Below are 144,179 nucleotides of genomic sequence, written 5' to 3' on the forward strand. Positions count from 1 at the left end.
GGGGATAGGTATAAGGCAGTTTAACAAGCTGGATAAACACTGGGGGGAGGAGAAGCTGGAAGGGGAAAGAGAACCTTCTGAAGCTCTTTGAGGCCTCCCTGATGAAGGCTTTGGTGTCGGGCCTACAGGAGTGGGCTCGTCTTCACAGGACCCTTGTTCCCCAGGAGAGCCTGAGCCGTGGGAGGCCAGGGACACTGCACTGTGTTCTTCCAGAGCACACTGGTCTTGCCATCATCTGAACAGCCACAGAGAGACAACAGGAATGGGGACACCTGATTAGTGCCACCCTCTCTTCTCAGCCTGCTGATCCTTCACTCCCAACTGGGTTTGCATCTCCACCTCGAGAGTTTAGCCAAATCGCTTCTTAAATGTCCAGTTAAGGAATGGAGACATTCCAAGGATCGTGGCTCTCTCAGGAGCTGCACTGCCACCTTTGAAGACTGCTCCTTGTCACCTGCGGGGAGGAGCTCTGCAGACGGCTGAGCAATCCCACCCTCCATGTGTGAGCGTGCCACCTCCGACGCACCTGCACAGAACACGCGGTTTTCATTCAGTGAACGACCATCTGTCAGGCGCTTTCATTCAGCAGGGGTAATGGATTACACTGAGATTCCATTAGGCACCTTCTCAAGCCATCTTACAGGCCAACCCCCCCCAAAAAAAAACAAACCCAGTGCTGTTGAGTCGATTCCGACTCATAGCGACCCTATAGGAAAGAGTAGGACTGCCCCATAGAGTTTCCAAGGAGTGCCTGGCGAATTTGAACTGCCGACCCTTTGGTTAGCAGCCGTAGCACTTAACCCCTATGCCACCAGGGTTTCCAGTTACAGCCCAGGGGTGGTCATTTTTTAAGATACGTCTCCAACGTGGGGATGAAATGTGTAGCCACAACCTGGGGTGAGGCCACCTGCTGGATACAGGGATTGGCCATATTTGTCTGCCGTCTACCCAGTCAGACAGACCCACCAGCTGCGGTTCAGATGTGACTGGAAGGCCCCGTTTGCATACTCAGTCTTCCCACACCACCTCTTAATAGTAATAATGATAAAAAAAAAAAAAAAAAAAACAGCTGTTGTCAAGCCGACTCGGACTCACGGCGACCCGATGTGTGTCAGAGAAGAGCTGTGCTCCACCGAGTTTCCAAGGGCCGGTTTTTGAGAAGGAGATCCCCAGGCCTTCCTTTGGAGGCACCTCTGGTTGGACTAAACCTCCAACCTTTCAGTGAGCTGCTGAGTGCGTTAACTGTTCGCACCACCCAGGGACCCTAGTGGAGTCGTACCGGGCGTGGAGAGTCAGAGACAGAAAGAGCTCCCGTGAGCTGCGTGTTGTACGTGTCGCCCACGCTCCTGGTGCTATTTGTTTTCTCAGTGCGTTCTGTTTGGACACCAGATAAGAGTGGTGGTCCTTTCCTGAGATCAACACCCGATGTTGTAACTTTTTGTTGCCTGATTGGGAATAAACATTTTATTTGGTAGAAAACAGTATTTCCCTCCTTCAAACATAAGCCCACCTTTTAGATTCCAAGGGTCTTTCTCTATCAGGTTCTGAAATCTAATTCACAGATCAGAGTTGACTCCTGGCACGGTCACAGAAGGGAGAGGTGTTGCGGCAGCAGTAACAATGGAAACAGGGCGTTTCTACCCGTGTCGGGTACTTACTGCACAGCAGCTACCCGTCCACTCCTTCACCCCTCACTGCTGTCCATGGAGTAGCTGTAGTTTCTATCCTCATTTTTCAGATAAGGAAAGTGAGGTACAGACCACCTCAGCATGATCGGATGCCAAGGTCCATGGTACCCGTTTCCAAGGCCCATCCCTCTCCTGCCCTCATCACTCGTCTTCCAGGACAGGGGCAGCAAACTTGCCGGGTGGGGCCATATCCCCTGTGCCTATTCATTCGCTATGGTCCTAGAGCTGCTTTTGGGTTGCAGTGGTGGCCAGTGGTAGAATTCTCTGAAAAAGGTGTTGAGCAACACTTTTTTTTTTTGGTCATTTTGATCCTTAGGACCTTAGAAACAACAGTTTACAATTCTCATTGGCTGCTATAATTAAAAAAAAAAAAAAAATTGCCATTGAGTCGATTCTAACACACGGTGACCCTATAGGAGTCTGCCCCATAGGGTTTCTGAGGAGTGGCTGGTGGATTCAAACTGCCGACCTTTTGGTTAGCAGCCATAGCTCTTAACCACTGTGCTGCTAGGGCTCCCCTTATTAGCCCATGGCTTTCTGTTCCCAGTTAGGCTGCCAGAAAATCCGTACTAGCTGTTGTTTCTTCCTCCGTGCAGAAAGTAGAAAATTGGAGAGGCACTTGGGCTGGTCCCTTTCTTCCTAACCTATTCCTGTTTCTTGCCTTACATTAGGCTTTAGAGGCCAAACTATAGACATGGTCGAAGGACACCCAGTTTAAGAGATTTTCAAGAGTAATTTTCACTATGGATGCTTGTACCTTTCTTTAGAACTGAACTCTCAGTAAGATGGGACTGCACTACGCTCAAAACTTGACCACCTCGGTTATTCATGGATGGACGTGACTGGCAGATTGGCGAGAGTTTCAGACTAGGGTCATGTCCTACTCACCCCTATATTTTCAGCCTTAACAGAAGTCCTGGCATATGTTGTTGTTGTTGACAGTTGCCATCAAGTCCATTCCAACTCATGGCAACACCATGTGTGGAGGGTAGAGCTGCTCCGTAGGATTTCCAGGTGACCTTTCAGAAGCAGATAGCCAGGCCTGTCCTCCCGGGCACCTCTGGGTGGGTTCAAACCACCACCCTTTCAGCTAGCACTCAGGCACTTAACCATTTGTGGTAATTATTTGTTGCATGAATTAATGGCAAACTAAACCCAGATTTGTATTAAGCATTGCTAAACATCTAGTGAGGTATGTGGATCATCGGATCCTGCATTCCCCTCCCATGGTATTTTTCTGGTTGAATTGACTTGTCGACACACGTACTTGGTGTTTAATGGAATACTTTTTTAGTCAAGTTGTGTTTTGTCTGCTAGTCACACCTTGAGCAATGGACCAAGGTTTTCTTCTTGGGCACCACCTAGTGGCAGTGGCACAAGTTGCAGGCATAGCTGTACCAGAGCCTTGATTGGCTTCTGATGTTGCCTCCAGCTCTCCACCACCTCTGTGATGGAAGTTGGTTGTTTTTTTCTGTAGTTCTGTGACTGCCTATAAAAAGGGTGTTATTTGGAGAGAGAAAACATATCAACAACAGGTGACAATGAAGACGTTAGATAAAACACCATAAGTCATTTTTAAACCTCTAAACAAACATTCATGCTATTAAACTCTGCGTATCATTGGGGCCCTGGTGCTCAGTAGTAAGAGCTCGTCTGCTAACCAAAAGGTCGGCAGTTTGAATCCACCAAGCCTCTCCTTGCAAAACCTACGGGGCATTTCTACTCTGTCAACTCGATAGCAACAGGTTTGGTTTTGGGTTTCATCATGTCCAAAACGTATGTAAGAGGCACAAAGCTGTCGTGTTTTTCTCGTAAAGCCCAAGGTCAAGATGTTAGTGTTTCCACTGGTATTAAAACGAGTCGTGCAGCTACCACCTCACACATCACATTTAAAACGTACCTGAGTGTATAGCGAACCTGCTGCGACTCAAGCCCTGATCTGTATCAGAAAATCTCATTAATGAAGATAGCGGTAGATAATTGGTCCCCAGCCAGCGGCATGTCCCTGTCCTCTGATACTACAGGCGGATGGGAAAAATGGCCAGCGTGTACCTGGACAGCCCAAAATTACAGGTTATACTTAGCCAAAAGGGGTATTTTTCATTATTTGTCTTTTGTGGCCTGATACCAAGAGCATCTTTCTTACAGGAGATTGCCACGGAGTGTCAATTTTCATTTTAGGGTAAGTTACAGTAGCTTCTGCCATCTTTCACCTGAGGGGAAAGTCTTTGATCTGAGGAGAGAGAAAGAAAGTACAGGAGGCCTAATGAGTGTTTTTGACCAAGATGAAAATCAAGCTCGTAGCCCTTCCAAGTAAAACTAGCGAGGGTAGATTTCTCCCATTAGAACCAACAATGATCGTCCAAGAAGAGAATCAGTGTGGCTCCAAATGTCAGATGCGAGCTTCTCTTTGGGATCTCCAGTGTCAGAGCAACATTTTTCAGGAGAAATCCTCCAGAGTGGAAGGCCCAGAAGTGTTCCAGGCAGCTCCCCTCCAGCAGCTGGAGACACGGGGAATGGAAGCATTCAGCAGTCCAGCCCAGGGTAGCGCTTAGGTGGTGAGCATTACAGCCACCACTGTACATGGAGATAGGTTTTCCCCTACAGGGTCAGACTAGACTAGAGACCCAGTGTTCAGTCTTTCAGGGGGACTCCAGTCAACCTCTAACAGTGCCCACAGTCTCTTGAGACCAACTCGCATTGTGGGCACAATGCTGTTGGCTCAAGCATGTCAAGACACCCAGATTCCAGGAGTAGAAGGAGATGTCACCTCCCAGCGGGAGGTGCTGTGAGGTCATATTGCCGCAAGGTGCAAGCAGGGAGGGTGGAGAACTGCAGCCAGGTTTGTGATTGGTCTGCGGTACCACGCTAGGACATGTGGGCGCTATCCTACAGGACAAGGACTCACGCCATGGGAAGGGCCGTGGACCGACTGTGTTGTCCCCCAGGAGCTGACGAGTGGTGGTTTAAAGCGGAGACAGGACTAGGAGAGGGAGGGCAGGTGCGGCCCATGATGAAGAGGTTAAGTGGATGTTTCTGAAGCTCTAATGAGACGTAGTGGGTGAGGTCGGGCAGAAAAAATACAGCCAAACCTGTGGATAACTCCTGGTCTCCAGGCTTGGGCAGATTTGGGGACAGTGGTCCCATTCACCAAAACTTGGCAATTCTAAAGAAGCAGCAGATTGGTAGTGGTGGGGGCGGGTGGGGGACGGCGGAGATATGGAGATAAAGAAGCCCTGGTGGTACAGTGGTGAAGCATTTGGCTGCTGACCAAAAGGTAGGCAGTTCAAATCCACTAGCCACTCTTTGGACACCCTGTGGGGCAGTTCTACTCTGTCCTATAGGTCACTATGAGTCGGAATTGACTCAATGGCAACGGGTTTTTTTTTATGAAGATAAATGACAACCAGAACAGACGTATCGTTTTTGAGGTTTCAGATGCTGAGAAATCAGGTGATTAGGACAACCACCTTGCTGCTTCTGCGTAAAATCAAACCAAACCAGGTCCTATTGACTCGTGGCCACCCCATGTGTGTCAGAGGAGAACCGTACTCCACAGGGTTTTCAATGGATGATTTTTTGCAAGTAGATCACGGGGACCTTCTTTCCAGACACCTCTGGTCGGACACAAACCTCCAACCCTTCTGTTAGCCACTGTGTGCGTCACCTTTTGCATCACTCAGGGACTGTCTTTGAATTGTGGTATTGGCAAAGAATATTGAATATTCCATGGACTGCCAGAAGAACAAACAAATCTGCCTTGGAAGAAGTACAAAACCCTCAACGAGATGGATTGACACAGTGGCTGTAACAATGGGCTCAAGCATAACGACTGTGAGGATGACACAGGACCAGACAGTGTTTCGTTCGGTTGCACATAGGGTCGTTATGAGTCGGAAGCGACTTGGTGGCACCTGACAACAACAACGGGGGCTCTCTGCTTATGGGTAGAATGTAATTTAATCTGTTTTTCACACTGGATCACTTTTGAGACTAAAAAGGGACTTTTCTGATGATTACAGGGTCCAAGCGACCCCTTCCTGGGCAACAGGAGGTGTGGTCAGCCACATACAGGCCAAGGGGACCTGCTTCCTTGGCAGCAATGGGGCTGATATTCAGAGGGAACTTTCTGAACACAGAGAGAAACTCAGCCAGGAGCCTTGATGTGTCTTCTGCAGCTCAGGGACCCTGAAGCAGTGTCTGACTGAATAGTAACCTGCAATTTCACACAGTTTCCAAAGGAAAAGTTACCCCCAAGGCAAGACTTAGAACATGAGAGTGTTTTCAGAAGGCCTCAGGGGTTGGGAGACAGAGCGGTGAGGTATTAAGGAAAGATCAAGTCCCAGGTACTGGGGTACATTATTTCCTAAGCTCTGCTGCACACAATTATTCTCCATGGTGAGAAAGACTTTTTTTTTTTTAATATATATTAGTTGCTGTGTGCCATCAAGTTGATTCTGACTCATAGCAACCCCATGTGATAGAGTGGAACTGCCCCCATAGGGTTTCCTAGGCTGTAATCTTGACGGGAGCAGATCACTAGGTCTTTTCTCCTCCAGAGCTGCTGAGTGGGTTCGAACCAACAACCTCTCTGTTAACAGGTGAGCTCTTATCCATTGCACCACCTGGGCTGCTATTTTTTTTCCATCATTGTTGAAACTATACAGCAATTCAATAATTTCTACATGTACAATTCAGTGACAGATTACATTCTTCAAGTTGTGCAACCGTTCTCACCCTCCTTTTCTGAGTTGTTCCTCCCCCATTAACATGAATTCACTGCTCCCTAAGGTTCCTGTGTAATCATCCAAGTTGCTGTAGTCAGTTTGATCCCATATAGTCAGATCTTTAAAACAGTACAATGCTTAATCAAGGCAGACATTCTTCACTAGTTAAGCTAAACTATCTATTCTCTTTCTATTGTTTGGTTTAAAGCAGACTTCAGGGGATATTTTGGCTTAAGGCTTAACTCAGGGCAATAGTTTTGGGGGTTCATCTAGTCTCACTGGTTCCAGAAAGTCTGGTTCTACAATAGTTTGAAATTCTGTCCTACATTTCCCCCCTTTTGATCATGACTTTCAATAATGGTAGCTGGACACCATCCACTTCTCTGGTCTTGTGGCAAAGGAGGAAGTTGTTCATGGAGGCAAGTAGCCTCATATTTCATTTTCTCCTTCGATTCCTTACTCTCCTTCCTCTGTTGCTTCAGTCCATAAGGAAACTTCCAGAGCTAGTAGAGGAATTTAGCAAAGTTGCAGGGTCCAAGGGCACCTTGTAAAAATCATTTGGGTTTCTGCACATCAGCAGTGAGAAATATGAAAGGGAAGTTAGGGAAACAATTCAATTTACAAAGCCTCTAAGAGAATAAAATTCCAAAGAATAAATCAAACCAGGGACATGAAGGATTTATACAATTAAAACTACAACACTGCTGAAAGAGATTAAAGAAGACATAAATAAATGGAAAAATGTTCCATGGTCATGGGTTGGGAAGACTTAATATTGTTAAGATGTCAATACTACCCAAAGCAATCTGTAAATTCAATGTAATCCAGATCAAAATTCCAACAGCCTTTTTTACAAAAATAGAAAAACCAATCCTCAACTTTGTATGGAATGGCAAGAGACCCCAAATAGCTAAAGCGATGTTAAAAGAGAACAAAGTAGGAAGACTCACACTTCCTGATTTTAAAACATGCTGTACAGGTATGGAGCCCTGGTGGTGCAGTGGTTAAGAGCTCAGCTGCTAACCAAAAGGTTGGTAGTTTGAATCCACCTGCCACTTCTTTGAAACCCTATGGGGCAGTTCTACTCTGTCATACAGGATCACAATGAGTTGGAATTGACTCAATGGCAGTGGGTTATACAGCTATAGTAATCAAAACAGCCTAGTACTGGTATAAAAATAGACAGTAGACCAATGGGATAGAATTGAGAATCTAGAAATAGATCCACACATCTGTGGTTAACTGATTTTTGTCAAGGGTGCTAAGTACATTCAATGGAGAAAGAAGAACCTCTTCAATAAATGGTGCAGGGCTCTTTTTTATATATTTTTTTATTGTTAGTTCTGACTCACAGTGACCCCACGTACAACAGAACCAAACACTTTCCAGTTTTGCACCATCCTCACAATCATTGCTGTGTGTGAGCCATTGTTGCAGTCACTGTGTCAGTCTATCTCTTTGAGGTTCTCGCTCTTTTTCACTGAGCCTCTACCGAGCATGATGTCCTTCTCCAGGGACTGGTCCCTCCTGATAACGTGTCCAAAGTACGTGAGACAAAGTGTCATCCTCACTTCTAAGGAGCATTCTGACTGTACTTCTTCCAAGACAGATTTGTTCGTTGTTCTGGAAGTTCATGGTATATTCAGTATTCTTCGCCAACACCATAATTCAAATGCATCAAGTCTTCTCTGGTCTTCCTTATTCATCGTCCAACTTTGGCATACATATGAGATGATCTGAAAATACTCTGGCTTGGGTCATCAAAGTGATATCTTTAGTCATCAAGTGGTGTGTTTGCTTTCTAGCACTTTAAAGAGTTTTGCAGCAGATTTACCCAATGCAATGTGTCCTTTGATTTCTTGACTGCTGCTCCCATGGGTGTTGATTGTGAATTCAAGTAAATGAAATCCTTGAACTTCAATATTTTTTTATTTTTATGTTGTATATTAGTAGGTATGTATATATTTTAATTTTTGTTAGAATACCACATAGCTGGCAGTCCCAGTGTGACTTCATGGATAGTCTTCCTTGGGAGCACACTAAGTTTAGACCTAATTGGTACAAAGAAGATGTCAAGGGAAAGGAGGTATCGGTGCTTGGGGGGAATGGGCTTCTGTCAAGGATGATGGGACAGTTTGGGAACAGCACAGTGAACATAAGTAATGTCACTGAGCTATACATGTGAAGATTGCTGAAATGGCAAATGTTTTTGTTACCTATATATTTACCATGGAAACCCTGGCAGCGCAGTGATTAAGAGCTACGGCTGCTAACCAAAAGGTCAGCAGTTCAAATCCACCAGGTGCTCCTTGGAAACCCTGTAGGGCAGGGTTTGGTTTTTTTTTTTTTTTTTTGGTTTATATTTATCACAACTTATAAAAAGGGAAGATATGAAGAAAAATATTAGTACATAATAATACAGGTGGCCTTTGATAGCATGGCAGGTGATGAAGGTCACACAGAAATGACCAGGAAATGTTACTTTAACTTACGACAGTTGTTACTGAAGCGGAGTCGCCGTTGCTGTCAGCAGCAAGCACAGATAGACGTCTTCGTGGAAGCTCGTGGGGCCGCAGCGGTTGCCTCGTTTCAAGTACTAGCTGGGAATATGACCCCACCAAAAAAAAGTTGCCATCAAGTCTATTCCAACTCATAGCGACCCTATATGACAGAGCAAAACTGTCCCACAGGGTTTCCAAGGATGTAATCTTTACGGAGACTGCCACGTCTTTCTCCCGAGGCGCAGCTGAGCACTGTGACCACCGCGCCACCAGGGCTCCTTGTGGTAGAGGAAGAAGTGAGGTTCCAGTGCCACACAGTGAATCATCAGCTCTTAGACGGAGGTGTGCCATCGGCCATGACCTCTAACAGCAGATGCAGCGGTCCAAGGAGGAAGTGTCCGCTGCACAGCCAGGCCTGTTACCACTGAAATCGTGACAAATGGCTCTGGTCTGCTCTGGCACCCATGGGGTCGCCGTGAGTCAGAGTCCACCCGACAGCAGCTGGTGGTGGTATTTTTAAGTAACTTTTAAGCAATAATATTTCGGACTCATTCCAGCGTCTCCCTGTGTCCCCTCTCTCCCACCACGTCCCCGTCACCCTTGTCTCAAGCCCTCCCAGCCTCATTGTACCCACAAGCTCTGGCAGCTGTTTGCTGATCTCCATGGCTTAACACAATAAGAGTGTGTGTGCGCGCACGCACGGGGGCCGGCCACTGTGTCAGAGAACTGTGCCCCATACGGTTTTCAAAGGTTGAATTTTTTTTTTTTTGGAAGCAGATTGCCAGGCCTTTTTTCCAAGTTGCCTCTGAGTGGATTTGACCCTCCAGCTTTTTGGTTGGTAGCCGAGCACGTTAACCATTTGCAGCACCCAGGGACTTCTATGTATACACATGTGTATGTAAGTGTATATGTGTGTGTGTGTGTGTGTGTGTGTACATACTGGCAGAGAGACACGGCAGTCTCCTTCCATAAAGACTACAGCCTTGGAAACCCTACGGGGCAGTTCTGCTCCGCCCTGTGTATACGTGTGTGTGGATTTTATATATTCCTGGGGAAAACTTAACCAATTTTGAGAAGCCAGATTAGAATGTTTGAAATAGTAAATCATCAATAGCTGGTAGTTTTGGAAACACCGGGGGGAAAATCGGCTTTCTAGGTGGACGAATTCATCAGAAAAGAAACCAGTGTTAACTTATTTTCACCCATTTTTGTTTGTTTTGTTCCCAAACGTTCTTTTGAATTGCAAACGTGATTTTTTTTCCTGTACTGCTGCACTGTGACTCTGGGTGACGACAGCTAGCAAAGTCTCCGTCTCCTTGCATCCATAGAAATGTGTGTTGCAATGTAAGTGCTCGTCCGCCCTCCATAGCCTGCATATCTGCCGTCTACTTCTGTGCGGTACAGGTGAGCTCCCAGGCCTCCCGTCCCAGGAGCTACAGCTGGGAAGTCTAACCGTCAAGGTGTGGCTGAAGCTCAATCAGAGAGTATTCTGTAATTGTAGAAAACAAACAGGTTCCACCCAGGTTCGAACCAGCTCCCGTTAAGTGGTTTACCATTGGGAATCAGTGGAATCCTTTCCACCTGGGCTCAGTTTGGTTTGTTCAGCAAGTTAGCTCAGCCTCTTCTCCGCGGAGCTCAGTCTGAATCAGCTCAGGTCCCTACGATTCTCAACCCCGAGAGTGGGGCAGAAACCAGACTCCCTCGCCCCACTCTCACCCCAGACACGGCGCCTGTTTTTCCTTGGAAGGCAGCACCTCACATTTCTGAGAAACAGCCAAAGGTGAGTGTATAAGAAGAGGGAGTGAGTGTGCTGGGGGCGCAGCGTGACGTGTGTTCCGAGTCAGAGCTCGGTGTCTCAGCCAGATTAACGCTGGGCACCTGGGAGCTGGAGAGACGGAACAGGTAACTGCAAACAGAAAACCGTCTCAGGCACATGATCGTAAAGCTACATCATCGTGGACTGGATTGTGCCTGAGGCCGCCTGAACTTCGGTTCCCTGTCGTGAGGGCCGGGAAGAGACCACACCCAGAGTAGCCTATCTGCCTCTACCTGAAACCACCACCCCAGCCTTTCCGGGGTTATAGGAGCAGGTTTTGGGGCTGCCGTGAAATATACCCAGGAACAGCAGGACCCCGAGATCAGCTGAACAGGCTGTTGTTAGCTGCTGTCCAGTCTGCTCTGACTCATGGCAACGCCACGTACAACAGAACGAAAGCGTGTCTTGTGCCCTCTTCATGATGGTTGATATACCCCAGGCCATTGTTGTGTTGTGCCGCTGTGTGTTTCGAGTGTCTCTCAGCATAAGGGAGATCATCTCCCAGCACTATTCCAGAAAATGTTCGTTGTGATCCATACATCTCCATTGGCTCGTTTTCGGAAGTAGGCCTTTCTTCCTGGTCTGTTTTAGTCTGGCAGTTCTGCTGAAATGTATCCGCCGTGGGTAACCCTGCTGCCATTTGAAATACCGGCGGCATAACTTCCACCATCACAGCAACACGCAGGCCACCCCAATACGACCCCCTGACAGGCGGGGTGCAGGTACTCACTAGGCCCTCAGTGTGATTTATCACCTGACTTATCACCTAACCCCCTAGTGAGATATGATCCCACTGGAAGTACTTGGTGACTTTTTTTCTGTTTTCCCATTACTTCTCTATTTTCTGAGACTTTAACGTTGCCAGTTGTGGATTTGCCAATACGGTGATTTCAGGACTACGGTGCCTCTGTTGGTGGGAATTCTAACCCACGCACTACAAGAAAGAGAAGGCCTTAGCCATAAAGATCAGACAAAACAACTGAAGGATGGCCTTGACCGGATTGCATTTTCCTTTCAGAGTATCTCATGGGATCCACGCCAGATTGCAGCTCTTGTTCCCGGCTAAACACACTTCAGCGCTGAGCACTTTCGTTCCTAACAGCTGTGGCCAGGCAAGGCCCACACACCTGCCCAGGGAAAGACTTCTGTTTCTGAGCAGCCGGTGGGGAGCTCGATCCTCCCAGCTGTCCTTCAGCAAAGCTAATTCCTGACAGTGAGATGTTCCACAGGCTCTCGGAGGCCCCGGCAACAGTCTTGAAATGGACTTTATTCACTGTAAGTTTAGAGTAGTAGAGTCTTCAAAGCAAAGTGGATGGGACTTTGCAGACCCGAGTGGTATGGAGTCCTCTCTAGGGCAGAGGAGGAAAGAAGGTGCACCCGAGAGTCTGACTTCTCAGAGTCCCTGGGTGGTGCGAACGGTTAACGCACTCAGCTGCTAACCGAAAGGTTGGAGATTTGAGTCCACCCAGAGGCACCTCGGTAGAAGGGCCTGGAGATCTGCTTCCCCCAAATCAGCCCCTGAAAACCCTGTGGGGCACAGGCCTGCTCTGACACACATGGGGCCACCATGAGCCAGAATCAACTTGACAGCAAGCGGTTTGTTGTTTTTTTAAGTGGGTCTGACAGAGACAGGAACTCTAGTAGCACCACTGAATGAATGAATGAATGAATGAATGCACCACCACAGTGTACCCTAAGCTTTAGTCATCTGCGTATACCATTTTCATGTTTGTTCGTTTTGCCGTATATCCAAACACCACTTCTACTGTTAAACAATTTTTTTCTTTTATAAAAGTACCCTTCACCTCCTTCTAAGCAAAGTATCTGAAAGCTCAGTCTTGATATGTTACTCACACTTTTCTAATATATGAAATAAAATACACGGATCGTACATTTTGAAACGGGCACCCCCTACGATCCTCATGCCTGCAGTTGGCAATTGGCATGCCTGGGCTCCAGGCTGCCTGACTGGACCACAACTCCTGCTTAGTTGGCCTCCACAGGGGACCTGGTTCCTCCTGAAGAACGATGAAGTCTCCAAGCCCCTTTCCCACTTAAAGCTGCTGCTCTCAGGTCAGGAGTGAGGCAAAGAGGGGCTTCTCCCAAATGCACTTCCCATTTGCAGAGTGTCAATAAATACAGCATGATGAGATCCCAGGCTAGGGGCTGAGATTCTCAGGGTAAGAGCTCCCTCACCAGTGGACTTGGGGGCGTGGATCCTGGTGTGCAGAGCGAGCAAGCAAGCCCAATACGTGTGTGTGGATATAACGGTTAATAAGCCTGGGCTCCTACCAAGGTCTTCAGGACAAGTGTGTTTTTAGAGGGGAAAACTGACTTTTGAGATGAAGGACATGAGACCTTGTGCCGCATACATTTTTCTTACGCCTTACCTAAAAATTGCCCTAGGGTGTTCCCTAATGACGTGTTATTTCTTGTCCAGGCCTAGGCAGCCTTCCTCTGCACCTCTTTCTGTCCAAAGCCTGGCTTTTCTGACCAAAGGTTTTCAGCCTGAGGGACCCTTCTCTGGTGAGCAGATGGTCTCTTTAACACCTCCCCTCTCTGACTCTCCTATTGCATTAAACCAGTCTTCCTCTGTGATTTATATTTATGCCAATGTTCAATTCTATTACCTTCTGCCTCCTGTGTTCTCAATTTTCCCTCAGATTCTTTTTGTCTTGATAATGTCATTTTTGTAGCTAAGTCATAGGCCGTCACTTCCCATTTGCGAACTGGGGCATAAATGGGCATGATCATTTCAATGACTGTCCATAATGACCAAAGCATTGATTGGCTCTCTGGGAAGGAGCTTTTCCTTCTGCCTAATGGATTGCCCCCACCCACTCTGCACCTTCAGCTCTTTAACAGCCGCACCTGCTGGAGGGGTGATGGAAATCTGTCTTCTTTTTCAGGGTTTTCAGATGTTCAGAAAAAAGGCAGGGCCAGCTCCATTAGCCTGGATTTCAGAGTAATTTCATGTTGTGGTTCAGGAGATGAGGGTAACGAACATCTGTTTTAATCAAAATTGGACCAGTATGAACTTGGCCTGGTGGTGTAAATATCATCCTAAGTAATACTTGTTGTTGTTCTTGTTGTGGCTGCCAGTGGGTCTGCCCCCGACTCATGGCAACCCCATCACAACAGAACACAAGGCTGCCTAGTCTTTTGCCACATCCATGATTGGTGGCGGATCAGACCATTGTGATCCGTAGGGTTTTCACTGGATAATTTCCGGAAATAGATCACCAGGCCTCTCTTCCAAGTCTGTTTTAGTCTGGAGGCTCCACCGAAACGTGCTTGGCATCATAACAACACACAAGCCTCCACCGATGGACAGGAGGCGGCTGTGCGTGAGATGTACTGGCCAGGAATAGAACTCAGGTCTCCTGCATGGAAGGTGGGATTCTACCATCCACCCACCACTGTACTTCCAGAAAATGTGGGAGGAGCTTATTTTAAGACAGTGGTTGTCAGCGTGGGACCCTAGGCCAGCAGCATTGGCATCTCTGGGAAAAGCATACCAACCGACGATTTTAGTGTATCCCCAGAGCTGTGCAACCATCACCACGATCCATTTTAGAATGTTTTCAACACCTCTAAAGAAACCCCAACTCAGATAGGGTCGCTATGGTCAGAATCGACTTGATGACAACGGGTAAAGAAACCCCATGCCCACTGGCAGTCCTGCCCTTGCCCTTTATTTCCCGTTGTTGGGTTACAGTCTGCCTCCCCAGCTAGAATGTCAGGTCCACGAGAGCAGGAGCTTGTATGCTTCTGTCTGCTGTTTCCCCAGAGCCATAGAGTCCCTGCACAGGGCCAGTGCTCAGTACACACTTGTTGAACTAATGGATGGATTTATGTTGGGTAACAGATGAATAAATGATTTCTCAAAGGAATCAGCTTTTTTTTTTTTTAATGACTGAGCAAATTAAGTGCAATTTTAACCTAGCAGATGTGTTTGAACTAAGGAGTGCTGTGGGTTCTAGCCCTCCAGACAAATCGATTCACTGCATTTTAGATAGTTGGGTAAAGTTCATTCTTGATCATGGAAGGAGGGGGTCATGAGAAAGTTCATAAATATAGAACAGAGTAGAAGCAATGGCTTTAAAAGGTAAAGGGACTCAGCAACAACAAAAATAAATATTTTTTTTTAAATGAGAGTAAACAAAATGAAGGTACAGTGGATTATTCCTCAGCCACAGAGAGAAGTGAAGTCCTGATGCGTGCTGTAACATGGATGAACCTTGAAAAGCTGACGCTGAGAGAAATCAGTCAGACATGGAAGGACAAGTACTGTCTGATCCCACTTATCTGAAACACCTGCAACAGGTAAATGCTAGAGAGGAGAGTTTATTGTTGGTTAATAAACTAAGCGCGGTGATTGCTTCAGGGTGTTGAGTGTTCTTTGGGGTGATGAAAACCTCGTAAATTAGATGATGGCAATGGCTGTACAGATGTAATGAATGTCACTGAATTGTGCACTCAAAATGGTTAAAATGACAAATATTATATTTTACCACAGTAAAATAAGAAGGAAAAAAAAGAGAAGAAGAAGTAAAGGGAGAGAATTTATACAAACATTTAGAAGCACCGCTGTCCTGCCCACTGGACCACACTCAGAACGCTACATTTCTGCCTTTTTCCTATCACCCAACTCTTCTGCTCAACCCATCAGCAAACGTCAGCAAAGACGGGGGGACATTGTCACCATATCCAAAACGAAGGCATCTGTGGCTTTGTCTGATGTATGGAAGATTTTGAACTGACCAGTGGTTGGTGACTTTATGATATTATTCATACAAAGTAAAGAATGAAAAACCTGCGCTGTGGGTTTGTCTTGTTGAATTTTGTCGGGATAAACCAAAACCAACCCAGTGCCGCTGAGTCGATTCCGACTCATAGGGAACCTATAGGACAGAGCAGAACTGCCCCATAGAGTTTCCAAGGAGCGCCTGGTGGATTCGAACTGCCGGTCTTTTGGTTAGCAGCCGTAGCTCTTAACCACGACGCCACCAGGGTTTCCTCGTTGGGTTACATCCGGAAAAAATGTCCCACGTTGTGCCATAAAAATGCTCCTTCTCCAGCTGGAGAGAGTGTCGGTTATTTTGTCTAATCCACTCAGAAAATGGGAAATTACTTGAAGTCTGATGTGAACAATGTGCTTTTTAAAAAGGAAGGAGATACCATATCAAAACCACAAGGGGATACCACTTCACGCCCGTTGTTGTTGTTAAGTGTCGTCCAGTCGGTTCCAACCCATAGCGACCCTACGTATGACAGGATGAAACACTGCCCGGTCCTGTACCATCCTCACAATCGTCGTCACACTTGAGCCCATATCGAAGCCACTGTGTCAATCCATCTCTCTGAGGGTCTTCCTCTTTGTCAATGACACTCTACTTCACCAAGCACGATGCCCTTCTCCACTTGTCTGATAACCCCTGATAACATGTCCAAAGTATGTGAGACAAAGCTTCACCACCCTCACTTCCAAAGAGCACTCGGGCTGTATTTTTTCCAAGACAGATTTCTTCATTTTTCTGAAAGTCCACGGTATATTCAATATTCTTTGCCGTCACCGTAATTCAAAGGTGTCAATTCTTCTTTGGCCTTCTTTATTCATTGCCCAGCTTTCGCATATGAGGTGACCAAAAATATCATGGCTTGGATCAGACGCGCCTTTGTCCTCAAAAAGACATCTTTGCTTGTCAACACTTTACAGAGGTCTTTTGCAGCAGATTTTCCAAATGTAGTACACTGTTTTAGTCCGTTAAGATGGCTAGGATCAAAAGGACGCACAGTAGCATGTGTTTGGATGACATGGAGAAGCTGAAACACTCATCCGTTGCTGGTGGGATGTGAAATGGTGCGTCCACTTTGGAGAACAGTTTGACAAAAGGTAAAACATGGACTTGCCATAAGACCCAGCAATTCCATTCCTAGGAAGATACCCAAGAGGATTGAAAACGTATGTCCACGTTAAACATCTGCACATGGGTATTCAGAGCGGTATTCATAATAACCAGAAGGCAGAAGCCACCCAAATGCTGTCAACTGACGGATGGATAAACAGACATGGTACATCCGTACAATGGAATTTTAATCAGTCGTCAGAAGGAATGAAGTACATGCGACAACATGGATGAATCTTGAAAATGTTGAGTGACCGAAACCAGAAAGAAAAGGCCACAGGTTGTGTGATTGCACTTACATGGATTGTCCAGAATAGGCAAATCCAGAGACAAGAAGTGGCTTAGTGGTTGCCAGGGGCTGGGGGAGAGAGAAACGGACAGTGACTGCTCATGAATACACAGCTGCTTTTCTGAGCGATGAAAACATTCAAAAATTAGATAATGGTGATAGTCACACAAGTCTGTGAACACACCAGAAACTACTGAATTGTACACTTCACAAAGGTGAATTTTATGGTGTGCATATTATATCTCAATAAAGCCGTTATTTTAAAAAATGAGGAAGAGGGGAGGAGGGAGCTGAAGTGAGGTGCCGGAATGGAGGACTCCATGGTGAAACCATTACCTGTGGCAGGAATTTTTCTTTGTGCTGAGGAACCATCATTACTAAGTCTTACAGAAAGCTGCAATTTTTCCAAGGGCTAATACATTTTCCAAGAATCGTCACGACTCACTGCTTCTTCTATTAACTCTGAGCTTGTCATTTTATCTCTGTGAATATGGCTGTAATTTGTACCTTTGCAAAAAGCATGATTGTTTTTGGAAACCACTAAGAGAAGACCAGAGGAAAAAAAGATGTGTTTTAGAGAGCGACTTCTGGGTGGTTCACTGCACCCATCCACGGACGTTTCTAGAGCAGCCACAGGGTACAAACCTTTATACACATTGCAGTCGTCTTTTGTATGCCAGCTAAAGGGTAACTCTTTGCACTTCCATGAGCTCTCATATCTTAGAAATACTGAACCCAGGCCTTGGGCTGCCTCCCAATTTGTTAAACCGCAATGTGAATTCAAAATTAGACTATCTCAGTCTGAGAGAGATTTACGTCCTAGCTGGTAGGTCGGGGGTTGGAAACCATCAGCGGCTCTGTGGGAGACAGACGTGGCAGCCTGCTTCCCTGGAGGTTTACAGCTTAGGAACCCTCTGGGGTCACTGTGAGTCACAACTGACTTGACGGCAGCGGGTTTGGTTTTGGGGTTTTAACCTAAATCGTGTGGACTGTTGTGCAAGGTAGGTTCAGGCAGATTCCACAAGGTCACTTGATACGTGTCAGGAATAGGCCTTAATGGAGGAAGTTATGGATCAAGAGGCAGCAAGAGAGGACAGCGGTCCCCTGATCTTCTCATCCTCTCGTGGAGAGCCGCATGGCACCAAGGGCTTCCGGACACCTGTAGGAAACGCTGACACCTGCCGCTACCGGCCTCTGTTCCCGGTAGGTGTGAGAGCATCCCCTCAGCAGACTCCCGGAGTGCCACACAGCCTGGCTTTAGATGCCAGCTGTTGATAGGAGTTGTCCAGGGAGCCCACTAGCTGGAGAGTGCCTGTAGGGAGGGCAAGCCACTGATGCCATGAAGACACTGAGTTTCCATACAGTCACTTCTGCGGAGAGATGGGGAGACCCCTCAGGCCCAGCAAGACTGCTGTCCAGGCAGCTTTGACTTCCTGGGCTCACTTTGCCAGTAGTCTGCTTGCGAACCAGGTGGACACCAGCATGGTTTCTAGAGGTTGAGCAGCCCAGGGAAGCAGGACTTGTGTCTGTGGAGTTGACTGCTGTAAATAAAAACAAAAAAAGTGGGTCCTTTGCATAGTCCTGGAAGGGCCTGGCCGTGTACGTAATAGTTAACTCCGGAGCTTTACACCAGAGTTTGTGTATCCTGCTCACAAGCATGTCTTACTTTTGCTTTTGTTTTTATGTCCTAGTATCCACGGAGCATTGGCTAGCTCATAGTTGTTACTTGTCATCAAGTTGGCTCTGACTCATGGCAACCCCGTGTACAACGGAATGAAACACTGCCTGGTCCTGCACCATCCTCATGACCGTCAGTATGCTCAAGGCCATTATTGTGGCTGGTGTATATTTTGAGTGTCTCCCAACCCAGGAGGCTCCTTTCCCAGCGCTCTATCAGACAGTGTTCCACTGTGACCCACAAGGTCATCATTGGCTGATTTTGGAAGGAGGTCACCAGCCTTTCCTTATTTTGAGGATTAAAATAAGACAGTGCACATGAACGTGCTAGCTCAGGACTAAGCCTCCCATGAATTAAGAGTCACCCTTAGTGATCTTTAAACTTAGTGATCCTGGGTCCTGGGCGTCATTTTGCCTTTAGATACTGGTTTCAGCTGGTGTTCAGTTGCCAGGCTGAGCCTTCTGAGAGAATCCAATCATAAATTGTGCATGTCAGGGCAGACTACCTTTGCCAGTGCCCAGTAGGCATCACTTTTGTGATTTAATCATTCTTTTTTTTTTTTTTATACTTGAATAGGAAACCCTGGCTGCTTAGTGGTTAAGTGCTATGGCTGCTAACCAAAAGGTCAGCAGTTCAAATCCACCAGGCACTCTTTGGAAACCCTATGCAGCAGTTCTGCTCTGTCCTATAGGGTCGCTATGAGTCAGAATCAGCTTGATGGCAACAGCCTTGGTTTGGCTTTTTTGTTATACTTACATAGGAGCCCTGGTGATGCAATGGTGCTTGACTGCTCACCGAAAGGTGAGTTGTTCCAACCCACTCAGCAGCTCCGAGGGAGAAAAGACCTGGAGATCTGATCCTGTAAAGATTAAACAACAACAAAAACGAAAGCCATTGCCATCAGCTCGTAGTGACCTTGTAGGACAGAGTAGAACTGCCTCATAGGGGTTTCTGAGGCTGTAAATCTTTACAGAAGCAGATTGCCACATCCTTCTCCTGCAGAGTGGCTAGTGGGCTCGAACTGACCTTTTGGTTAGCAGCAGAGCACTTAACTGCTGCTCTACCAGGGCTCTTTCCTGTAAAGATTACAGCCTTGGAAACCCTATGGGGCAGTTCTACTCTGTCACATGGGATCACTGAGTTGGAATCCACTTGACAGCACCCAAAACAACAACAATAATACTTACACAAAGACAAACAACCTAGAAAAAAAAAAAATCTAGCTGGAAGGAGTCAGGCTGCCTGGGGTGACCCATCTGGGTGTCATTATTTGACTTTCTATCATGCTATGGAAACCCTGGTGGCACAGTGCTTAAGTGCTATGGCTGCTAACCAAAAAGTCAGCAGTCCGAATCCACCAGATGCTCCTTGGAAACTCTACAGGGCAGTTCTACTCTGTCCTACAGAGTCGCTATGAGTCAGAATCGACTCAATGGCAATGGGTTTGGGGTGTTTTGTTTTGTTTTTTGGTATCATGCTATGTTTTTAATGTGCCAAGGCACCTGTTCTGTTGGAAAAAAAAAAAAAAAACGGCGTGGCATTGCCCTGCCAATGGCCAAATCTTTATTTTTCACCCCAGGCTGTCTTCAGTTGTCAGGAAGGAGTGGGCGGGGCTGGGGGCAGGGTAGATATGGAGAACAGTGTTGGAAGAACCAGGTGGGGACAGGCCTACTTTTGTTTTTTGTCAATTAATATTTAGCCGTACTTGCTTTATCGTACATCTAACCATTGAGTCATTCCTTTCTAGTATTTCAGAGTAAGTTGCAGACGTCAGTTCACTTTCCCTGTGCATAGTGCAGCGTGTCTTTCATGAACTAGAGTTCAATATTTGTTTTCAGTTCATTTTGGATCAGATTTACACAGTGACGTGCACAGACCTTAGAGTCCGTTTAAGGAGTCTTGAGAAATGCATGTACCAGGAGTGGAACAAGCAGGCAGTTGCTCCTGTATGCGTCGGGGCTGGCAGGACAGTCAGAGTGTGGGAGAGAACCGAGTGAAGGGATGCAGGTGCGGGCAGGTGTGGAACTCCAGGGTCAACACCCTTAGCCTGGAGGGGTAAGGGGAGGGAGCAGAAATCTGGATAAAGCTTAGCTGTGGGAGAGAGGCCACCCAGTAGAAGCTGTGACCATAGACACAGAGACTGGAGGCACGGACCCCTGCCACACAGCAGCCCGCCAGGGAGGAAGTGGAGGGGTTAATACCCCCATCTCTCCCTCCTCCGAGTCTGACTTCCTCCTGATGGCCCTCATTGGCTAAACCCACCCAGAAGCCAGTGGGAAAAGGAATATGGTGATGTAATCCTTGGAGATAGCTTCCTGGGGGAGGAAGGGGGCAGGGAATGGCAGAGAATGTATCTGGGGGTAGGAGGGACAAAAAAGAAAAACCAGAACTGTCTTGAAGCTCCTTGGCTTCTAGTATCTGTTAGTTGAATGTGGGAGGAAGAAAGAAAAATGCTGTTTGAACAAGAGCTGTTACAGCTGCTTCTGTCATTGTGATTTCATGAAATACTTCAATTTGAGACACAAATACAATTTCGTCTTGTTATTGTTGCAAGTTAATTCCTTAGCACACCTGACTTATTATCAGGATGTCTTGAATCTTCCTTCCGACGCCCACCCACTCCATACATTGTCCAAGAACTGTAGGTGCTCGGTAGAGCACAAGTGAGAGCTGCAGCGCGGGGGCGGGAGGTTTCTGATGCCAGCCACAGAGGACACTGCGTGGCCTGATCAGTGCTGCTGTTGCTTCCTGTGGCCACATGGTGTCACTGTTGGCAGCTGGCCCTGTGCAGTCAGCATCAGACACTGCGTGGCCTGATCGGTGCTGCCGTTGCTTCCTGCAGCCACATGGTGTCACTGTTGGGGACTGGCCCTGCTCAGTCAGCATCAGACACTGCGTGGCTTGATTGGTGCTGCCGTTGCTTCCTGCGGCCACATGGTGTCACTGTTGGGGACTGGCCCTGCGCAGTCAGCATCAGACACTGCGTGGCCTGATCGGTGCTGCCGTTGCTTCCTGCGGCCACATGGTGTCACTGCTGGGGACTGGCTCTGCTCAGTCAGCATCAGACACTGCGTGGCCTGATCTGTGCTGCCGTTGCTTCCTGCGGCCACATGGTGTCACTGCTGGGGACTGGCTCTGCTCAGTCAGCATCAGACACTGCGTGGCCTGATCAGTGCTGCCATTGCTTCCTGCGGCCACATGGTGTCACTGTTGGCAGCTGGCCCTGCACAGTCCTGTGAACACTGGGTGAATGTAGGGGTGGTGAGCTTGCCAACCCAGGTCCATGACAAGCCTGCGTGATGGATCGTTCTGTATGGCGATATTAACACTTCACACTCTCGTGTTTGCCTATGAGTCCCCAAAGCATGACACTGTGGAAGGCGGAACCACGTGTTCCTCCACAAAACAGGCCTTGGAGCCAGGTCTGGGTCACCCATGCAGACTGGCCTTGCACTAATCAGTATCCCTTTGACCCTTCATTGCCTCATAGGAACTAAAAAGCTGCCTTCTCCCCAGCAACAAAAGAGCATCCCGAGTGGCCACAGAATTTTCTGTTAGAAACTTAGGTGCTTGCAAACAGGAGCCAGCCCTTCACTGCTGCCCAGCACGTCCCCGACTGCTGCCACCTTTAACCACTATGGCAGGCGTGGTTTGGCAGGGGAGGGTGAACGTGAAGCTCATGCTGCTATTCTCTACGTCAGAAAAGAAACAATAATTTGGAGCTTGGAAACTGCCATTTGGGGGGAAAAGAAGAGAAGGGTCTTAGAGAGAATGAGAGGGTGGAGTAGATGGAACCCCAGGGTTGGAGGACACTCCCATGGCAGGAAACAAGGCTCATCCTTCCTGCAGAGACGCTAGGAGGTGGGCATAAGGACGGCCTGCCCTGTTCCACCAGTGAACCTGTCTCACTCCCAAAACATCGGTAAAAGCCTGTTACACATGCTGTGTCTGGGAGGTGTTGGAGGGAAGAGGGTGAACGGAGTTTGGCTGTGTTCACGTGGAGGTGACCTGGGTGTGGGAGGAGCAGTGTCGCCAGAAGGAGTTGTGAAGATGGGCCGCGGGGCTGACTAACCAGAACAACGTAAAAAATACAGTTCCTGTAGAATCCACTCTGACTCATGGCACCCCACGTGTGTCACCGTGCTCCTTAGATTTTTCAATGGCCGAGTTTTTGGAAGTAGATCACCAGGCATATCTTCTGAGGTGCCTCTGGGTGCCTCCGTCTTAGGCTGCAAATACATTGCTTGTTTGTACCACCCAGGGACTCCAGAACAATGCAAAGCTCTTGATGCTTTTCTGGTATCTCAGGCAGGAAGGGTCCCACTTATGTAGGTGGGCAGAGGCTCAAACCCATTCGTTTCAATTTCAAAGTCAGAGTTGATGCTGGAGCCTCCCAACATTGGTTCTGTCTCCTTCGGGACCTCCTGAGCTGCAGCTGGCCACCATTAATTCAGCCCTTTTCAGAATCCTTGTCTTTTTCCTCTGGGCAGCCTGTACTTCCCTCTGCTTTCATCGTTGGTTTGCTAGAAGCTGAGGTGACAGGTGGTGAAGACAAAGATTCAGTCGCTTCCTGAGCTTGAGACAGGGCCCTCTTAGTCCAAATAAGACTCTCTGCATGAAATGTTTTTCTTTTTCTTTTTTTTTACTTTCGTCTATTTTTCACAAGCTTTTCTTAATTTACAAAAGGCTTTGCGTGTACATGTAAAACATTCCCCGTGGGAATAATAAAGTAATTGCCACTTCTATGGCACTTAAAATGAGTCAGGTACCGTTCCTACGTTAATTCTTTGACTCCTTGGAGCAGCCATATAAGGGAAGGACTTATTCTCTCTGCTGTGGTGATGAGAACAATGAGGCACAGGCAGGTTAGGAGACGTGACCACTGTGACAAGGCCAGTAAGTGAAGAAGCCACAGCCCTTACCTTTAACTTTAGTGCCATCTCCACAGGGAAGTGCTGTAAGGACTCTTCCTCTCCTCACTCCTGAGCCCAGGTACCAGATGCACCCACCCACAGACAACCGCTTAGCTGGGACCACTTAGCTTCCAGTGACATTCCAGATGTCTATATCTATTCCCCCTCCTTTTGGGGTGCACTATCATTTTTATCATTCTATATATATCAACGATTGTGGGCATGGCACAGGACCAGGCAGTGTTTCGTTCTGTTGTATTGTACATAGGGTCGCTTTGAGTCAGAATGGACTCCACAGCGCCCAGCAACAATATCATTCTATAGCTAGTGCCCTGTACCTCACTTTTTTCCATCTAACCCTGTACCTTGGCAGCAATTCCACGTTCTGTATGTACAATGGCCTCGTTCTTTTTTAACCGCTTCGTAGGATCCCATTGCACGGATGGACTGTGATCTCTTTGCTCTGTCATTCCCCGTTGATTGGCATTTAGGCTGCTTCCTGTCTAATCACCGAGGTATTTCAAGAAGGGAGCAGAAGTTTCTAGTTTCAATGCTGAGGGGGTGTGGGGCGTGGGGGCAGGGAAGTGCAGAGGCTGCAGGGAAATATGCAGGTGTTTCCTATAAGGACAGGTGGTAATCAATATAATCAATATAGTTAATAGCCCCGATAAAACCAACTGACCAGTTAGAACAGAGGCCAGCCAGTGTCTGCGAGCGGTGCCCGCCGGTGAGAATCTGCCCAGGTTGCACGTCAGAAGCAGAGAGTTATGAGTCTGGGACTGAGGGGATAACAGCAAGCCTGGGTTTGAGCATGTGGAGGAAGAAAGATGTTCCTTTTCTGAACCCGCCAAAGGCTTTTTCTTCCTCTTATCAGAACTCTTGATATAGCTGAAGCTGCTAAAAACAGTCAGAAGAGATGTGTAATTGTTCGACAGGGTCAGGGGGAGAGAGAGAGGACTTAGCAGTTCTACGTGACACCTACCAAGTTCTGGGCAGCCCTGTTTTACTGGAAGTTGAAAGAGTGGGATTATGGTCTAACTTTTTACTCATTAACAGTATCTAAGAGAACCCAAAAGTACTGGGAATACATAAAACGTTGTTTGGGCAAGGAGACATCATATACTCAGCTTTGCCCTGTTAACATAAAAGCAATGTGTTATGAATTATTATCTGGCCTTCTGAAATACTTCCTTGAGATAAATCAGTTATGATGCTCAATGTTCCTAAAAAGCTTAGTTGGCCAAAAAGTTGTGGGTTTCAATATTTGGAAGAAGCTTCAGTTCTCAGTTCTAACAGCAATAAGGCAAAACCTTCCCTCTCACTTGCCTTCCACTAAACATCCATGTTTCCAAATGCCGGGTGGGCTTCTCTGCCTGCACGACCCAACCCCTTCTCCCGTAGGTTCCTCTCAAACCACAGCTGTTGTCTCCTTCAACCCTGACCTGAATTTTTTCTAAATGTCCCCCCCATCCTCTGAATCACCCACACTGGAAGACTGCAAATCACCTATGACCCCTCCTCCATCCCTCGTAGTCTGTTGCTCTCCACGTCCTAGAGATTGTTTCTTTGTGGTAATATCTGAGGACCATCTTTTCCATGCCTACATCCATCAGGCTGTCCTTCTGTAGATGTTAGCTGCCATGGAGTCAACCCCCTACCCCATGGTGACCCCAGACATGACAGAACAAAACTCTGCTGAGTCCTGCGTCATGTCCATGATCGGTTGCAAACTGAACCACTGTGATCCATAGAGTTTTTGTTGGCTGATACTCACCCCTTAGTCTGGAAGCTCCGTTGAAACCCGTTCAGCATCACGACAACACGCAAGCGTCCACTGTCAGACAGGTGGTGGCTATGCATGAAGTGGTACACTGGCTGGGCGTCAAGCCTGTGTGTCCCACATGGAAGGCGAGAATTCTACCCCTGAACTACCGTGGGCCTCACTCTTCCGTAGTAGCCAGGACTCTTTTCTTTTGTAAGGCTGGGAAACTTCAACACAAAGGAAATTTGCTGGTTATCCTAATTAAAAAGTCCAGGCACTCCCTTCATATTGATTGAGTCGGAATCAACTCAACAGTAACTAACAACAGCATGTCTTCGGGCATTCCTCTTCTCTCCACCTTTGTCACTCTCCGGGGCCAGGCCACCGTCACCTCTCACTTTAGTTTCTACGAGGACTGCCTCCATTTCAGGCATGGCTTGCCACAGAAGCTCTAAGGCCGCCCCCAGAAATCAGCCCCTCTCCGCTGCCTTTGGACTCCGGGTTCCTTGACGTTGGGTTCACTCTCATGTAAGATGGCTTCTGGCAGGTTCACCGGCAGGTTCACCGGCACAATCTCTTCAGCAACGCGAGAGAAAGAAACCTTCTTTTCCACACTAATGAGGCCCACCCCTCTGCCCCATTCACCCCAACCTTAACTCCTGTATCTGTTTTATCAGTAAGTTAAAATTGTTCTTTCTAGGACAGTACAACCACACTCTGGTTGTTAGAACCAATGAACACATTCTCTGTTCTCATCTTACTTGAAATCTCATCAACATTTGATAAAATTGGCCACTCTCCCCTCTTGAAAGACCCTCTTCTTTGAAATTCCGTATACATCCTTCCAGTTTTTCTCCTCACTGTCCCCTCATGGTTCCTCTGGCCAAGCTATAAAGATAGATGTTCTGTAGGGTTCCATTTTCTGCTGCTTCCTTTCTCATGACGTCACTCAATCTGAGAAATTCCATCCATTCCCGTGGTTTCAATTAACTCCTGGATGCAATTCTGTGCAAACTCGCAATACCCAAATACGGAATTCCAATCCGTTTCTATGTCCTGACCTACCATTGCCTGTGTGACTGTGTAACACGTCTGTCTGGTTGTCACATGGACAGCTGAAAACTCAGGATGTCTGAAGCCTAATGCATCATGTCTCCACAAAAATCTACTCGTCCACCTGTGTTTTCTGTTTCGGAAACAAGGGGTCATTCTTGACTGTTCCCTCCTCTTTACCCTGCCTCCTCTTGACAAAACACACATGTGCAGGCCCACACAGAGGCAGTAATTACATCTGCTCAATTGCGCTCCTTTAATGTTGAGTCAGAATCAACTCGATGGCCTCTTACAACTCAGCTGAGAGCATTCTTCTTCCCTCCGCCTTCATCACCACCGTCCGAGGCCAGGCCGCCATCACCTCTTACTCAATTTCTACGGTGACTTCCTACAGAAACTTTTGGTCTCTGATTCTCCCGTCTTCAAGCTGCTCTCCACACGGTGCACTTTCTCTAAACGTTACTCTGACCTTGCTCTCCGACTCCCAAGGCCCTTGGTGATCTGGCCCTGGCATTCCTGTAGGGCCATGTTATCCCCTCGCCCGTGTCAACCTCAACCAAACTGGACTTTGATCCCGCAAACATGCCGTGTTATAACTTTCATTGCTCTTCACTGGACCCCCTTCTCCCTAACAGATAATGTATCAAACTGTGGTCTGCGACCCTCTGGTGTTTCTGGCCATCTCACAAGCAGTTTGACAGTTGCAGAAGAGAAAAACAATGAAATTATCTATGTCACAAACTAGAAATATAAGATTCATTATGATGCTCAAAGAAACCACTTTATGTTCTTAATAATCATTGCAATTTTAAAGTTGTGCAGGCATTACAAAGACCAGACGGTCTGGGGTTTGGCTCGGTTAACAATCCGCTATCAGGGTAGAGTTAACACCCACTGACGTCTTTTTATGTCGTCTGTGTGCTTCACTTGCATTTGCTTGCCGCATCTGTTGTTTCTATTTCGTTGGCGTTATATTCCCAATTTTAAAAAATAGATCGACGGCTTAACTCAGGTTGACTGAAATATAAAGTCAGTGATTAAAATAGTAATAGCAGCGTTGGGTCTGAAGTGACGTTAACGGAAACAGTGGACAGATCTCAAGTGTGAATCTGAAAGGACGGCGGCACACCAATCTGCAAATGCGATTTTCTGGCCCCAGAAAGAAAAGAGCAATGAGGAAGAGTGGTGTTGACTTCCTGAAAGGTGGATTTTATTGGACTGACATAAAGCCATGATTTTTTTTTACATTTTCAAAGGAAGCAACTTTCTAATCAAGCAATGACAATAAGAACAAAATAATGCTTTCTTAAACAAAACTAACACTGTGGTTAAATGTAAAGAAAATAAAACTACATAATCGCTATTCAAAAGGTGTTCCTTGTCGTACAAGGAAGTATGAATTATACTCTCACCAAGACGCTTGCAAAGTCAGGTGCAAATTGAACGTCAGGTATGCTTGGCGAGAAGGCGTGATATGATGCCTTTGTCAGGTGGCATTCTGTGTGGGAAAGCAATCACTAACATCCGTATTCTTGCACATGTTTCGTTTTACAATTTTAAGGAGTCATTGATGTGGCCATTTTGTAGGAAACAGTCCGTGAGGTGTGTGTTGCACAGGTATGAGGGAATAATGCCTGATGACTTGATGTACTACTGTTCATGGTTTTGTGGTTAACGACTTGCTTGTCTTGATTCTATAACGCCCATGAATTGTAAATACCATCAAAGACACACCAGGGATGTGACCTCTCAGTGGGGTATGCGGAGAGATGGGTGGCGAGCCAAGTGTCCTGGATCTGTGGTCACTTCCAGCACCGAGGACTGTTAGAGCCAACACCCTCCGGCGTCCATCTGCAATGAGTCAGGAACTTCTCGTTAAAAAGGAAAAAAAAAAACAGTAAAAGGAAGTGGCATGATGAGAAGAACGGCGCGCTGCTCCAGCTGTCTGTCATGAAGTCAGATACAGCTACAATCGGAAGTATCACAAAGAATTGGATTCTTAGTAAGACAAGTACCATTATTACGGAGTTTTAAAATATTGTTTTATTTATAAATTCGTGATTCATGCCCAGTCACCAGACACCTGTTAAATGACCTGAGGATGCAGAAGTTGGAGAATGGTTGCCCAGAAACAGATTCAGCTTTTAGTGTGTGTGTGTGTGTGTGAGAGAGTGGCAAGAACATAACGTAAGAAAACATTTGCCATTTCAATAGTTCTTACGTGTATAGTTTGGTGACAGTGGTTATGTCGTTACTGTTCGCTGCCATGGAGTCAGCTCTGACTCATGGCGATCCCGTGCACAACATGACAAAACGTTGTCTGGTCTTGAGCCACCTTTACGACCTGGTCTGCTCCAGTCCATTGTTACAGCCACTGTGTGCTTTGAGTGCCTTCCAACCTGGGGGATGGGGGGGGGTCATCTTCCGGCACTGTATCGGACAGTGTTCTGTTGTGATCCACAGAGTTTTCGTTGGCTGATTTTTGGAAGTAGATTGCCAGGTCTTTCTTCCTAGTCTCCCAGCACCACTGAGACCTGTCCACTATGGGTGGCCCACCTGGTATTTGAAATACCAGAGGCATAACTTCCAGCACCACAGCGACAAGCAGGCCACCCCAGCACGGCACACTGACACATGGGGGGGGCCATCTTTTATACAACCGTGTAAATCTTGTATCGTGATGGGTGCTGAAGAGGAAACATTTGTTGGCTAAATGAATAAATCAATGTCATCTAACCCTGCCTCCCTAAAGTTAAATGCCTGACTGGGACAACTTAAGCATATTTTCTGTGGTCTTTAAAAATTAGAATGAAAGCAGCACTCCATAATATGAATGACAGTCAAAGTCCTTTGGTGTCTGGTGCTGTTTTGCCTCCCAGGTGACTCTCCCCCCACCCCAAGCTCCGCCCTGCTGACCGTGAACTTCACAGATTCACCGCCTCTCCTTCACTCCCCCTCCCTGGGTCCCCAGAACATCTCCAGATGTGGCCTGTGGGCCAGCCAGCAAACCATGAAGGCTGCCTGGAGTGGGCAGTAGCCTTGAGACATCACGTGTCACCCCCTACCTTCTCCATCCCACTAAATGTGTCTTCCGTGTCAATTCCTAGAGTCACAGATTGCCCACAGCTGAAATGAGAGCATGCAGGAAGAGGCGCAGACCCCATCCGAGGCACTCTGAGAGACTCCACCTCGGCCTCTGCCTCGACCAGTGACTTGGCTAAAATGAGGGCACCCCAGAACCCCAGGAGCCCCTGGTGGCGTCCCCTGACCAGCAGGGTTCCGTGCTTCCACTAAGAGCCACTTTCCTTCTAACTTTGGAGTTGTGCAAAGCAGGTTATACTTGTTTATTTTTCAGGCAGAATATTTCCTGTTCACTCTCAGGTAGAAAAATGCCTCAGAAGACCAGCTTGCGAGAATCATGAAAAGCAGCCCAGGAGAGCCGTAGGTAGAAATAATTAGTACTTACGGCTCTCCTTCCATCTTGCCTGGCAGAGCCTAGGCTGCTGTGACATTTCACGGTGACCTGAGCACCGAGACCCAGCCACAGGGAGACAGCAAAAGCTGCAGAGATTTTACTTCCATTTACTGAGCAGGCGTCTCTGAGTCGACCAGCGCAGACGCTGTATTCCATGAGCAGCGCCACATTTAAATGCCGTGATGGCAAACGCCGGCTCCCCGACAGACCCTATTTTTACAGTTCATACCTGTGCTACTGCACTGTGGGAGACCCCTTCTTGTCTCCCAGCGCCGAGCACAGGGCTGGACACAAAGCTGTGTGTGAGGCAAAGTGCAGCCAGGAAAACAGAAACCACAGGGAAGAACCGAAAATGAGAGAATTTAGTACATGGAGGCAGTGTCGAAGGCTGAAAACCAAGTAAAAGATTGTGAGACAACCATGGGATTGGCAACCACGGGAAGCCACCACCCCTACTGGGGCTGCAAGGACAGAAGAGGGGGTGGTTCCCTGGGTGGTACAAATGGTGAATGCTCTTGGCTGCTGACTGCAAGGTTGGTGGTTCAAACCCACCTTAATGTTCCTTGGAAGAAAGGCCTGGCAACCTGCTTCCAAAAGATCAGCCACTGGAAACCCTGTGGAGCACAGCTCTACTCTGACACACGTGGAGGTACCAGGAATTAGAGTTGACCCAACAGCTGCTGGTTTTTCGTGTTTCCAGGACACAGGAGGCTTGAGAAGAATTGAAACCACAGCAAAAAAGCTTCAGTCATGGAAGGGACCCAGTCATACCAGAGATGCTGCCCAAAACAGAAAGAGGGGGTGAAATACCCTGGCTTCTCTCCTCCTCCTGGCCTCCCACCAGGGCCTTAATTGGTTGAACCTACCTGGAAGCTGGAGTCCCTGGGTGGAGCAGACCATTCACACGCTGGCTGCGAACTGAAAGGCTGGAGGTCGAGGTCACCCAGAGGCGCCTTGGAAGAAAGGCCTGTTGATCCACTTCTGAAAAACCAGCCACTGGAAACCCCACGTCGCACACTTCTTCTCCAACACATGTGAGGTCGCCTTGACTCAGAGCCGACTCAATGGCCACCGGTCACTTGGAACTCAGTTGGCAAGGAAGCCTGATGTCTTAGGCTGGGTTCTCTAGAGAAGCGAAACCAGTCAAGCGTGTAAATATATGAAGAGAGAGATTTATATTAAGGAAATGGCTCACGTGGTCATAGAGGCCGGAACATCCCAGGTCCGTGGGTCAGGCTGGAGGCTTCTCCCGATTCATGTAGCGGCAGGGGCTGGTGGCTTTGAACAGCCAACCTTCTGGTTAGCAGCTGAGCACATTAACCACTGCACCACCAGGGCTGCTATGTACAACTCGAGGGCACCAAAGTAAAGACATGGAGAGACAATTTCCTGCTGGCACCGTTGGTATCGAAAAGCAATGCCAACAGCTGTCTGTATTTCGTCTCTTGTGCAATTGATCAATCTTTTGACAATTAGTATTTCTCTAAATACTGTGCTCTCATAACAAATAAATTTAAGATTTTTAATTAAAAAAAAACAGATTTCGGATTTAATTAATCATAGTTTCCTAAGTGTGTAATTAAAATCATGAGTCTGATAGATCATCATAAATGCTTTAAACACCTGAAGAAACAGGCAAAACACACCCGTTAAACCAAACCCGTTGCTGTCGAGTTGATCCCGTAATTCTGACTCATAGCGACGCTATAGAACAGGGTAGAACCTCCCCACAGGGTTTCCAGGGAGGACCTGGTGGATTCAAACTGCCGACCTTTTAGTTCGCAGCCATAGCTCTTAACCACTGTGCCACCAGGGTTTCCGCAAAATACACAGTAAACAAAAAATACAAAACTAATCCATAGACTACACTAAAACTAATTATAAACGAGAACTAATACCATGAATGTAGATGTATTCACATCCCTAATTCCTGCTCTTATTTCTTTGGGGGGACATGCTTTAATCACCTAGCCTAGAGAGCTGGGCTTACCACGTCGCGGAGGCTGAAGACATACTTGCAGGCTAACTATTGCTCTGGAGCTCCTGGGTGATGGAGTTGTTAATCCATTCGGCTGCTAACCAAAAGGTTGGAGGTTTGAGTCTACCCAGAGGCTCCTTGGAAGAAAGGCCTGGCAATCTACTTACAAAAAATCAGCCACTGAAAACCCTGTGGAGTACACACGGGATTACCGTGACGTCAACTCCATGGCAACTGTTCTTTTGTTTTTACTGGGCACTATATACAGGACTATGAGTCAGAATCGACTCGACAACAAGTTTGGGTTTTTTTAGAATACACAACTGGGGCAGAAGACCTGAGTGCGCCCTCCGAGGTGGTCCCTCAGAAATCTGTGACCAGTCGAACGGGGCTTTTATAGGTACACGCTGTCCACACACCAGGAAATGTCCAGCTTATCGCTCCTGATTAAAACTGATCTTTTTTTTTTTAACAACCTCATCTTTTTCATCAAAATGATACTTGTTTTGTAGGTCAGTAGAGTGGAGCCCAATGTAAGCCTATTTCACAACCAGCTGTTCTGGGTGGCACCTGGTGTCCTTTGGTTAAGTCTAAAGACATTCGTCAATTTAGTTGAGTAAACTACAGCTTTTCTCTCGTGTTGATATTCCTCGTAGACACCTTCCTTGGCCTCTCAGTCAAAAGAAGCTCACCATTATGTCGTTGTTGTTGTTGTTAGCTGCCATCGAGTTGGCTCTGACTCACAGCGACATTACGTGCAACAGAACAAAAAGTTGCCCAGTCCTGCACCATCGTCACGATTGTTGGTACGTCTGAGTCCATTTTGAGGCTGTTGTGTCAATCTGTGTCGTGGAGGGTTTCCCTCGTTTTCGCTGACCCTCCATTTTACCAACCGTGATGTCCTTTTCTAGCAATTGCTCTTTCCTGGTGACATGTCCAGAGTAAGCGAGCCAAAGTCTTGCCAGTCTCGTTTCTAGAGAACACTGCTGTAACACTGTCATGTTCCACATCTTTAATTTCTGAGTTATATAAATACAAAAATAATCCTTTTCATTTAGTTTTTCCCTTTGGGTACCTACTGCCCGATCCCTTATTTCAAACTGTAGTCTCAAAAAGAATGAAGACCTTGTCTGTCTAATTCACAATGTCTATTGCTGTTGAGTCGATTCTGAGTCATAGTGACCTCATGGGACAGAGTACTGCCCTGTAGGGTTTCCAAGGAGCTGCTGGTGGATTCAAACTGCTGACCGTTTGGTTAGCAGCCGAACCCTTAACTACTTTGGCACCAGGGGCTCTGATTCACAACTGTGTCCCCAAATTCTGGAACAAGGCTTGACATAAAAAGCGTACAACAAACATTTGTCGTGTGAGTAAATGATACCCATCGAATGGCAATGGCCCTTGGACCCTGAGAAGGATCGTAACAGCCTAGGGCATCGAATTTCCTGTGGCTGTAATAGTTTTAGCAGGATCGATGGTGAGCTCGTTGAAAGCAAAATCATTTTCCACTTCTGTATCTCTGTATTTTCCAAACTAAGATCTGCAGGGTCATCCGTGTGGTGTGTAGTGCTAGAAATAAAGCCAAAATCTAGGGCTTGTGACATTATTTATGATCGCCCAAATCCAGAAGCAGCCCAGGCGTCCAGTAAGTGGTAAATGGATAAACAAATCGTGGCGCTTGGCGTACACAGCAGCGCTTCGTAGTCATCGAAAGGAGCGACCTGTTGATACATACAGCAATATGGATGAATCTCGAAAGCTTTATGCCACGTGAAGGAAGTCAAACAAAAGGCTATATACTAAAAGGAAAAAAAAAAAAAAAAGCTGTATCTTGTAAGGTTCCATTTGCATGAAATTAAATTCTAGAAAAAAAAAACTACAGTGACAGAAAGCAAATGAGTAGCTGCCTTCAGTCCGAGGAAGGGACTGAATACTGAGGGGCCTGAGAACACGTTTTGGGGTGGGAGACCATTCCACGTCTTGACTGGAGTGGTGGTAACACGGTTATGTGCAATTGCCAAAATTCATTAAACTCTACACTTAAAATTACTGAATTTCATTGTATTTGAACACCCCCCAAAACCACCCAAACCCAAACTGCTGCTGTTGAGTCGATTCCAACTCATAATAAGCCCGGAGGACAGAGGAGAACTACCCCCATGGGTTTTCCGAGGCTGTAGACCTTTCTGGAAGCAGACTGCCACGTCTTTCCCCCGCAGAGCAGCTGGCAGGTTCAAACTGCCAGCCTTTCTGTTAGCAGCCAGTGCTTCAGCCACTGTGCCATCGAGCTGCTGAGTAATACCCCAGTGAACACAGAAAACTTTCAGGGCTGGTTTGAAAGTTCATGCTTCTCTGCAGACTTTAAATTGTACGAAAATGGGTGTATGAGGAGTTCCTGGGTGTGCAAACGGTTAGCGATTGGCTGCTTGCCAGCTGAAAGGTTGGCAGTTTGAACCCACCCAGAGGTGCCTTGGAAGAAAGGCCTGGCAATCACTTCCAGAAAGTTACAGCTTTGAAAGCCCTGTGAAGCAGTTCTACTCTGCGCACCTGGGGTCGCTATGGGTCGGAATCAACTCAATGGCAATTAACATCAGCAAGAAGTAGGTACGTAGAGCTGTCAGAAATGAACCCTGTGGCACAACGGTTACGGGCTCAGCTGCTGACCACGGTTGCTAACCCAGGCTGAACCCGCCCAGCGGCTCCTCAGAAAAAAAGGCCTGGTGATATGCTCCCGTGGAGATCCCACCCCAAAACCAAACCCGCTGCTGTCGAGTCAGTTCCAACTCACGGCAGCCCAGTCTGTGAGGACAGGATTGTACGGCACAGGATTTCCAAGGCCTTGACCTTCTGGACACAGGCCTTTCTTCTGAGGCACTTCTGGGTGGGTTTGAATTTCTAACCTTTCAGCCAGTAGCCGAGCGCAAATCGTTTGCACCACCCAGGGCCCTAAATAAAGAATGTTGTTGTTGTGGGCTATCAAGTCGATTCCAACTCATAGCTACCCTGTGGAACTGTGTAGAACTGCCCCACAGGGTTTCCAAGGCTGTAACTGTTATGGGAACAGACTGCCACATCTTTCTCCCAGGGAGCAGCTGGTGGGTTTGAACCGCCAACGTTTCAGTTCACAGCCGAACGCTTAACCACTGTGCTGCCAGGACTCCCACCTGTAAAGACTGCAAAACCAAAAACCAAGCTTGTTTCCATTGAGTCAATTCTGACTCATACTGACCCTATAGGACAGAGTAGAACTGCTCCATAGGGTTTGAACTGCCAACCTTTTGGTTAGCAGCCTAGCTCTTAACCACTGTGCCCCTAGGAAACCCTATGGGGCAGTTCTACTTCATTCTGTAGGGCTGCTATGAGTTAGAATTGATGGCACACAACAACACAAAGCCATCAAAGTCATCAGTTGTCTTTATGACCAGGCAGGAGTTCCACAGCAGAGAAAAGAGTTGAAAAGTGTTTGTTGCTATCTACCAGTGGGAGGTTAGGAGGTGGGATCGCTGGGTAAATGGGATTCCTGTGCCTCCTGTCCTTACTCCGGTGGGTCTTCCCTATGGCCCAGGTTGGTATTCAGCAGGATAGCAGCAGTGTGGCTGAACTGATGGTCTATGGGTGATGCTACGGATTGCATTGTGCCCCCCAAAACCTGTGTAGGAATCCTGGCCCCTATGCCTGTGACATAACCCTGGTTGGAAATAAGGTTTTCCTTGGTATGTTAGCGAGGCCATGTCAGTGTAGGGTGTGTCCTAAGTCAAATCACTTCTGAGTAATGAAGAGAGCAGATTAGACGTAGGAGCAAGCACAGACGGGGGAGGGGGATAGGTGCCATGTGAGGATGCCAAGGAAGATGACAGACGCTGAGATGAGGACCCTCCCCCAGAGCCCACAGAGGGAGAGCCTTCCCCTAGGAGGAGCGCCAGGACTACAGAAACTGAGACGAGGACCTTTCCCCAGAGCCCGCAGAGAGCCTTCCCCTAGGAAGAGCACCAGGACTACAGAAGCTGAGACGAGGCCCTTCCCCTAGGAGGAGAACCAGGACTACGAAAACAGACGAGGACCATTCTCCCAGAGCCCACAGAGAGAGAGCCTTCCCCTAGGAGGACCACCAGGACTACAGAAACTGAGGCAAGGACCTTCCCCGAGAGCCCGCAGAGAGCTTTCCCCAGGATGACCGCCGGATGACAGGAGCTGAGACAAGGACCTTCCTCTAGAGCCAGCACCCTGAATTCAGACTTCTAGCTTCCTAAACTGTGAGAAGACAAATTTCTGTCCTTCATCGCTACCCACTTATGGTATTTCTGTTATAGCAGCACTAAAAGCCCAAGACAGGTGGTGTCTGTCTTGATTGGAGAGGTGGCCATTCCAGCTGGCTGTGCCCATGCTGCCCAAGTGGCCGAGGATTTTGAAAATCACCTCTGCTGTGACATCACCTGGATACCCATTCATCCCTCCGTACACACTCTCACGCACACTCATACGGTACACTCAGATGCACACCCACTCACACACGCACACATAACACTCACACACTCACCTGCACAGTAACTCACAATTGTATGTGCACTCACATGTATACTCACATTCACACAGTCACCTACACACTTGCTCACACACACTCACACACATAACTCCACACCCCTTCTTTGGAGCCAGAAACGCCATTGGAGAGAGAATGACTCAGCCTCAGGCAGCCCAAAATCTACTCCAGGAGACAGCAGACTTCCTCCTTGTATAACGTTGGACAGTGTGGGTGAGTGGTTGGGTGGTTCACTGGTTGGTTGGTTGGTGGGTGGGTGGGTGGGTAGCTGGCTGGTTGGTTGGCTGGTTGGCTGGCTGGTTGGTTGGTTGGCTGGTTGGCTGGCTGGTTGGCCGGCTGGTTGGCCAGCTGGTTCGCCAGCTGGTTTGTCGGCTGGTTGGTTCATTGGTTCGTCGGCTGGTTGGTTTGTTGGTTTGTCAGCTGGTTGGCTGGTTTGTCGGCTGGTTAGCTGGTGCATTGGCTGGCTGGTTGGCTGGCGGGCGGGCGGGCAGGTGGGAGGGAGGTTGGTTGGCTGGTTGGTTGGTTCGTTGGCTGGTTGGTTGGTTCGTTGGCTGGTTGGGTGGTTCGTTGGCTGGTTGGGTGGTTCGTTGGCTGGTTGGGTGGTTCGTTGGCTGGTTGGGTGGTTCGTTGGCTGGTTGGTTGGTTGGTTCGTTTGTTGGCTGGGTGGTTGGTTCGTTGGCTGAGTGGGTGGTTCATTGGCTGGGTGGGTGGTTCAGTGGGTGGGTTGGTTTTGTGTCTGTTTTCCTGTCTGTGAACCAGGACTCATAATTCCAGCTCCCTGCATGCCTCGTGTAATATTGCAAAAAACATTCCATACTTGGAGGGTGTGAGATCTCAATGTGCTTTTATGCAAATAGTTTGGCAGAGCTGCAGTGGGGAGCTGGAATGTCAGGGTTGAATCTGGGATGGTCATTTGTTATGAGAATGAAGGGGAATACTGGTGCGGGCACAGCAATTGGAGATGCTGCAGAGGCTGGAAGAATGGGCTCCTGTCACAGTATTTCATGGCTCCCAGCTTCTGGATAGAGGAGCGAGGGTGGTGTAAGAAGACACTATTTGTCAGCTTGTTTTTGCTGTTTGTTTTTTGTTACCAGTTCAAAGGTCAAACAATTCTATGCCACTTCCTTTTGTAACATTCCCCTTCTCCTGTGTCCCTAAAATAAATAAATCTCATGGTGTTAGCTTTTTGTGTGAACTCAGGGCTTGCAAACTGGAAGTTCCTCACATCATATCCAGCCAAAACACACATTGTGTTTGGCCTTAAACATTTTGATTAGTGGCCAACATTTAAAAATCAGAAATTTTTGCATTAAAATGTAGGATTTAGAGCTTCCCTTGGAAGATGGTGTATCTGGCACCAGTAAGATGATCTGACTAATAGTTGCCCTTCTTTAGTCTGGAAAAGTGCTTTCTGGTTCACATCTGGAATCCCTAGGTGGTACAAACAGTTAACACGCTCAGCTGCTAACTAAAAGGTTGGAGGTTCAAGTCTACGCACAGGTGCCTTGGAAGAAAGGCCTGGAGATCTCCTCCCAAAAAATCTAACCCCCCTACCAAAGAGGACAAAGTTACGTCTCTTTACAGATTTTAGTTTGAAACAATCTCAGGGAAGAACAGTAACTGGTCCAGCTGGGGCTTGGGACACAGCCCTCGGACCAACCACTGTGTACGGACACTAGGAATGCTCCTGCACGAGACACGGACCACCTAGTCAGATCTGGGGTGAGACCTACCCCAGGACCATAACGGTAGTTAAAGGTCCGGGTACCAGAGGACCACAGGGGTGTCTGCCTAAGTGCGCATGTCACACCTGCAACAGGCAGAAGTGCTGGGCCTGGAGCCAGCTCTGCCCACCTCCAAAGCCAGGCTGTTCACCGCCTCTCTACACAGCCTCTTCCCTAACCCACTGAGCCCAAGTCCTCCTCAGTCCCAGAACACACCACCCAAAGGCCAGAGGGCACAACTGTACACGTCACAGCGTGTGGTAGCAGTGAAGAGCTTGCGCCCTGGGGGTAGACTGGCTCAGTGCAAGGTCGAAATCCATCCATTACTCCCTGAACCACAGGACACGCTACCCCCTTGGAGTTGCCACCTTCTAACTAGAAAACAGTCGCACTGGGCAAATCTGCTGCAAAAGACCTCTTTAAAGTGTTCAAAAGCAAAGATGTCACTTTGAGGACTAAGGTGTGCCTACCCAAGCCGTGGTGTTTTCGGTCACCTGAAATGCATGTGAAAGCTAGACGAGGAATAAGGAAGCCCGAAGACTTGACGCCTTTGAACTGTGGTGTTGGCGAAGAATGTTGAATATACCATGGACTGCCCAACGAAGGAACAGATCTGTCCTGGAAGAAGGACAACCAGAATGCTCCTTGGAGTCAAGGATGGCGAGACTGCATCTCACATACTTTGGACGTGTTGTCAGGAGGGATCAGTCCCTGCAGAAGGACATCATGCTTGGTACAGGGTCAGCGAAAAAGAGGAAGACCCTCAGAGAGATGGACTGACACAGTGGCTGCGACAACAGGCTCAAGCATAACAACAGTTGTGGGGATGGTGCAGGACCGGGCAGTGTTTCGTTCTGTTGTACATGGGGTTGCTATGAGTCAGAACCAACTCGACAGCACCTCATAACAGCAACAGCGGCTATAAGATGGGAACCGTGTTCTTCTACATCAACAAAAAGAACATCGAAGAGGAAATAACCAAATCAATACCATTCACAGTAGCTCCCAAGAAGATAAAATACTTAGGAATAAATCTTACCAAAGATGTAAAAGACCTATATAAAGAAAACTACAAAGTACTACTACAAGAAACTAAAAAGGATCTACTTAAGTGGAAAAACATACCCTGCTCATGGATAGGAAGACTTAACATAGTAAAAATGTCTATTCTACCAAAAGCCATCTATACATACAATGCACTTCCGATCCAAATTCCAATGACATTTTTTAATGTGATGGAGAAACAAATCACCAACTTCATATGGAAGGGAAAGAAGCCTCAGATAAGTAAAGCATTACTGAAAAAGAAGAAGAAAGTGGGAGGCCTCACTCTACCTGCTTTTAGAACCTATTATACAGCCACAGTAGTCAAAACAGCCTGGTACTGGTACAACAACAGGCACATAGACCAATGGAACAGAATTGAGAACCCAGATATAAATCCATCCACATATGAGCAGCTGATATTTGACAAAGGCCCAGTGTCAGTTAATTGGGGAAAAGATAGTCTTTTTAACAAATGGTGCTGGCATAACTGGATATCCATTTGCAAAAAAATGAAATAGGACCCATACCTCACACCATGCACAGAAACTAACTTCAAGTGGATCAAAGACCTAAACATAAAGACTAAAATGATAAAGATCATGGAAGAAAAAATAGGGACAACCTTAGGAGCCCTAATACAAGGCATAAACAGAATATAAAACATTACCAAAAATGACGAAGAGAAACCAGATAACTGGGAGCTCCTAAAAATCAAACACCTATGCTCATCTAAAGACTTCACCAAAAGAGTAAAAAGACCACCTACAGACTGGGAAAGAATTTTCAGCTATGACATCTCAGACCAGTGCCTGATCTCTAAACTCTATATGATTCTGTTAAAACTCAACCACAAAAAGACAAACAACCCAATCAAGAAGTGGGCAAAGGATATGAACACGCACTTCACTAAAGAAGATATTCAAGCAGCTAACAGATACATGAGAAAATGCTCTCGATCATTAGCCATTAGAGAAATGCAAATTAAAACTACGATGAGATTCCATCTCACTCCAACAAGGCTGGCATTAATCCAAAAAACACAAAATAAATGTTGGAGAGGCTGCGGAGAGATTGGAACTCTTATACACTGCTGGTGGGAATGTAAAATGGTACAACCACTTTGGAAATCTATCTGGCGTTTTCTTAAACAGTTAGAAATAGAACTACCATACAACCCAGAAATCCCACTCCTCGGAATATACCCTAAAGAAATAAGAGCCTTTACACGAACAGATATATGCACACCCATGTTTATTGCAGCTCTGTTTACAATAGCAAAAAGCTGGAAGCAACCAAGGTGTCCATCAACGGATGAATGGTTAAATAAATTGTGGTATATTCACACAATGGAATACTACGCATCGGTAAAGAACAGTGACGAACCTCTGAAACATTTCATAACATGGAGGAACCTGGAAGGCATTATGCTGAGTGAAATTAGTCAGAGGCAAAAGGACAAATATTGTATAAGACCACTATTATAAGATCTTGAGAAATAGTATAAACTGAGAAGAACACATACTTTTGTGGTTACGAGGTGGGGAGGGAGGGAGGGTGGGAGAGGGTTATTTACTGATTAGTTAGTAGATAAGAACTACTTTAGGTGAAGGGAAGGACAATACTCAATACACGGAAGGTCAGCTCAACTGGACTGGACCAAAAGCAAAGAAGTTTCCGGGATAAACTGAATGCTTCAAAGGTCAGCGGAGCAAGGGCGGGGGTCTGGGGACTATGGCTTAAGGGGACTTCTAAGTCAATTGGCAAAATAATTCTCTTATGAAAACATTCTGCATCCCACTTTGAAATGTGGCGTCTGGGGTCTTAAATGCTAACAAGCAGCCATCTAAGATGCATCAATTGATCTCCACCCACCTGGATCAAAGGAGAATGAAGAACACCAAGGTCACACGATAACTATGAGCCCAAGAGACAGAAAGGGCCACATGAACCAGAGACCTACATCATCCTGAGACCAGAAGAACTAGTTGGTGCCCGGCCACAACTGATGACTGCCCTCACAGGGAGCACAACAGAGAACCCTTGAGGGTGCAGGAGATCAGTGGGATGCAGACCCCAAATTCTCATAAAAAGACCAGACTTAATGGTCTGACTGAGACTAGAGGAATCCCGGTGGTCGTGGTCCGCAGACCTTCTGTTGGCCCAGGACAGGAACCATTCCCGAAGACAACTCATCGCACATGGAAGGGACTGGACAATGGGTAGGAAAGAGATGCTGATGAAGAGTGAGCTACTTGTATCAGGTGGAGACTTGAGACTGTGTTGGCATCTCCTGTCTGGAGGGGAGATAGGAGGGTAGAGAGGGTTAGTAACTGGCAAAATTGTCAGGAAAGGAGAGACTGGAAGGGCTGACTCATTAGGGGGAGAGTAAGTGGGAGTATGGAGTAAGGTGTATATAAGCTTATATGTGACAGACTGACTTGATTTGTAAACGTTCACTTAAAGCTAAATAAAAATTATTAAAAAAGATGGGAACCGTGATGTAAATTATCTCATGCCTTGGTCAGGTGGCTCTATGAGATAATGTATCTCAGGTCAGTGGAACAAAGTCTGGCAAAGAGCAAGGGCTGTAAATTACGCCCACGCTCTGTCTAAGCCAGGGGAGAGCATTCTCTTGAGGCAAGGACAGTGACACAGGAAGACAAGAGGCTGGCCCTGAGTCACAAGGGCTGCTGACAGCAGTGAGCCACGCCCGCCACAGTGCTGTGGTGTGTGTCTATAGCCGCCTTCTTGAGGAAAACAGAGACTCCCAAATCTGAGTGAAGAAAGGCCATTGTCAGATGGAATTTTGGTGTCAGTAATTCAGCTTAGTGAGAACTCTTTCCTTCACAAGTGACAAAAACCCAATTCAAACACCAAATTAAAAAAAAAAAAAAATCCTATACTGGTTCCTGTCACTTCAAAGCCCAGGAGCTTCAGCAGACAATGAACACACACAGCAAGGCGCCTACACGCCGCGGAAGACCGCTCAGCCACAGAGAGAAATGAAGCCCTGACGCTCGGGCCACGGCGGGGATGGACCTTGACGGCACCACGCTGAGCGAGAGCGGCCACGACAGGCTATATGGTCTCACTTAAGTGAAATAAGCAAACATACAGGAAGCAAAGATTATTAATAGTTGCCAGGGGCGGGAGGGAGGGGGAGGGGGAAGTTTTTGTTTGAGAGTTTATGTCAACGGGGTGGAATGATATGGCAAAGGGTGGTGAGAACAGCTGCACGACTTGAAGAATGTAGTCATTGCCACTGAGTTGTGTGTGTGCAGAAATGGTTGGATTGATGTTTTGTTGTATTTTCACCACAATGTGTGTGTATATATATATAGATATAGATATCTATCTATCTATATATATATATATATCTATATACGTATATAAAACAATAAAAAAAAATGTCTAGGAGCTTCAGTTACCACTGGACCCAGGGGCTCCGGGAATGTGTTTCTCCGTCTCTGGTCTTGGTTTCTTCTTCCTCTGCCACTTTCTCTGGGAAGCCCTCCCCTCAAGGAGGCAAAAGTGGTCTCCAGCAGTTCCAGGCTTGCAGTGCGCCACGTGAATAAGCCCAGAGGAAAGAGTGCCTGTGTTCCCATAGCTCCCTAAAATGAACTTGATAGACGTTTCATTGGCCTCGTTATATCACGTGTCCACCCCGAGCTAGTTGTAGAGTGCTAGGAAACGAGGGTCTCCATCCACCACCCCCCTGTCTGTTAGTATGTGACACTGTGGTGGCTGGCGTGTTGCTGTGACACTGTAAACTATGCCGTTGGTATTTCAGATACCAGCAGGATCACTCCTGGTAGACAGGCTTCAGCAGAGCTTCCAGGCTAGGACACACCAGGAAGAAAGGTCTGGATGTCTACTTCTGAAAATTAACCAGTGAAAACCCTATGAATCGCGACAGAATGTTGTCTGACACAGTGTGGAAGATGAGTGCCCTAGGTTAGCAGGCACCCAAAATACACAGTGGCCTCAACAATGGCCTCAAGCAGACCAACGATCATGAAGATGGCACAGGACTGGGCAACATTTCGTTCTGTTGTCAGAATGTGAGAACAGGTCAGAAGTGAGGGTGCCGTGTGGACCCCCAAGCTTGCAGCTGGTGTCTGAGGTCTTGGACTGACATGGTAGTCTAGTGGATGGTGTCGTTTAACCTGTGAGCTCTGACCCAGCTCCAGGTGGCCAGGGTCAGAGAAAGAAGCACTGCGTGGGCAGCTGGTGTCAGAAGCAGAGAAGTGAATAATGGGGCTGTGATTTTTTTCCCACTCAGCTATAAAAATCCCCCCTATTATACAAACAGGTTCCAGGAAAACATGTTTAAAATAAAAACATGTTGTTTTTTTCTTTTTAAAGCCGTTGATTGCACCAGCTTTTATTACATGCTTTTTAAATTACTTATTGCAAGTAAAAATGACGGTGAAGTTTGGGATAATACTTGAGCTCTGCTCTGAATAGAGGATAATTGGTTTACCCCGACGAGCAGTGTTGATTTCAACAATCTGACTTGGCTAAATTTGAACTCATTCAGGTGAAGTCTGGCTAAGGGTTCAGCATTTGTCCTCCTGTCAAAGTCTGGGAATGTTAAGAACATATTTGCTTTTAATTTTGGTTACTTCATTTAAAGCTTCCGAGAGCAACGATGGTGTGCTCTTGGTGAAATTAATTGTTAGAATGAGCTATTGGGGTCAAGCAGGCTCCGCTACAGTTCAGAAAATTAGACAGAAGGCATTTAGGCGTGGGGTCAACAGTATCGCTTGGCAGTTCTGTTGTCATAATTCTGTCATGTTCTACTGAGCACGTTCTGTGTGGCTGGATCCTCATACCTGGTAGTAATGTGCAAACTTTTACAAAATTTCGTGTCTGTGTCTGTGGGTGCTTTTATTCTCCAGCCACAGGAGGAAATAGACCAGAGAGTCAGGGAGATGCGTTAGAGCCTGTCTCATGTCCTGTGTGTGTGTGTGTGTGTGTGTATACATGCTTACACATACAAACGTGGTGCGTACAGCTATATGCACGTAGAGAAAACCCAAACATTCCCATTGCCATAGAGGCCGTTCCCACTCCTGGCGACCCCATGTGTTACAGAGTAGAACTGTGCTTCATAAGGTTTTCTTGGCTGTAATCTTTATGGGGAGCCCTGATGTATAGTGGCTAAGGGCTTGGCTGCTAACCAAAAGGTCGGCAGTTCAAATCCGCCAGCGGCTCCTTGGAAACCCTATGGGGCAGTTCTACTCTGTCCTATAGGGTCGCTATGAGTCAGAACCCACTCGACAGCACCTAACAACAACAACAGTCTTTATGGAAGCATCTCACCAGGCCTTTCTTCCATGGCACCAGGGGGTGAGTCTGAACTGCCAATCCTTAAAAAACTTAGGTTAGTAAAAAAGAAAAAACCAAACCCACTGCCGTCGAGTCAATTCCGACTCTTAGCAACCCTATAGGACAGAGTAGAACTGCCCCGTAGGGTTTCTAAGGCAGTAAGTCTTTATGGGAGCAGACTCCCACATCTTTCTTCCACAGAGTAGCTGGTGGGTTCGAACCACCATCTTTCAGTTAGCAGCCGAGTGCTTACCCACTGCACTACTATGTTAGTAGTCAAATACAAACCGTCTGTGCCACGCAGTGGCCTGTGTGCTTGTATAGCTGAATGTGAAAAGTATGACCATTGTTTAGGTTCTTGACGTGCACCTACTGTCATCTGCACAGCATGATGGTGCACCCAGGTCCACTGAATGGGTTTAGGCCACTGGTGTCAACCTGGCTGCACGTCAAAACATCTGGGGAGCAGTTAAAATGCTGGTGCTACAGCCCCACCATTGCCCAGTTGAATCAGGACCTCTGGGGGTCGGTCCTGGGAACGGGCATTTTTATAGCTCCCAGCTGATTCTCAGGGGTGGAGAACCATGGCTAAGCTAGGATACAGCTAAATTTGCACCTGGTGTAACTCACAGGTGTGTTTGCATGCAGGTACTTGATGGGCATAGGCTTGGAGCAGGTGAGACGAGGTGTGGCCAGCTGCACCTGTATGCAGCTGACTCCCACAGCAACCAGTGCAGGCAGGAGGTGGACTGAGAGGATGTGAGACAGGACACAAGAGATGTCCATACAGAATATTACCTACCCTTCTTCTGCCCTTTGTTCAATAAGCATTTTCTGTTTGGAAAGTTACCAGTTGCTGTTAAGTCAATTCCGACTCAAGGAGACCCAGTGTATGTCAGTAGAACTGTGCTCCATAGGGTTTTCAAGGCTATGACCTTTTGGAAGCAGGTTGCCAGGCCTTTCTTCTAAGGAGCCTCTGGGTAGGTTTGAACCGCCTGTCTTTTGGTTAGCTACTGAGCAACCATTGTGCCACCCAGGGATTCCTATTTAGAAACATAGATGCACCAAATTAAGTGAAAATCTGTTGTGCTTTTATGGAACTAGTTTCTTTTTTTTGGCTTTGAGGTCATGTTTGTGTGGCCTTCTGCTTTCAACCTGCCCAGAACCTGGGGTAAAAATAGACAAGCACTTTTAAAAGTCCCAATATTTAGCAGGCTCCCGGAGAGTGGGTTTTCATACCATCCTTAAATGGCAAATTTTCGCGAGCATTTGGCTTGCTCGCTTATGTTTTGTTAGACTATACAAAACCAAAAGCCCGTTGCCATCGACTCAATTCCAACTCACAGTGACCCTATAGGACAGAGTAGAACTGCCCCATAGGATTTCCTAGGCTGTCATCTTTACAGAAGCAGACTGCCACATCTTTCTTCCTCGAAGTGGCTGGTAGGTTCAAACAGCCAGCCTTTCAGCTGGCAGCTGAGCGCTGTAACCACTGTGCCACGAGGGTTCCCTTTTTTTAGGCTGTAAGGACCAAAATGTAAGGCTCTTGGGAAACCTTCCCAACACGGCAGAGGCTATGGGCTTCAGCCAGGCCTGCCCACCTGTGGCTGTGGTTTTCAGCTACTGTTGGAATCAGCCTCAGCTGCCCTGGAGTTGTTTGGATTTGGGGCCAGCGGTAGGCATTTGGCACAAACAAGTGTAAACAGTTTGTGCAATGTTCCAAATGTTTGTCAGTCTTTCTTGAAGAGATCCTAGGGTGAGGAGAAAGTGTGGGCTTGGGTGTGGGCAATTGGAAATATTGAAAGCTCAGTCGCAGGAATGTGGGCCTCAGTGCAGCCAGCGGGGTGTGATGGGGAGCCCTAGAGCAGACGCACTCACTCTAGGAGTCCCACCCTCGGCCCCAGCGATGGATCTCGGGGCTCGTGTTCCTGGGCACCAAATGGCTTCCCTCTAAGGGTCCCTGAAAACAAGTAAGTCAGTCAGGACTGCGTGCTTTTCTGCAGAGGTTCTCCCAAGTCGTGGAGCATCACGTGTCAGATCTTACCAGAGACGTGACATCCTCCTCAGGCTCCCAGCCTCGGCTTCCAGTGACAGGTCTCTCGGCAGCAATGACACATCTTTCATGTAAAACTTGGCCCATGTTTGTAATTGCCCGATACTAATAATGAGGAGAAAAGCTCTCTGTTAATTTAAAAATTGTGTGCTACTAAGATAAAAAACCGTCCATTATGGCTCATTTGATCTGACTCTTGAAAAACGTGTTAAAATAGAGTCCTGTGTTAATTCAAGGAATGCTAATTCAGCACCTAACGTACAATAGATGCCTTCCAAACACATCCGTCTTGTAATTATTCCCACACCATTCACCCACCACCCGGACATATTTTTGTTCTTCAATTCGCTGACATATTTTTCTTCTCCAGTTCTCTAAATCCTTCCTGTCCAGATAGGATGCTTGCAGCCTCCAGTGGGTTAGGGTACCGAGAATGCTGTCTGTGCTCGTTAAACCGCGACGGGAGACACGCGCTGTAGCGTTTGTCTCTGCTGCTCATGACCTTTATCCCTTCCTTATGTACATCTGGGTCCTGAGTGATACAAGTGGTTGACTGGAAAGTCGGGAGTTCAAGTCCACTCAGAGGCACCTTGGAAAAAAGGCCTGGAGATTTGCTGCAAAAAAAAAAAAAAAAAAAACTCGCTGAAAACCGTCTAAAGCACAGCGGTACCCTAACACGTCGCGTCTCCGTGAGTCGGTGTTGACTTGACGGCAGCTGGTTTATACACACTCAGGGCTCGGGGGCTCTGCTGGTACAGAAGCCTTAAAAAACAAAAAGCCAGACTGTGGCCATTGAGTCGATTGTGACTCCCGATGAGCTCACGAGTTACAGACTCAAGGTGCTCCACGGGACGTTCACGGCCGTAGTCTTTAGGGAAGCAGATAGCTAGGGCTTTCTTCTGCACTGCTGCTGGGTGGGTTTGAATCTCCAACTTTTAGGTTAGTAGTCAAGCGCAAACCATTTGTGCCACACTGGGACCTCAGTCGAGAGGTCAAGGGGCCAGCAAAGCAAACGAGATCCCTGCTGGAAAAGGGGAAGCTGAGGCAAGCTATGGGAGGTGATTTCCCCAAGGTCACAGAGCCATGAAGGTTTTTAGCGGACTCTGGGATGCCACGGAGACAGACGGCACAGGTACGGATCTGCATGTGGATACAGAGACACAAATACAGAGAGAGGGAGGGACAGGTGGGCTTACAGATGTCACTGTCACTGGATGGGACTTCCCAGTATGCCTCACACTGGCTGACTTCAGCGACACATTGAGCAAAAGTAAAGTAAAATTTACCGGGAAAATGTATAAGCAGAACAACTGTTGGTCTCTACTTGTATGGAGCAGAAGAGAATGAAGGAAAACAAAGGCTCAAAGAAGAAACTATTCCACAGGACTAATAGTCCACATGACTCATGGCCTCTTCTAACCAGAGACCAGAACTAGATGGTGCCCAGCTACCACTACTGACCGTCCTGACCAGGGACACAATAGAAGGTCCCTCATAGAGTGGGAGAAAAATGTGGAACAAAATTCCAATTTCTAAAAAAAAAAGGCCAGACCTACTGGACTGGCAGAGACTAGAGGAACCCTCAAGACTACTGCCCTAAGATACCCTTTGAACTTGGCACTGAAACTACTCTTGGAGTTCACCTTTCAGCCAAATAATAGAGTGGCTTATAAAATAAACAGTATCACCTGTGAGTAATGTGCTCCCTTAAACAATCAACTATATGAGACCAAACTGTCAACAGGTACCCAAAAGAAAAGGTGAGATGACAAGGAGGGGCAGGGAAGCTAGATCAATGGAAACAGAACAAACAGAATGGAAATAGAATGCTGGAATGCTGACACATTGTGACAATTGTAACCAGTGGCACAGAACAATCTGTATAAAAAAAATTGTTAAATGGGAACCTAATTGGCTGTGTAAGCTTTCACCTAAACCACAATAAAATATTTTTAAAAAATCAATTAAAAAGTATAGACAGAGAAACTGTAGAGCACACACAGCCCCCCAAACTCCTGTGATCTCATGGGAGTGGGGGGTGTGGGCTGGGCACAGGAGGCACACCAGGGAAAGCCCCACGAGAGAGGGCCTGCCCCTATACCTTGTACAGATGTATAGGGAAATTGGGAGGCATTCTGTTGGCTATTTTTAAAGAGGAACTTTCTGGCCAGCTATGTGACCATGTCCACAAAGTGCCATCTGTGAACTAGCATTGGTTTCTAATCTACTTATTACTGGTCCACAACTAGAGAAGCCCAGAAAAACAAAGTGTTTGGAAATGTTTATAGCAACCCAGTGCCCATCAACAGATGAATGGATAAACCAGACGTGGTCCATCCGTAGAGTGGAGAATTACTCAGCCATCACGAGAAATGAAGTCCTGATACGTACCACAACATGGATGAACCGTGAAGATATAATGCTGAGCGAAATAAGTCGGACACAAAAGGACAAATATCCTATGGTCCCGCCTGAGTGGATTATCTAGAGTAGGAGAGTGCACAGAGGGTAAAGTTTGTCGGTGTTTACCAGAGGCGGGAGAGCGGGGTAGGAGGGAGTTGTTGTCTGAGAGCCCGAGCTTCTGTTTGGGGTGAGGAAGAGGCTTGGAACAGATAGTGGTCATGGTTGACCAGCATGGTCAGCACGATTAATGTCACTAAGTTGTGCACGTAACAGTGGTCAAAATGGCAAATGTTTTGGTATATATATATTTAAAAAAAAAAACCATACTTTACCACAAATATTAAAAAAAAAAAAAAAAGGGTGCTTATATCAACCCTTGGTTTCTGACTGAAAGGTTGGTGCCTCGAGCCCACTCAGCAGCTCCACGGGGAGGAAAACCGGGTGCTCTGCACCTGTAAAGGTTACAGCCTAGGAAACCCTGTGGGACAGTTCTGCCCTGTCACGTGGGATCACCATGAGCCGGAATCCACTCATCAACACCTGACAACAACAAAATACCAATTTTACATTCTTACATCATTCATACATTTTTTATTATATATTTCAAAAGTGTTAGTCTACCCTGGATTGGAAGTTTAAAAAGAAAACAAAACCCAACCAATTTTTTTTTTCTTTTTATTGTTGTAAAAATATGGGTAACGACATTGCCAATTCAACATTTTTCGGGTGTACAATTCGACGAAACCAGTTACATCGGTCATGTCGTACAACCATCATCAACATCCACGGCCGCGTTTTCCACCCCCCGCAACAGAATCTCAGTGCTAGCTAAACAGAGAGTTCCCTCTTCTCCCTTCCCTCCTGCCCCGGTGACCGCTGTTAAGCTCTGATCTCTACGCTTTTGCCTGTTCTAAGTTCTTCACATTAGTGAGATTATACACTATTTGTCTCTTTGTGATTGACTTTTTTCACTCAGCGTAATGTTTTCAAGATTCTTCCAAGTTGTAGCACGCATCAGGACTTCATTTCTCTTACAGCTGAGTGGTATTCCATTGTGTGGCTGGACCACATTTTGTTTATCCATTCATCCCTTGATGGGCGCCTGGATTGTTTCCACCTTTGGCTGTTGTGAATATCACTGTGACGAGGACCAGTGTGTGTGCGTGTGTGATGTTTGTGCTGCTGCTTTCAATTCTCTGGGGTATATATCTAAGAGTGATATTGCTGGGTCGTATAAAAACAACCGTGTTTTCATCACAGAAAGATTAGGACACAGTGAGCTAGAAGAATTGTGTCCTTATGTTGCAATAACTCAGACCCGCTGAGCTAGTTTCTTGCTAAATTCTGAAAGGGTGGGAGAATGAGTCTCCAGGACCACCCAGATGGGTCTCTGACTTCTCTTCTCTGATCACATACAGTGTCTTAGCAGGAGATGGGGTCTCAGGATCTGTTTAAGAGCTAAGCTGGATTTTCCAAATACAAAGTACATGATCCCCCTGGAAATGAACACAGGTCCAGGAGCACATCACGTTTTCACGTATCTCTGTGGGTCTCCAGAAAAGCGTGACAGTCATTAGAGAAGCCGAGCCCCCACCCAACTGCCCTCTCTGTAAGCCTTGTCAGAATCTGCTTTCTTCCAAAGGTAGACACTCCACTTTCTCCATGTCTTCCTCTTAGGATTAGTTACAGGCACAGTCACTAAACTGTAAAGAGATAAAAAAAACAAAAACAAACAAACAAAAAACCCAGTGCCATCGAGTCCATTCCGACTCATAGCAACCCCATAGGACAGAGTAGAACTGTCCCATAGAGTTTCCAAGGAGCACCTGGCAGATTTGAACTGCTGACCCCTTTGGTTAGCAGCCATAGCACTTAATCACTACGCCACCAAGGTTTCATATAAAGAGATAGGGAACTGTAATTACATGAATAGCTGGTGCCAGAATTCCTCTTAGAACCCACTGCCATCGAGCCGAGTCATTTCCAACTCAGAGTCACCCTATAGGCAGGGACAGATTAACCAGTAACCACGGTATGCGTGGGCTTACTTATGCTTACGTACTAATCTGTAGTGTGTACCTTGCTTATTAGGCAATCCATCCCTGCCTGTAGGACAGAGTAGAACTGCCCCATAGAGTTTCCAGGCCTGAAAATCCTTATGGAAGCGGACTGCCACGTGTTTCTCCCACAGAGCGGCTGGTGGGTTCTAACCAAAAACCTCTCAGTTAGCAACCGAGCACTTAACCACTGTGCCAGCAGGGCTCCTCGTCCTCTTAGAAAGGGAGCTGTACTGGGGGGGGCAAGTGGGGGGGCCCTTAAAAGTGCTTGGGATGAAACATGCCTGCCCACAGACCAAGCAGTTCCACTCCTGGAGAAGCGAGGCCACCTGCTTATCAAAAGTCATGTACAAGAATGGACAGACATTTTTTTCTCTCAGTTCTGGCATTCTTGGCTTGTAGACAGATCCTTACACACTGTCTTCCCCTGTTTGTGACTCTGTTTGCCTGTCTGTCCTCTCTTACAAGAAGAGGTTAGGATTAGACCCACCCTACTCCAGTATGACTTCCTTAACTGATAAAACCCAAAACCAAACCCGTTGCTGTCAAGTCAATTCTGACTCATAGTGACCCTATAGACAGTAGAACTGTCCCATAGGGTTTCCAAAGAGTGCCTGGTGGATTCGAACTGCTGACCTTTTGGTTAGCAGCATTGTAGCTCACCGTAGCGCTTAACCACTGCACGACAAGGGCTTCCGTTAACTGATTAAAAAAAAGAACATTGCCGTCAAGTCAATTCCGACTCATAGAGACCCTGTAGGACAGAGTAGAATTGCCTCATAGAGTTTCCAAGGAGTACGTGGTGGATTTGAACTGCTGACCTTTTGGTTAGCAGCAGTAGCACTTAACCACTACACCACCAGGGTTTCCAAACTAACAATGCCTGCAAAAAAAAAAAAAAAAAAAAACCTTATTTTAAAGTAACTGATAACGTCTGCAAAGAAAAACCCTATGCCTCCAAACAGGGTCACCAGTGTAGGGTTGGTTAGGACTTCAACACATCTTTTGGGGCGCTACCCTTTGACCCATAGCAGGTATACAGGTGTACACACATATAAGCATTCCGTTCAGCTGCTGATGTGTGCACATTACAGAGTGGCTGTAACTCAGCAACACTTCAGAAAGGGAAGTGCCTGCTCTTTCGACGTGAGGCTCAGGGTCCTGGGCCTGTTGAGCAAGGGGAGCACCGTGCTGGTTATTCTGGGGGAGAAGGAAGAGAGAGAACCACGGGTACACAGAGGGACGCCGAGAGGCCGTGTGAGAGACAACGTGAGCCCTGCTGTAGCCTGAAAACCTACAGAAAACTTCACAGTTCTCAAAAATGTTCTCTGAGATTATCCTTCATGGAAACCAGTGAAGGATCCATTTCCAGGCTGGCTGGGGACAGAGTAGACCTGGGAGAGCCCATGTGGACAGAAGAGCAAGAGGGATGAAAGCATCCAGAAAACTGAGGCCAGGCAGGGGCAGCCCCAGTTCTGGGGCCTCGGAGCTTCCCAGTTTGGCTGGGGAACACATGTCTAAGAAAACAAATAGAAAATTATGTACCCAAAGTACTGAAGGTTTATTTAGACTGACAAGAGAAATCAACAAATCACATTTTTTTAAAGTGTCAGATACTACAAATATCACAAAATCTAGAAAAATGACATTGTTTTTATTAAGTACCTGCTTGACCCCCCTCTATAATGCCTTTTCCTATATCTTTTGGCTGCATCTACTTCGGACATTCCTGACAATGTCTTTGTAACTGTATTTCTTTAGTGAAAGAATTAAAAGATAATTCAACCTTTCTTTTAGCCTAAGCAGTAAACCAGTCGAGATCCTCATATGTGTCACGGTAGAACACCCAGGGGGTCTCGATGCTCCATGGGGTTTTCAAGGCTGTGACCTTTTGGATCTAGATCACCAGGCCTTTCTTCTGAGGTACCTCTAGGTGAGTTCTAACCTCCAAGCTTTCAGTTAGTAGTCAAACACCTAACTGCTCGCACCACCCAGTAACTCCTTCCTGATGTCAGGTAAAATTTTATGGTCGTTGTAAAATTTTGAAAAAGCCTATCAAGTGTCTTTTGTATACAAGCTGTGAGATTTCGGGGGACGTGATGGTTAAGGTTGTGTGTCACCTTGGCTGCTGGGCCATGACTCTCAGTGGTTTGGCAGTCCTGTGATGTTGTGATCACTTCCATGATGAGGTTTGATATTATGTGACCACCTCCATGATGGGATCTGCTGTGAGTAGCAAATCAGTTGAAAGTAAGTTTTCTTGAGCGTGTGGACTGCACTGAACATAAGTGGATGGTCTGGCAAGACTTGGGGGCTTTTTGCTCGAGCTGGATCCTGCAGCTGTCTCCTGTTTGTCTGACCTCTGGTTCTTGGGACTTGAGCTGGCAGCTTACCTGCAGTCTTGTCTGCCCACCTTGGGATTCACTGATCTTCGCAGCCTGTGAGAAAGAGCCCTGCTCTCTGACCTGTGGATCTCGGGTTAGCGAGCCCCTGCTGCTGTGTGAATCAGGAGGGGCCTCTATCCTGACTCCCTGACTTGGGACATTCCAGCCTCCACAGCCGCATGAGCCATTTCCTTGATATAAATCTCTCTCTCTCTCCATGTTACTGGTTTTGTGTCTCCAGAGAACCCAGCCCACGTCAGGGCATTTCAAGTGTTCTTGCAAAGCCACTCATCTTCAATACTCTTGGAACTCCTGGCAGTCATTTACCAGTTCGTCACCAGTGTCCTTGTTGGAATGATGTATTGTGAGCTTTACGTTGTCTTTGTCATTGTCGGTGTTTCATGTCAAATAAGCAAGACACTTCAGCACAGGAATTCTGATAAAATCTGCTTTGCATAATTTCCACTAAAAAAGAAAATGCAGAGTGTGTTTATTACTTTATATGCTGCTTTACTGAGTGAATTTCTGAGTAGAAGGAAATTATGTTTCACTAAGCATGGAGCCCTGGTGGCGCAGTGGTTAAGAGCTCGGCTGCTAACCAAAAGGTCGGCAGTTGGAATCCATCAGCCGCTCCTTGAAAAGCCTAGGGGGCAGTTCTACTCTGTCCTTTAGGGTCGCTATGAGTCGGAATCGACTCGCCGGCAGTGACATTTTTTCGTTTGTTTGTTTTTTAAGCGTGGAGGAGGGCTGGCACAGGTTTCCTCTGAGAGCTTGCACTGCAGACCTTGTTCCTCATCTACCATCCACATCTCCGGTGCGTGAACTTAGGATGCGATAAGATTTGCAAAGTAAGGCGTTTTAGCCATAATCACGTAAAACCCCTCTGGTTTCCTCTTCACCCCACTTCTTCTACGCCAGATGGTTTTGAGTGGCCGTGAACATGTCTGGTATCCAGCTATGGGGCAGTAGGTTTGGGAGTGCGTATAGACTGGGTTTAACGGGATCTGTTTACGTGGTTTAGTTACTTCCACAGATAGCTAAGTAATTGCTGGGTATCTTGGTACGGGGAAGGCTTCTACAAATACTTAGCTGGTTCAATGTGACAACTAACCTGCTTTGAAAATTTAAAGAAGAAATCTTGAAAGAGTTTGGATTTTTTTTTAATTCTCTGTTTACTTTGTGGGGTGCAGAGAGTTAGTCTACGTGGGAATTCAGGGCAGCAAGGGCGTACTTGGGCACTGGAAAGAGCAGGGCTGGAGCAGTGAGATTCAGCGATGGAGCCCAGGTGCCAGAGACCCTTCCCATGAAACCTGAGAAAGAACTAGAAGGCGAAACACTCCTTCCCGTCACCGGGCTTGCAGGTTTGGTTCCTACCAATCAGGCCTGGACTGTGAGGGGCACTGCAGGTGTGGGGAAGAGATGTGGTGTCCAAGAAATACCAGTGACCTTTTTTCCACGCAGTTTTTCCTGGACTCCACTCCTCTATTTCAAGTTTCCCAGACTTGCCTTCAGTTGGGGTGTTGCTTGTTAAAAACACAGATTCCTGGACTCAACCTAGACTTAACAATTAAAAATCCCCAGGGGCAGGGCCACAGATCTCTGTTTTTAATAAGCACCCCAAGTTGAGGCTTACCAGCTGGCACCCTTAGAAACACCGCCCCAGCTCATTCCTGCCATTTGTCCGCTTTGTGGAACCCCTTGAGCCTCCTTCTGAGACTGGAAAGCATTCATCTCTGGGGTTTTCTGGAAAGTATTCATGCAGGAGGAAAGAGGTCCCTCGGGGTTTCTGCTTTTGGAAAAAAAGAAGTAGATGATGTCTCTATCACTGTAGCTCCCAGCAAAAGCAGGCAGCTGGGTTTGGAGTAGGCCAGTGTCTCTCAATGTCCCCAGCCTCTTTGGGGTGAGGATTAGAAATACAGGTTTGCAAGTCGTAGCCCAGACCCACCCAATCAGACTTTCTGGGGCAAGGCCTGGGCGTCTTAATTTTTAGAAGACTCCCCTACTATGTTAATTCTGGTGCTTTCTAAAGTCTGGGGATTATTGCTCTAAGCAGTCAGGAGTTTGTATAACCCTTAGCCACACGGCTGTAAAAATGACAGTGATTTGCTGCTTGAGATGGGTTGACAGGGTGGCCGCAACAATGGGCTTGAACATACCAGCGCTCATGAAGATGGCGCAGGACTGGACAGGGCTTCCTTCTGTCGTACATAAGGTCGCCATGAGCCGGAGCAACCTGCGCAGCACCTAACAGCAAGACACGAGCTGCCCGTTTACCGAGCACTTTCATCCGGGTTCTCCTTGGACATTTTTACCAACTGTGAGTCATAGAGAAGGCCTGTCGTTATGCCTGTCTTGTGGAAAATAAAATGGAGGGTGAGAGAGACTAGTCAACAGCTCAAATTTACACAGCGATGTAACAGTTTAGAACTCAGACATAGTTATCCTGACGCGGTAAGACTTGGCTCAACGCCAGCCCCACTCGGAGACCAGGAGCTTCAGCCTCACCTGGAGCTTGCTGGAGAAGCCCATCTCATGCCTCTCCCGGACCTGGGAACCCCTGGGGAGAAGCCCATCTCATGCCTCTCCCGGACCTGGGAGACCCTGGGGAGAAGCCCATCTCATGCCTCTCCCGGACCTGGGAGACCCTGGGGAGAAGCCCATCTCATGCCTCTCCCGGACCTGGGAGCCCCTGGGGAGAAGCCCATCTCATGCCTCTCCCGGACCTGGGAGCCCCTGGGGAGAAGCCCATCTCATGCCTCTCCCGGACCTGGGAACCCCTGGGGAGAAGCCCATCTCATGCCTCTCCCGGACCTGGGAACCCCTGGGGATGGGCCCAGCCATCTGACTTCACAAACCCTCCAGCTGGCGCTGACGCTAACCGAGCTCCTGCTTAAGGACCACTGCTTGCCGCCGGGAATGAGCTCCTCCAGCTACCCTGAGGAATGTGGCCTAGCATCTGATTTTCCTTTTTTCTTTAAACTGCGTAGATCAGTCTTTATCTTTTTCCTTGGGACAGACCCCAAGTGGTAAAATGACTTCATCCAAAGGTACAGATAACCCTAAAGAGTCTTCACACATGCTAATGTTTTTTGTTGTTGTTTTAAATGTCTGTAGTTTTTAGTTTAAATATTTTATTTATATAAACGTGTTTAATTGCTTACAGTTATTAGTTTAGGTTTCTTTTGTCGTTGTGGTAACATGCACATGCCTAATACATACGGTAGATGACATTTAACATCCCCATGCTGTACAACCACCGGAGCTATTATTTCCAGAACATTCTCACCACCCCAGAAGGAAACCCCACACCCATTATCAGTCATCCCCTTGTCCCCAGCCCCAGATGGCTGTAATGTGCAGCCAGGACTAATAGCCACTGCTCTGGTCTACACCGTGAACGTTGGGAGTCACACCACTAGCCACTGGAAGTAAGAAACAATTTCAGTTTTAACCTACATATAAGTCCATGTCATTTCAAAACCTAAAACCCTATTCTGGATTAGATAAGAGGCAGGTGGTAGAAGGATGGGGCGAGCCATCATCTCTGTCATAGTTAGACCCTTGAAAGTTTTCAGTACTGCTCCATTTGCCCCCCTGCTCCCTGTTAAAATACAGGGTCTGCCGTATCGAGGCTTCATGGATCATTCAACAGATATTGACTGGGCCTCGACTGTACGCCCTGTCCTAGGTTTTGGAGACACAGAGATCGGCCAGGCAGGGTTCTGCACATAAGTTTATGGTGTCCAGTAGGGAATCACACGTGTCAAAAACAGAGGATAGTACTGGTACCTGATGGTAGCTGTAGTTCTTGTTAGCTGCCATTGCCTCTACCCCTGACTCGTGGCAACCCAATGCACAACGAGATCAGACCATTGTGACCCATAGGATTTTCACTGGCTAATTTTTGGAATTAGATTGCCAGGCCTTTCTTCATAGTCTGTCTTAGACTGGAAGCTCTGCTGAAGCCTGTCCACCGTGGATGACCCTGCTGGTATCAGAAATACCATGGCATAGCTTCCAGCATCACAACAACACACAAGCCACCAGAGTAGGACAGACAGACCAGACGGGAAGTGGTCACTAAGGGTGGAAGTGATAGGGGCCACGGCCCGCTTGATATCCCCATGTCGATGCTTCACAGGGAAGCAGAAGCCGAGCAGTGGGCACTGTGCGGGAGCCCTGCCTGCAGACCAGGAGGGGGCGCACTGCTCCAGGGGAGTGCTACTGCTGATGGGGTACGTCCGGGGCACTGGGTCCCAGCTGAAACCACGCGCCTGAGCTTTGGGGAGACAGCCTGCCACTGCCTCACACTCCAGCCTCGCGAGAGGCTACACAGCCACCTTCAGAACACTGCCTTCCCTGTTTCTATCCCTGGTGTTTAAAGAAAGATTGGTGTCCATTTTCCATCTATCTGGCTATCATTTTCAGAAGTGTGGTTCTGATTCTTAAACTTCTAGGTATTAGAAACCCGAAACCCACCCAGAAGTGTTTAGAGCTATGTGTGAGCTGTGCCCTTAAAGGGAAAAGCACAGAACACAGAGTGTTGACCTTCGTGTTGGAGAAAATGAGAAAATACAGAACATAGACCTGGCTGCTGCGCGTGAGTGGACTCCCTGGGATGAGGCAGAGGGCGGGTAAGAGGGCCTCACTCAGAGCAGGCAGCAGCGGGGAGCGCCGGTCATGGGGAGCAGCGGCTCTTGGCTGCCTGGGCTTCCTTCTGCTCTATTTGATGTCTTTAGCTGGGAGCCTGGCTCATTCTCCCACTTTTCACTAGCAAAACAAAGAAACAGAACAATTGAAAAGAAAATCTCCAATGAGGTGTTCAGACTTTAAAAGCCGGTGTGAAATATCCATTAAATGTGGCAAAGCTTTGTGAAATTAAAAAATTTTTAAGATGACACCTACTCATTGACATAGAACCCGCGGCCATCAGGTCGGCTCTGACTCACGGCATCTTCCTGCATGTCAGAGTAGAGCTGCTTTCAGCGGCTGTTTGCGAGTAGCTCACCAGGCCTGTCTTCTGCAGAGCCATTGGGTGGACTCGAACTGCCAGACTTTCTGTTAGCAGCCAAGGACGTTCACCGTCTGTACCACTGCAGTAGAGAGTCTGAGAGCAGTTTCTGTCATTCTTGAAAAAATTCAAATGGTGTTTTCTGAGTTGGAGCACTAAATAAACAAATTAAAAAAAACATTGCCATCGAGTCGATTCCAACTCATAGCGACCCTGTAGGACAGAGTAGAACTGCCCCATAGGGTTTCCGAGGAGTGGCTGGTGGGTTTGAACTGCTGAGCTTTTGGTTAGCAGCTGAGCTCTTAGCTACTGCGCCGCCAGGGCTCCACTAGGACAGTATAAGACAGCTTCAAAAGTTTGGAGGTTCAAGTCCACCCAGAGGTGTCTCTACTTCTAAACATTCAACCACTGAAAACCCCCTGGAGCACAGCCTACTCTGACACACACAGGGTGCCACGAGTTGGAGTCAACTCAACGGCAACTGAGCTTGGTCCTTCCTGTCAGCATGCCTTTTGCTTATTTTCCTGTTATTGTCAGTTGTCACTCTGCCGTGTAAACTCAATGAGGGTAAACCACACCCATTGCCGTGGAGTCGATTCAGACTCATAGTGACCCTATAGGACTGGGTAGAACTGCCCCATAGGGTTTCCAAGGAGCAGCTGGTGGATTCGAACTGTCAAACTTCTGGTTAGCAGCCGAGCTCTTTTTTAAATTTTGTTCTCTGCTGTGTCCCCAGAGCCCCAGACAAAGCCTGGCTCATCACTGGGTCTCAAGAGACGTCTGTGCCGCAAATGAATGAACGTCTAACTCTCTGGGGTGGGGGAGGACCTTCAGGGTAGGCGTGATGGGGTCTGATTCAGAGCCAGGAGGAAGACCGTCGTTTAGAGTTTCCGTCCCCCATCTCACCACGGTGCAGTCTCAGGGCTATCAAGATGCTTCAAACAGTAGGTCCCCCTTGGACTCTAAGCAGAAAATGGCTCCGGGCTTTCCTGGGTCAGGGGGCACCCAGCTGAGTTCCCTTCACTTCTCTGACCAGCACTGACCGATAGAGCTGTGGAAATGTTCTGTCCGTACTGTCCGGCACGGAAGCTCTAGCCACAGTGGTCACGCGGCCAGTGCAACCGAGGCACTGAAGTTTTCATTTTATTTTAAAGAAAGAGCCACACCACCTCTCACTTACATGAAATAGGCAGATAACATAGAAAGCAGGGATTATTTGTGGTTACAGGGTGGGAGGGACAGGGAAGGGGGACTTCGGCTAGGGGGCAGTAACTTTATGTTAATGGTGGTGGAATGATTTGGAAAGAGATAGTGATAATGGTTGCCCAACTTGAAGAATATAATGTCTTTGAATTGCCCACGTAGACATTGTTCAGTTGGCAAATGTTTTGGTAGGTATATTTTTATCACATTTTTTTTTTTTAATGAAAGAATCATATGCAGCTAGTGGCTACTGTATAAGACCGCATATTACTCTGGATTTTCCTGGCCTCCAAAACCTGTGGATTCTCGTGTTCCCCAGCTTCTCACATATTCACCCCAGTGCTGGCCCAGGCAGGCCTCACTGATGTACCCAACCTTTGTCGCCCTGAGAAGTCATCGTCGCAAGCGACAGCAAGCAGCTCTGGCTGATTTAGCAGAAATGGAATGTATTAGGTTTGTCATAAGGGTATTGAACGGCTTGTAGAACTGCTAAGAGGGCTGGAGAACCAGGTGAAATGCCACAGAGCCAGGAGCCATGCTGGAAACACAGCAGTCATTTCTGGTCTTGGCTCTGCCACCCCGCTGCCACCACCCACCCTCAGGTGATGCCAGCAGGGCTCGCACAGTGCCAGGCAGGACCTAGATGCCACCCGGAGCACCACTCGCACAGAGGGCAGGGAAACGCATTCGGTCTACGACAGTGAGTCTGCAGGCATCTAACACGCGCACTTTAGATGCGACGGACTAGCCTAACAGGGATTACTGTCCGGCATCGCTGGATACGAGGCAGAGAGTCCTCCAGCTCAAAGCAAGCTGCCAAGCCGAGCTTTTGTTGAGGGATCGAGACGAGGGAGGTTTTCATAATCAGTTCTCGTCTACCTTAGAAGATTAATCAAAACGGAGCCTCTGAGAACTGGTGGGCGGATTGGTCTTTGTCAGAACCACCTCATCTCAAGCCTTCTCTGTGGTGAGTGTGAGGATAACAGAAGGACTGCGGACCAGGCTCAGAGCTGCCTTCCGTCAGTGAAATCAGTCAAAATCGGATCAGTGACAAGTCTGTGACAATGTAAACCCACCCTAGGAGCCTGAGCTGCAGAGGACCCTGGGATCTGCCTTTTCTTAACTTTTATTTTTATTTGATAAAAGCTGGACAGTGAAAAGGGAAGACAGATGAAGAATTGGCACATTCAAACTGGTTTTGGTGAAGAATATTGAATATACCATGGACTGCCAAAGAGTGAACAAATTGGTCTAGAAGAAATACAACGAGAATGCTCCTTAGAAGGGGAATTGCGCGACTTTGACTTGCTTACTTTGGACACGTCAGCAGGAAAGACCAGTTGCTAGAAAAGGATATCATGGTTGGTAAAGTAGAGGGTCAGCGAAAACGAGGGAAACCCTCCACGAGATGGACTGACACAACAGCCTCAACGATGAGCTCAGACTTACCAACCATCGTGAAGATGACGCAGGACCAGGCAACATTTCCTTCTTTTGTACATAAGGTCACCATGAATCAGAGCGGAGGCCACAGCAACCAGCCACAACACGAGAGTTCTGACAGAGTCATTGTGAGGACTGAAGGGAATAATGTATTCAGCTTCTAGTACAGTGCTGTGCAGGTAGCGAACACTCAGTAAATATCAGCCACCCGTCATGGATTGGATTGTGTCCCCTAGAAATGTGTGTCAACTTGGCTGGGTCATGATTCCCAGTATTGTATGGTTGTCCACCATTTTGTCATCTAATGTGATTTTCCTGTGTGTTGTAAATCCTACCTCTAATGACGTTAACGAGGCAGGGTTAGAGGCAGTTATGTTAACGAGGCAGGACTCAGTCTACAGGATTAGGTTGTGTCTTGAGACAATCTCTTTTGAGATATAAAAGAGAGAAGCGAGCAGAGAGGATGGGAATCTCCTATCACCAAGAAAGAAGAACCAGGAGCACAGCGTGTCCTTTGGGCCCAGGGTTCCTGCACTGAGAAGCTCCTAGACCAGGGGAAGATTGATGACAAGAGCCAACAGAGACAGAAAGCTTTCCCCTGGAGCAGGTGCCCTAAATTTGAACTCCTAGCCTACTGGACTGTGAGAGAATAAACTTCTGTTTGTTAAAGCCATCCACTTGTTGAATTTCTGTTATAGCAGCACTAGATGACTAAGACACGGCCATTCTTGTTACCACTATTATGAATGTTGTTATCTTAGTCCAGGATAGAGGCCACTCTCAGAAAGGCACATGCATGTTGCTTGAGAATTGGGCACAAAGACTTCTGTAGGGTATCTGTTTTTGCCACATTTGAGGCAGAAAAGGAAACAGAATTTCATTATCATCAAATCTAGTTGTAGAAAAAAGTACCAAAGGGACGTAAATTTCACCACACCACGAATGTCGGTGATGCTCAAATAAGATTTAAATTCATCCTGCATTTAAACAGAAAAGAGAAGAAAATGTCATTAAACTCACATGAGTGCCAGGCTGTGCACACTGGAACCAGAAATATTGACTCGGCCCCCATAACAGAGCAGGACGCCCAGCTGGAATGGATCGTGAAAGAGGTTTAGGAGTTTTAATGGATCATCCCTCCCAGCCATCAGCGTTGGAAAGTGGCAGTTTATTAATAAATTATTGGACGTGTACAGTTTGTCATATTTTAATGAGACATAATGAACAGGTCCCCTCAGCTCACCTAGACCGTTCCATTTCTCAGTCCATCTCCCATGGGGAGCGTGTGTAACGTTTAACAGTCGTAATGCAATGGCCAGGTCACGGAGGAAAAGGTGGATGCCGGAAACCTGGGGATGGTTCCGCCTGGCCTGGCTCTCACACAAACACATGTCGGCTTCTCTCTCCAGCCCAGGTGGTGGCTGGGGCTCCGGATGGCCTTTGGGGATATCTTAGTTACCTAGTGCTGCTATAACAGAAGTGCCACGAGTGGGTGACCTTAAAGAACAGAGTCTTAGTTCTCACAGCTCTGAGGCTAACAGTGCAGATGGTATCGATTCCTTCCTTGTCAGCAGCCCTGGTCATTCCTGGTCTTAGGGAGGATCCTCACACCCTACAGGACAGAGCGGAACTGCCCCGTAGAGTTTCCAAGGAGCGCCAGGCGGATTCGAACTGCCAACCTTTTGGTTAGCAGCCGTAGCACTTAACCACTATGCCACCAGGGTTTCCAATTCTTCGCTAGTTAAGCTGAATTATTGTTTGGTTTTCAGAAGACTTCAGAGGACATTTTTGGTTTAAGGTTTAAAGATTATCTCAGAGCAATAGTTTTTGGGGTTCATCCAACCTTCCTGGCTCTAGGATGTCTGGTGTCCATGAAAATTTGAAATTCTGTTCTGCATTTTCCCCCTTTTGATCAGGATTTCATCTCTAGAATCTTTGATCGAAATGTTCAGTAATGGCAGCCAGGCACCATCCATTTCTTCTGGTCTCATGGCAAAGGAGGCAACTAGCCACAGGTTCTAATCTGTTCTTTTCATAACTCAGAAGTGATTGGATTTAGAACCCACTTTGCTCGGGTATGATCTAGTTAACATAACAAAGAAACCCTATTTCCGAACAGGGTCCCATCCACGGGTGCAGGGGTTAGGATTCCAGCACTTATTTTGGAGGACACATAACAACAGTCCATAACAACAGGGGTGAGGCTTGTGTCTTCCCAGCTGAGGCTCAGACCAGTCTTAGGTCAGGTCCCTAAGAGCATTGTCTGAGGATCCTACATGGGATTTACCAAGTGGGGCACTCGGGAGACCTGTGAGAGAAAGGAAGGGAGGGAGCAGGACAGGGCAGAGGAAGAAGTGGGGCCGAGAAGGCGTAGGAGGATACTGCGCTGCTGTAACAAATCACCCCGAAATTGATGTCTTAAACAACAGAAACATACTCGTGCAGAGTTCTGGAGGCCAAGAGTACAAAAGCAGTGCCATCTGACCAAAGGCAAAGTGTCAGCAGGGCCACCTCCCTCTGGAGGCTCCAGGGGAGAATTTATTCCTTGGCTTGTGGCCACATGGCTGCAACCTCGGCCTCTGTTTTCACATGGCCGTCTCTGCTGTGTGAGGGTGTCTAATCTCCCTGCTCCAACTAAAGTGAGCAGAAATTTTAGAAGAATGGTTTCTGTCAAGGCTACTTTGACTCGCGGCAACCTCACGTGTGTCAGGGTAGAATTGTGCTCATAGGGCCTTCCTGGCTGATCTTTCAGAAGTAGGTTGCCAGGCCTTTCTTCCTAGTTGCCTCTGGGTGGGCTGGAACCTCCAACCTTTCAGTTAGCAGCCAAACACATTAACTCTTTGCACCATCCAGGGACATGAGCAAATTAGGGAATATTTATTGGACAGATAAAAGCCACTCTGTTGGAATCTAGGGCAGGAAGTGAAATTGGACTCTGGGGAGACTAGACATGGGAGCTATACACTCATCAGGCTCAGAACGGTCCCTTTTATTTGCCACTGAAGTCTTTCCCCACGAGACCTCTTCCACCTTGGTATTCCACTCAAGCCCTTCCCCAACTTCCCGATTCCTCCTCCAAGGTGAAGCTGGCAAGACCATAAGTCACTCCTCCCTGATTTTTATTTATTCTGTTTGCATACAGTTTCCTTCATTAGCAATTCATTAGCATTAGGAGGGGAGACCCCAAACTTGGCATTCAGGAGTAATGCTCCTACAGCCCGTTCCTGACTGAGACCTCTGCCCCCCATCTTTGACCCCAATTAAATTCTTGGCTCGTTTTGTTTGCAGGAATCCACACATTCATAGGTTCTTCCCTGTGACCTTCCCTGTCTTCATGTCTTACCCAGACCTAGCTTCCTAAACCCTTTAACCTGGAGCACTCTGTTCTGTTAATGCAGTTACCACAATATGCTGGGCACTGCGTGGCAGTCCCGAGGAGCTAGGGTAGGCTGAGGCGATGGATGCCCCGGCATCTCAACCACTTAACACACAAGGGTTTGGTTCCCACTCACGGCCCCTGTCCCTGAGGGAGAAGGCTGTCTGTGTCAGAGCCCCTGAGGGCACACACTGCTGGACCACCACCTTCTGGGACATCCCCGTCCACCGGGTCACAGGGCAAGACAGCTCTGGAAGGTCTCTCATCAGAAATGAAACGCTCCAGCAAGGAACGACTGGGTCAGGGTAGTCACAGCCACACCCCCGCTCAACAACAGCAAGCTGGAAGGACAAGACAACCCTACTGTGTGCCACAAGGAGGAAGAAGACAACTTGGCTGACAGGTGTACTGACCACCTCGTGGAGACTGATGTGGACACTGCAGTGTGTGGACAACCAGATGACCCCAGAGGCCCAGGTGTACAACCCCCCAGCAGAATAGTGTTCACTTGTGTAATTTAGCATAAATACTTCACACACACTCACATACATACAATCACACACAGATACACATGCACACCACACAAATACTCACACATACACACAAATACACACATGTATGCTCACATATGTACATACTTACATGCTCACAGACACATGAGCACACACATGGACCCATATTCACACAATGCTCACACACACACACGAACACACATTCACACAGTGCTCACACACACGGACACACATCACACAGTGCTCGTGCAGTTATGTTCACACACGCACATGCTCACATTCAGACAATGCTCACACACATTCACACACATGGACACACATTCACATAATGTTCATATTCACACATTCACACACATGGTCCTACACACACGCACACACACACACACACACACACTTATCCCCATCTCAGCTCCCTGCCACCCAGTCCCAGCATTGCTGGTCAAGCCCTGGGTGTGTAGCCACCTGTTAAGTCCCCTCAGAGCACCCTGCAGTGATACTAGGTCCTCCCTCTCCGGCACCCCTGTCCTTCTCCAGTGTCTTGGTCCCACTTTTCTCACCACCTTGAATGGAGAACACTGAGTTAAAAAAAAAAAAAAAGCCAGAGACTTAGCTTTGCACTCACAGCTGTACCTAGTGCTCCCAGGCAGCCACTTCCTTCCACAGGGGACGGGGCGGCACGCTGGCCAGGGTAACCACCAGGCTCCTGGTCTCAGCTCCCCTGGTAGGCAAGAGCATCTAAAATGTTGAGTTCACAAAACAGCCTGCTTCTTTAAAAATGAGCCTTATCACCCATTCGCCTCTGCCTGTCTGTCTGACTGTCCGTCTATCCATTTCTTTTCTGCCTCCCTCCCTTCCTCCCTTCCTTTTTCCTCTTCTACCTCCCTCCCTCCTTCCTTGCCTGTCTACCTACTTCTTCTTAAGGAAGGAAGGTTCGTGTTTAGCTGCTAACCCCGATGCTTCCTAAACCAGCTGCCGTCAGTTCAGCCCTGACTCCTGGTGACCCCGGGTGTGTGTGTCATAGCAGATTTGTACCCCAGAGGGTTTTCAATGGTTTATTTTTCAGAAGGAGATCACCAGGCCTTTCTTCCAGGGCACCTCTGGGTAGACGCAAACCACCAACTTTTCAGTTAGCAGCCAAGCATGTTAATTGTGTGCATCTTCCTGGGACTGCCACTCTCCACAATAGCGACCTCAGAATACCCCTGCTCTTCCCTTTCTGAGGAAATTCGTGGCCGATCAAGGAAAAAGATATGACCATGAGATAGCAGTGTTGCACAGTAAGCTATTTATTGGGATTGACACATTGGCCACGCAGATGCAGGAGGCAGTCCCATCAGCAGGGGGTCTGCCAGAGGCAAGCAGCACAGGGAGCCCCCAGGAAGGGAAGAGGGCATGAAAACCCCAGGGAAGAGAAGGGAGGGAGGTCCTATATATGATCATGGGGTCTCTGAGTCAAAGACCCGCAAAGACAGTGACAGCTGGGGCTCTGATAACTATGGGGCTTATTTTATCTGGGGCTAGCAGAGTTCCTGGTGGTGTAAACTAAAGGGTTGGTAGTTCGAGTCTACCCAGAGGTGCCTGGGAAGAAAGGCCTGGCAGTCTACTTCCAAAAAGTCATTCATTGAAAACCCTGTGTATTAGCTCACAAAACAAAGACCTATCACCCATGAGCACTGTGCTCCTTTAAAAAAATCATGCCATATGAGACCAAATGGTCAACAATTACTTTAGAACAAAAATGAGACTGCGAGAGGGCAGGGAAACTAGATTAAACAGGACCACCAGAACTGAAATATTGGGAATGTTCACTCATTGTGAAGGATGTAACCAGTGTCGTTGAATAATCTGTGTAGAAATCGTTGAATGGGCACCTAAACTGCCGTGCACACCTTCACCGGAAGTATAATAAAATACTATTTTAAAAAAAAACCCTGAGGAACTGCATGGGACTGTGGGTCGGAACTGACCTGATGGCAGCTGGTTGGTGTTTCGGCATGGCTAACACGCACTGGGTGAAATTTCATGGGGTGTACAAAGCAGACAGGCTCTAAGTAGCTAAAAATCTGCTTGTTTAGCTACTCTTAAAAGAACCAGTTGTGCACAAATTTGAGTTGGCCCCGGTGGGCTTTTTGGGGCTGATGGGCCTGAGCTTGCTATGAAGACATAGACACCTGGGGCCGTGTGCTGAGTTCTATCACTCAGGTCATAGAACGTACTGGAAACTCACACGCATCCCCTACCCTCTTACACTTCACAGGTGTCTGACAGATGTGACTACGTGTTCGTCAACGGCAAGGAGATGAAGGGCAGGGTGAATGTGGTGGTGAACTTCACCTACCAACATCTGCAGGGTGCCCTGGAGATGACAGTGTGGGTGCCCCAGCTGCCCCTGCACATTGAGGTCTCAGACACCGAGCTCAACCAGATCAAGGGCTGGAGGGTGCCCATCGTCGCCAACAAGAGGTGGGTGTGCTTGCCGAGACCCCCAACACCAACCCACTTCAGGGACAGCTACTTTCAGTCCGTGTGCTCCTTCAGGCATGGCTGGATCCAGGGTTCTCTGATCTCTCTCCATCTGTCCTGCCTGATACACTTGGTGTTGGCTTCATTCACCACCAGGCTTTTGTCATGAGGCCCCAGGCTTCTATCCCATCATCTCTGCGTCCCCAGCAGATAGTGCATCATATCCTTCCCAATGTCATTGTTGTTGTTAGCTGCTGTCGGCTCTGACTCACGGCAACCTTACGTATAACAGAACGAGATGTTGCCTGGTCCTACGCCGTCTTCATGACTGTTGGCATGTTTGAGCCCATTGTTGAGGCCGTTGTGTCATTCCATCTCTTTGAGGGTCTCCCTCTTTTTCACTGACCCTCTACCAAGCATGATGTCCTTCTCCAGCGACTGATCCCTCCTGATAACATGTCTAGTGTACGTGAGATGAAGTCTTGCCATCCTCGCTTCTAAGGAGCATTCTGGCTGTACTTCTTCCAAGACAGATTTGTTCATTCTTCTGGCAGTCCATGGTATATTCAATATCCTTCAGCAACACCATAATTCAATGCAAATTAAACGCTCAGCTGCTAACCAAAAGGTCAGCGGTTCAAATCTAGAAGCTGTCCTTTGGGAGAAAAGACCTGGAGATCTAGTCCCGTAAAGATCACAGCCTTAGATACCCTATGAGGCAATTATGCTCTGTCCCATAGGGTCGCTATGAGTCGGAATCAACTCGACAGCAATGGGATAGAGTTGCAGGGTCCCCATTATCCACCATCAGGTGACTATATGGGCACCAGGTGAACAGAGGGTGGTAGTGGCCTAGGCTCTGCCTTGGGAGACTGTCATCGCAGAGAAACCCAGGCGTGAGGGCACAAAGGCAATGTGGATGCTACCACTACAGGAGAGGGGTGGCCCCAAGGACGAAGGCTGTGGGACCCACCAGCCATTGGGTGATGGCTTTAGCAAAGATCCCATCATGCCTGTAGGGTGTTCTGACTATGAGTGGGGGGTGGGGATCCGTGCTGCGGAGGGCAGGGACCTGCAGGGGAAGACTCCTGGAGCGCTGGCCCTGCCCAGGTGCGATAGCAGCCAGCGCCCAGGTCAGATATGGTGGCCGAGCAGGCTTGAGAGTGAGCAGCTGCTGAGTGCTGGAGGACCTGACCGTGCTGAGAAGGGGCTGATGGCACATGAGGCAGCAGGTGACGAGGGACCCACCGACATCTGTCCTCTCCTGGCCGTCACCGCCTTTCTCATCTCATCCTGCCTTGCTCTGGCTTACATACTCTGCTCCTTTGTGGACTAGTTTACAGGGCTGTGACAATTGTTCACGCCGTAGTTAGATGCTGTGGAGTTGGCTCCAGCTCATAGTGTTCCCAACTACAACAGACCGAAACACTGCCTGGTCCTGTGCCATCTTTACCATCGTTGGTCTGCTCGAGTCCTGTGTTGCAGCCACTGTGTATTTTGAGTGTCTTCTAACCTAGGGGGCTCATCTTCCAGTGCCATACAGACCATGTTCTGTTGTGATCCATAGGGTTTTCATGGGCTGAGTTTCAGAAGTAGATCTCCAGGCCTTTCCTCCTAGCCTGTCTTAGCCTGGAAGCTCTGCTGAGACCTGCTCAGCATCACAGCAACATGCATACCCGTGGACACACTTTCTGAATGTTGCCCCTGCTTATCTGTCTGAGCCCACACCAGGCTGTGACCCCCGTGAAGGCAGGGATGGTGGCTCACTCACCTTCACAGCCCATGTGGTGATCAGCCCACAGCCCCTGGCAGGTGACTAACCAGAAGTATGTGTTAGACTGAACTGCCTCTTCAACAGGCCAGCCCGGGACAGCGAGGAGGAGGACGAGGAGGAGCGGCGGGGCCGGGGCTGTGCCCTCCAGTACCAGCATGCCATGGTACGGGTCCTCACCCAGTTTGTGGCCGAGGCGGCCGAGCCTGAGGGGCACCTGGCTCACCTGCTGGGCTCCGACTGGCAAGTGGACATCACCGAACTGGTGCATGACTTCATGAAGGTGGAGGAGCCCAGGATTCTCCAGCTGCAGGGGGGACAAGTACTGATAGGACAGGAGCTTGGGATGACCACCATTCAGGTATGATGCCCAGACGCCCAGGCTCCCCGTGTCCCTGCCCCACTGGGAATCCAGCCCAGGCTCCTCGTGTCCCTGCCCCACTTGGGAATCAATCCTAGGGCTCCCGGTGTCCCTGCCCTGCTGAGAATCCATCCTAGGGCTCCCGGTGTCCCTGCCCCGCTGAGAATCCAGCCTAGGGCTCCCCGTGTCCCTGCCCCACTGGGAATCCAGCCCAGGCTCCCTTTGCCCCTGCCCTGCTGAAAATCCAACCTAGGGCTCCCGGTGTCCCTGCCCCACTGAGAATCCAGCCTAGGGCTCCCAGTGTCCCTGCCCCACTGGGATTCCAGCCCAGGCTCCCTGTCTCCCTTCCCCACTGATAATCTAGCCCAGGCTCCCTGTGTCCCTGCCCCACTGAGAATCCAGCCTAGGGCTCCCCGTGTCCCTGCCCCACTGGGAATCCTAGCCATATGTCATTGCTTAGAACAGCATCTCTTTTCACAGCGAGTAAATTTAAAGACACTGTTAGTGACGTAATATAAGTGCAACAACCTCATGACAGAAATCTTGGAATTCTTCCTGTATTACTTACGTCAGAAAAATAAAGGGCCAGCTCCTCTGGCTGGGTCTCGTGCGACCCTCTGGTACGTGATTTTTCCCTAAGTGATGGCTGATGTTCCCACCTTGGGAATCAAGCCCTGGAGGTGAGCTAGTGTTACTGGAATCACCAGCGTGGGCACCAGCCACCCCACATCACTGACCACTGTCCCCTAAACCTCCTTCCGTCCCTCCGTGGTGTCGTTGCTGCCTCTATTGAGTCCCGGCTTTGGGCTGGATGGGAACTTGGTCATGTCAGAAGTGGGCTGGAGGAGGGAACAAAGTACATGATCCTGTTGGTCTTGTGGGCGGGTACCCAATGCTAGGGACAGGATGGGCAAGGACCAGGAGGCTCCCTTGGGCTAGGTCATTTACCTCCTGCTGAGGACAAAGGATGGTTGACTCCTCAGTAGGTGCCTGTCTTAGTCACCTAGTGCTGCTGTAACAGAAATACCACGAGTGGGTGGCTTTAACAAACAGAAGTTTATTCTCTCACAGTCTAGGAGGCTAGAAGTCCAAATTCTGGGGGCCAGTCTTAGGGGAAGGCTTTCTCTCCCTGTCGGCTCTTGGGGAAAGTCCTTGTCATCAGTTTTCCCCTGGTCTAGGAGCTTCTCAGCGCAGGGACCCTAGGTCTAAAGGATGCTTTCTGCTCCTGGCTCTTCTTGCTTGGTGGTAGGAGGCCCCTCTCCTTTCTGCTAACTTCTCTCTTTTATATTTCAAAACAAATTGACTCAAGACACAACCTAATCTTGTAGATTGAGTCCTGCCTCATTAACATAACTGCCTCTAACCCTGCCTCATTAACATCATAGAGGTAGGATTTACAACGTATAGGTAATTACGTGGAGCCCTGGTGACATGGTGGTTGAGCACTACTGCCGCTAACCACAAGTTCAGCAGTTCAAATCCACCAGCTGATCCTTGGAATCCCTGTGGGGCAGTTCTACTCTGTCCTATAGGGTGGGTATAAGCCTGTCCTATAGAGTCCAGCTATGAGTTGGAATCCACTTGATAGCAACAGGTGTGGATTCTTTTTTTTTTTTTTTAAGGAGTAATCACATCAGATCACAAATGGCGGACAGCCACACAGTACTGGGAATCCTGGCCTAGCCAAGTTGACACACATTTGGGGGGACACAATTCAGTCCGTAACAGTACCCCACTTAGAGGTGACGGCATGGTCCTATGAGCCTGTCCGTGACGCCTCCAGAAAGGTGTGCATGAGGGTCCCTGTAGCTAGAGTGCAGTGGGCTCTGGGAGACTTAGAACAAGTGCATTCTGGGAGATCAGCCAGTATTTAAAAGAGATTATTTTACTCAAGCAGGAAAATATATGGATTTGAGCTGTGGACTGTCTTCCAAAATGTAACTGAGCATCGCAGCTCAGTGTCCCCCAAAATATGGAGTGACACACAAGATGACTTTAGGGGTGCACAGACCATTGATCTCCACCTCTTAGCTCCATGTTGATTTTCATGTGTGTGAGAAAAAAATACATCAATATATAACTAGCATACTAAAACCACTGCTCTTTCGTGCTAGAGTTTAAAAACAAAACAAAATACACAAATGAATTAGATGGCATAGTTGCTGGGTGACCGTAGAGCTGCTCTGTGCTGTACAAGAGCCGTAGCCCACAGGCAGGTGTGCAGGAAGTGAATACGGGGACACTTCTGTTGGGGATGGCTGGTGGTGGTGGAGTTTATTTGTGGGGTGGGAAGAGGGTGCCACCCCATGGTAGCACCTTGCTGTCAATGAGAACTGCGTCCCATGTGCACAGGTGAGCCGTAGGTGTTAAAGGAAGCCCTGGGGGAGGCTGGCTCCTGTTCTTTCTGCTCCTGGGTCCACCCTTCCCCCAGCGTCCTGTGTGTGGGTGACTCCTGGGCTCACAGCAGCCCCCGTCTTGTGCTCTGCCCGCAGGTCCTGTCGCCCCTGTCGGATGCCATCCTGGCCGAGAAGACCGTCATGGTGCTGGACGAGAAGGTGACCATCACGGACCTCGGCGTCCAGCTCGTGACAGGGCTGTCGCTGTCCCTGCAGCTCAGCCCAGGCAGCAACAGGGCCATTTTTGCAACGGCAGTGGCCCAGGAGCTCCTGCAGAGGCCCAAGCAGGTGTGTGGGGGCTTGGGCCACACGCGGACGGGTGCGTGATGGGTGGGGCCACACATCAAGCGGGGTCACACACCCCTAGGGCCTCGTGCTGGGTGGAGTCACTGAGTGGGTGTGTCAGTCTGGGTGGGTTTGTGTTGGGGTGTGTGCTCTACCTCCTTCTGCCAGCTCCCCAAAGGAAAACGCACAAGAAGGTATTTTCCTGAGTCAGAGATGACAGGCCACCCAGAGACAGCAGACAGGAGGCCCCTCCCCCTCAGCCACGACGCCAAGGGCTCCTCAGGTGGTCAGTCATGCAGGCTCGTGGGCTTTTCATCGGTCAGCTGTCCACACAGGCAGTTCTGGTTGTGGGCACGGCTGTACCTCGATGGTGAAGGGGGGACACAGAAGCGACCACATCCTGCCGCTTCATCCCTGCAAGGAAAACAGGGTGACTAGTTAGGGGGTTGGGGGGTGTGAGGAGATGGTTTCCACCCCTTTCCATTTAGCAGAAATGGGGTCGCGTGATAGCGGTCAGGGTTTTTCTTTTCCATCGTTTGACATACGGAGGGAGGAGCATGTGCTCACAGAGCGTGTGCTGTGTGTCTGTGCACATGTGGTATGCACCGTATGTTGTATGTGTGAGTGTGTGTATCCTGTGTATGTGGGCATGCGTGTTGTGTGGGTTTGCATACATGTATGTATGTTGTGTATGTACGTGAGTGTGGAATGCATGTGTGTGGTGCGTGTATGTGTGTTGTGTATGTATGTGAGTGTGGAATGCATGTGTACAGTGTGTGTATGTGTGTGTGGTATGTATACGTGCGTGTGTATATATGTGTGTTGTATGTGCACGTGTGTATGTGTATATGTGTGGCGTGTGTGTTGCCTGTATGTGTGTATTAGTATATGTGCATGCACGTGTGATGTGTGCATTGTGTGTTGTGTTTGTGTGTATGTGTGGGCATGTATGTATGCATGTATGTTCTGTGTGTATATGTGTAGCGTGTACTGTATATATGCATGTTGTACGTGTATTATTGTATATGTACATGTGTATGTGAGTTGTATATGTGTATATATGTATATGTGTTATGTGTTTTTGCACATGTGTTATGTGTACCCATGTGTATTGTGTTTATGCATGTTGTGTGTGAAAGTAGATGTATCTGAATGTATATGTGTAATGTATATGTGTGTTGTATATGGGTGGTCTGTGTGTATATATGTATATGTGTGGTATGTACTTGTGTGTACATATGTTTTGTGTGTATATGTGTGGTGTGTATTGTGTATATGCGTGTTGTGGGTGTATGTGTACATATACGTGTACCATGTATGTATGTTGTATATGTGTGGTGAGCATATGTGTATATATGTATATATGTGGTATGTGTGTGCATTATGTATATGTATATGTATATGTATATGTATATGTATATGTATATGTATATGTATATGTATATGTATATGTATCTGTGTGCCGTGTGCTTGCCCATGTATGTTGATAACATTGTTTCCTAACGAAAGGAGCATTTTGTAGGGAATCTGCGGATGTCCTGTGTTCTCCTCCCTCACGGGTGGGCATGCCGTATTTCCTAGGAGCATACTTAACAACAAGACAGTGACCGCAGACCATCGATTCTCTCAGCACCCATGTAAAGGGGTTGTCTTCGTGTGGGGCTGGTGGGAGGCCCAGCCCACCGGGGAGGTTTTTCTGGAAGCTTCCCCCATCAGACAGGACAGCTCCCCCTCAGGAGGCGGGTCACCAGACCTGGCCACCCGTGAGCTCCCACGGAGGCCGTGGCTGTGTTCAGAGCGGGAATGGGCACTGAGCCAGGCTGGCCCCGGGACACAAAGAGCCTCCCTGTCGCCCCATGTCACTGCTGCTCCCTGGCAGGTGTCACTAATCCCCTCACCCACAATGTGGCCTTTGTGCGTGGGCTCTAGTTTTAGAAAACACTTGAAAGTGGACAGTCCCTGTAAAGATAAGAATTCCTGCCAAAAGCAGACCTCCCTTGTTTCACAGAAAGAGGCCAGCCTGGGCGCAAGCCACAGAGAACAGAGAGAAGTAACTGGGGCTGCTCTGTCTTCAGGGGGTGCTGAATTGGGGACACCAGTTAAGAGTTAAGGAAGTGACAGGACACAGCTCGAGCCAGGCCAAAGAGCTAATCCATTTCTGGCACACAGAGCTGAACATGCTACCCTGAGATTTGCTCCATGGTTTGGATGGGCTGTAGTCCCTGTGTGCAACTTGGCTCTGACTTTTCCATCTCCAGAAATCCAAAGTGTCTTTGAATGTCCTGCTCAGATTTCATGGCAGATTAGAGGAACTGGGTGAATCAGTGTCGTGTTGGATGGATTCTGCGCTGGGTCTTCTGTTTAGGGGCTGGTCCACACCAACGTCTAACCACATACGGATCTATTGGCTGGGCTGCAGGAGGGCGCAGGGTCACCACTTGTGTTTTTTCATTGTGGTGAGAATATACGCAACAAACCTACACCATCTCAACAAATTCTACACGTACAATTCAGTAACATTGATTATAGTCTTTGCAACCTTTTTGCATTCCCACCAGTAATGGGTGATGGTCCCAGTTTGTTCAGAACCTCTCCAAGAGCTCTTTTCTTTCTTTTTTTTTTTTCATCATTCCAGTGTAATGGTAGTGAGGTGGTGTCTAAGGGAAGTGAGTTGGTATCTGAGGGAGGTGAGGTGATGTCTAACGGAGGTGAGGTGGTGTCTAAGGGAGGTGAGGTAGTGTCTAAGGGGGGTGAGGTGGTGTCTGAGGGAGGTGAGGTGGTGTCTGAGGGAGGTGAGGTGATGTCTAACGGAGGTGAGGTGGTGTCTAAGGGAGGTGAGGTAGTGTCTAAGGGGGGTGAAGTGGTGTCTAAGGGAGGTGAGGTGGTATTTAACGGAGGTGAGGTGGTGTCTAAGGGAGGTGAGGTGGTGTCTAACGGAGGTGAGGTGGTGTCTAAGGGAGGTGAGGTGGTGTCTAAGGGAGGTGAGGGTGTATCTCACAGAGGTGAGGTGGTATCTGAAGGAGGTGAGGTGGTATCTGATAGAGGTGAGGTGGTGTCTAAGGGAGGTGAGGGGGTATCTCACAGAGGTGAGGTGGTGTCTAAAGGAGGTGAGGTGGTATCTGATGGAGGTGAGGTGGTATCTAAGGGAGGTGAGGCGGTGTCTGAGGGAGGGGAGGTGGTGTCTAAGAGAAGTGAGGTAGTATCTGATGGAGGTGAGGTGGTGTCTATTGAAGGTGAGGGGGTATCTCAGTGTAGTTTTGATTTATGTCTCGCTAATTTTTTTTTTTTAATGGCTAATGACGCACAACCATCCTCACTATCCTTTTCCAAATTATCCCAGCACCGTTAACATAACCTCAGTGCCCCCTAAGCAATGACTTCCCCTTCTCCCTATCTCCCGCCCCCTAAACCTGTAAAAAACCCAATGCTGTCAAGTAGATTCCAACTCATAGCGACCCTATAGGACAGAGTAGAACTGCCCCATAGGGCTTCCAAGGAGCAACTGGTGGATCTGAACTGCTGACCTTTTGGTTGGCAGCCTTAGCACTTAACCATACGCCACCAGGGTTTCCTATTGTATGCATAGACCATATTTTCTTTATTCATTCATCTGCTGATGGGCATTTCCACATTTTGGCTCTTGTGAGAAGTGCTGCAATGAACGTTGGTGTACAGGTTTCTGTTTGTGTTCCTGCTTTTGATCCTTTTGGGCATATACCTAGGACTGGGATTGCTGGGCCAGATGGTAGTTCTGTGTTCAGCCTTTTTGAGGAACTGCCACACCGTTTCCCACAATGACTGTAGCATTTTGCATTCCCACCAGCAATGGATCAGGGTCTACAACCTCGCCAACAGCTGTTTTCCGTTTTTTTGTTTGTTTTGGTTTTTATTGATTTTTTTTTTTTATTGTATTTTAGATGAAGGTTTACAGAGCAAATTGTTTCTCATTAAACAACTAATACACATACTATTTTGTGACATTGGTTATCAGCCCCAAGATGGATCAACATTCTCCTATTCTCAGCCATGGGTTCCCCATTCATTACCAGCTTTCCTGTTCCCTCCTGCTTTCTAGTCCTTGCCTCTGGGCTGATGTGCCCATTTGGTCTTGTTTTGTTTTATGGGCCTGTCTAAAGTTTGACTGAAGGGTGCACCTCAGGAGTGACTTCAGTACTGAGTTAAAAGTATGTCCAGGGGCCATACTCTCGAGATTTCTCCAATCTCTGTAAGACCAGTAAGTCTGGTCTTTTCTGTGTGTGTGTGTCAGTTAGAATTTTGTTCTACACTTTTCTCCATCCAGCTTTATCTAGGGCCCTCTATTGTGATCCCTGTCAGACCACCTTTAAAAGCTTGTGAGTGGCCATCTGCTGATCTCACCCCATCTGAAGCGAGAGAGACTGAAGAAAACCAAAGACACAAGGAAAAGATTAGTCCAGAGAACTAATGGAACAAAACTGCCACAGCCTCCATGAGGCTGAGTCCAGTACAGCTAGATGGTGCCCGGCTATCACCACCAACTGTTTTCCATTATTTTATCATTGCCATTCAAGTAGGGGTAAGGTGGTATTGATTTTCATTTCCCTAATGGCTAATGGGAGGTGGCACAGTGGTTAAGAGCTCAGCTGCTAACCAGAAGTTTGGCAATTCGAATCCACCAGCCACTCCTTGGAAGCCCCATGGGACAGTTCTCCTCTGTCCTGCAGGGTCACCGTAGGGTCTCTATGAGTGAGAATCAACTCGATGGCAATGGGTTTGGTTTTGGTTAATGGCTAATGGCATTGAGCATCTTTTCATGTGTTTGTCGGCCATTTGAATATCCTCTTTGTGAAATGTCTGTTCAGGTCCTCTGCCGATTTTTTGATTGGGTTGTTTGTCTTTTTGTTGTTAAGTTGTAGATGGGAAAAAAGGCAGGATATTAGAACCTTATCAGATATAAGGTTCCAGAATTCTCCCAAAGGGTAGGTTGTCTCTTCAGTTTGATGATTAGCCAGCCACATTTGGGGTACCTTTCTTCCTACTTCCAAAGACAACACCAGTGTAAAATTTACTTGGGGTCCCTGGGTAGTACAAATGGTTAACACGCTCGACTGCTAACTGAAAGTTTGGAGGTTTGAGTCCATCCAGAGGAGCCTTGGAAGAAAGCCCCGGTGATCTGCTTCTGAAAACTCAGCCACTGAAAACCCTGTGGTGTAAAGTTCCACCCTAACACACACGGGGTCGCTGTGAGTCAGAGGCAACTCCACGGCAACGAGAACAAAGACTGACTTCTGTCGCACTCAGGGCTTGTTGGCTGCAAGGACGAGAGATCCACTCAAGCAAGCTTCAATCACAGGGATTTACCGCACGGTCCGGGGGCATCTCACAGACCCAGCTTTAAGACCTCATAGGAGCCAGCTCGTCAGCATGGTCTGGGGGCATCTCACAGACCCAGCTTTAAGACCTCAGAGGAGCCAGCTTGTCAACACGGTCCGGGGGCATCTCACAGACCCAGCTTTAAGACCTCGGAGGAGCCAGCTTGTCAACACGGTCCGGGGGCATCTCACAGACCCAGCTTTAAGACCTCAGAGGAGCCAGCTCGTCAGCACCCTGTTGTTGTGCGGTCCCTCCCCTGTCGTTTGCTTTGGTCTAATTTATTCTTCTCCTCCTGCACATATATTCTGTGCCCAAGTATGTGCTTACACACGGTCCATCATGGCCGCTCCAAGCAGAGCCTTCCTCAAACAGAAAATTCACATGTGCTTTGGATCTCTTGACATTGAAACATCAAGGCCAAGTTGCAGGGTCTCCAACGTCGGGTTGTTCTGACTAGATGCAAGTCCCCACACATCTCCCACAGCTAACTGTGTCAGTCTTGGCTCTTATTTCAGATGAGAGAGAAAGGGACAGACAGACAGACAGAAAAACAGAGAGAGCTGCTGACTGCCTCAGGGCTGCTGAGATTAAATGTTCTGGTCAAAACTGCCCCTACCCCGTCCACTCAGCTGTACCCAGGTAGGCAGGGTTACACGTCCATCATTTGGGGCTTGGGATGGAGCAGGTTCGGGAGAAGGCAGGAAGCAATGAGCCTCCCAAATCACTGTCAAGTATAAAGGCATCTGACGGGGTGAAAAGGAGTGTGCTGTCTCACTCGGGGGGAGAGCAACTAGGAGTACATAGCAAGGTGTATATAAGTTTTTGTAGGAGAGACTGACTTGATTTGTAAAGTCAGTCACTTAAAGCACAATAAAATAATTAATGTATAAAGGCATCTTTACTAAAATCGATGAAACCACCAGAATGTTCCTTAGACGCGAGGATGGCAAGGCTTTGGCTCACTTACTTTGGACGTGTCATCAGGAAAGACAAGTTGCTAGAAAAGGATCTCCTGTTTGGTAAAGTAGAGGGTCAACGAAAATGAAGGAAACCCTCAATGAGATGGATCGAAAGAGTAGCCACGACAATGGACTCAAACATGCCAACGATCATGAAGATGGCGGAGGACTGGGCAGCGTTTTGTTCTGTGGAACATAAGGTGGCCAGGAGTCAGAGCTGACTCATCAGCACCTAACAGTAACTAGAATGGAAAGCTTGCACTCAATTAGAGGTTATCTACTGTAATGTGATCTGCCTCCCCAAGCCATTCGCAAGGAATGAAGACCTGAAGCTGCAAAGTGAAAAGGCAAGAGCTTCAGTAGTGCACAAGCCTTGGCCCTGGACACCCTTTGGTGTCCCAGATTCCTCCAGTGGGTTGGGGGTGGGGAATCGCAGAGACAAAGACCTTGCAGCTAGAAGGCTGTTCTCCCTCTCTTTGTGTGTCTCTCTCTCTGACTGGTTTAACAGCTCAGCTCCATGTCAAGGCTGTGTCCCCAGGCTAGTGCAAGCCCATTGCTGCAGACCCAGTGAAGGCAGGACCGGTGTAGCCCCTCTGGGGTGTCCCTGTCTTGATTTAGGGACCTTAATGTGTATTTTGAGTAATAAGTGGAGATTCAGTATTAAAACACCTTAAAAATAATTTAATAAATATGTTTCATTTAAATGTATAACATTTGTAAATGATCCCACTAGCCGGTAATATCCATTGACATGCAATTTATTATTGTGCAGAAGTAGATCCTGTACTGCCCAAGGGACCCATTTTTCTATTAACATCTCCAAAGGAAAAAAAAAAAAAAAATCTTATGGCAGAGTGTTTAATACTGGCCCTGTTTTGTTGTTGTTTTCTTTTGGTTTTACATCTCTATAAGAGTTAATTTTCTTTCATTGCCTTACGACTTCTTATCTCCCATGTCCACACTGTTTGAAAGGTTTTTCTCTGTTCATGTAGTACCATTTTTGTTTGTGACTGATTTTTTTTAATTGTGGTGAAAATACATATAATAAAACATTTGCCAACTCAACAATTTTTACACGTATAACATCGTGACACTGATTATGTTTGTCACGTTGTGCGACCATTTCCACTATCCTTTTCCAAACTATTCTACCACCGTTCACAGAAGCTCATTGCCCTGTAAGATACGGCTCCCTCCCTTTGCTCTCCTTCCCTCCTTCCCCTGGTACCCACTAATAAACTTGGGTCTCCTTACATTTGTCTGTTTCATATAAGTGGGATCATACAGTATTTATCCTTTTGTGACTGACTTATTTCACTGAGCATAATGTTTTCAGGGTTCATCCATGTCATATTATGCATCAGGACTTTGTTTCTCTTTATGGCTGGAAGTATTCCATTGTACGTATGAACCTCATCTTGTTCCTCCAGTCATCTTTGATGGACATTTCAGTTGTTTCCATTTTTGGGCTATTGTGAGCAGTGCTACAGTGAACACTGGTGTGCAGGTTTCTGCTTGCGTTCCCCCCCTTCACTTCTTCTGCATGTCTACCTAGGATTGGGATTGCTGGGTCACATGGTAGTTCTATGTTCAGCTTTTTGAGGAACCACCACACTGTTCCCCACAGGACTGAACCATTCTACATTCCCACCAGCAATGGATGAGGGTTCCAGTTTCTCCACATCCTTCCCAACACTAGTTATTTTTGTTTTTGCTGTTTGTTTGTTGATCATTGCCATTCTAGGTGGGTGAGGTGATATTTCATTGTGGTATTGATTTGGAGCCCTGGTGGCACAGTGGTTAAGAGCTCGGCTGCTGACCAAAAGGTTGGCAGTTCAAATCCACCAGCCACTCCTTGGAGACCCAATGGGCAGTTCTACTCTGCCTATAAGGTTGCTATGAGTCAGAATTGATTCAACAGCAACAAGTTTGGTTTGTTTTTTGGTTAATGACTAGTGATGTTGAGCAACTTTTCATGTGTTTTTAGCCACTTGAATGTATATCCTCTTTGGTGAAATGTCCATTCAAGTCTCTGCCCATTTTTCATTTGGGCTGTTTGCCTTTTTATTGTTAAGTTTTGAGTTCTTTATATATTATGGGTATTAAACCTTTATCTGATATGTGCCTTCCAGTAGTTTTCTCCCAATTTATAGGTTATCTTTTCACTTTCTTGATAAAGTCCTTTGATGAGCAAAAGTGTTTGTTGTTTATAAAGTCCCAGTTATCTGTTTTGTCTTCCATTGCTCATGCTTTCAGTGTTATATCTAAGAACCCATTGTTAAACGTTAGTACCCAAAGCACTACTGCTATGTTTTCTTCTAAGAGTTTTATGGGTGTGGCTCATACATTTAGGTCTTTGATCCATTTTGAGTTAGTTTTCATATACAGTATGAGGTAGGGGTCCAAGTTCGTTCTTCTGCTTGTGAACATCCAGGTGTCCCAGCACCATTTATTAAAGAAACTCTTCTTTCCCCATCGGGTGGACTCAGTGCCCTTGTCGAAAACCAGGTGACCTGAGATGTGCAGGTGCCTTAGTACTTCTTATCTCCTGTGTCTACACTGTTTAAAAGGTTTTCCTTTGTTCTCGTAGTGTTTTTTTTGGTTTGTTTTTTGTTTTTTTTTTTTGCCACACCGAGTCTTTTCTGCTAAGACTTGTGCTCAGTGAGCTTTTTGACCCTTTTTGATTGACTTACTTATTTTATCCAACAGGAAGCGGCCATCAGTTGCTGGGTCCAGTTCAGTGACGGCTCTGTCACGCCCTTGGATATTTATGATGGGAAAGACTTCTCCCTCATGGCAACATCCCTGGATGAGAAGGTGGTATCTATCCACCAAGACCCCAAATTCAAGTGGCCTAAAATCGCTGCTGAAACAGAAGGGCAGGGGCCGCTGGTGAAGGTGGAGATGGTCATCAGCGAGTCATGCCAGAAGTCCAAGAGGAAGAGTGTGCTGGCCGTCGGGACCGCCAACATCAAAGTTAAATTCAGCCAAAACGATGCCAACCCCAACACCAGTGACAGCAGGCATGCTGGGGCAGGAGTTCACCTGGAGAATCATGTCAGTGACAGGAGGCCCAAGAAACCCCTGCAAGAATGGGGGAGCCAAGAGGGGCAGTACTATGGCAGTTCCTCAGTGGGCCTCACGGAAGGAAGGGGAACCACCACAGAGAGGTCAACCTTCCGGAGGAAGAATGGCCAGGAGAGCGTTTTAGATGATGACAGCCATTTCCAGACTATCTCTGTGGACCTGACCAGCTTCCCAGCCCAGGTGGATGTGCCCAGAAGCAGTGGGGGCATGGATGAGAATGACCTCATGCAGGCATCCAAGGGGCTGAGCGACTTGGAGATTGGGATGTATGCTCTGCTGGGCGTCTTCTGCCTGGCCATTTTGGTCTTCCTCATAAACTGCGTGGCCTTTGCTCTGAAATACAGGCATAAACAGGTTCCCTTTGAAGAGCAGGAAGGCATGAGTCATTCCCATGACTGGGTCGGGCTGAGCAACCAGGCAGAACTGCTGGAGAACCACATTAACTTCGCCTCCTCCCCAGAGGAGCAGATTACGGCCATCGACAGGGACTTCGAGGAGAGCAAGTATCTCCTCAGCACAAACTCCCAGAAGAGCAGCAACGGCCAGCTGTTCAAGCCTTTGGGGCCCATGGCCACTGACGGGAAAGACCAGAAGAGCGAGCCCCCCGCCTCCCCTACCTCGAAGCGGAAAAGAGTGAGATTTACTACCTTCACCACCATCTCCGCGGAAGACAGTGGCCCCACAACAAGCTCGCTCACGATGAGCAGTGAGGACGACGTGAAGTGGGTCTGCCAAGACCTGGGCTCCGGAGAGTACAAAGAACTACACAACTACATGGAAAGATCACATGAGAACGTGTAAGCAGACACACACACGTTGTTCCCACTCACCTCTCGGCCTTTAATTTGGGGATGCGTGGCCATGCACCCCAAGGAGCAGTGAAATGGCAGGATGGGGCAAGGGTGACGCTGTCAACAGAGCCCCAGAACAGGGCCCTGATTCAGCTGGGCCGGCCTTGAGTCAGAATCAATACACATATTTCACTCGTTCCAAGGGAAGTGGTTTATCATTCGTGGCAAGATTTCTAAAACGTGGAGCAAAATTGAGTTCTGAATCACGGAGCTTCTGAGGGGTTCCAGGAAAGAACAGTCTCTCTCTTTAATCAAAACAATTTGGGTATCGTACAATCCACATAGCTCCAGTGTTCAATACTGCAGACTCTGGATGGAAAGTGAGACCCGGGCTGAGCCTAAATGGATCAATGAGAGGGAGTCTGTCCTTTGATGTGGAGCAGCACCTCCTGCTTGAGCGAACTCAAAGGCAGAGCCTCGCACCACCCTCAGCTCTTAGAAAGCGTGACTGTGATGCAGCATCTCCCAAAGGTTGGGTCAGATCTGGCCCTAATTATCGACAGACCAAGAAGACCGCTGACAAGGATTAAAAGGGAACAAGCGGGCAAATAGGCCACTGATCTCTGTTACTGGATTCTAAGAACAAACACAAAAATCCTCCGAGTGGTTCAGAGCATTCCTTCATTTGTAAACTAGGGATACTGGACACAGAACACCAATCAGTTTTGAAGAACTAGGCTCTTTTTAGCCTGTTCATCTTAATGAGTTCTCATGTCTAAAATTTGTATTTCTCTGTTGCATTGCCACCTGTCCGAAAGCTGTTGACCCTTGGTCAGGGTGGGCGGGGAGGCAGTTTCCAGCTTCCCTGAGTCTCTTTCTGTTCCCTGGGCATGGTGTCAGCTCCCAGGTGACGGTGTATAGAGAAGTCACCCTGGGCGTACTTCACTCTGCCCTTCCCTGCAGAGAATGGCCTTTGGGGACAAGCAGTCTTTACAGTGAACTCAACACCAACATATACCCTCCTTCGCCTTGCTTTCTAGAAACGAGAGAGGCTGTTTGTCACGGGTCTGTTGCCGCTCGCGTTGCATCTGGTCTGAGGGTTTTCCTTCAAGGCCGCTGAGACGAATCTAGGTGTCTGCGTGAAGTGCGAGGGCGGCTGGAAAGTTGGGACACTGGGTGTAGACGAGGTGGGATTGGGCAGGTGGCATCCCCCACCCCACAGCGTGAACAGAATGGAAGCTTCTCCGCCTGGAAGAGATGGAGGTTCCTGAGGTTCTGGCGTAAGGGGTGGAGAGGTGGCCATGCTGTTCCAACGTCAGCCCCAGGGATCCAGCCTGCTCAGAATCAACGTTTCCCTGGAACATTCCCTAAGTCCCCCTGATGAGCTGCTTCTAGGAACTGTCTCACACGCACTCCGAGGCGGGATGGTGGGGGAAGTAACTGCCGACTAGGATGACCCTGAGGCCAATGGTGTGGGGGGAGGGGGGAGAAGAGACTACACTGTTGAGTCCAACTCTGTGACACTCTGTCTCTTTCTCTGTCTCTCCAGATCTCTCTCCCAATTTCTCTCTTTCTCTGTGCCTCTCTCTGTGTCTCTGTGTATCTCTGAACCACCATTTCTCATTCTCCTTGTCTTGCATTCGCTCTGTCTCTGTGTCTGTCTCTATCTCTGTCTCTTTTTCTCTCATTCTTTCTTGCTCTTTCTCTTTTTCTCTCATTGTCTCTCTCCTCCTCCCCACACCCCGTGCATATAATCCCATCCTCCTCAGGTACCATGTGTCGATCCCACAGTTGACCTCCTAAGCCTCAGCATGCCGCCTCCAACGGTGCTGCGAGCAGTTTGCTGAGACCGGGTTCCTGAGAACCAGATATGACTTGCTCCTGTCCCCGAGTTTGCTTCCCATTTGGTTGGGTGATTAACTGGTCACCCCTTTCCGGTCATAACAGTTTGCTTTCAGTAACCTCCTCCTCCCCTTTTCTGTTCTGACTGTCATGGAGTTCCTTTTAATAGGGCAGCCACTGCTCACTCCTGAATCCATCTCCATATAGAGTGTATTGTAGACTGTAAAAATGTAATATATATTTATAAACACACCGGCTGTAAATACAAAGTTTGCATTCAGCGGCTTTATGGCTGTCCTTTGTCTTTCGGCATGCTGACCCTCTGAGGGACCGGTGCCTGTTACAGATGGCTCTCTGAACACTGTAAAGGCTTCTGGTAAATGGAAATGCAGATTTAAGGATCCCCACTCAATCCAGTCACACCCTTGCATGGTGCGATGCCGCTGTCCGCCCCGAGGGGATGTTGACCCGTGATGACAGAGTGCGTTGTGTACTAAGTACCTCTCCTTCGGGACCTGAGAGGATTTGATGATAAATCACACAGCCCTCCACGAAACGCCTGCTAACGGATGGTGCAGCGTGGGAGCGCGGCAGCCAGGCATAGATTCCAGCCTGTCTTGGCCCTGCAGGGAGGAAAGGCGCAGCCTTCTCTGTGGCTCTCACACAGACACCCAGCTGTTACCTGCCTAAGTCAGGCACCTGCACAGGGTTCCTCTGGGTGGGGTCAGAAATGCTGACCTCAAGTCCTCGATGATCAAACACAACCCGAAACCGCTCCACAAAAAGAGAAGCTGGATGAAACCCTCATATTCATGCAGATTCATGTAACCACTGAGTAGCTACTAAGCTCCTACTATGCACCCTAGAAGGAGCCCTGGTGGTGCAGTGGCTAAGTGCTAGGCTGCTAATCAAAAGGGCAGCAGTTCAAACCCGCCAGCTGCTCCCCAGGAGAAAGGTGTGGCGGTCTGCTCCCGTAAAGACGACAGCCTTGGAAACCTACGGGGCAGTTCTACTGTGTCCCATGGAGTCGCTGTGAGTCGGAATCAGCTTGACAGCAATGGATCGATGCGCCCCAGGCGGTGCAAATAATGAAGGCACTTGGCTGCTAACCAAAAGGTTGGAGGTTCAAGTCCACCCAGAGGCACCTGGGAAGAAAGTCCTCGTGATCTGCTTCCAACAATTCAGCCGTTAAGACTCTGAGGAGCACAGCTCTGCTCTGACACACACGGGGTCGCCATGAGTCAGTCAGCTGGACGGCGACTGGGGGAACAGACGTGCCCCAGGAACGATTGTGAGTACTGGAGACGGAGGAGTAAACATGGCAGCCACACCCCCCACTCTCAGAAACCTAACATCACGTGGCGGGGGACCCTGCGGAGGAAATGAACAAAATACTGTTCAGATAGTCGTGTGTCGTGTAAGGGAAAACGAAACAGGTTAGAGCACAGAGGAAGACTGAGCCAACATTTAAGATGCTGGAGAGTTTGCCTAGAAAAAACCTGGATTTCTGTTTTCAAAATTCAGACAGTCTGTGGCTCTGTTCACAGTCCGATGGGGCCACGCTGGCTGAGTTAGTGCTGTTGCCTCCAGGCAGGTGTGAGCGCTCCACTTGGCCACAGTCCTCGCCACTCCCAGGTGTCTCACCCGTGGCCTAGAGTGTGAATTTCATTTGCCGCTCATCTCACAAATATTTCTCCCCTGTCCTTCCTCTACCCAAAAGTGAAGAAAACAGGTATAGACTGAGGGAGCATGTGTTTGAAGACAGTTAAAACGTGTTGCCATCAAGTTGATTCTGACTTCATAGAGACCCTATACCAAAAAAGCCAAACCTGTTGCCGTTGAGCCAATTCCGACTCATAGTGACCCTGTAGGACAGAGTAGAACTGCCCCACAGAGTTTCGAAGGAGCGCCTGGTGGATTTGAATTGCCATCCTTTTGGTTAGTAGCCGTAGCACTTAACCACTACGCCACCAGGGTTTCCAGTGACCCTATAGGACAGTAGAACTGCCCCATAGGGTCTCCTGGGCTGTAATCTTTATAGAAGCAGACTGCCATGTATTTCTTAGGCAGAGTGGCTGGTGGGTTTGAACTGCCGACCTTTCAGTTAGCAGCTGACCACTTAACCACTGTGCCACTGGGGTTCCTCAAGAGAGTTAGGAAAGAGTACCTTGCTTCAGAATCACTGGGTGGTGCAGAGGAGCCCTGGTAGCACAGCGGTTAAGCCCTTGGCTGCTAACCCGGAGGTCGGCGGTTAGAACCCACCAGCGGCTCGGTGGGGGAAAGACGGGGCAGTCTGCTTCCGTATAGATCACAGCCTCGGAGACCCTATGGGGCAATGGGTCTTCGGTGATGCAAACGCTTCACGTGCTTGGCTGCTAACTGAAATGTTGAAGATTCAAGTCTAGCCAGAGGAAGCTTGCAAGAAAGGCGTGGCAATCCAGTTCCAAAAAATCAGCCACTGCAAAGCCTGTGGAGCACAGTTCTACTCTGACACACATGGGGTTGCCACAAGCCAGGGCTTACTTGACGGCAGCTGGTTTATTTGTTTTTATTTTGCTTTATGGAAGAGAAACCTATTCCCTTGTGCCTCCTGGGCAAACCTAGAGTGTCTTTGTCTAAAGAATACAACTTAAGATGGCATTACGACATGAGCTGCTGTGATGCGTGTGCCCAGAAATCAAGAAAATAATAACAGGGAGTCTTAATGAGCTGAAATTTCACAGGGTGCCCTTGTGAATGTGAATAAGCTAAGGGGTGCTGCCTGGTTCCTCTGACACCTGGCCTGCTCCCCTCACTCCGTCACCTGCGGGTGCCAGTGGGCAGTGGGCTTCCAACCCTGGAGGAAGAGCCAATCTGAAGTCAGTGGAAACAGGGTCATCAGCACCCCCCAGTGGACACTTGGTTCCTTGCAGCCTCTTGGCTCCCTGCCTGGACTCTTGCTTCTAGGCAATCCTATGCTGCCCTTCGCTGGCTAGAGATCTGGGCAGCTAACCCTGTGCGCGGACTGAGGGCAGCTGGTTGCTCCATTGACCCTCCCACAGGAATGTGTCTCACCCACAAGGGCCCCTCCCAACCCTCCGTTTCACACCCGCTTGGCAAATGAGGCTAGGACACCCCGGGAGTGCAATGAACTCTGTATCAGTTTCCTCTGGGAGCGCTCACACCTGTGAATTAATCACTCAATTTGGGGCTTCCCAAATCAGTCATTAGCTCCTCATCTCTCCCTTTTGGCGTAGTAGCCGCCAAGGCTGCCTCCCCCCCTCCCCGGCCCCCACACGCAGCAGGTAAGAACACAGGTGAGCCTCGTGGATGCTCACAGAGGAGGCTGGTACCCTCTGCCCCACCAACACTGGAGGACCAGGGTTAGCAGGGATGATGGAGAGGGAGGCAGAGGGAAGAAGGCTGCAGATCTGAGCTTCAAGTCTGAGCGGACCCATGTGGTGGTCCCTGCCAGCCTCAGCCCTCCCTCTCGGGGTCTTGGGCTCCCCGGAGTTTCTGTACATCTGGCCCCAGCTGACGTGAATGTGGAAATAACATGCTAATATATTCATTGGGGGTTATAGGTGGGAGAATGAAGGATTGTGTTGGGTACAGGCTGCTTGGAATTGCAGGGGTGGAGTGTGGGGAGTCCTCTTGGGAGGGAGGAAGTCCTGTCGAAAGAGACAGTTTTGATTGCAAACAATTTTAAAAAAAATTAACTGGGCTTAAGCAAGTAAATAAAGAAATAAATGGGGGGAGGACAGAATTTTTTGGTTCCCAAAACTGACAGGCTGAGTGTATCTGATTTCTGGATGGCTGGATCCCCGGGCATATTCTCTCCCTCCCTCTCCCTGTCTGTCTGTCTGTCTGTTCTCTGTCCCTTGGCTCTGCATTTGCCCGTTTTGCTTCCTTCTCAAGAAGCTCAGTCCACGGTGGCCTCCGCGCAGTGACCTTGTCGCATGTTTACCGCTAACCATCTCAGGTCAGGGACAGCAACTGTCCGAACAGCTCAGATAAAGTCCCTCCATTGACCCTCTCTGGGCAGCTAGAGTCCCTGCTGAACGCAAATCTGTCCTCTTTGAGAGGTACTGACCTAGGCCTAGGGTCACACACAGGTACCTCCCTGCAGCCCTGGACCCTGGGGGGCCGGGAGGAAGTCCTCACCAGAACCACAGGGACTCAGAGTGGAAGGGCCAGATTCCCAAAGGAAGATCGGAACGCTCTTGCCATTGTTGTTAGTGGCTATCAGTTGGGCTCTGGCTCACGGCGACCCCATGCCCAACAGAACAAAGCGTTGCCCAATGCTGTGCCGTCCTCGTGATTGTCGGTATGCTCCCGTCCATTGTGGCAGCTCTTGCATCAGTCCCTCTCACTGAGGGCTTCCCTCATTTTCACTGGTCCTCCACTTTACCAAACATAATGCCCTTCTCTGGCAATCAGCTTTTCCTGAAGACGTGTCCAAGCAAAGCAAGTCAAAGTGCCCAACAATATTCTGTTGTGATCCATAGGATTTTCGCTGGCTAATTTTCAGCAGATTACCAAGCCTTTCTTCCTACTCTGTCTTAGTCTGGAAGCTTTGCTGAAACCTGTCCACTGTGGCGACCCTGCGGGTATCTGAAATACTGGGGTTAAAGCTTCCAGCATCACAGCCACACGCCAGCCACCCTAGATGACACGCTGAGAGACGGGTGGTGGACCCTTACTGTAGCCTGGGAAAATGGAGGGTGCTCATGCAGGGCAACGATCCCACTGTCCTCTCTCATTGCTCTTCCTTCCCACCCCCAATTCTATTCCTAGGAGCTTTGCTTTGTAAACACCCAGGAAGACTCTGGAGCCATCTGTAGGGATGGGCTGAAGACTGGAGACTAAGCCCTCGTCACAGACAACCTACATGGGGCCACTGTGGAAACCCCCTACTGGTTAGCTGGGTCCTCGTGAGCAGGGCCATCATATTCGCCGCAGCCAGGATCTGAATTTCTTATTCTGTTTTCACTGATGTTAAATCAAGTCACCCCCACCAGTTATGCTAATGAGCTCAAAGCCTGATGGCCAGCATTTGTTTTCAAAGGCCCTGTCATGTTCTTCTTTGTCCCCTGTGCCCAGAGTGTCTCGTGGCTCCTAGAGAAAACTACCAAGTAGACAGTCGGTGTTCACTAAATGGAAATGAACAGGGAGACCTTTTAAAACATGATTCAAATCACGTCACTCCCCTGTTTAAAACCCTCCTTCCTGCAATTCCTGGAATAAAACCCAGACTCGGTACCACAGTATCTCCGCTCCCCAGTACTGCTACAGTAGAAATACCACAGGTGGGTGGCTTTCAAGAACAAAAGCTTATCTTCTCACAGCTCTGGAGGCTCAAAGTCCGATTTCAGGGTCTCTGCTGTGTCGACTCCTTCCTTGTAGGTGGTCCCAGGCGTCCCTTGGTTCCTTGGCTTGTAGGTGATCCTGGCATCTGTCTTCCTGTTTGTGTGGGTGCCTCTGTGTCCGCGCAGCTATTGTTACAAATCAGAAACCATTAGGTAGGATGGCCCTTCGCTAGTGTGAACCTGAACTGATTGATTGATTATGTTAGATTGGATTCATCCACAGGGATAGGAGTTAGGATTCCAACACACGTTTGGGGGCCACAATTCGATCCACGACACATGGCCTGAGGCCCTGCGTGATGGTGCCCTGTGCATCATCCACCCCCATTCTCACCATCCCCTGTCTTCTCACTAAGCTCCTGCCTCACTTGTGTTCTGTGAACAACTCTGACCAGCCAAGCTCGTCCCCGCCTCGGGGCCTTTGCCCTTGTTGCTTCTTTCTAGAACTCTGTTCTCCCAACTTTTCACACGCCTGACCCCTCCTCATCAGGCAGTCTTAGGTCATACGTCACATCCTCAGAGAAGCCTTCCGGAAGCTCCCTAGAGTAGCCTCCCACACACCCCCTTACCAGTCCCTCTCATACCCATTATCCTATTTTACTTTTTTCATAGCTCTTATCACACTCTGCAGTCGTCCTTTCCAAGTGAGTACTTTCCTGCTTGTGTGTGTCTCCCCTAGTGGAAAATAAGCTCCTGGAGGGTAAGGATCTAGTCTACCAGGTTTCTGCTGTGAACCCATGGCTAAAACCAGGCCTAGCAAGACTCAGCAATCCATAAGCATGTCAGTGGATGGGTGGATGGATGACGGATGGATGGATTGGATGGGTGGGTGGGTGGATGGATTGGATGGGTAGGTAGATGGATGCACAGATAGGTGGACAGTGACTGGTTTACAGAGCATTTGTGATGAGGCATACTCTGATAAATTAAGTCAGCCACCTGAGATAATAGGAACCAGGAAACTGAACTGCTGCCAGAGCTCTGATTTTATACAATCTCATTGCTCAGCCACACGGCCGTGACACCAGCATCTCCCACTGGGCCAGTTGGCACGGCTTCATTGCCCCTGTGTTCATCACTTAAGGGGAGACAAAACGGGCTAGACACAGTTCCTTCCCACAAGGGGCTCCTGGAAGATAATACCTCTCCTCGTCTCTCTGTAGAAACCTCGCAGGCCGACCTCTGTAAGTAGGCATGGCGTGGATGAAATGTCTCCCTACTTCCCAGATCAACCTTGTTTTATGGGGTCTTTCCCTTCCTCAGAATGAGCCCTGGTGGCCCACTGGTTAAGCACGTGGCTCCTAACCGAAAGGTTGGCAGTTTGAGCTCCACAGGAGAAAGACCTAATGGATCTGTTTCTGTAAAGATTATAGCCTTGGAAACCCTATGGAGCAGTTCTGCTCTGTCACATGGGGTCACTATGAGTCGGAATTGACAGCACCCAACAAGAACCATACTCCATACAATCTGTAGCTTGAGAGTTTATTGGTGAATAGACTCTTTGGCTGTTTTGTCCCCAGGAAAAGAGTTGGGTTCCTTCTTTCTCTGTGTCCTCCAAGAACTTGGGAGGAGCTTGGACATAGGGGAAGATGGTGGAGACAGCAGTTCTCAGGGCAGTCCAGGCTCCCCGGCAGCCCACTTGGGGCCATGAGACTAGTCTGTCCAGTGAACAGTAGTGCCACAGTCACTCCCACTGAGGGTGGTTCAGAGCATGCGTGAGTTCCCCTAGCTCTCTCCTCTCCTGCCTTGGGGACCAGGGAACCCACATGTTGACATGTGGCATCACACAAGATAGAGGGAATCTGGATCCCCGAGTCAACGCAGGGAGGCCCATGACAAGAAATAGACCTTTGCTCTGCCCTTCCCCCTTCCCTCCCAGCAGTTGCCATCGAGTTGGTTCTGACTCATGGTGACCTCATATATGTCCAAGTAGAACTGTGCTCCAGAGGGTTTTCAATGGCTGTGATCTTTTGGGAGAAGATCGCCAGGCCTTTCTTCCAAGGTTCCTCTGGGTTGACTCGAACCTCCAAACTTTCAGTTAGCAGCCAAGTGTGTTACCCATTGGCACCACCCAGGGACCCTTTTGTTCTGTTACACCACTGATGTTTGGGGCTTATTTGTTACTATCGCAGCGCCTCCCCTAACCTGGTATACAAAATGATTATGGATCAGATGCTGTCTGGTTTATGGAGCAGCTGACTTCCTGGGAGCAGCTCCTGTCAACATGGGAACTCTGTGTGCCGAAGGGAAGGAGGCAGGGGCTGGATTCCTGCCACGCTGGGCTCTTCTGCTAACCCCGCATGCCCAGACAGGTCAGCGGGAAGGAGCAGATGCATGCCCCAGCCTGAGAGTGCAGGGTCCCCAGAGGCTTAATTGTGATCCTTATTACCAACCTGAGGCGGATGGCTGGGTCCCTTCTGCCTGTCTCCTGTAGCTGGTGAGCTAATGAGCCCACCAAGGAGGATGCCTCTGGTTCTCCAGCTGCAGCAATGTCACCAGGAGCCTGACACCCCCGAAGGCCTTGTCCCTCAGCAGCTTCACCCACCACTCTGATGGCCTCTCGTGGCCTGCTCTTGGGAGCGTGTGTGCTGACCTGAGGACAGGGTACTACAGTTCTGAAAAAGCCTGTGCTGCTCGGCTGTGCCCTCTGCTCCCATCCCAGCTTTTAGATGGGCCGTGAGGTCAGGGAACAGCAGGGCTGGGCTCCGTTCCAGCTCCGCTCCTTCTGCGAGTGCTGGATGCCCACCGCCTTCTAGGCCCAAACCTCTGAGTGGCCACAGTGTCTCAGAGCAAGGCTGGGGCTGCAAGTCCTCTGTGCCCTCCGAGTGTTGGGGGGCACTGTGTGATGCTCAGGTCTGACTCTGCAGAGCTGGGAATCCCCACAACGCACCTCACCTCCCCACACCCCAGTGTCATCACGTCTAAACAGAGAGGACGTCGCCCAGCCTGGGGCCCCTCGAAAGGGCTTCACACGTGGCTCACCTCTGTACACACGGCTCACCTCTGCACACACCATCATGCTGTTGACATCATCACAGTGGTGTCAACAGGCTCTAGTCAGAGGAACCTCGGAAGAAAGGCCTGGCAATCCAAAAGATCACAGCCATTGAAAACCCTATAGAGCACAGTTCTACTCAGACACACACAAGGCTGCCATGAATCATGACACCACTGTGAACCAGACTCCTGGGGTTTGGTGGTAGCCAACATCCCTTACCCACGTGCACCCAGGTGTGCCCCAAAAGCCGTATTCTCAGCTGCCACTGCCCCGTGAACACAGCTAAGCCTCTTGGTTTGAATCTGTGCTTTCTGTGTCAACGTGCCATGGCTCTGCCCGTAGCAGGGAAGCCTCATCACTCCTGAAGACCAGGGCTGCCTTGTTAAAAAGGTCAAAGTCATCTCAGAGGGACGCCTACGGGATCTTCACCAAACATCAACCTCTGCTTGGTGTGGATATAGAAAGAGTTGTTAATACCACAGAGTCTCTGAGTGGTGCAAATGGTTCACGCACTCACTGCCACCTGAAAGTTTGGAGGTTCAAGTCCGCCCAGAGGCACCTTGGAAGAAAGGTCTGGCAATCTACTTCTGAAAGTTAAGCCGTTGAAAGCCCTACGGAGCACAGTTCTACTCAGACACACATGGGGTCACCATGAGTCGAAGCTGACAGCAGCTGGTTTGGTTAAAACAAGAAAGTCAAAAACCCTCAGTGAAGGTGGCCATCTGGAATTGGGCCATGGAGGACCCTTGGAGACTCTGTGTTAGGTGGGATCTTCCAGGTGTGGGCTGGAGTTATTTAAGCTTAGTGGCCTCCAACCTGCCATAAAGCATATGAGCCTTGTGCCTTCTTCCAAGACAGACCGTGCCCTTCCAGTGGCAGGAGGAGCAGGGGGTGCCATCCCCAGAAGAGAAGCTGACACCTGAGAAAATGGAGACTTCCCGCCTCCCCAGCAGGCAAAGGCCCTGGGAGATGAGACCACCACACCTTCTTTCTTCCCCAGCATCCTAGAAAAAGGGCCCTGGTGGCGCAGTGATTAGGAGCTACAGCATGCTACAGCTACTAACCAACAGGTTGGCAGTTCAAATCCACCAGCCGCTCCTTGGAAACCCTATGGAGCAGTTCTACTCTGTTCTATAGGACCCCTATAGGGTCGACTCGAAGGCAATGGGTTTTCTTCGGTTTTTTTTTTTTTTTTTGTACTCTAGGAAAATACACACCCAAGAATACCTGTCAACAGATGTCTAGAGAGCAAAGTTTATGAGTGGTTACCAGGGGTGGGAAGGAGGGAAAGAGAGTTCACAGGTTGGAAAGCAGAGTGTTATTATTTATGGCGACAGAAAACTTGGCACCAATCATCAGTGATGGTCGCACAACATGATTAATGTAATCGGCGTCGCTAAATTGTACATGTGAAAAAGTTGGATAGGCAAGTGTTGTGTGAGATATATATATACATATATATATTTACAACAATAAAAAAATAAAACACATACACACAATAACTCTTGAGTCACCAGATTAAATATCCAATTCATAATTTCCCTTTTCTATGCTTTCATGGCCCCAAAAGGAACCATCCACTTCGCCACCCAGGGTGCCTCTCTGGGCCCCCATGTCTGGAAGGGGGCACCTTCCTTCCTCCCCTCTTCATACCCAGCACCCCAGCTGCTCACTGACCTCCCGAGGCCAACCTAGCTGTTCTCTCCATGTGGTTCTCTGCTTTCCCACGGGGCCTTTTCCAGCCCTGACTGCCCCCTAAGATCCACCATGGGGATGAGACACCGAGCCTGCAGGGGCCTCTGGGGTAGAGCTCAAGCTCCTACAAGTGAGAAGACTTCCCAAATTTTTTTCTCCATGGATAAATAAACAAAATCTAAATCCTCCCAGTGTGAAAAAAAAAAAGCCTCAAGGAATATGCAAAACTCAGCGCTGCCCCTTAAGGTGTTTGAAAATAACTGTGGTTAAAAAAGTCAGTGGTAAAATGAGCTGAGTCTGGCTTGGAGAGTCCCCCAAGTGGCGTCTCAGTGAGGACAGGACTGGCTTGCTCTGCTCGACAGAAACAGAGACAGAAACCAAACCAGGCAGAGAAAGTGCGGTAAGAGCTTGGCAGACTGGGTGGATCGTCGGGGACAACCCTGTTTGGAAGAACTGTGCCCAGATGCTTTGGAAAGTCTACATCCCTTGGGATAGTGTGGTCCTTTGGCATGGTTATCTATGGGCAAGCTAAGTGTGGGAGTTAGTTTTCCACCGCTGTGTAGCAAATTCCTCCAAAAGCCGGCAGCTTCAAATGACAGTGAATATGGATGACCTCTCCCCGTTTCTGTGGCTCAGTAATCAAGAAGTGGCTTCACTGGGTGGTTCTGGCTTAGGGTCTCTCAAGAGGCTGAGTCGGCCAAGGGTAAAGTCACCTGAAGGCTTGACTGGGACTGGAGGATATGTCCAAGGTGGCTTACTCACATGCCTAGAAAGTTAGTGCTGTTATTAGGAGGCCTCGCCATGTGAACCTCTTCAGTGAGCTGCTTGAGCATCCCTACAATATGGCGGCCAGCTTCCACCAGAACAAGTGATCTAAGAGACACTAAGGAGGAGGCTGCAATATCTTTTGTGACTTAACTTTGGAAGTAACATATCATTTATGATGTATTCTACTGGCTATACAGATTAACCCTATTCAGTGTGGGAGGGGACCACAGACAACACTGAATACCAGGAGGTGAAGACATCTTGGAGGCTGCTTACCACAACATTCTTAGGAAGACTCTTCCTAAGGAATGAGATGCCCTCTCCCACAGTGATGGGCTTAAATCTAACAGCCCAGCAAACTGCAGAGAAAAGGAACCGTATCTTTCCCACTGGTTCCACCAGAAATCTAGAAATTGAGTTTCACTGGGTTCGTTCATGGCAGGTGCCCATCCTTGATTGAATCCCTGTGTTACCTGGGAGAATGAAATGCTATCATTGGCCAGGCTTGACTGCGTGCCTACTTTACAGCTACAGGGTAGAATCATCCTCCTCCACCCACATGGAATGGGATTGGGTGAGGGGTAATTTCCCAAGGAAATGTGGATGGTATTTCCATAAGAAAGGGGTATTGATGCAGAAAAGGAAAAGTCAACCAATAACAACCACACTTCCAGTTTCCAGTTGCCGACTAGTTGAACCCAACTCATGGCGCCCCCATGTGTGTCAGAGTAGAATTGTGCCCCATAGGGGTTCCAATGGCTGGTTTTTCAGAAATAGATCACCAGGCTTTCTTCCAAGTCTCTTCTGGGTAGACTCGAACCTCCAACCTTTTCGTTGGCAGCCAAGCACATGAACCGTGTGCACCATCCAGGGCCTCCAATATCAACCACATGCTCTGGTTATTCCTTCAGCAGTAGCTTTTCTCCACAGGGAGCAGAGAATTAACTGGGTGTTGGAGAAAGCTCATTTTAAGCCATTTGTCTGCAGGGCTGCCCTGAAGTTGGATGCTAGGTCCTGTTAGAGATGACCTGAAGTAGAGCGGCCTGCACACTCCTGAGCCTGCTCTCCACACATCAGCTGATGAGCATCCATGGTTACAATTCAGGAGGGCGAGTGTGGGCTGAACCAGGTAACGAGATCCCATCTCTGCTTCTCCGTGTCTGGGCAGGTGATCTACAGCACGGTGACGACCTCTGTTCTGTGCCTTCCCAGCGTTCGAGATGCTCTCAAGTATATGAAGGCTTTGAAAGTAACCTTCAGTCCATCCTGCTGCTCCTCAAATAACTGAGGCATAATCAGTATGTGCAACTAGAATGTTCAACTTGTTGATATAGAATTGGACAGACAATTAGCCTGGGCCGTGTGTGTCGATAGGAGGAGCCCTGGGGGCACAGTGGTTAAAGCACGTGGCTGCTAACCCAAAGGTCAGTGGCTTGAACCCACCAGCCACTCCATGGGAGAAAGATGTGGCAGCCTGCTTCCATAAAGATTACAGCCTTGGAAACCCTATGAGGCAGTTCTACTCTATCCTATAGGGTCGCTGTGAGCCAGAGTCAACTCAACGGCAATGGATTTGGTGGATTTTTATATGTGTTGATATATGTTGTTGTTGTTAGGTGCCATCGAGTCAGTTCCGACTCATAGAGACCACATGCACAACGGCACGAAACACTGCCCGGTCCTGCACCATCCTTAAAATTGTTGTTTAAGCCCGTTGTCGTAGCCACAGTGTCAGTCCGTGTCGTTTAGTGTTTTCCTATTTTCCGCTGACCCTGTACTCTGCCAGGCATGATGTCCTTCTCCAGGGACTGATCCCTCCTGACAACATGTCCAAAGTATGTAAGACACAGTCTCGCCATCCTTGCTTCTAAGGAACATTCTGGTTGTACGTCTTCCGAGACAGATTTGTTCATTCTTCTGGCAATCCATGGTATATTCAATATTCTTCCCAAACACCACAATTCAAAGGCGTCAATTCTTCTTCGGTCTTCCTTATTCATTGTCTAGCTTTCACATGCATATGATGTGATTGAAAATACCGTGACTTGGGTCAGGCACACCTTAGTCTCCAAGATATCTTTGCTTTTCAACACTTTAAAGACGTCCTTTGCAGCAGATTTGCCCAAAGCAATGCATCTTTTGATTTCTTGACTGTGGATCCAAGTAAAATGAAATCCTTGACAACTTTAATCTTTTCTCCATTTATCATGATGTGGCTTATTGGTCCAGTTGTCAGGATTTTTGTTTTCTTTATGTTGAGGTGTAATCCATACTGAAGGCTGTGGTCTTTGATCTTCATTAGTAAGTGCTTCAAGTCCTCTTCACTTTCAGCAAGCAAGGTTGTGGCATCTGCATAACACAGGTTGTTAATGAGTCTTCCTCCAATCCTGATGCCGTGTTCTTCTTCATATACTCCATCTTCTCGGATTAGTTGCTCAGCATACAGATTGAATAGGCATGGTGAAAAGATACAACCCTGACGCACATCTTTCCTGACCTTAAATCACTCAGTATCCCATTGTTCTGTCCGAACAGCAGCCTCTTGGCCTATATACAGGTTCCTCATGAGCACAATTAAGTGTTCTGGAATTCCCATTCTTCCAATGTTATCCATAATTTCTTATGATCCACACAGTCGAATGCCTTTGCATAGTCAATAAAACACAGGTAAACATCCTTCTGGTATTCTCTGCTTTCAGCCAGGATCCATCGGATATCAGCAATGATATCCCTCGTTCCATGTCCTCTTCTGAAACCGGCCTGAATTTCTGGCAGTTCCCTGTCGATATATAGCTGCAGCCACTTTTGAATGATCTTCAGCCAAATTTTGCTCGTGTGATATTAATGATATTGTTCTATAATCTCCACATTCGTTTGGATCACCTTTCTTGGGAATAGGCATAAATATGGATCTCTTCCAGTCAGTTGGCCAGGAAGCTGTCTTCCATATTTCTTGGCATAGACGAGTGGGCACTCCCAGCTCTGCATCCATTTGTTGAAACATCTCAATTGATATTCCATCAATTCCTGGAGGCTTGTTTTTCACCAATGCCTTCAAAGCAGCTTGGACTTCTTTCTTTAGTACCATTGGTTCCTGATTATATGCTACCTCCTGAAAAGGTTGAACGTTGACTAATTCTTTTTTGTATAATGACTCTGTGTATTCCTTCCATCTTCTTTTGTTGCTTCCTGTGTCATTTAATATTTTCCCCATAGAATCCTTCACTATTGCAACTCAAGGCTTGGATTTTTCTTCAGTTCTTTCAGCTTGAGAAATGCCAAGCGTGTTCTTCTCTTTTGGTTTTCTTTCTCCAGCTGTTTGCATATGTCATTATAATACTTTACTTTGTCTTCTCAAGCTACCCTTTGAAATCTTCTGTTCCGTTCTCTTACTTCATCATTTCTTCCTTCTACTTTAGCTGCTTGAGGTTCGAGAGCAGGTTTCAGAGTCTCCTCTGACATCCATCTTGGTGTTTTCTTTCTTTTCAAATACCCCTTGCTTTCTTCATGAATGGTGTCATTCCACAACTCATCTAGTCTTCGGTCATTAGTGTTCAAAGCGTCAAATCTATCCTTGAGATGGTCTCTAAATTCAGGTGGGACATACTCAAGGTCGTATTTTGGCTCTTGTGGACTTGCTCTGATTTTCTTCAGTTTCATCTTGAACTTGCATATGAGCAATTGATGGTCTGTCCCACAGTCAGCCCCTGGCCTTGTTCTGACTGATGATATTCAGCTTTTCCATCGTCTCTTTCCACAGATGTAGTCGATTTGATTCCTGTGTATCCCATCTGGCGAGGTTCATGTGTATAGTTGCCATTTATGTTGGTGAAAAAGGTATTTGCAATGAAGAAGTCATTGGTCTGGCAAAATTCTATCATTCGATCTCCAGCATTGTTTCTATCACCAAGGCCATATTTTCCAACTACCAACCCTTCTTCTTTGTTTCTGAAGAAACGTATATGGATATATAGATCTTGGCAATAAGGATAATCTATGACTAGTAGCTATAATTGTATTATATACCTGCTTGAGTGGGTCTGGAGCCCTAGTGCAACAATGGTTAAAAGCTCGGCTGCTAACCAAAAGGTCAGCAGTTTGAATCCACCAGCTGCTCCTTGGAAACTCTATGGGACGGTTCTACTTTGTCCTAGAGGGTTGCTATGAGTCGGAACTGACTCGACAGCAACAGGTTTCGTTTTTTGTTTTGGGTTTTTTTTTTTTAAGTTTTGAGTGGGTCTGGAGCCGTGGTAGCACAGTAGTTAAGAGCTCGGGGGGCTAACCAAAAGGTTGGCAGTTGGAATCCACCAGCTGCTCCTTGGAAAACCTATGAGGCAGTTCTCTTCTGTCCCACAGGGTCGCTATGAGTTGGAATTGATTCAACAGCAGTAGGTTTGGTGGATTTTTATACGTGTTGATATATAGAGCTTGGCAATAAGGATAACCTGTGACCAGCAGCTATAATTATATTATACACCTGGTTAAGTGTGTCTGAGTATATTTGTGGTATAGGATGTGGGTTATTAGAGCCTTGATCTTATTTTCTCAGAGTCACGTGGATAGTCAATGGTCGAGTTAGATGCTGGACCCATCTGCTGACTCCCAGGCCAGTGGCTGTTGGTTAGGGCCACAATACCATCCAATCCCCTTTCCTGTCAGCACCCCAAAGTCCTTGGGGGAATTGCCTTACCCCATTGTGGGTATTCTTGGTGGTCATTAAAGGCAGGGGCCTCCCCTCCTGCCAGAGAAAGGAGAGGGTCACCTGAGAGCCTTTATCACCACAGGTGCCCAACCAGCTGTGAGCACAGCTTATCGGGACGATGGCCTTCCTGGGGCCCTTGACTTTCATGCATTGACCCAAGGGCAGAAGAAGCCGCTGAAACGCTTCCACTCCATCAGTAGCTAGTTGACCAAGTTGTTCGTGCCTGAGACCAGCCCTGCAGCTTCGGCCTCCCAGTCTCCAAAGCTCCCCTTTACCTCCCATTGCGAAACTCTCCAAGGTTCTGTGCGCTTCCAGGGACCTTCCAGTAAGCTACAGTTTGCTTGTATCAGTGACAGCCAGGTTCTTGCTTGCAACCAGACATCCTAGCTGATAAAGCTGACCTTTCTGTTCTACGCTGCATTTCTGTTCTCCCCATGTAGCATCCCGGCTTCTTTCAGCTGGGATTGCTGATGCCCTGTCAGGTAGGGTACAAGCTAAGCTTCTGTGGAAATATGAAAAGAGAGGCATTTATTTCTATCTCAAGTAATAGTTTAGAGAGAAACTCTCCATGGCTGGCGAGTGGCTCTGTTTCTGCTCCATGAGGTCATCTGTCATTGTTAGTTGCCGTCCAGTCAGCTCCGACTCATGACGACAACAGAACAAAACGTAGCCCGGTCCTGTACCATCTTCGTGATCATCAGTGTGCTCGACTCCACTGTTGCAGCCACTGTGTATTCTGAGTGCCCTTTAACCCAGGGGGCTTGTCTTCCAGCACTATAGCAGCCAATGTTCTGTTGTGATCCACAACACACATTAATTTTTGGAGGTAGATTGCCAGGCCTTTCTTCCTAGTCTGTCTTAGTCTGGAAGCACCTCTGAAACATTCCCACCATGGGGGACCCTGCTGGTATCTTCCAGCATCACAACAACATGCAATCCCCAAGTAGGACAGACAGACAGACGGGTGATGGGCGAGGTCATCTAGGAACCCAGGTGCCACCTCCCTTGACATTCTCTGGGGTATTGTCTTCAACTACGTCCTGGTTTCTCAAATTCAGGACTATTGACATTTTTGGATCTGATAACTCAATAAGATAGATTGACACGGTGGCAGCAAGAGCGGGCTCAAACATACCAACGATTGTGAGGATGGCACAGGACTGGGCAGTGATTCGTTCTGTGGTACATAGGGTCACTATGAGTCGGAATCAACTCGACGGCACCTAACAACAACAATTCCTGGTAGTGCGGAGACTGTCTTGTGCATTGTAGAACGTTTAGCATCCCTAGTTTCTACCCGTTAGATGTCAGTAGCAACCACCATATACCCTGAAACTGTGATGACAAAAAACATCTCAAAATATTGCCAAGTCCCCTGAGGGGGAGAATCACTGCTCTAGATGACCAGTGCTGAGTCCCAACCACTGTATCCTCATTCCAGCCACAGAGAGAAAAAAGCAGTAGAGGCAGACATTTCCTTTCAGACAGACTTGACCTGGAAGTTGCACACCTCACTTCCACTCGCAGGGCATTGGCCAGAACTGGTCACATGTCTACCCCTAGCTGCAAAGGAGGCTGGGAGGTGTCTCTAGCTGGGCAGACATGTGCCTAGGTAAAGCTCAGGGGATCCTTTTATTAAAAGGAAGACAGTGAAAATGGATTTTGGGGTTGATGTGCCTTGCCTACCACAGGTCCTAACAAACCACCTCCCTAGAAGCCCATCTCACAGGCTTTCCTGGAAGCAGCCAAGGGAGGACCCTGGACTCAAGTCAATGCGGCTGTAGGTCTGGGGTTTAGTGTGTGTGTTTAGTGTATAAAAGTTAATACATGATGTTGTTGTTGGTAGCCGCCATCGAGTCAGCCCTTAACTCCTGGTGACACTACGTGTGCAGAGTAAAACAGTGCTCCATAAGGTTTTCTTGGCTATAATCTTTATGGAAGCAGATTGCCAGGCCTTTCTTCCAGGGCACCACTGGTGGGTTCAAACTTTTAGATTAGGAGCCGATTGCAAACCACTGGCACCACTCATAATACATAACGTATAATATACATATACATGCACTGCGTGTATCTCACGTATGGATGTGTGGATACCTACGTACACACACAATTGCATACGTGCTCTGTTTTTATTATGCTCCCCAGAGACAGTGGAACCTAGGATGAGTAGCAGTTATAAGAAAAGTCAGTGGTGTTATCTTTAACGGGCAAACTATAGTCTTAAGCACTGCAGAAATGTCTAGGGGCTAAGAGCATAGGTCTTAGAGTTATGGGGACAGAGTTCAAGCTGGCTGTTGGGGCTAACGCCATTCTACAGACGAGGCAATTAAGGATGAAAGAGAACAGAGGCTTTGGGTCAGAAGATCTCAGGCTTGGATCTACGCTCTCCCGTCCTGGCTGTGAGCCCTTGTTTCTGCAGCCTCTTCAATCCCCCATATTTTACATGTAAACAGGAATGATCGTGGTACACGCATCTTAGGGTTGTGAGCAGGGATAATGAAGTGATGTGCGTTGCCTGGTTTTAGGAGGTATTAGGGCTGTAAGTCTCACTGGGCTCATCTCTCAGGGATATCCGGGAGTGGGTTGCTGCATTAGATTCTGCCAGCGGCTCCTAAAATCAGCTTGGAGCTTTTACAAAATACGCATTCAAAAGGCCCAGCCCCAGAACTGTCACGTCGGTGGATTTGGGGCCAGGCCTAGGAGTTTGTGTTTTCACAGCTTCCCCCAGTTGATTCTGATATATGGCCACATTTAGGAGCCGGCCTTCCAACTCGAAGATTTTATGTTCCAATTTCTTAACTTCACTTCCTGCTCTTTATCTTCATGCCAGAAGCCCCACCCCGCTTCCCTTCTCCAGCCATTAATAAGCATTTACAACCCTCTGCTGTTCTTCCCTGTGCAGTCCTGATCAATAGCTTTCCTATTAGCAGTTGGCGTCCCCCTGCACGCACTGGGCCAGCTCCCAAGGTCAGCGCTGAGCAAGCCATTCTCCTCTCAAACCATAGCCCTGACCTGCTGGGCTGGACTCGGGTGGGCGCGGCTTGAGCCACTCGGCAGCGGTTGGATTGGCCCTGGCCCTTGGCTCTCCAGGCAGCAGTGTGGGAGATTTGGGGCAGCATCCAGGGAAGGCTGCTGGGCGGCCCGATGCTGAGCACTGCAGAAGTGGGTGGGCAGATGGAGTGGGTGCAGAGGACAGCTGCCAGCCCGGACACTGTCCCTCCTGTGATGAATGAGCCTCCCGGAGCCATACCAGGAAGCTTGGTTCTCAGGTGGAGCCTGCGTGTAGGGTTGAGATGCCTCACCAAACAAAGCAAACGACTCTCTTTTCAAAGTACACAGCACAATTTATCCTACAGCTAGGCCTGAATGTTTGCACAAAGGCATGGAGTCACAAGGCTATAACCAAATGCTGGAAATAGCCTAAGCGGCCTTCTGCAGGAAGCTGCCTATGGACCCATGGGCGCTGCTGGGGCCCATGGGGTTCTAACCAGCTTCCCAGGCCCCATGGAGTCAGTACAGGCTTCCATTGCACCCTAGAGCTGGAATGCGTCAGGCAGGTCCTTTATAAACCCCATAAGTGTCTGGGTCAGTAAGCTAAAAAACCCATTGCTATCAAGTTGATTCCAACTCGTGGTGACCCCATGTGTGTGAGAGTAGAACTGCTCCACAGGGTTTTCTTGGCTGTGATCTTTACAGAAGCAGATCGCCAGGTCTTTTCTTTTGAGGCACCACTGAGTAGGTTCAAACCATCAACCTTTAGGTTAGTAGTACTGTGCAAACCCTTTGCGTCACCTAGGGACCTACTCTGGGTCAGTAGGGGCTCTATAGTCCCAAGGTGTGGACTGGTGCAATGCATTGATTGCTAAAGGGGCTTTGGGTCTTCTCCGTGTGTGCACCCATTTTCCATGTGACTCTGCAGCTCCTCCACCAAGATGTGAAATGTATTTCCCCACCCCTTGATATGGGCTGGACTGTCACTTGTCAAGGTTCCGTGGGAGAAAGACCTGTTCCCATAAAAATTGTAGCCTAGGAAACCCTGTGGGGCAGTTCTAATCTGTCACATGGGGTCGCTATGACTCAATCGACTCCATGGTACCCAATAGCAGCAACAACAATGGCCAAGGTCCCAGACATGAGGGTCAAGCCAAGATCAGCAAAGTGGACCCATCAGTTGACCAAGACTAGAACTATCCAGCTAACCCGTAGACTCATGAGCCAAATAAATGCTTATTGATCTAGGCCACTGGGTCTTGTGGGTTATCTGTTATGCAGCAATAGCTAACTGATACACCTAGGGAGGGCCATGATAATTCCCTAATCTCTGTAGCATCAGTGTGCCTTTTTATTATCATCTAGGATCTGGTGGAATCCATAGTTATGTGGGGTTTGGCCTATATAGAGTCTTCCCTGGACATACAAAGTCATTACAGGCCCCCGGCACCCCCAGATATACCCATGGAGCATAAGGTCGAGACCTCGTATTGTTGAAATAGTTGTACCTGGTGGGGCCATGATCCCTGGGGAAGAAGGCACAGGCCACTGTGCCAGCAGAGCCATCCAAGGGGCAGTCGTCACTGTGGTAGGCTTTGGAAAATTAGTCTGGATGTCAGCTGAGCTGCCCATCCACCACCTTGTGGGAACTCAGCAGCGTGGTGTTGCTCTACCAGCAGAGCCCACACCATGTCACACACCGGGGGCAGCTCTGCACAACCGAATGTCATGGAGCTGATACAAAGAATGAAGCACTTCTCTGTGTGATAGGGAACACTGTGAGCTACTGTTAAGTCCAAAACAAGAATCAGGTTGGACGCTCTCTCAATCAAAATCTGTGTTTCTGCAGTGAGACGCAAGAAGCCAGGAACTGCGTTTGGCTCTGGGAAGAACCAAGTGACCAAAGGTGGGTGGGAAGTAGGGGCAGGTGACCAATGGAAAATCCCCAGCATTAAACTCAAATTCCATCTAAGGGCGTGTTTTTAAATCCTTGAATTCCTCAAGTATAGAAGATAGGTAGATGGATAGATGATGGGTGGATGGGTGGGCGGGTGGACGCGTGGATGGGTGGACGCGTGGATGGATGCATGGATGGATGGATGGACAGATGGACGGACAGACGGACGGATGGATACACAGATGCATGGATGGATGCACGGATGGACGGATGCACAGATGGATGGACGGATGCATGGACAGATGCACGGATATACACACAAACGCATGGACGCATTTGGATGGACAGGTGGACAGATATATAGATAGCTGATAAGTAGAAAGATAGATATATAGACAGATACATAGATAGGTGATAGACACATAGATAGATCATAGGTAGGTAGATAGTTATACAGACTTTATAAATCAATATGATAAGTCATTATGATTTATGTTAACTTCTCTGAAACCATTTTGGGATGTAGGAAATAGTTGATGAAGGGAGCTATACTCTTTGACAGTAATGACTTTAAATAACAATAACAGGTTAAGTAGCTTGTGTAACAGGCTTACAATAATAACCGGTAAAACTTAGCTCTCACAAACATAACATTAAGCAAAAGAAGCCAGACACAAAACAGTGCCCACTGTATGATTCCATATGCATGCAGGGCAGCAACCGTGTCTGGTGAGAAGGGTCGTACTAGCCTTGGGGAGTATGAACAGGGAGAAGGGGGTGCGAGAGAGCCTTCGGGACTGCTGAGAATGTTCTAGGTCTTGATCTGGGTGGTGATTTCATGGTCGATTACAGATATAAAAACTCGCCGAGCTCAACGTTTCAGAGGTGTGCACTTCCTGTTCCTTAGTTATACCTCAGGATAGTACTAAGATCTATGAACTCTGTGCTAATAAACACAGGAACTAGGAAAAACAGAACAGTCACAGGCTGAGCGCTTACTGTGTTGCAGGCTGTGGCCAAGGTAGCTTGTGTATACATCACATTCTCATGACCACCCTGTTAGGTGGTTCCCTTTTGTGCCCCTGCTTTATAAATGAGAAAATCGAGGTACAGAGAGACTACGGGACACTTCAAGGTCATACAGCTCAACGGTAGCAAAGCCAGGACATGAACTTAGATGGGCTAGTTCCAGAGCTGCATTCTCAACCCGTGCACTATTGATACGTGTGGTACATGTGTACACACACACGTGTGCACACGCATGCACACATGCAGACACACCCAGGATGCCAAACTCAACTCATATCCTTGTGTGTACGCCACGGGTAGGAGCTGCTTTCCGTGATCTCCTCGCTTTCTATTTCTGTTCAAGTGAGGCCATAACTCCTCAGAAATTGGGCTGAGTTCACCTTAGCTGAAAACAACGCGCTGCTTGGGATTTATATCCGTAGAGGAAGTGTCCCCTGTGACCAGCTGCCCTATTAACTGCAGCTTCGCAATCTGTTACCTGGGCTGGGTGGGTGATCATCATTTAGGATGCTAAGGTTAAAACCAAGGCCCAGTCAACTTGGCCATGACCACGGTAAGGGAGAAAGCAGCCAGCGGTAGACCAGTCCACATAAACGGGGCTGTGTGCTCATCTAGATGCAAGCCCTGACATTTCCTCTTTCTCGAAAAGGGGGCATTTGGGATCAAGACCACTTAAGGGCAATTGGATTGTGTTTTTCAAAGCTGCACGACCAGGGGACAGTGACTGGTTGGGTGAAGCTGGAAAAGCTGTACCTGGGGAAAAGATGGCAGGGTAAAGCTTAAGTAGTCCCCCCACAAAAAAGGCTAGGGCTGAGACGTGGTTAAAAAAAAAAAAAAAAGCACCGTGATATATAAATTCTGCAATAAACGCAAAGGATATATTCAGCAAAGGTCTTTGAATTTACATAGCTTATTTAGCATCTCCGTGCTTTGGCTTCCTAATCTGTAAAATGGAAACAATAATAACTACCTTAAAATACGACGGGGAGGGTTATGTGAGTAGATAGACAGACGTGATTTAGAACAATTCCTGGCATATAGCAGGGAGCTCAGTGAATTTGTCGAGCCTTGTTTTCTTATGTTTAGCCCCAGGATGTTTGCAAAATACCTTACCTATTTCCTCTGAGACAAATAAATGGCATTTGCTGCTAAGCAACTTGTTGGAGATGGAGATGACCTGGTTTCTTGACTGCAACCAACAGAAATGGATCCACCACTGGGAAGACAGCAGGGGCTCAGAGAACAAAAACCAGTTGCTGTGAGCCAACTCTGACTCCTGGCGCCCCGGTGTGTGTCACAGTAGGACTGTGCCCCATGGAGTTTTCAGTGGCCGATTTTCTAAAAGTAGATTGCCAGGCCTTTCTTCCAAGGCACCTCATGGTGGACTCGAACCTCTGACTTTTCCATAAGCAGCTGAGTACTGAAATAGTTCTACAACCTAGGGACTCCTCGGAGAATAAATGGCTGAGGGAATAGACATGGGCAGTGAGCGAAACCACGGGTACGCCAGAGGGCTGGACACTGGGCACCAGAGTCAAGGTCCCACCAGTGCGACCTCCTCTGGCCCGCCTCCCTGCGCCCCCAACCCTAACCCTAGAATCGGAACTCCTGGGAGAGTCCAGTGGGCCAAGCCCAAGCCATGCACTGCCCCCTGGCTGTGAGAGGGAGAATCTCACCCCTTCCTGCAGCTTCTATGGAAGAAAACCACGCCTACTGCCGGCTTCCCCAAGAAGACTGGTGCCCCAAGACGACAAGAGACAACAATGGGGGCCTCCTCCTTTTCAGAAACGCTCTTGCCATGGACAACAATACTCTGCTTGGGTATTCCACCAAAAGACTGCAAAGAGTTAAAACCTCATGACCTCTCTGCTGCTTCTGCTTCAATCAGGAGCAAAAACTTGGGTTTTTAAGGGTTGCAATTCTCCTCCTTTCCCTCCCTTCTTCTCCCAGGTCCTGGACTCAGGGAATTACTGGAAATAATTACAGCAGTTGAGGCCGCCTGTTGCTCCCTGGTTTGTCGTGTGTTACTTAGCACCTTCCTACTCAGCTGTCCGTCGCAGTTGCCTCTGGCGTGTGGCTCACACCACAGTTATTATAAAAGAGACCCGGGAAGGAGCTCTTGCGTTATCCGCTTCAGTTATTTGGATACAATATTTATTTCATTAAACGTCCTTAGAACGCCCTGTCGTTTTCCCCTCTGCCGTCTGTTTCGCACAGATAACATAACACAGAGAAAGGGGAGGGCTCCATAGAAGGGAAGAGAAATTACTTGATTCGTAGATTGGGGTGGACCTTTCCCCCCTCCCCTCCGAGAATCCAAACAGCGTGAAACATTTCATTAGTGAACTAACCAGCGGAGGCAATTAAGCTGTTGTTCTCGAAGATGAAAGGAGACAGGACTGGCTTTGTTCTGGGGTTTTCATCCAAGGATGGCTATAATAGGTCTTAGAGCAGAGAGGCTCAACAGGAAATCCAAGCCTCTGCCTTCACTTTTATCAACGTGACAGACAGACGTCTTCCAGTTCTCGGTGATCTTGTGTCTCACTCTGAGGAGACAGACAGGAGGAGAGGCTGTCTTTCAGGGACTTTTGCTTTTGCACAGTTAATGAATTTGTCAGTTGTCACCGAGAGATGCCAGGCAAACAGGATCTTCAGAGACAGTTCCTCAGCTCAGCTCTGGTGGTGCAGTGGTTAAGACCTCAGGCTGCTAACTAAAAGGTCGGCAGTTCAAATCCAGCAGCCGCTCCTTGGAAACCCTATGGGGCAGTTCTACTCTCACTATGAGTAGGAATCGACTTGATGGCAATGGGTTTGTTATTATTGTTATTTTAGCCACAGTGTTACAATGGGAAGACCAAGACCTAGATAAAACGAAAGGGCCCAAGTTAAGAGAATGAATTGAAAAGGACAGAATGTCAGGACCCCTAAGCCAGTGCTTCAAAGTAGACATACACACACACACACAAACCCATTGCCGTTGAATCGATTCCAACTCATAGCGACCCTATAGGACACAGCAGAACTGCCCCATAGGGTTTCCAAGAAGTGGCTGGTGGATTCGAATTGCTGACCTCTTGATTAGCAGTAGAGTGCTTGCTCACTGTGCCACCAAATCTCCAGAGTAGACACACTGGCTCCAAAGTCCTCCAGAGATGAATATATGGAGATGGAAGACAATGTAACTGGGAAACCAGAATTTATTAGTATCATTACTTCTCCAGCTTTCAGGAAAGAAAAGAAACAACCTGTAAGAGTGAGGTTGTGTGGTGGGGCTGACACTCAGCTGGTGCTCCCTGGTAGCAGCATCCTAAGTGTTTACAGCCTGTTCCATTCAGCCTGGTCAGTGTGTGTCATTGTTAGTTGCCACCGAGTCAGCTAACTCATGGCAACCCCATGCACAGCAGAACAATGCGTTGCGTGGCCCTGCGCCGTGTTCACCGTCCACCGAGTCGGCTAACTCACGGCGACCCCATGCACAGCAGAACAATGTGTTGCGTGGCCCTGCGCCGTGTTCATGGTCGTTGGTATGCTCCAGCCCACTGTTGTAGCCTCTGCGTGTTTGGAGTGCCTTTTAACCTGTGAGGCTCACCTTCCAGCGCCACATCGGACCATGTTCTGTTGTGCTCCGTAGAGCTTTCACTGGCTGATTTTCAGAAGTAGATCTCCAGGCCTTTCTTCCTAGTCTTAGTCTGGAAGCTCCACTGAAACCTGTTTAGCGTCACAGCAACACGCAAGCCTCCACTGACAGGCGGTGGCTGCACATGAGGTGCACTGGCCGGGAATCGAACCTGGGTCTCCTGCACAGAAGGCAAGAACTCCACCACTGAACCACCACTGCCCTCGTGAATATTACACTAGTTATTAAATTTTTTTTTTAAAAAAAAACCCCTGTGTCAATCACGAGAGGCTCAGTCAGGGTATTTGTTGCTTTGATGTCAGCAACTCTCCCCCCTTATTCTGGTTATAGCACCCCAAATTTGCTTTAGGGGAGTGACTTTCCCCCACTGGATGCAGTGGGCTGGAGCTGTCAATCAAGACACCCTGGCTGACTCTGCTAGAGAATGTCATCTCCGTGCCCACAGCCTACCCTGCTGCGCTGCCTCGGTCCATTCCCGTCCACTCTCCCAACTCCAGCTCACAGTGATCCCGCAGCTGTCAGAGCAGAACTGTGCTCCACGGGGCAGATTTTCAGTGATTGGTTTTTCGGATGTAGATTGCCAGGCCTTTCTTCCGAGGCACCTCTGGGTGGATTCAAACCACCAACCTTCAGTTAGCAGCCAGGTGTGTTCACGATTGTCCACTTCAAACCTACTTTTTCAGGCTTCTTTCTATGTTGTGAGCTACCAAATAACCTTCTGTTCAATTGTGCTCTTCTTTAAGTTAGTCAAAATCCATTTTCGTGACTGGCAACCAAAGAACCCTAAATGATTCTTCAGAAGGTGAGCTCCCTAATCTTCTAAGGGGTGATACAAGCTGATCCCTGAGAATAACAAGAAGTCACACTTCACGGTGAATTAGCTGTCTGCAGGAACGTCCCTGAAGCAAAGCTTCTTGGAAGTACATCTGGGAGACAAGTTACTGATGAGACGAAGGCGCCTCTCTGCATGTTACCAGGAAGCCTCAGTTAAGAGAACTTTCTGTAACTAGGAGACCCCTACCACATTATAAAACGTCTGTTGAAAACAAAGTATTTCCCATGACAAGCATGAACCTCAGAGAAGAGTGGTCTCAGACCAGGTAAGATTCCGGAAGCATTTAATCCAAGCTTATCCAGAACACTGAGCAGGAAAACTACTGTTTATTTTATTATAAATTATTTTCCAAAGGCTCGGGTGGGTGTCCCTGGAGGCATCCTGTCTGCCTTTGTTTTTTGTTCAGGTAAAAACGAACGTCTGATTATCAAAATGGTAGTCTCGATACCTGTATCTGTGAGGGTTCTTTCTGTTGGAAATGAATCGGGAATTTATAGGCATGTGTTACCTTTTATTTATTTATTTATTTTGTTACCTTAGTTATTCAGTGCTGCTGTAACAGAAATACCACCAGGGGGTGGCTTTAAAGAACAGAAATTTATTTTCACAGTTCAGGAGGCCAGAAGTCCAAATCCAGGGTGCTAGCTATAGGGAAAGTCTCTCCGTTGGCTCTGGGGAAGGACTCTTGTCTCGGTCGCCTCTGTAGCCCTGGTGTTCCTTGGTTCCTTGGTCATCTCCACGTGGCATCCGTCTCCCCCCGCTTGCGCTTTCTCTCTGTGTCTGTGGTGCTCCCCCTAACTCAGAAGTGATTAGGTTTAGGGCCCACCCTACACTGCTGTGATCTCATTAACACAACAAACCCTGTTCCCAAACAGGAACACATCCACAGGTAAGAATCTTCCCAAGTTAGGTCACATTCTGAGGTTCCTGGTGAGCATAACTTTGGGGGAGCCCAGACGGGGACACCCCTGCATTAATGGAGAGATCTGCAGGCAAAGCAGATAGGCTTCAGAAGCCCCCTACCGGGTTTTGGGTTGGGTCTAAGCTCGAAAGAAAGCATCGTGCCAGAGTCCACTTGACAAACTAAAATCAAACAGCTTGACTCAAAAAACCCATTGCAGATGAGTCAATTCTGACTCATAGCAACCCTACAGGACAGAGTGGAACTGTCTCATAGGGTTTCCAAGGGGCCGCAGGTGGAATCAAACCGCCAGCCTTTTGGTTAGCAGCTGTGGCTCTTAACTACTGCACGACCAGGGCTCTTGACTCTTAATAGCACGTGGCTTTTCCCTGGCTGGTTGTTTTCCTGGTGCTGCTGGGTGATGAGAGGATGTCTGCACGCGTGCGTGTGTCTGCGTATACGGGGAGCATCCACAAAGAGGACTGATAAGACCTCAGGACCTTTGACTGTGCAGCGTGCTTTCCTTCACCCTCGACACTTCGTTTTAGGGTAAAATGTCTCCCAGCGGCACTACACTCAGCTCCCAAGGAAGCTCCTTGACAGCCGACTCGTCCTCTGACTGTACCTGGAAGAAATTACCTTAGTTGTGGGTGTCTGAGGATTCTGCTGCCTGATTATAACAATCACTCATTGCTGCCGAGTCGATTCCGGCTCATAGCGACCCCATGTGACAGAGTAGAACTGCCCCACTGGGTCGTTACCAGCAGGAGCGGATTGCCAGGTCTTTTCTCCCGCAGAGCCACTGCCTACGTTCGAACTGCTGGCGTTTTGGTTTGCAGCCGAGCACTGTACCGTTGTTAAGCGTGGTCAACAGTTAGTGTGGCTCCTTACTTATAACAATTGGCTCCCAATAAAAGACTTGTATCGATAATGGACATGCTTTGCCCCACGCCTCCCCGCCCCTTTCCACAGAGCAGAGAGCCATCTGACTGTGTATTCAGAGCTGGGGCAGCCCGGCCCACCACTCACAGGCAGTGTCCTGCAGGAGCAGAAATGTCCCCGTGAGGCCCAGAGAAAGCCTCGTCCCGATGGTACCGCAGACCACCCCTGCTCCAGACAGGCCTTCGCTGAGGGACGGCGGGGCTGTAATCTGTGCAGGGAAATCCTGTTAGAGGCCATTAGCCCAGGTGTGCAGAGCCTGATGGGGAGTGCGAGCAAGGGCTGGGCACTGGGACCCAAGAATGGGGTTCTTTGTTGATTCACTGATTTTAGGAGTAATGGGTCCTTCCTTTAGGCCTCAGGTGGTACAAGCAGTTAATGGGCTCAGCTGCTAACCGAGAGGTTGGAGGTTTGAGTTCACTCAGAGGCTCCTTGGAAGAAAGACCTGACAATCTGCTTCTGAAAAATCAGTCACTGAAAACCCTGTGGAACATAGTCCTGCCCTGGTACCCATGGGGTCACCGTGAGTCAGAATCAAATCGACAGCACTGCCTTTTTGGGGGGCCTCACCCACAGCTGGTACCCATGGGGTCACCGTGAGTCAGAGTCAAATCGACAGCACTGCCTTTTTGGGGGGCCTCACCCACAGCTGGTACCCATGGGGTCACCGTGAGTCAGAGTCAAATCGACAGCACTGCCTTTTTGGGGGGCCTCACCCACAGCTGGTACCCATGGGGTCACCGTGAGTCAGAGTCAAATCGGCAGCACTGCCTTTTTTGGGGGCCTCACCCACAGCTGGTACCCATGGGGTCACCGTGAGTTAGAGTCAAATCGACAGCACTGCCTTTTTGGGGGGCCTCACCCACAGCTGGTACCCATGGGGTCACCGTGAGTCAGAATCAAATCGACAGCACTGCCTTTTTTGGGGGCCTCACCCACAGCTGATGGGGAGCAGCGTGGCCCTTTAAGAGCTGCTTGTTAATTCTCCTGTGAGAAGTGGCTCATATTTGTCTCTGCCATCAGCCGGCTGACATGGAGAGCCGGCTGGCAGGGTGGGGTGCCGCCTGCTTACTGGCAGTGAGACTCGGGGCTCTGGGAGCTGGAAGAAGACCAGGGTTTACAGGAAGCATAGAATCACTCTCTGTCGGTTCCTGTCGGGTGGGCATCTGGCCAGCATCCCCCACAGAGAGAGTGTAGACCCTGAGGGCTTGCTTCAAACAGGGGGACCCGGGGACTGTGCTCTTAGCCCAGACCAGGAAGCCACAATACGCCTGTGGCTCCTTAAACCCAGTCGCCATTGAGTTGACTCTGACTCACGGTGACCCCATATATGACAGAGTAGAACTGTGCTCCATAGGGTTCTCAGTGGCTGATTTTTTCCGAAGTAGGTCGCCAGGCCTTTCTTCCGAGGCACATCAGGGTGGACTCAAAGCTCCAACCTTTCGGTTAGCTGCTGAACACTTAATTGTCTTCACCACCCAGAGCCTCCTCTGTGGCTCTTCAGGGGTAAAGGAGAGCGTTCAGATTGCAGGTCCCCTCCAACCCTGCCTATGTTTCAGAAATGTAGACGCTTAGGAATCAAGGAGTCCACGTGACACCCCCTGCCATGGGTTGAGTGATATCTTTCGAAAAAAAATGTCCACATTCTTACCCCAGAGCCTGTAAGCATGACCTTATTGGGAAATAAGTTCTTTGCGACATAATTTGTTGAGAAGAGATCATTCTGGATTATCAGAGTGGCCCTAAATCCAACGACAAGTGTCCCTGTGAAAGACAGAAGACAGTCGAAGGGGACAAGACCATGTGGCCACAGAGCAGAGACGGCAGGGATGCAGGTGCAAGCCAAGGATTGTCGACAGCCACCAGGAGCTGGAGGAGGCAAGCCAGGATCCTCCCCTAGAGCTTTTGGTGGGAGCAGGCCCTGCTGACGTCTTCACCTTGGACTTCCGGCCTCCAGAACTGTGAGAGAATTACGTTTCTGCCACCCACTATGAGGAGGCCCCAGAAAACCCCTCCCCATCTGTCTTACAAACTCAAGTACTCACAGGGGCCAGGTGGAAAGTCGTCAGGGCGGCAGGAACAGCGGTGAGCTGGAAGGGGCTGCACAGCTCAGTGCTGGCCAGTGGCCGCCACGGAAAGCCAAGTCCAGTGTGGCCAGCTGTGCCGACTTTCGAGGGAAGAGGTTGGGTGGCAAGAGCCTGGAAATCTGGATTTAAAATAAACTCCTCCAATGTTTAATATCAGTTCAATTTTTTTAAATATCCTGGAAAACAAAGTATGGAGTTCTGGAGGGCACCATATGTCGTCCCGAGGGCTCCTGCCCTGCAGACCCGCAGACTTTAATTCCCCAGTTCATCGTTAGCTGACTGGAAAATGTCACATCTTTCAAAAACAAAAATGACCTTTGAGTAGATTCCCCAGTTGTTCATCAGAGCGAGGGGCTGTGAACCGTACTGTCTTCCTCGGGACCCCAGGAGTACCGTGGCAGAGCAGTTGGAAGCAGCTCACGGGGACTGGGGTGGGGGCCGCGGGGTGGGTACATGTGGCTGGCTGCACTTTTTCTCCGTGCAAAGCTGACAGACCCAAGTGGTGAGCAATGTTGTGGCCAGGTGGTCCCCTAACCCACAGACGTCCTCCAGCTCAAACTCCCCTCCCCTTCCCAACTGCCTTACCCCGTTGCCCTCGAGTCAATTCCGACCTATAGCGACCCTACAGGACAGTGTAGAACTGCCCCATTGGGTTTCCAAGGAGCAGCCAGTGGATTCCAACCGCTGACCTTTGGTTAGCAGCTGAGCACTTAACCACTTCGCCACCAGAGCTCCCTAGATGCCAGACATCCCTGGGTCTGAAACTGCTTTAAGACACTTAGGGTCTTAGGTGAATGCAAGTATGTTGTTGTGAGCTGCCTTGAAGTCGACCCCACCTCACAGTGACCCCGTGTACAAGAGAACACGATGTGGCCCAGTGCAGCACCATCACCACGATGGCCGGCGTACCTGAGTCCATCCCTACAGCTGTTGTATCAATCCATCCCATGGAGGGTTTCCCTCGTGTTCACTTCGCCAAAATGATGTCCTTTTCTAGTGATTGGACTTTCCTGACGACGTGTCCAAAGTAAACGAGCCAACGTCTTGCCATCCTCACTTTTAAGGAGCGTTCCAATTGTATTTCTTCTAAGCAAATGCATTCGCCTTCCAATGGTGACTTTAACCCGTTCTTTCTGACGCGGCCCTAGAACATGGGCTGCAGTTACTCGAGGCCTTAGGGAGGCGGCGGGCAGGACGGTGGACTGTGACTGGGCGCTGGGGACTAGGCAGGCATCAGGAGGACAGGACCTTAGTCCAGGTCCCCTGTTATAAAGGAAGACGTGACTTTCCAGAAGTGATGAAAGGGCCTTGCTGAAAAGCTCGTGGTTCAGAAGGACCCCAAAGTAAAGTAGGGACTTAATTAAATTGGGTGAATACGTGTTTTTACATTTGACATGCTTTGTTCAGAGGAAAAGTGGAGAGTGAGAGAGATGCTAGGAAAAGCTGTGTGTGCTGACTTGCCCCTTCAGAGCGAGCTAGGTGGGGGCCCCACGGCCCTCTCTAAGGGATCATTGAGAATAACTGTGATGCCATGTTTGGGGGTCTGAGTCATCAGAAGCAAGCAACAGAAACGGGTTTTTCTGATTTCAGAGGATATGGAGGGGGAATGGAGCCCTGGTAGCATAGTGGTTAAGAGCTACGGCTGCTAACCAAAAAGGTCGGCAGTTTGAATCCACCAGCCTCTCCTTGGAAACCCTGCGGGAAAGTTATACTCTGTCCTGGAGGGTCGTTAGGAATCAGGATGGACTTGACAGCAGCAGGTTTTTTGGGTATTGGGGGATACAGTCTCAAGACTGTGCCGCCAGAAACCCTTGTCCAAGTGCTGGTATGCCGCTGTGGAACACCAGACACCACAGTTTATCCCTCAAAGTCCCCAGCGCAGGGCAACTCTTCTGGCCTCCCTGACTGTCACCTCCAAAAGTGGACTCTACCACGACCGTGACCAGAGCTGAGAGGACCCCCCAGGCCCCACCTCCTTGTGACCCAGCCCTGGGTGTATGTGAGAAGGAGGCACCTGACTGACTGGGCTGGGCCGGGTCACGACCATCCTCTCTGTCGTCGTTGTTGTTGGCTGCTGTCGAGTTGACTCTGACTCGCGACGACCCCAGGTGTGTCAGAGGAGATCTGTGCTCCACACGGTTTTCCGTGGCGGGTTTTTTGGAAGCGAATCACCAGGCATTTCTTCTGGGCCACGTCTGGGTAGGTTTGAACCGCCAACCTTTTGGCGAGAGTTGGAGTTTGCTTAACTGTTCTTACCACCCAGGGACTTCCTCGCTCTCACACGGGCTGAGTACCGCCCCACTGTGCGCGGGGACCACATTGTGTTTATCTGTCCGTCTGTTGGTGAGCATTTCAGTTGTTCCCACCTTCAGGGTATTGGGAACAGTGCCGCAGTGAGGTGACATTTGCTTATCCGTCCATCTGTTGACGGACGCTTGGCTTGTGTCCTCCTTTGGCTGTGAAGAGCACTGCAGTGGACGTGGGGGTGCAGGGTGGGACATTCTCTCTGGGCCCCCTGTCCTTTCAGAAGATAACACCTCCTTTCCTGGGAAGACCTACACTCCCAAGTTCTACTCCCCTCCAGACTCCGGCAGTTGCTGAGAAAGCTTCCTCGCCTAACCTCGCTTCTTTTCTCTCTGTGGAAGCCGGTCGGCGTGTTGCCATCGGACCAGCCAGATTCATAGGGCCTCATCGGAGCCAGGGCTAATGAGGGCGGATTTCCATGGAGCGCCAATTTATTCCTTCCCTCCTGAGGCGTGAGCTATGCGGGTCAGAATAACTTACCCTGTTCTACTGAGGAGAAATTACGCCGCCATGGCTCCCCAAAGCACCACTGAGTCCCCAGTCTGTGTGTAAAGGCAACTGCTGGAATGTTCCGTGCTGCGCCTACAGCACAGAGCGTACCTTATTATCACCTCCGCGGCAGGCCGCCTCCTTCTTCCACTGTAAATCCCCCTGACAACTCCAACCGAGATAATTAGGGTGCTTAAGGGAACTTTCGGCCTTGCTAAAAATACTTCAGCAACAGTTTACGGCTCAGAAGGCACTCAGAGATGATCCAATCAAGAGTCCAGCACCAGCGTTGCTAATGCGCCAGGGAGCCCTCCTGGCCGCTGGCCGCCTTCACCTTTGATGTGTCTCCAGTCGTCCAGCATCACTCTCCTCCTCAACCTCACGACCCGCTTTTGATGCCGCAAGCTGAGATGAACTCCGTCCTTCCCAACGGCGAGGGAATAGCAAGGAGATTAACTTGTTTAGCTCGACAGCTGTGGCAGAAGCTGCTAACTGTTTGCCACAACCCAGTTTCTTTTTCTCTCGGGAACACAGCTAGACTGAGTTTCCCAGTATCTCCTGGAGTGTAATAAAGCCAAATGACTGAGCTTTTTTGCCAATGGAAAGTCAGTGCAAGTGACGTGTATCAGTTCTAGGCCCGACCCATAGACCTTGTAGACATGATCCTCTCTCTTTCCCCAATAACCAGCTGAACAGAGAAGCCCTAGACAAGGACAGAGCCACCGGTGGAAAGAGCCTGGGTCCCCAAGACACTATGTAGGGCCCTGAGGCCCCTATACACTTGCACTGAACTGTTAGGACAGCAGGAAGTTTTCTCATAGACTCCAGACTTTCTGGAGCCATGGAGGCTGGATGAACCCCTAAAGCTATTGCCCTGAGATAATCTTTAAGCCTTAAACCAAAAATACCACCTGAAGTCTTCTTAAAACCAAACAATAGCTTAACTGGTTAAAAAAAAAGTCTGCCTTGAGCATTGTGCTCTTTTAAGATCTATCTGAACGGGATCAAATTGACAACAGCAACTTGAAAGATCGGATGGGAACCTTAGGGGGCAGTGAGTTTATGTTTATGAGGGAGGAACACCTCAGAAGCAGAGAGTGAGGATGGTCGCACAACCCAAACGATGGAGTCAGTGTTGCTGAATGGTACATGTGGAAATGGCTGAATTGGTGTATGTTTTCTTGTGTATATTTCTCAACGACAACAATAGAATAAATAAAATTTTTAAAATACTAATAAAACAGCAAGATGTTACCTGTGCTAAGCCACTGATAGGTCAGTTCACCTACCCGGGCTAATGTAGCAGCCCTGCCCCAGCCCCTGCCTCTGTGCACAGTCCAAGAGGCTTCCATGAGCCACCAAGAACCTCCTGAGGAGCCTAGTTGGGTTCTCCTCTAAGCAGAAGCAGCTCGCACGAGCGTGCCCCTCAGTTTGTTCAGCGATACTTGTGAACGTACTGTTCCCCAGCACAGGAGGAAAAGCGCTTGGAGATTTTCTTTAAAAATGTCGAGAGATTAGAGCATGTTGCCTTGTTTATGCAGGGTGCGAGGGAACAATGTCTGGAATGAGAAGGTCCCTAAGTAGGTGATGGATGGACCCAGTGCCCAAGAAGAAGGGTTGACCTTAAACAGGAACACAAACAATTCATCCAGAGTAATAGTATGGAGCCTGCGGGTAGGTCGAGAGATGCGGTGCTGGGCACTTGCGGGAGTTCTCTCCTGACAGCGTAGATTTTTCTCAGTGAATGGGATCATTGGCTTAGGGATTATAAAGGTATTGCCAGGCTTCCCTAGCGGTCCGTTGAACTCAGTGGCCAGGAATTTAAGGTCACACCAGTCAGATCAGGTGGGTCAGATCAGCCCCAACGATGGAGAGGGAACCAAGAGAGCTGAGGGTCTAGGCAACGTTCGTTGATGACTGTAGAACACGGGGGTCAGTGGGCTGCAGAGCCAGGTGCCATCAAAGGAACGTTGGAATTAGCTGAAGGACAAATGGGAATGAGCCAGAGAGATGGGAGGCAGGGGTCAGAGGCTGGGATGCTTGAAATAGAGTCTGGTGGCAGTCCTTTGTGTCTGTTTATTCATCCATCCAGCCATTCGTTTGGTTAATAAAAACATCTGGGAGATTATCACAAGAATGGGTATTTCGAAATACCTCAGTGCACGAGGCTCATACCGACTGTAGAAGGGTGCCGAAGGTGCTTTGAGGGCATAAAAACCAAACCTGTTGATGTCGAGTCGATTCCAACTCATAGCGACTCTATAGGTCAGAGGAGAACTGCCCCCATAGAGTTTCCAAGGAGTGCCTGGTGAATTTGAACTGCTGACGTCTTGGTTAACAGCTGTAGCACTTAACCACTACGCCACCAGGGTTTCCTTTGAGAGCATAGAAAATGGGAAATTAATTCTTAGTAATTAATTTAGGGAGCCTTAAGGAATAAGGAATGAGTTTTTTGGGGGGGGAGGTGAGGCTTTGAAGCATGAGCAGAATCTAAATGGGTGACTGTCTAAAAAAAAAAAAAACCCAAACCCATTGCCATCAAGTCTAGGAGAGAGTAGAACTGCCCCATAGGGTTTCTAAGGACTGGCTGGTGGATTCAAACTGCTGACCTTTTGGTTAGCAGCCTGAGCTCTTAACCACTGTGCCACCAGGGCTCCAGTGACTGTGTAGTAAAAGGTTCACCTTGTCCAGCTCCTCTGAGGTGACCTCCCACCCTTGGAATGTCCTGACCAATAACAATGCCTTCGTTTATCTGGGAGCCTTGGGCCACACCAGATCCTCCATGCTCACAAGGGATTTATGGTGGGAGCCTTGGACCATGTGGTATCAGCTTGGCGAGAGGCTGGTGACTAAGACCAGACACTTGGGCCATCAGCCATGTCTACTTGAACAACCTCCAATAAAAGCTGTGGACACCAGGGCTCGGGGAGCTTCCTAGTTGACCGTACTTGATGGGTGTCACCATACATCATTGCTGGGAGAAGTGAGCACTGTCCAAGACCCCGCTGAGAGGGGGCACCTGGATGCTGTGCCTGGTCTCTGCTGAACCGTGCATCTTAGCTCATTTTAGTCTGTGTCTTCTTATCATAATAGACCCTATCTGTGAACATAACATCTTTGCTGAGTAACGTGAGCCCTTCTTCTGCAGTCATGGAACCTAAGGGGGGTCTTGGGAACCTCTCAAAATGCACTGAGCGTAAACGTTTGGGACCTGCTATGAGAAAACAGACTCTAAAATGCCATTTCCACATGAGTGGTTCACAGAAACGGAGAAAGGTTAGTTCTTAAACATAGGAAAAAATGTCCAACCCGACTCCGTAACATCACAAGTGTAGATTTAAAGCACACCGAGATACCATTTTTTGAACCTATCAGATCAGCACAAATCCCAAAGCTTGGTAACACGCTGCGTTGGTGAAGCTGTGTGGGGAAGGACTCTCCTATGTTGCTGGTGGGAACGTAAACTGGTACGAGCTCCAGGTGGTACAATCTGGCGATATACATCAAAATTACAAACGCCCAGACCTTTGACCCACCTACCCTATTTCTAGGAATTCATCTTACACACGTATCTACACACAGAGAATGCATGTGTACAAGATAACTCATAGCATTTTTTTGTAATAGCAAAATATTGTGAACAACCCGTATGTCCACAATGGGGGACTGGTTGAAAAATTACATTATACCGTATATATGTTATGGATTGAATTGTGTCTCCCAAAAATGTGTGTCAACTTGGCTAGGGTATACTTCCCAGTATTGTGTGGTTGTCTACCATTTTGTGACCTGATTATCCTATCTGTTGTAAATCCTACCTCTATGATGTTAATGTGGCAGGATTAGAGGAAGTTATGTTAATGAGGCAGGACTCAATCTATAGTATTAGGTTGTATCTCAAGTCAATCTCTGTCGAGATATAAAAGAGAGAAGTAAGCAGAGAGGATGGGGACCTCCTACCACCAAGAATGAAAAACTAGGAGCAGAGAGTGACCTTTGGACCCGGGGTCCCTGCACTGAGAAGCTCCTAGACCAGGGGAAGATGGATGACAAGGACCTTCCCCCAGAGCCAACAGAGAGAGAAAGCCCTCCGCTGGAGCTGGCACTCTAAAATTGGAGTTCTAGCCTCCTAGACTGTGAGAGAATAAATGTCTGTTTGTTAAAGCCATCCCCTTGTGGTACTTCTGTTATAGCAGCACTAGGGGACTAAGACAGGAGGTGAGGGCAGGAGCGTGCCTTCCACAGGGAGCAGCCAGCAGCCGGGCCCACATCGCCATCCTTGGGAAACGCACCCTCCGCAGTGACAGACATTTCCTTCTCTTGAAAGAGGCCAAAATCGGGGTTTCTTTATGAAATGTCTCCATTTCTAATATTGGCTTGGCTTGTTTTTAATAACTGTATAGATTGTATTGCAGCCCCTACATTAGACCTAGATTAGATAATACTGTGCTTGAAAACTTGGCACAGACATCTTCAGGATTCTTTTAGCTCTGACCTGGACAGCTCACACAAGGGTACCCTCTGTCTTGTGTATCTATTATTGCAAAAGAAACCACCCCAAATATTAGTGATCCAAAATGGGAATTATGTATTTATTATTATAGTTTTTAGTTACAATATAAAACATCATTTATTAATTATAATTTACTCTGTTCTATAGGCTCACTGTGAGTCAGAATCCACTGGACAGCAATTTTTTTTTTCTCACTATGCAAAACAAAAACAAAAACCTGTTGTTCTTGAGTAGATTCCAACTCCTATCAACTGTACAGGACGGTGTAGAGCTGCCCCACAGGGCTTCCAAGGCTGCAATCTTTACAGAAGGGGACTGCCACATCTTTCTCCCACAGAGTGGCTGGTGGGTTCAAAACACCCACCTTTTGATTAGCAGCCTAAGCGCTAAACCACTGCGCCACCAGGGCTCAAACATAGCATTGATTGCGAGGATGTTGCAGGAGCAGGCAGCTTTTCATTCTGTTGTGCATAAGGTCACCGTGAGTCAGAACTGACTCAACAGCCCCTCACAACCACAACAGCATACCAAAAAACCCATTGCCATCAAGTCAATCCTGATTCATGGTGATCCCATGTGTGGAGAGTAGAACTGAGCTCCACAAGGTTTTCTTGGCTGTAATCTTTACGGAAGCAGATTGCCAGGCCTTTCTTCCATGGCACTGCTAGGTGGGTATGAACCACCAACCCTCAGGTTAGTAGCTAAGCACGAACTGCTTCTGATACCAGGGCTCCTCTAGGTTAGCAGTCAAGAACAAACTGGCACCCAGGGACCTTTCTGACCAAAAAAACCAAACTCGTTGCTATTGAGTCAATTCCAACTCACAGAGACCCTATAGGACAGAGTAGAACTGCCCCATTGGATTTCCAAGTAGTGCCTGGTGGGTTTGAACTGTTGACCTTTTGGTTAGCAGCCTGAGCTCTTAACCATTGTGCCACCGGGGCTCCTTTCCAACATAGTAGTTGCTAAAACATTACTTGTTGAGTAAACCAATGAATGGATCAACAAGTGAGCCCCATTTGCAGCAAACCTAGATAAATCAGGATGCTTGTAGCTGGAGGGATGGAGAGGGTCTGGGGAGAATCACCAAGTATCCGTTGGGAAAGACAGACCCTGAAAAGATGCACCCACAAATCAATTAAGAGCCAAGTAGTGGATACTGGGTCTTGAGAGCTTGTTACAAGAAACCTGCCCCCACCACTCAGTGGGGCACCTGGATTGGGCTGTTGACTTTCTGGCACCTGGCCTCTGTCCAACCCAAAGGAACAGAACAAAGAGAAGTCCGTCCCAGAATGATGAAATTGCCCTGGACAACTTAATGAGAAATTTTCCCTTCCCACTGAGGCATTAAATAGTTGGTTTCCACATGGAAGCTCCCATCCTCTGTGACAAGCCCCTGACATCCTGTTTCTTTATTATTTCATGGAAGTGTTATGGACAGAAAAGATTAACTAGAAAGATTTCCTCCCAAACGTAGCCTTCTCTGCCAGCTCCACTGCTCACCGCTCAGACTCGCAAGGTGCGGGACAAGGAAGTGCAGAGATGGATTTTGCCTTCGCATCCAGTTAGAACGAAGCATCAATTATGTCTGTTTGAGCTGACTTGAGTTATAAGTGGTTCATATAGAAAAAGGGTTTTTGTTTTTGTTTTTCAATGCAGTTCATGCTTACTACCTTCCACCAGTAAAAAATAAAGCTTCTTCCTCTGGGGATTTTCGAATTCTAATAACCGAGGTTATGAAGTAAGGGAAGGAGACTTTATCTCCAAGAGCTCAGAAATGATCCGCATTTGCCTAACAGCTCCTGAGCCGGCCATTGCGTCTTTAGGTCAGTGTCTTTGTTTCCTAGCGCTGATGTAACTGAAATACAAGCGGCTGGTTTTATGGAACCAAAGTTTATTTTCTCACGTTTCAGGAGGCTAGAAGTCCAAATTCAGGGCATGGCTGTAGGCATAGGTCCCTTCTTGTTTTATCACAGCTTCTAATAGTCAGCCGAAGCCCTGGTGGTGCAGTGGCTAAGAAATCAGCTGCTGACCAAAAGGTCGGCAGTTCAAAACCACCAGCCGCTCCTTGAAAACTCTGTGGGGCACTTCTACTCTGTCCTATAGGGTCACTATAGGTCGGAATCAACTCCACAGCAACGGGTTTGTTTGTTTTTAGTAGTCAGTCACAGTTGTAGTTCCTGAGTGTGTAGACTCATCCACCTCTACCGTCTTCAGATAGTGTCTGTCTTCCTCCTGTGTCTACTTGCCTCTCCATCTCTTGTTTTTAGTTGCTGTTGGGTCAATTCCAACTCATGTGTAGAGCAGAACTGCACTCCGTAGGTCTTCAAGGCTGTAACTCTTTGGAAGTAGATCTTCCGAGGCACCTCTCCATAGGTTCAAACTGCCAACCTGTCAGCTAATAGTTGAGCGCTTAGCTGTTTGCACCACCCAGGGACTCCATGGTGCTCCTTCTATCACTCAGCAGGGGTTCGGGTTAGGACACACCCTGCTAGAACCTCATTAACATAACTGAGAAAAACTCTGTTCCCAAATAGGATTACATCCAGAAGTACAAAAACTCACTGCCATCTAGTTGATTCCAACTCATAACGACCCTATAGGACGAAGTAGAACTGCCCCCTACCGTTTCCAAGGAGCGCCTGGTAGATTCGAACTTCCGGCCTTTTGGTATAGGGGTTAGGACTCCAATACCTATTATGTTGTTGTTGTTAGGTACTGTGGAGTCAGTCCTGACTCATAGAGACCCTACGTGGAACAGAGCGGAACACTGCCCGGTCCTTCGTCATCCTCGTAACTGTGGTTATGTTTGAGCCCACTGTTATAGCCACTGTGTTAGTCCATCATGTTGAGGGTCTTCCTCTTTTTTCATGACCCACTACTTTACCAAGCATGATGTATTTCTTCAGGGACTGGTTCCTCCTGACAACATGTCCAAAGTATGTGAGATGAAGTCTCACCATCCTTGCTTCTAAGGAGCATTCTGGTTGTACTTCTTCCAAGACAGGTTTGTTTGTTCTTCTGGCAGTCCGTGGTACATACAGATCTGTTAAATGCCACGCCATCTTTGACCGGAAGTGGCTCCAAACCTCCCCCTTAAGACCCTCGCAGAGTAAAGTCATGTGCTGCTCTGGCTATGAAATGGACATTTCAATGTTTAATCCTAGGGCATCCCACGTTTACATCCAATTTCTCTTTGCTGTCATTTTATTAACTATTTCCTAGAAGACCAACATAGCCTTAAGCCAGGAGCCTATGAAATGTTTACACAAAACAGAATTTTAGCTTGAAAGATGGTTTCAAGACTTTTTTGAGTTGATAGCTCCAGTGAGACACCGAGACACAGAAGGGAAAGATGCCTTCTATGCTCTGCCTCGTCCTCCACCAAGCCCATCCCAGAAATAACACACGAGTGGGTTACATTAGCATTTCAGCCTTGTGGGAACTCAGTGAGGGATGAAAATTCAGGGCTTAGTCGTTACTTTTCCAGCTTCATTTCCTTAATTATCTTTAAAAAATTATTTTTTAGCCTACCAAAAAAAAAAATCACTTTGGAAAAACTGAAAACCGCAGGGAAAACACATAAGAAAATAAAAATCACCCATAACCTCACCATCACCACCCAAATGCACCTGTGTGTACAAGTTCTGGGGTGTGTATACATGTATATAATTTTAATAAAACTGAGGTCATACTACACATGCCACAGTGACTGATTTCCCTTGTCAAGTGGTGTCATTTATAATACGGTTTGTAAAGGCTGCGCACTTGCGCGTTTTACAGCTTCACAATAACTTAATTAACTAATCTGCTATGTCCGGCTGTTTGCACCGTTTCACATCTCTGGCCAATAGAATTAATGCTGTGATAGACTAACCTTCTACAGGAATCTTTCTACTCATCCCTGACTGTGTCCTTCGGCTAAATTCCTAAAAGAAACTGCCAGGTCAAATGCTATGTACATTTTTAAGAGTTTTGAGATTTTCTGTGTATATTTATACGGAGCCCTGGTGGCACAGAGGCTAAGAGCTCGGCTGCTAACCAAAAGTTCAGTTTGAATCCACCAGCTGCTTTTTCGGAAGCCCCCTGGGGAAGTTCCACACTGTCCTATGGGGTCACTATACGGTCGCTGTAAGTCAGAATTGGCTCGATGGTAACGGAAAATATATAAATATATCCAATTTGGTTTTACATATGTAAAGCATTTAAATATATATATTTGTGTGTGTATAATTTGCATGTGTATATATATGGCTATACAGAGAGAGCTCTATAAATATATATCCATATTAAAAAAAAAAACCAATCGGAAACCCTGGTGGCGTAGTGGTTAGGTGCTATGGCTAACCACAGGGTTGGCAGTTCAAATCTGCCAGGCGCTCCTTGGAAACTCTGTATATCTATATATTTATCAATAGCCACAACAGTGGACCCAAACTTACCAATGACCATGAAGCTGAAGCAGGACCAGGCAATGTTTTGTTGTGTTATATTTGAGGTCACCATGAGTTGGAGCCAACTTGATGGCATCTAACAACAGCAGCAACTTTTATGTATGTTCAACATTCTCCGAAATAAAAAGTTAAAATATTTACAGGTAGTTGCCGACTTAGGACATATTTAAGGTACGAGGAACCACACTTATGACCTTTTTTTTTTGTACACCTAATCGTTAGTAATACGTACTACATACAGTGTTGCATAATTTGCTGACTCATTCTCAGATGCTCACTTGCAGATGTCCAAAGATCAGGTTTATAAAGATACTGACAATAAAAGGCAAGAATAATGAAAACTGAAACACAACAAAAAAAGATGTCAGAACCGACTTGCCACAGAGTCATCAGAATGGAACCCTGTCATAAGTTGGGGATTACCCGTATATCACAGCATAAATTAAAAACAAAAAAACCAGTAGAAGAGTGAGGCAGCCATGGCATTTTTACCTCTCAGATCTCCTTCAGTGAGACCCCAGATGCCACACTTGGGCATCCTCATGCTTACAAGATGGCTGTTGGAGCTCTGACCATCGTGCCTGAGTTCTGCACAGGAAGAAGGAGAAAGGCAAAAGGTCAGAGGCCAAAAGGAGCAAGTCTGTCCCACCTTATGTCCCACTCAAAAATTCTGCTTACAACCTATAGACCAAGGCTTTGATTCATTGCCACTAAGGGGAACTGGAGAAAGGTGCCAATTTTAAGCGGGCACGTTGCCTCCTTGAATAAAGTTGGGTTTTTAGCCGCTGCAAAGGCCACAGCAAGCAAATCAAACAAAGGTGGAGAAAGGCACAGGAGATGCTGTTGGGGCCTGGGGTCAGCGCCCTGAATCCAGGTGTGCTGCTGAAGCTTCCAAACTTGACTTACCTGTGCCCTGTGCTGACTGCATCCCAGACTTCCACATGGCCTAGCTCACCCCATCTCTCAAGCTATTAATTTTAAGCCTCTTTTCATTGCAGTCCAACCCAAACTAGCTAAGCAAAAAAAAAAAAAAAAAACAGAGAGAGAGAGCGCTTATTTTAAAGATAATGGTGTCTCCTGCAACCCAAGGGCAAGAAACAGAGCAGAGATAACCAGAATATGGGAATAGATTGCCTTTAGAACTTCCTCTCTCCTTCTCCATCTCTCTACCCCCTTGTCTCTCTCCTCCCTCCCTTCTTCTCTCCCTCCCTTCCTCCCTCTCCCTTCTTCTCTCTCCCTCCTCCCTGTTTCCCTCTGGCTCTTATTTCTCATTCTGTTTTTTTCTGTTCCTCACGCTCTCTCCTTTCCAGGTCAGGGTTCTCAGGACAAGATTCTAATGCCCTGGCTTGGATCAGGTGTTCGTTCGTGGACCAACCAGCTGTGACCAGGGGGAAGGTCCTGGAGAAGAGACTGTAACTTCCCAGCTGGATGTTCTTACCGTAAAATAGTCAACCCAGCACAAGTGAGCGGCGTCGTATTGTTTAGAATGCCCACTATTGAGAAACATTCTCCAGACCTTGGAAGTTACGGCAAAAAATGGCTGCGAGCCTTAATTGCCACGTGAAGTTTTGTCTGAAAAGCCCACCTGAGTCATTTGACTTTAGAACATAATTTTTTGACTTGTTATGTATCAAGATGAAGATTCAGACATTTTACAAATCTGCAAAAGTAGGTATTAAAAATGAATTTTTGTCAAATAGCGATGGGAATGATTTAAAGAAGACAACCACAAAGATGATGGCTTTGCCCTGCTTATTACCATTTTTAAAAACGGCACCGATTGCGTAAACCAGCTGCCATTGAGTCAGCTCCGACTCGTGGTGACCCCACGTGCATCCGAGTGGAATTGTGCTCGTAGGGTTGTCAGGGGCTGATTTCCCAGCAGTAGATGGCCAGGACTTTCTTCCGAGGCACCTCCAGGTGGACTCCAGCCTCCACCCTTTCAGTTAGCAGTGTTCTTTGTCAGCACCACAGTCCAAATGCATCAGTTCTTCTCCTGTCTTTTTTGGGAACGGTTGTATGAAGCTAAAAGGCCCGGGAGAGGAGGGGCCGTGTGATGCGTAGGACCCCCACCCACTGAGCCCTGCAGCAACATCTCACACACACACACACACACACGAAGACTAAGTTGCACCCACCTTCACTGAGATGGGAGCTGACCCTGTGCATGCAGGACACCCAGACCCAGACCAGCTGTGCCAGAGTCCAGATCGGTGTGTCGGAGACAGTCCTTGTCCCCAGGGCCTCCATGAGAAACCGTGGGAAGAGTGAATTTGGGAAGAACGTTGTGAACAAACAGTGCCAGCAACAAGTGCTGTCATTGAGTCCTCATGCAGACGTGTGCTATCTGAAACTGCATATTTGATGAAAAGAAAACGTGGGAAAAGAAATAATTGAGAAAAGTCACTTTGAAGGGGCGAGGAGGAAGAAGCTGTTGCAGAAGAAACAGGTCAGTTTAATTATGTAGGAAACGCTTTCTGCACGCCAGGCCCTGGCCCAGGTCCTCTGCAGGCTGAGCTCACTGCCTCCCCATCCCTGTCCTGCGAGGGGGTGGCTTAAGGACAGCTGCCCTTTACTCATACAGCCCCGCCTCTGGGCTGATCAAACGCCCCTTCTCTGGGACTTACTTTAAATTGGGAGAGTATGAGCCGAGGCATTTCTAGCACCCATGGATTCAGCCTCATGGAGAACAGGTGGTCCCAGTGAATGAAGCTGTTGCACAGGGTGCCAGGGAGGGGGACACACGAGCTGCACGGTGCCGCCCCTGCATGGTTACAGACAGGTGACGGCCACGTGGAAACTCTCCGCCGAGATTCCTGGCTTGCATCTCCAGCTGCCTCACAACAGCTCCAGAAGCACCGCCTCGAACCATTTGTTGGGGTTCAAATCCCTGCTGAGAATTTGCATTTCCACCTCAGATATACTGAATCAGAATCTCCACTTTAACAAGATCCCCGGGTGATTCTTATGTGTGATAAAATTTGAGAACCATTGCTCTACTAGTAAGGAGCCCTGATGGTGCTGTGGTTAAAGCCATCAACTGCTACCCCAAAAGGTCAGCAGTTGGAAACCACCAGTGGCTCTGCGGTATGTTTCCATAGAGACTTACAGCCCTGGAAACCCTACGGGGTCACTAAGCGTCCAAATCAACTCTGCGGCGCTGGGTTTTTGGTTTTGGCTCTACTAGTGGTTCTCAGAATTGGTCCCTAACCGGCAGCATTAGCTTCACCTGGGAACTTAGAAATGCGGTTTCTCAGCAGGGGTTAGAGCCCGAAGGAACAGGCTGGAAGCCCTGTGCAGAAGTGAGGCCTGAGGTGTAGGGGTCCCTGCTCAGGGAGAGAGACCCTGGGAGGGGTAGAAGCAGGGACTGAGGTCCGCTGTGGTCTGCAGCAGGGAACACTTTCTCCCTTTCTTCTGGTGTGTGTATGCATATGGGTGTGTGTGTCTCTGTGTGCGCATACATGTGCGTATATGCAGGCATGTGTATGTGCGTGCAAGTGTGCATTTGTGTGTCTTTGTGTATGTAGATGTACGTGTGTTCACACGCGTGCCTGTGTGTATATATGTGTAGGTGTGCATGCATTGAACCCAATGTCGTTGAGTCTGTTCTGAGCGACCTGTTGTACACAGCTGAACTGTGCCATAGGGTTTCCAAGGCTGTTATCTTTATGGAAGCCGAGTGCGACATCCTTCTCCCCTCAGCAGCTGGTGGGTTGAAACCTCTGACCTTTTGCTTAGCAGCCCAGCGCTAAACCACAGCATCCCCAGGGCTCCTTCGAGCTCGCACTAGCGTGTTTAAGACTGGCATTCTCAAGTCCCTGTGACCTTGATTCCCTGTGGCTGACACTGGTAGGAGCCGCCACAGTCACCACCTAGATTCTCAAATGCAACCTGAGAACTCAGCACAGAGGTAACTGGGTGCCCACCCATGATCTCCTCATGACAAAATCTCTCAGACTTCTACTTTAATTCTTCAAGAGGCAAATATAACCTGTACTTATCCCTTTAACAGGACTCCATTAGTGGACCTGCCACGTTTCTCAAATACGACCTAATCTGCAATGGCCTTGGTCTTCCAAACTGTGTTCACTGGGTTAAGCTACAACCAAGCATCCGAGATCCTTCTTCCCCACGTGTTTCCAGGAAAGAGCTGGTCAAAAACGAATTCACAGATTGGCAGATTCCGAAGGCTGGCATGAAGCAGCAGCCAGTACTCTGTAGGTGTGCTCGACAGAATAATGGGCCCCCAAAATGTCCCCGTCCTTATCCCCGGAACCTGTGGACATGGACGTACATGGCTGCAGAGACCTTGCAGGTGTGATTAAGGGAAAGACCTTGGTATGGGGAGACTTTCCTGGGGTATCTAGGTGTGGTCATGGGGTCCTGAAAACAAACCCTTTCCTGGCTCTGGCCAGAGACAGATGTCATGGCAGCACAGAGAAAGGCAAGGCTGCTGGCTTTGAAGACGGAGGGCGGCCAGGAGCCAAGGAGCACAGGTGGCCTCAGGAAAGGGCAAAGACAAGGAAGCGGATGCTCCCTCAGGGGGAATTCAGCCCTGCCGACACCCTGGTTTTATCCCAGCCAGACCCGTGTCCGACTTCTGACCCCTAGAATAGGACAACAACTTTGTTTTGTTTCAGGCCACCAGGATGGTGGTAAATTGGCACAGCAGCCTTAGGAAACTAGTGCAGAAGGTCACTGCGGTTGGAGGCGACAACAGCGGGCACAGAGGGCAGGCTGGTTCCAGCTGGTCCTCCTTCCCTTCCTCTGCGGCTCAGTCCTGCCTGCTTGCTGGGCCTGCTGACCAGCCAAGAGCGCCCCCAGAGGCCAGAGAGGGGACAGCTTTCCACAGCATCTTGTTCGATTTCCTAATTGTTTAATTTTATATTTTACTTTAGGATTTAATTTTATTTAAAATATTTATTATGTATTTTAATTTCTTTTACGATGTTTATTTACATTGTTTGTCTTTTTAATTGTATTTTGATTTTAGTTTTAATTGTTATGCTTTTATATCATTTTATTTATGTTTATATGAGTTTGATATATATATAGTATGAATTGTATTTCATTTTTATTTTATTGTACATTTTATTTATATTCTATCTAAAATTTTTTAGTAATCTTAATAATTTTATTTATTAAATTTTTTATTGTATTTTAAATTCCTATGTGCTTAAATATGTATTAAGCAAATTCTGTAATTTTGTTTACTGTATTTATGTTTGCCCCGGCGGTGTAGTGGTTAAAAGTGGGTTGCTAACCAAAAGGTGGATTCGAAACCACCAGCTGTTTCACAGCAGAAAGATGGGGCAGTTTGTTGCTTCAGTAAAGATCTAACCCAGTGCCGTCGAGCAGGTTCTGACTCATAGCGACCCTGCAGGACAAACATCTACGGCCTTGAGGGCTCACTCTGAGGCTGAAATGACTCGATGTCCGTGGGTTTGGTTTGGACTGGGTTATTTACATTTTAACTTGTATTTTTAATTTTACTATCACATTTATTTGATTTGATTTTATATTTATTTAACTAGTTTCTTAATTGTGTTTAACTTCTCTATTGTTTTTATTATATTTTAAGCTTCGATTAATTTTATTTATATGACTTTATTTTTATATTATTTTAGATTTTGTATTTGATTTATTAATCAATCTTAATGGAAATTTTATTTATTTTAACATTATATTTAGTTTATACTGTATTTATGTTATTTCAGTCACATATTTGGATAATCTATTATTTTATATTTATTTATATAGCAATTTAATTACCTGTATATGGTATTAGGTAGCACTGGTAGCGTAGTGGCTAAGTGCTGCTACAGCTGCTAACCATAAAGGTCAGCAGTTCGAATCCCCCTGGCGCTCCTTATGGGACAGTTCTACTCTTTCTGTAGGTTCACTGTGAGTTGGAATTGACCTGACAGCAAAAGGTTTGTTTTTTTTTGGTTTATATTCTGTTAAATCTTTTTTCTTATTTTTATTTTAGTTGTAAATTTCATTTATGTATTCATTGTATTTTAAGTCTTTATTTTCAATTTTAATTAACTAATTAAAAACCAAACACCAAACACCCATTGCCCTTGAGTTGATCCAGGCCCACAGCGAGCCTTCGGGACCGAGCAGAGCCGCCCACGGGGTCTCCGAGGGGCAGCCGGTGGCCTCAGAGTGCGGGCCTCCTCGCTGGCACCTGTGTCCCTTAATCACGGCGCCGCCAACTAGATTCTAGTTATATTTCTTAATGTATTTACTTACCATTAATAAATTAATTTGTTGAATAAATTAAATGGCTCATTCTTTCATTTCCTTCATTGTATTTTGAAGTCATTTATTATATTCTCTTAAAATACCGTTTACTTAAACTTGTTTCTTAAGCACACAACACAAAAATGTGCCTGTATTTATTTTTTAGGTTACTTAATTTTATTTATTTTATTATATTTTTATATTTATGTGTTTTGATATTTTATTTTAAACTTTATTTTACATATTTAAATTAACTTATATTGAATTAATTTATTATTTTAGAATATATGTTGTATTTTAAATTTTTACATATTTTATATTTTGATTTATTTTATTAATAGATATTATTTTTAGTTGTTTTGTTTATTATTGCAGGTTAAATTTATATTTATATTTTTACTTTAAAATTTTTATATTTACTTTATTAAATTTATTTATGTTTTATTGTAATTTATATTTTATTTATATTTTTAAGTAAATTTATCTGTTTTTCTTAATTTTAATTAAATTAACTGATCTCATTACTTTTATTTATTTTTATTGTATTTGAATTTTTCTGTACTTTATACTTCTAGTTCATTTTTAACTTTCTTTCAATATTTAATTTTTTTATCCTATATTCTTTGTATTATATTTCAAATATTGTTTGCTTTATATTTTCATTTTATTGAATTACTAGATTATTGAATTTATATTTTAATTAATTGAAATAATGTTTATTTCACTTGTTTATTATATTTATTTTAAATTAAAGAAATAAATGTTAATTAAATAAAATAATTTTCATTGTTTTATTGCACTTTAGATTTTTATTTACTTTATATATTTTTTAATTTTATTTATTTTATACTTAAAAATAAAAAATTCGTTAATTAAATTACTTTTATTTATTCATTTTTAATGTTTTAAATTATTTATTTTATATTTAATTTGTAAAATTTATTTTATAACTAACTTGCGTTTATGGTCACTTCATTAAAGTTTTTGTATATTTATCTGTTTTAATTAAGTTTATTGCTTATGTATTTAACAATTTTATTGCATGGTTTTCATTTTATTATTAAATTTTGTTTATTTTAGTGTTTTAAGTTACTTATTTTATTTATAAATTTAATTTTATATTTACTTAACTAATTTTATTTATTGTTTAAAAATTTTAACCCAGTTTTTACATTTTATTTTTTTAGAAAATAAACAAAATTTAAGTTAATTTATATATTCCTTCATGTTTGTTGTATTTTAAATATTTATGTATTTTATATTTTATTTTAAAATTATTTGTTTTTAATTAAATTTATTTATATTTTCATTTTTATTTTAAATTCTTACTAAATTAATTTTATTTATTTATATATTTATGGTTTATTACTGCTTATTTCATTAAAGCTTTGATATATTTATCTTTAGTTATTTCATTTGCTCTATTATTACATTTTAAAGGTTTATTTTTTCATAGTTTTCATTTTGTTGTTAAATTAGATTATATATTTTCTTTGTTTATTTAATTTTATTTTCATTCTATATTACATTATTATTTGGAAACCCTGGTGGTGTAGTGGTTAAGTGCTATGGCTGCTAACCAAAGGGTTGGCAGTTCGAATCTGCCAGGCACTCCTTGGAAACTCTATGGGGCAGTTCTAGTCTGTCCTATAGGGTCGCTACGAGTCGGAATCGACTGGACGGCAGTGGGTTTGGTTTTTGGTTCTATGAGGGTTGGTGAGTCCTGGTGGCATAGTGGTTAAGAGCTTAGCTGCTAACCAAAAGGTCAGCAGTTCAAATCCACCAGCCGCTCCTTGGAAACCCTACGGAGCAGTAGGACTCTGTCCTATAGGGTCGCTACAAGTCAGAATCCACTGGAGGGCTCTGGGTTTTTTGGGTATTACGTTATTTAACCAATTTATTTTAATCATCAAATTTATCATTTATGTATAATTTTATTTATTTAATTTTAGGTGTATTTAATTTTATTCATTTTATTTTTATCAAGCTTATTTATATTGTATTTAAAACTTTAATTTTATCTATTAATTTTTAAAGATTTTATTCCAATATTGCATTATGAAAGTTTTCAAACATAAAGCAAAATGCACAGATTATCAATATTGTTAAAGGCTGTGCCTATGTTCATGAAAAGTATTGGCTTATAATTCTCCTATTTTTATTCAAACTGTGTCAGGTTTCCACATGCTATTCTGGGCTCGTAAGAACGAGTGGAAAGCGTCTGCTCCTTCATTTTCGGAAGATTTTGTGTAAGATTGGTGTCATTTCTTTCTGAAGTGTTTAATAAAATTGAAACCACCTGGGCCTGGAGTTTTCTTTTTGGAAGTCTTTTGATAAAGATTTGTGGTAGGCAGAACAATGTCCCCCAAAGATGCCCTGTCATAAGCCCTGGAGCCTGTGAATGTGCTCCTTTATAGCAAACGGGATTTTGCCCACGTGATTAAAGCTACAGACCTGAGAGAGGAGATTATCTTGGATTACCCAGGTCAGCCTTGAAATTGGAGAACCTTTCCCTCTAGGTCGGAGAGATGGAGGTGTGGGAAGGATTCTGTACCCCGTTGCTGGCTCTGAGATGTAAGGAGCTACGGGTAAGTCCCTGAGAGAGGCCCCTAGAAGCTCAGGGAAGCCTCCTACTGACAGCTGCAAAGAGACTGAGACCCCAGTCCTCCATCCACATGGAGCTAAAATCTGCCAGACCCTGAATGAGCAAAACACCTGATTCTGCTGCAGAACCATCAGAAAGGAGCACAGCCCTGCTGAGTCCTTGATTATATCCTGGGGAGTCTCTGAGATAATGAATCTGTGTTGTTGTAAACGATAAAGTTGTAGTAATTTGTTGTGCCTGTAACTGAAAATGAATACAGGTTTTAATGCCCACAACAAATATAGGGCTAGTCAGATACTTTGTTTTTCTGGGGTTGGTTTTGGTAAATAGTATTTCTCAATACAGTTGTCCATTTCATCTAAGTTATCAAAATAGTTGGCATGCGCTTGGTGGTCATAATGTTATTATCCTGGTAACGTCCATAGGATCTACAGTGACAACCCTTGCGTTCCTACATTGGTAAGTCATGTTTTCCTCTTTTTTTTCCTTGATCAGCCTAGGTAGAGATTTATAAATTTTGTTAATATTAACCGAAACACTTTGGGCTTTGTTCATTTTCTCTGCTGTTTTCTCTTTTGTTGATCTCTGCTGTGATCTTTACTTCATTCCTTCCTTTCACTATAGGTTCACTTTGCTCTTTATGTTTTACAGCTTCTTCAAGTGGAGCCTTAGGTCACTGATTTTAGCTCTTTCTTCTTTTCTCCTATAACCATTCAATGCTACATATTCCATTCTTAGCTCTTCTTTAGCCATGTTCCACACAGTTTTTTCATGTTGCATTTTCAATATCACTCGGTTCTAAGTATTTTCTCTTTCCCCATGTGACTTCATTGATCTGTAGGTTATTTAGAAGCTGTTACTTCATTTCCAAATATTTGGGCTTTTGTAGATATCTTATTATTGATTCCTGTTTTAATTCCATTTTGGGTCAGAGAATATGCCCTGGATGATTTCAATCCGGTTAATTTTATTAGAATGTGTTCTGTATCTTTGCAAATGGTCTATATTGAGATAACCTGTCTACTTGCAAAGAAGGTACATTCCGCAGTTACCAGGTGTGGGTCAAGGTAGCTGATGCTGCTGCTCAGAGCATCTCCGTCTATATGGATATTCCGTTACCTAATTTTTCAGTGGCTGAGAGAAAGTTGGTCAGATTTCCAGCAATGATTTTGGAATTGTCTATGCTTCTCTTTAATTCCATCAGATTTTGCTCCATGTGTTTTGAACCTTTGTTATCATCAGTACATATTTTTGATCATCATGTCTTCCTATTTAACTGAGCCTTCTGAGGCATCAGCTGTTGAAAACCCCACGGAGCACAGCTCCACTCGGACGCAGGTGGGATGGCAGTGAGTCAGTGTCGACTCCATGACAACTGATGTTTCAGGATTCACACCTGTGGAGGGGAAGAAGCCAGACTGGGCAGAGGGAAGAGCCAAACTGAGATCACATAGAGAGAGGGCCCGGGCTCGGGCTCACCCTCGGGGGGCTCTAAAGCTGGGGGTACCTTTCAGAGGTGTCAAGGGTGGAGCAAGGGAATTGGGCCTTTATAACCCCATGGACCAGTCCTTGGCCATTGGCTGGCCCAGAAAGGAGCTGTCTTTAAGGCAGCCGCCATCTTAGAGGGCAGAGGCCTGGGAGCTGTCTGTGCAAAGCACTCCAGACAGCTGGGAGATAAAGGCCTCTCTTCCTGGAGGAGGTTCTGCGGGGACCACAGCGTGCACTACAGTAAGTTACCATACTCATACTGAGCCCGTGTTCTGCTCCACAGCTAATCTGCTCAATTCCAGGTAAAACTGTCCCTGGTGCATTTTTCTCTGCCCTGGTGGCACAGTGGTTAAGAGCTTGGCTGCTAACCAGAAGGCCAGCAGTTGGCATCTACCAGCTGATCCTTGGAAAACATATGAGGCAGTTCTATTCTGTCCTGTAGAGGTGATTTGAGTGGGAATCAACTCCACAGCAAGGAGTTTGGTTTTCCTCGTTTGCAATAATGTGACTCAGGATGAAGTCTGTCAGGGTTGCTGTGAGGAGGCAGTCAGAAGGGGGTCCGATCCATCCTGAGCACTCTATAACCCGTTGCCATGAGTTGACCCTGGCTCCTGGCGACCCCACCGTGTCAGAGTAGAGCTGTGCTTCACAGGGTTTTCAGTGGCTAGTTTTTCCCAAGTAGATTGCCAGGCCTTTCTTCTGAGGAGCCTCTGGGTAGGCTCAAACCTCCAACCTTTCAGTTAGCAGCCCAGTGTGTTGACCCTGCTGACCATTTGCATCACCCAGGGACTCTGGGCACTCTGTAGTGTTCAGTTTGATTGATGTTATTAACATCTTGCGTATCAGGTTAAAACTCAGCCATTTCAGGATTGCCCCCTCTTCCCTTTACCTCATACCCCGACACCACACAAGGTTGGCTCCGGGCTGCCACTTCCCAAAGCTCCATGTGGGGCCACCTGCACCCTCTATTCCTAAATCATCCCCTCTACAGGGCTGGGGGAGGGGAGACAGGACCTGCCAGCCCCCACCAGCAACCAGGCTCTTGGCCTCTCCCAGGGCTGGGATTTCCTGTAGCAATGACCTGGCTCCTCTTCCATTTTCTTTCGGATCTGATAATTAAGGGAGCCTCCGTGCCCGGGGTCTGGTGCCCGGGGTGCATTGGGAAGGGGAATCCTTTCTCTCTCAAAATCTCTGCTTTGCAATGCAAAGGCTTTGTGTTTCCAGACCGTTTTCTCTCTCTCACGAAATTCAAAACCCTCCTCAGAAACAGTCAAGACTTTGAGTCTTTATTATCCAGGTCTGGTGGTGGAGAAGACGCTCCCTACCCCCAGCTGCAGTAAGCTCGAAGTGGCCTTGTTCCACAGAGCCCTCAGGTTACTGTGCTGGTTTCTGTGTCTGTGTGTGCAGAAATAATAATACTTATCAGATATCCGGCGGTTCTACTCTGTCCTATAGGGTCGCTATGAGTCAGAATCAAATCGATGGCAGTGGGTTTTTTACTGGGTAAGGCCACAAAACATAAAGAAATTTTTGCATAAGGGCTGTGTCATAGCTTATGAGGTTTATCCAGAGGGCAGTTATTTCCAGACTACTGGAAAGTATTCAAAAAAAACAACAAAGTCTTTATTGGATTTAAGATCCATTGATCAAAATTCCATCTGTGTGCTAAACCCATTATCTCGTTGCCATGGAGTAGATTCTGACTCATATTGACCCTACAGGACAGAGGAGAACTGCCCCATAGAGTTTCCAAGGAGTGGCCAGTGGATTCAAACCACTGACCTTTTAGTTAGAAGCCAAGCACTTAACTGTGCCACTAGGGTTCCTTTCTGTGTGTTACTCATCCATAAATAGGGATTCTTACAACTATGAAGCTCACTCAGAGTAAATCTGCTCATATTAAAACCATGACTCCCTGAGACCTGGGTTGAATTTGTACCTAACCAGCAGGAAAGCTGCTTTCCTCAGGGCGGAGCTGACAGCTGGTACGTGGAGACAGTTAAGTGCAGGGACGGAGCTGTTGCCGGTGTATGCCCTCTAGTCGATGCCAACTCATAGCAACCCTATAAGACAGAGTAGAACCGCCCCACAGGGTTTCCAAGGCTGTCATTGTTATGGAAGCAGACTGCCACATCTTTCTTCCACAGAGCAGCTGGTGGGTTTGAATCACCCACCTTTTGGTTAGCAGCCAAACACTTTACCACTGCGCCACCAGGACTGTTTATGGGACTGAGAGAGAGCTCAAAAACCAGCTGAGAGGCTTCCTGGCAGTCTTTCTAGACTTGCAACTCTCGACCAGTTTCTGAGCCTCAGTTCTCTAACTTGGAACATCAAGGGGCTGTTGTGAGAACTGGAGCCCCTGGGTGGTGCAATGAACCTGGCCAGCTCAAATCCACCCAGAGGTGCCTCAGGAGAGAGGCCTGGATCTAGTTCTGAAAATTCAGCCATTGAAAACCCTCTGGGGCACAATTCTGCTCTGACACTGTGGGGTCACTGTGAGTCAGAGTCAGCTCAATGGCAGCTTGTTTTTGTTTTATTGCATAAGGTGCCGAGAACTGTGCCTGTCGCCTGGTACTTGTTCGATCAGTGTTTGCTGTTATTGACAGGGAGCCCTGGTGGTGCAGCGGTTAAGAGTTCGGCTGCTAACCAAAAGGTCAGCAGTTGGAATCCACTGGCTGCTCCTGGAAACCCTGTGGGGCAGTTCTGCTCTGTCCTGTAGGGTCGCTAGGAGTCGGAATCGACTCGACGGCAATGGGTGGGTTATTATGGACAGAATTGGAGCAGTGGCGTCATTTGCTGAAGTGTGAGCCGTAAACGCAGCTGCTTTTTAAATCACCTCACGTGTGGTAGCCGTTTATATGGCCACGGGGACTCTGAACGCATTTAGGCATGGAGACAAACGGCAGAGCGAGCCTCCTTGGAGAACTGAAATCTGACAGAGATCTTCAAGCCTAGGAAGTTGTTTTTCCAGATACTTTCAAAATTGTGCAATTTGTACCAGATACCAAGAAAGAAAACGGCACCTTCTGATACTGCTCGGCTCCTGGCCTCCAGCTTCTTGCAAACATCTGGCTGTTAACCATTCCGATTTGGAGAAATGGCGTATTTTATATCAGATGCTAAAGAAGAAAATCCATTTTAAATGAAGCATGACTCTCTTAATAGCTGGGGTTTTTCCAAGGTGTTTAGGATGAGAAAGCCATGAGTATGTGAATTTTTTTTTTCCTACGGACAAAGCTTTTGTAATTTAGCAGAATTGTGTAATTTTGGGGGGACGACATTTCCTCTCAGCCAGGATTTTGAAGGCTATTTATGAGTCCGGGAGAAGAGGCAGGTTGTAAAATGATCTCTTTAAAATAGACTGCACACCCAGAAAACGATGAAGTCGTTCCTTTTAACTGACACCCCCTTCCCCCTGCCCCACCCTCCACCCCACCGCCCTTTTCGTTCACCTTTACCAGATGTTTCTTTAGCGTCTTGGAGATTCTCTTAGCACTTACAGCGCCTTGGATGGGATTTTCACTCTCAGAAACTGCTGGGGCTTCACAGCTCCGTGCCTCCTGCTCTCACTGACCTTGGATCCTAACGCCTTTGTCAGCAGTCACTCCACTGCCCCCTGGAGGCTTGCAGCAACTGTCTATTAAGGACTATCCCAACAGTGAAGCCCCACCAGAAAGCAGACCCCACACAGGCTGGGGACTTTGTCGTCTTGTGTTCACTGACATAAGCTCAGCCCTGAGGATGCTGCCTGCCCGACTACTCCACTAAGTATTTGTTGAAGGAATTCATGGTTATATAAGCCCGTTGCCATGACATGGATTTCGACTCACGGCTACCCCGTGTGTTAGGACTGCTTCACAGGGTTTTCTTGGCTGTAATCTTTATGGAGACAGATCACCAGGCTTTCTTCCGAGATGACGCTGGGTGGGTTCGAACTGCCAACCTTAAGGTTAGCAGTCAGTTGCAAACTGCTTGCTACACCCAGGGACTTCAGTGGTTATATAACAACAACAACAAAAAATCAAGCTCATTGAGTTGAGTCAATTCCGACTCATAATGACCCTACAGGACAGAATAGAACTGCTCCTTGTGGTCTCCAAGGTTGTAAATGCCTTTTTTTTGTTTTTAATTGTACTTTAGATGATGGTTTATGGAGCAAATTAGTTTCTCATTAAACAATTAATGCACATATTGTTTTGTGACATTGGTTGCCAACTCCAAGACATGTCAGCTCTTTCCCCTTCTCGACCCTGGGTTCCCTATTTCCATTATTCTTCCAGCTTTCCTGTCCCCTCCTGCCTTCTCTTCCTTGCCCTGGGCTGGTGTGACCATTAAGTCTCGTTTTGTATTCTGGGCCTACTAATCTTTGGCTGAAGGGTGAACCTCAGGAATGACTTCATTACTGAGCTAAAAGGGTGTCTGGGAGCCGTACTCTCAGGATTTCTCCAGTCTCTTTCAGGCCAGTAAGTCTGGTCTTTTTTTGTGAGAAGTTTTGTTCTACATTTTTCTCCAGCTCTGGCTGGGACCATTTATTGTGATCCCTGTCAGAGCAGATGGTGGAGGTAGCTGGGCACCATCTACTTGTGCTGGACTCATGTCTGGTGGGGGCTGTGGTAGTTGTGGCCCATCAGTCCTTTAGACTAATCTTTCCGTTGTGTCCATGGTTTTCTTCATTCTCCCTTGCTCCAAACAGGGTGGGACCACTGAAGTATCTTAGATAGCCCGCTCACAAGCTTTTAAGACCCCAGACACTACTTGCCAAAGCAGGATGTAAAATAATTTCCTTATAAACTGTGTTATGCCAGTTGAGCTAGATGTCCCCCAAGACCATGGTCCCCAGCCCACAGAGACTTTAGATGTGTGTATGGAGCTTCCGGAAACCCTGGTGGCGTAGTGGTTAAGAGCTACGACTGCTAACTGAAAGGTTAGCAGTTCAAACCCACCAGGTGGTCTGTGGAAACTATGGAGCAGTTCTACCCTGCCCTATAGGGTCGCTATGAGTCGGAATCGACTCAACAACAGTAGGTTTTGTTTTTTGGGATGGAGCTTCTGTGACTTTGCCTTGTACAAGTTATGCTGGCTTCCCCAGTGTTGCGTACTGTCTTAGCCTTCACCAAAGTTACAACTTATCTATTGTCTAGTTAGTGTTTTTCCCTGCCCACCTCTCCCCTCCCTCATAACCATCAAAGATTGTTGCTTTCTGCGTGAAAACTTTTTCATGAGTTTTTATAATGTGTCGTACAGTATTTGTCCTTTTGTGATTGACTTATTTCACACAAGGCCCTCCAGATTCATCCATGTTGTGAGATGTTTTGAAGATTCATCATTGTTCCTTATTGTTGCATATTATTCCATTGTGTATGTACCATTCATCTGTTGATGGGCACCTACTTTGTTTCCATTTTTTGCTGTAGTGAACAATGCTGCAATGAACGTGGCGTGTATACAACTATTCGTGTGACAGCTCTTATTTCTCTAGGAGATATTCCTAGGAGTGGGATTGCTGGATGGTATATTTCTATTTCTAGCTTTTTAAGGAAGCGCCATATCGTTTTCCAAATAGTTGTACCATTTTACATTCCTACCAGCAGTGCACAAGAGTTCCATTCTCCCCTCAGCCTCTCCAACATTTCTTATTTTCTGTTCTTTGGATTCATGCCAGTAACGCTGGGATGAGAAGGTATCTCATTGTAGTTTTGATTTGCATTTTCTCTAATGGCTTGTGATCTTGAGCATTTCCTCATGTGTCTGTTGGCCGTCCGAATGTCTTTTTTGGTGAAGTGTCTGTTCATATCCTTTGCCCATTTTTTAACTGAATTATTTGTGTTTTTGTTGTAGAGGTGTTGGATTTTCCTACAGATCTTAGAGATTAGAGCTTTGTGGGATTTTTCATAGCCAAAAACTTTTCCCCATCTGTAGGTTCTCTTTTTACTCTTTTGGTGAAGTCTTTTGATGAGCATAAATGTTTAATTTTTAGAAGATGTCAGTTTTCTGGTATTTGTGTATTGTTAGTTGTGGTTTGTATGCTGTTTATGCTGTGTATTAGGGCCTCTAGCACTGACCTTGTTTTGTCTTCTATGATCTTTACTGTTTTGGTTTTGTATTTAGGTCTTTGATCCATTTTGAATTAGTCTTTTTTTTTTTTTTTTTTTGCACTTTAGATGAAGGTTACAAAACAAAATCGTTCCTCATTAGTCAGTTAGCACACAGATTGTTTTACGACATTGGTTAACAACTTCACGACATGTCAACACTCTCTCTTCTCGACCTTGGATTCCCTCTTACCAGTGTTCCTGTCCCCTCCTGCCTTCTAGTCCTTGGCCCTGGGCTGTTGTGCCCTTTAGGCTCATTCTGTTTTGTGGGCCTATCTAGTCTTTGGCTGAAGGGTGAACCTCGGGAGTGACTTCATTACAGAGCTAAAAGGGCGTCCAGGAGCCATACTCTCAGGGTTTCTCTAGTCTCTGTCAGGTCAGTAAGTCTGGGCTTTTTTTTTTTTTGGTGAGATAGAATTTTGTTCTACATTTTTCTCCAGCTCTGTCTGGGACCCTCTATTATGATCCCTGTCAGAGCAGTTGGTGGTGGTAGCCAGGCACCACCTAGATGTACTGGGCTCGGTCTAGTGGAGGCCGTGGTAGATGTGGTCCATTAGTCCTTTAGACTAATCTTTCCCTTGTATCTTTAGTTTTCTTCATTCTCCCTTGTTCCCGAAGGGGTGAGACCAGGGGAGTATCTTAGATGGCTGCTCACAGGCTTTTAAGACTCCAAATGCTGCTCATCAAAGTAGAATGTAGAAGAATTTCTTTATAAACCTTGTTATGGCAATTGAGCTAGATGTTCCCCGAGACCATGGTCCCCACAGCCTCAGCCCAGGAACTTGGTCCCTCAGGGAGTTTGGGTGTGTCTGTGGAGCTTCCATGACCTTGCCTTGTACAAGTTGTGCTGGCTTCCCCAGTATTGTGTACTGTCTTACCCTTCACCAAAGTGACCACTATTGTCTACTTAGTGATTTCCCCTCCCCACCCCTCCCTCCCTAGCAACCATCAAAGATGGTTTCTTTTTGTGTATAAGCCTTTTCATGAGTTTTTACAGTAGTGGTCTTATACAATATTTGTCCTTTTGTGATTGGCTTATTTCACTCAGCTTAATGCCCTCCAGATTCATTCATGTTATGAGATGCCTCTCAGACGTCATCATTGTTCTTTATCGTTGCATAGTACTCCATTGTGTATACGTACCATAGTTTGATTATCCATTCATCTATTGATGGGCATCTAGGTTGTTTCCATGTTTTTGCTATTGTGAACAACACTGCAGTGAATATGGGTGTGCATAGGTCTATTCATGTGACGGCTCATATTTCTCTAGGGTATATTCCTAGGAGTGGGATTGCTGGATCATACAGTATTTCTATTTCTATCTTTCTAAGGATGCCCTATATCATTTTCCAAAATGTTGAATTAGTTTTTGTGCATGGTGTGAGGTATTGATCCTGTTTCAGTTTTTTACAGGTGGACATCCAGTTTTGCCAGCACCATTTGTTATAAAGGCTGTCTTTTCCCCATTTAATGGACTTTGGCCGTTGTGGAAGATCAGGTGTCTGTAGGTGGATGGATTTCCATCTGGGTTCTTGACACTGCTCCATTGGTCAATACATCTGTCGTCGTACCAGCGCCAGGCTGTTTTAACTACCATAGCTGTAGCGGAGTCTGAGGTCAGGTGGTGCAAGTCCTTGTACTTTATTCTTTTTCTTCAATAGTGCTTTACAGTCCACATAGAGTTAATGATTAGTTTTTCCATTTCATTAAAGAATGCTGTTAGCATATGGATCAGGATTGCATTGTATTTGTAGATTGCTTTGGGTAGAATTGACATTATTGAGTCTACTTATCCATGAGCATGATATGTTTTTCCATTTATGTAGATCTCATTTCATTTCCTGAAGTAGTGTTTTGTAGTTTTCTTTGTATAGGTCTTTTATGTCCCTGGTTAGATTTATTCCTAAGTATTCTTTTTTTTGCGGGGGGGGGGGGAGAGGGGGGCTATTATAAATGATGTTGCTTTCCTGATTTCCTT

At 47.4% G+C, this 144,179-nt stretch overlaps 1 protein-coding gene across 1 annotated transcript; it reads left to right on the forward strand.

The window, feature by feature from the left end:
• The first annotated feature begins 17,986 nt into the window (after positions 1-17,986).
• LOC100659766 (transmembrane protein 132D-like) lies at positions 17,987-84,326 on the forward strand. The gene is made up of 5 exons (XM_064272953.1): positions 17,987-18,133; positions 67,131-67,336; positions 69,195-69,468; positions 71,961-72,152; positions 81,170-84,326. Exons 1-5 carry the CDS (start codon positions 17,987-17,989, stop codon positions 82,346-82,348), a joined length of 1,998 nt encoding a protein of 665 aa, XP_064129023.1. The 3' UTR covers positions 82,349-84,326.
• The last annotated feature ends 59,853 nt before the right edge of the window (positions 84,327-144,179 follow it).

This window comes from Loxodonta africana, chromosome 19 (assembly GCF_030014295.1).
Source record: "Loxodonta africana isolate mLoxAfr1 chromosome 19, mLoxAfr1.hap2, whole genome shotgun sequence".
NCBI classification, from domain to species: domain Eukaryota; kingdom Metazoa; phylum Chordata; class Mammalia; order Proboscidea; family Elephantidae; genus Loxodonta; species Loxodonta africana.

Excerpts from the sequence above, each read along its gene's own strand:
- LOC100659766 (XM_064272953.1), top strand. The coding sequence starts at position 17,987 with ATGGAGGAAGTTATGGATCAAGAGGCAGCAAGAGAGGACAGCGGTCCC. Across the intron at positions 18,134-67,130 it reads GCTACCGGCCTCTGTTCCCG|GTGTCTGACAGATGTGACTA; the intron begins GTAGGTGTGAGA and ends TACACTTCACAG. Across the intron at positions 72,153-81,169 it reads TCCTGCAGAGGCCCAAGCAG|GAAGCGGCCATCAGTTGCTG; the intron begins GTGTGTGGGGGC and ends TTTATCCAACAG.